The sequence below is a fragment of the Neophocaena asiaeorientalis genome, unplaced genomic scaffold (assembly GCF_003031525.2).
Source record: "Neophocaena asiaeorientalis asiaeorientalis breed wild unplaced genomic scaffold, Neophocaena_asiaeorientalis_V1.1 scaffold476, whole genome shotgun sequence".
NCBI classification, from domain to species: Eukaryota; Metazoa; Chordata; class Mammalia; order Artiodactyla; family Phocoenidae; genus Neophocaena; species Neophocaena asiaeorientalis.
In genome coordinates this window covers 1,699,835-1,812,595 of record NW_020172178.1, presented here as the reverse complement: position 1 = coordinate 1,812,595, position 112,761 = coordinate 1,699,835, and the positions used below count along the sequence as shown (strand labels likewise).

Here is a 112,761-nt window from a genome sequence, read left to right as displayed (position 1 = left end):
CTGATTGGCCAAGATCACACAGCCAACCAGGAATGGAGGCCACCTGATGCCCCATCCAGAGCTGTCCCCTCTTTTAGGGAAATTCCACTGGGCCCATGAATGTCCTGAAAAAAAAAATAATAAAATGAATAGATAAGAATGTCCTCATTTAAACAAAACCAAAATTTTTAGGTCAACCACGCACCTTTGTTTTTTCTCGTGTTCTTCCCATGAGGAAGTTTTGTTCGCTTTCAGGCTCATTGCCTGTTCCTTCTAGAATGCCCTCGACAGCTCTAACAGCTTGTCAGCTGACACACCAGCTTTGCTGTTACTCCAGGAATCACGCTTCTCTCGCAGCAAGGCAGGGATTTGCTTACTTCAAGCAGGGGGTCTCAAGTTTACAGAATTCCAGCATGGCCAAAAGAATTGACGTAGCGCATTTGAGTCGATGACAGCCAAAGCCTGGCCTCTAACCCACTCTGGCTATAAGCTGCTTTCTCTCCACGAACGAATCTAAGCCTTCCCAGCTGAAAGCTGTTGGGAGTTTGGAGCAATTCCATCTCGAAGGCCTAGTGTCCCATGGAAGATGAGCTAATTAGCGAGCTCCCTGGCATCACTGCAAGCTGAAAGGTACAGATAATAAAGATTATGTGTGCGATACTTTATAACCCTGGACACCAGACAGCCCTCACCTAAATTAGATGCTTGAAAAGCCAGGGAAGAGCTGACCGGAACGTTAATCATTTCACTTTACGGGTCTAGACCTTGTTCAGAGAAGTCTCTGCGGGTTTCTCCTCTCACCCATTACAAAGTGTGCTGTTGTTTAAAACCATCTACTGGCAAGATGCCTGAAAGTCATTTGGTTCAGGGTGGCAGCAAACTGATTTAAAAAAAAAAAAAATCTCACTTGATTACAGGCGTGTGTGAAAGAAGTCAGATATAGGAGGTGGGTGAGAAGCCTGAAGGACAAACCACTCCATGGCTTCCATTTAAGAATTTTTAATTCTTATCCAAGTAATACACGTTCATAGTTTAAAAAGAAACGAATACCGTAAGACTTAATGAAAACTAGCAACCCCTGTGGGTTGCTCTCTAGAAGTAACACTTTCACCTCTTTTAGCTGCTGCTTCTAATGTTTACCTTTGCATTTCTACATAACATGCTTATACGTCTTTTACTTTTAAAATTAATCTAGAAACATCTACTGGCTTGCTACCGTGGTAGAGAAGGATCTTGCTCTTACCCATACCGTGCTTTGTTTTTCCAGTATAGTTATAGTCATTGTGGGCATATGAGGACTGTTTACCTGTGAGCCAAGTAGTGTACTATAGCTACACGTCCTTTCTCGTCAGATTTCTTTTCCCTCCTTGATGATGATTTTGGTGTGGCGCATTCCTTAGTAACTTTCTTAGAAAAGAACATGGGAAGTAAATATTATTGTAAATATTTTGAGATTTTGCATAACTTAAAATATCCTTGTTCTGCCCTTACCCAGGTGTAGCTGGATATAGAATTGTGGGTGGGAAATAATACCACCCATCGTGGTTGTTGAGATTCCTGATGCCATTCTGATTCCCAGGCCTTTAGCTGCGACTTGGGTTTCTCCACCCTCCCAGGAAACATTTAAGATCCCGTCATTCTTAGTGTTCTGAACTGTCCTGATGGTGTTGTGCCCTTGATGGTGGCCTTTCTTGTAATCGTTCACTTTCTTTCTTTCTGTACCACCTGTTGTTCCAATGTTGGACCTCCCAGGCTAGACCTCTAATGTTTTTTTGTCTTTTCTATTTCTCGTCTCTTAATTTATTTATTTTTGATCTGCTTTCAAAGGTAGTTGTTTAGCTTTATCTTCTCAATATACCTGATGAATGTTTTATTAATTTTTAATTTCCAGAACGTTTTATAGTGTCCTGTTCTTGTTTCATGGGTGCAGAACTTATTTCTCTGTGGATGTTCATGATAATGGGGTTTGGGGGAAGTTCTTTTCTGCTCTCTGTTTTGCCTTTATTTCCTCTAAGTTCCCTTTCTCTTAGTCGCACTCTCTGTCTTTCACATTACAAGTTTTCTTCGGATATCTAGTGATCCTGTGGATCGGTTCGTGTGTAAGAATGATACATCACAAAATGGATAGGAAGTTCTGTGTGTCAACTGGTGGATTTTTCTGTAGGGTCACCAGGTGGGCACCTGGACTCTTCATGGGAGGACCACACATATCAATATTTGCAGGTCTTTTCTCACTGTGTTTCTTTAGAGATATTTCCACTTCTCTCCTGCCTGAGATAAAGGGACATAGGCAGAGCTGCTACTAGCCTATGCAGGGCCCTCATGCAGTTTCAAAAACGGCATTCCCTCTGAGTGGATGGATGACTTAGATATAGGTGCTTCTCTGAGCAGAAGCCACCCGTGGGCACTTGGCCACACTGGCAGAAGCCATCTTTGCCTCTTTCTCCAGGGAAAAGCCTGAGGAGCAGAGTAAGGGCTAGATTTTAACTCGCAATTGCCCCTTAGCCAGGCACCTTTGTGCCGTGCACGGACTGGAGGGCCGTACCCAGAGATGCCGGCACACACCTGAGCGCCCGCATCCTGCCTCCGAGTAGGCATCTCATCACAGTCAGTGTGTACACTCACTGAATCGCTCCCGCCTCGCTGTGCCTGGTGTCCCTGGGTTAGAGCCCCTCCGCTTCCCCCCCGAGGAGTAGGCTGCTGGCGCTGCTGGGTGCTGGTGCCTCCCCTCTGCACAGGCAGTGCGTGGTGCTGGGATTCCTCGGCCCTGCTCCCGTCTCCCTCAGTTCTGCCCCTGCCATACGTGGGTCGGCATCTCGCGCCTGCTGTCATCTCCGCTTCATCCCTTTGTCTTTATGATTCCATCCCTTCCATTCCTTGGTTCTTATTTCCCTGGGGTTTCACCAGGGAAGACACCCTCTTGAATCGCAGGTCCCACGTTTGCTCTCTCCCTGCTTGTTAGGTGGCTCGCTGCTCTGTGGGCGCGCTTGTGAACGTGCCCTGAGTCCTGCTGAGGCATGGTCTGTGAGTGCCTTCATATAACTGGGCCAAGTGAGGAGAGGCGAGAGGGCACCTGGAGCTCCCCTGGATGCCCCGGTACAGATAGGACTCTCCTTCCTTCCCTCCTTTCCACCTCCTACCCCGACGAAACTATCTTAGAGTTCCGTTCCCCACCAGACTCCCGCTTCTTGGAGTCACGCACTTTCTAGGTTTTCTTTGCCACCGTCCCTTCACTGGGAAACAGGTAGTCCGCACTGGTGTCGGCCAGCAAGCAAACTGGCTGCTCCCTCTGTCGGATGGCTGTTTGGAACTTTGTGAGCAATTCCTCCCGGTCAAGCCCGGCCTCTGTAGGGAGTGGGGCTGCCACCAGGACTGGGAACCAGGGAGCACCCCACTCCGTGCCCCCTAGAAGCCACCCTGGGCACAGGCTGCTTCTCCCTTTCTGGGGTTCAGCTCTCTCTTCCCGTCCCCACGCAGTGCGAGCCTGCTCTTTGTGAGGGTTGAACTCGTAGAAGGCGGAAGATTTGGAGCTTGCCTGCCTGTGTAGTCGATCTTCATAAATTATAGGTCATTTCATAGCCTTAGGGATCACATAAGGGTCTAGTGCCTCATTTAAGAAATGAGAAAACTGACGATCAGGAAGGAGAGATGACTAGTCACACTGCTGGTTAGTGCCCTCGGGAGGGACGTCCGGATGCCAAGTTCTCTACAGAACTCCAGCCTCCAGCCGCTGCAACTCAAATGCACCTCCCTCGTCACCAAGGACTCAGGACATCACAGAGCTGATCTCTCAAACACAAGCCCGAGTAAACAGGGAAAGAAGGTATCTCTGAATCTCAGAATTCATGGTGGCTTCTTTGTTAAGATTTGTTCTCTTTCCGCGGTCGTGTCATTGGAGAGCACTCCTGTGACACACTCTTTCATGCAAGCTCGGATTTTCTTAACTCTCCAGTAGACCCACTGCTGTTTGGAGCCACGACCTCTCTTTCCTTTGGCTTGGAGACCTTCCCAGCCATTTCTGTTCACGTCCTCAAGTCCCCGAGGTGGTCTATGTGGGAGTTTCAGATCAACGTGGTTCCTCAAAACCTTCCCAGTGATATTCTGGCCAGGAAACAAGAGCCCACGAAACCCTCCGGGTCCGCATGTGTTATTTCTCTTGCCCTGACATTGCATCATCTCTGCTGAAACCGCCTTTGGGGAGAGACTGAACGTCTTGGGGCTGCAGCTGCTGGCTGGAGTCCCCACTGAGCGGCAGGCTCTTCCTCCAGCCCGTCCAGCTGCTCTCGGGATGAAGGCCTTGGCCTGGGCTGAGCAGCTGAAGCCTGAGAGCTGGCGTGAGTGATAACTCGCTTATTTGCTGGAAATAGCTGCGGAGTTTGCCTTAACGGTTAGCCAGTGTCAGGGAGCCAAGAAATGAGACGTGGGTTCTTTGCTGGACGTTGAGTCCCGTAGATCTTCTCGGCTCTGCCTCTTGTCAGGCACCTTGTTGAGGAGCAATAGTCACGCAGGGAAGTGAGCCCAATACCCGTGAAGCGTGGACCCTGCATGCATTGCGCCCAGAATCTTCCATTCCCATATCACGCAGACCCCGTGGCTTCAGGCTCCAGGTGAGCCCTGGCCCTCCTTGCTCTGACGTGTGACAGCACCACAGTGACCTGCAAGCCGTCAAAGTCCTCCACCCCCGTGGGCGCGACCAGCTTGGGAAGGGGCAAAGGCCTGGAGGCTCTGAGCCCCTACTTCCCTAGGGTCAGCAGAGGCCATCAGAGTTCCGGGGCCCCTCTGACCCTTCTGGAATTGCTGGACCCCTCAGAGGCGGGAAGACCGACTTAGGTGCTTATAATTCGTCTGAGAACCTTGATGAAAACCCAGCCCTGGGCTGTAGCACCAACAAGCCAGAAAAATGTCCTCGTTTATGGGAAGAAGACAGCCAGTATTTTACGCTGTTGGACCACGTGGTTTTAAATACACACACCACTCAATAATCTACCGCCCTGATCCCACTGCTAACTTCAAGATCCCTGACACTTAGATGTCAAGGCCAGCTTTCATCTAGCAGGAATCTCTTTAACTGAAACTCCCCCCCCTTTTCTTATCACTCCCTTCTCCCTTCTCCAGGAGGATTTATGGAATAGGGGAAGAGGGCAGGTTCAGGAATCAGCCAGATCTAGGTTCAAGTCCCCTCTGTGTCTCCAGATATCTGGATGACTGGGCAAATTACCTCTCTGAGCATCTTCTGTGCAGAATCGACACTCAGTACGTATTTGCTGAGTGAACAATAGCTCCCTTGTGAGCTTGTTACAGTGTCGTAAAACGCTCAGTACCTCCCTGTCTGCATGTCCCTCCTCGCCAAGCTTTGAGTAGACCTCCTTTCAGTTCGTTCAGTTTACCATGGCTTCTTCTAGCCTCTCTCCAATCCGCCTCCATCTTGCCAGCTGCTCTCTCAAACCTAGCTCATGCCTTTTACAAGAGGAAGCCGAAGCCAGCGTGTACCCACGGACTCACTGGACCCTTAACGACAATCACGGGAGGTGGTTCTTTCAGAGAGGAAGCTAAAACACAAGAAGGAAAGATGACAAGGTCATAGAGCTGGCAAGTGGCAGAACCATGATCATAGGACCCTTCCTTCCAGACGTTGATTTCCACCCTAGACTTTGCTGCTTAGAAAATAAGTCATGCCTTAATGTGATTCTCATTGTTGGTGAATTTGGCCTAGTTGGCAAGCGTGGGTGGAGATCTCAGAGTCGGGCGGGTTTAGCAGTTGCATTGCAACCCTCACCTGGCGTCCTTCCCCTTCCCAAGTTTCTGCATACTCTGACCCCCGCCCCATATCAACACTGCTTAAATATCTCCTTCATCCTCATTTGGTAAAAATGATTCATATTGTACATCAACTATACTTTAATTAAAAAATAAATTTAAAAATGTGTAAATGACTGAGGACACCCCAAGTTCAGGTTTTAACCTAAGGTTGCAAATTGACAACCAAAATGACTGCCTCTAAAGGCCCATTAGCTGCATAACCTCAGTGTCTTAACATCCAAGATTGAATGACTTTAATTAATGCCCCCAGGCATTAGTCACTTCACTTCTTCTCACACATGCTTTTCAGAGTAGAAGTGAGGCTTCCTCCTTCAGAAAGCAGATCTCACTGTGCTGGGCAGAGCACGAGTTAAATAGGGATGAGACCATGGATTACTTGGAGGAAGTTAGAACTGGTTGGCCTGTGAGATAGGAATCATTACTTTTCCTTTGTTTTGAATTGAAAAGTTGTGATTTTGGCATTGTTGCAGAAAGGAATAGAAAAATGTCTCCTAATAGGTCTCTTTTCCATTTGCAAAAGTTCAGACTTCGTTTAGACCCACCAGAAGTCAGTAATAGCCTCTTCTCTGTAAGACTTTCCTATGAGGACAGACACAACATGCCTGTATTCCTAAATGTCACGCAAGGATTGAGACACTTTTTAAAAGGAAACTCTGGGGACTTCCCTGACTGTCCAGTGGTTAAGACTCCCCCTTCCAATGCAGGTGGTGCGGGTTCGATCCCTGGTCGGGGATCTAAGATCCCACATGCTGCACAGTATGGCCCCCAATTTTTTTTTTAAAAAAAGAAACTGAAAGTGTCTAACCTAGAGAGTTGACATTATTCCAAAGTAGGATAGCACTGGCCTGGTCATCAGGACCCCAGGTCCTAGCTCCGGCCCACCTGCTGTGACACCTTGAATAATTCATTTACCTCTCTGGGTGGAAAGGTGGGAGACCTCTTTTTAAAAGTCTTTCCAAGGTTTAAGAATCCAAAGGTTAGGGCTTCCCTGGTGGCGCAGTGGTTGAGAGTCCACCTGCCGATGCAGGGGACACGGGTTCGTGCCCCTGTCCGGGAAGATCCCATATGCCGCGGAGCGGCTGGGCCCGTGAGCCATGGCCGCTGAGCCTGCGCATCCAGAGCCTGTGCTCCGCAACGGGAGGCCGCGTACCGCAAAACAAACAAACAAAAATCCAAAGGTTAGCAAATTAGGTTTGTTTTTATTTTAATCTCAGTAAGTGGCCTGTTTGCTTAGAATAAATGCACCTCTGCATTTGTAAGTGAATTCCAAAGCTTAGAGCATGGCTCCCGGCTTTAGTATCTGAGAAAGGTCCCTTTGGAAAGGGTTTGGTAAAATAAAAGGTAGTCTGTTGAAAGTGTGGGGTGAAAGTTTGGAGTAGAACGTGGGAGAGCTGCTTCCTAGGACTCCCAGAACCAAACTGATCTCCTTAAATTAAGTCGGCATCCGGGGCAATTTTCTTGGATACTTTGAAATTCACAAGTTCAGCTGCAGGCATATATAGATGTAAACGACTGGACCTTCCTATCCTTCCCATCTTTTTCCCCGTCCCCTGGTAGACTCGAAATAGATAGGCACAGAAATTCCACTCGAATCAGAGGCTGCTTGCATTCTAGCACTGGATCCCTGAAGCCAAAGACTGGTATGTTTGTACAGAATGTCCCTGGGGTGGGAGTGGGACTGGGGGAAGGGGTGCCATGAAGCAGAGACCCTGTCTCCTTGAAATTGCACCCTGAGTTAGCTACCTGCATCACTTGCGTTGGTGTTGGTAACATCAGCCAAAGACAAAGAGTAAAAGAGGAAAGATGGTTGTTCCCTACCGTACATGGTCAGGACCAATTATTAAACCTGGAAGCAGGAGTTTGTTCAAAGCGTACTGTATTGGATGATGGTAGGTATTTATTTTTTCAAGGTCTGTAATACGTTTAACAGATATAATGCTACAGTTTCTTGTAATGTCATGGCAGGACTTAATTGAGTCTGAATATTTTTACTGAGAGCTCTAAGAGAACTATTGAAAAAAAGCAAAATGTTATTTTGTAGTACAAGAATTATTTTGTCATTTAGCACATACATAGCTGTAGCTTTGTAAAAAAAGGTATCTTTGTAAAAAAAATTGTATGAACATGCACTCTTATTTATTGACTATTGTAAATGAAGATATAAATGACTATTTGCATAATTTATACCTGTGGGACATTAACTGGAGTATTTGTTATTTGACTGTTTTCTATTAAGGACGACTATTAGGCTTGGTGCTATGATGAATGGTCTTGTAAAATTACATGTAACCTTAAGAAAAATTTTGAGTATAAATTTCATGAATTGACCAGCTCATTGATAATTCTTATTTCCATGTATGTTCACGCCTTTGCCAACCAGAAATGACTCTATCTTTCCTTTGTCCCAACAAAGAGTACTATTGCCAGGTAAAAGTGACACCAATTGGCTGTAGAATTGTAGGGACTGTAGGGAATCTACCCTTTTTAACTATTAACTTGTTTTGAGCCTTTGCAGGTGAACCTCCAAGAAGGAACAATAATGGTAGTGATGGAGGCTCTATGGCTGTGGAGTTAACGCTGCCTGCTTGGGTTTGAATCCTGGGTCTGTCTCTTACCGACTGTGTGATTTGTAACAAGTTACTATAGTAGCCTGGGTCTTCCAGAAAACAGAGCCTGAGTCAAACCTTATGTGCTTATGCATCAGTGCCGGGGGGATGGGGGCGCGGGTACAATCCCAGGACAGCAAGAGTGAGGCAAAGAAGGAGGGAAAGCAAACCAGAAGTGGTGCAACAGGTATTTGTCGTGTACCTACGAGGCATCTGGCACTGTTCTGGTTGCTGAGAATAGAGTAATAAACGAAACCAAAGTCCTTGTACTCGGAGAGCTTACATTCTAGTGGCGGAGAGAGACGTAAACAAAATAGGTAACATACACAGTATGTCAGATACCTATCAATAAGTGCTGTAAGAATGATCAGGACAGGATCGCCAGTTTGGGGGTGGACGGGGAGGTGATATAGTGTTAATAATCAAGAGAGGCCTCTTTGAGAGGGAGACATTTGACTGAAGACTTGAAGGAGATGCCAGGACAAGTCACTCGAATAACTGGAGAAGAGCTGTCTAAGCAAAGGGAGGAGCAGGTGCAAAGGCACTGTGGTGGGATCATGGCGGTGTTTGTAGAGGACGCCAAAGAGCCTGGTGTGGCTAAAGAACAGTGAGTGAGAGGGGAGAGAAGTAGGTGAGTTTACTGGGGCAGGTCAGGTAGGGCTGTGTTGGATGTTATAAGGACTTTGGCCTTCACCCTGAGTGAGCTGGAGCCCCTGGCAGGTTTTGAGCACATGTTGACTTAACATTGTAGCAGGCTCACCCTGGCTGCCATGATGAGAATAGACTGGGGAACAAAGGCAGGGCATGGAGGCCAGCTAGGAGGCCATTGCAACAGTGCAGGGGAGAGGTGACGATGGTACAGACCAAGATCGGAACCGTGGTGGTGATGAGCAGTGATTAGATCTGGATATATTGATACTACGAGAGCAGACCCTCTGGATTTGCTAATGGATTGGGTGTGGGGTGTGACAGAAAGGGTCGAGAAAGGCTCCAAAGTTTGGCTTGAGCAGCAGGAAGGGTGGAGGTGCCCTGGGCTGAGACGGGGGAGACATGGGAGGAACAGGTTTCGAGTCTGAACTTGCCACGCTAAATTGAGATGACTGGTAGATGTCTCCTTTCCCAAGTGTACACGGTCCTACAGTGTGGGGAATGCCCCGGGGGTGACTGATCGCCTGCCAACCGCGGGATGGCCCAGCCCCGATGGCCCGTAGCTGCTCGGCTGCTGTGTCACATTTGAGGCTTGGGAATCCCTGATGGGTTTTGGAAGCCCAGGTCCCCGGTGTACCAGGAGGCCATTCCCGAGGAGCCCCCAGACTGGGTGCTCTCTCACTGCCCCCAGCTCTGCACCCCACCCCAAGGCGGGCCCTCCCTCCTCTCCCCCTGCTGTCTTTTAATCTCTCGAACACAGATGCCAGAAGGCCCGTCGTAAACCTCCCTTGACATGTGCAGAAGCTGGTCCGTGCTTGAATGGAGAAAGTGTAGGGTGAAAACACATCGAACTATCTGATCGTATTAAAAAGGGGGCGGGAGGGTAACATAGGAAGAGGGACCCCGCACTTGGGTCGCTGAAGCCTGTAACCAGCTGTGCATAGTCATGTTTGAACCTGGGGGATTGAGTCTTAATTTGGACAGGGTGGCGATAGTACAGAAAGCTCAAATGAAGATGGGGTGATGTTTTAATTTCCATTAATTGTCTTAACACATAGGATTAGTTTCAGCTGCCTCTGACAGAAAACCCACAAAAGCAGTGGCTTAAACCCAATGGAAGTTTTACTCTTGCCTCTCTGAGAGAGAGGCCATCGATCCAGGTTGGCTGGACAGCGTCTCGTCCTTCCCGCGGCCCCCAGTGTTCTAGCTGCATCCTCCCTAGACCACCACCTTTGTCCTCGTGGTCCAAGATGGCGTCTATCCATCCAGACCACACATCCGTGTCCTGTGCTGTGGAATGGAAGGAGAGGCAGAAGTGGGCCACCCCGCCTGTAAGACTTCCCAGAAGAACCACACATTGGCTTTCATCCCATTGCCTGAGCTGAGTTCCCGGTCACAGCTGCCAGAGAGGCAGGAAGTGGGTCCTTTGACCAAACACTCTGCTCAGTGAATTGCTAACAGGAAGAGGGCTGTAGGACAGCTAGCAGCTTTGGTGACACTGGGCTCAGTCCTGCCTGTCAGGTTGGGCCAGATGTGGGCAGTTCCTTCCTTACACAGTCTTGTACGGAAGGCCTTCTGGGTCCACGGGGCTAGGTGTCAGTGGTAAAGACAGGAATGAGGGCTTCCCCTGTGGCACAGTGGTTGAGAGTCCGCCTGCCAATGCAGGGGACGTGGGTTCGTGCCCCGGTCCGGGAGGATCCCTCGTGCCGCGGAGCGGCTGGGCCCGTGAGCCATGGCCGCTGAGCCTGCGTGTCCGGAGCCTGTGCTCCGCAACGGGAGAGGCCACAACAGTGAGAGTCCAAAAAAAAAAAAAAAAAAAAAGGAGAGGAATGAGATCAAGTCCATCCTTGGAAGGAGCTCTCTGTGGAGCCAGAGAGGAAAGTGATGCCTATGGAGGGCAGCTACCGTTGTCTTCCTTCCTTCCTTTTTTTTTTTTTTAAATAATCATGAACATTTAATTGCGTTGGAAAACATGGAGAAAACTCACACAACTGGATAGATGGTATCACTAAAAAATCATGATTAGCATTGCCAAATGGGCACTGCTACCATTTCTGGAGCGCTTTCCCAGATGCTGGACTAGAAATTCATTGCACGATCATAAATCTTTCAAAACATCCCGTGGGGTGGTGGCCACATCCTGCCCATGAGAAGGGGCAGGAAAAAAATGAAGGTGGGGGAAAAGGGGGGCAGGACAAATGAGGGTGGTAAAAATGATTTCATTCCCATGCTGCCCAGCTGAGTGAGAATAAGAACATGGGGCCACCAGACTTTCCCCGTCACGTCAGCCTGCCTTCTGTACCTCCCAAGAAATGGCCCCCGAGAGAACGTGAACTGAGGTACGGGGTCCACGGCTGCTCCACGATGGGGCTCACAGAGGCCCCGAGGGACAGAGCAGCTGCCACTTCCGGTCTGAGGCCCACATCCTGCCATGGGGCGGAAAACTGGACAGGGGAGCTTCCCTGGCCACCCTGTATCAGGGTCAGCTCTCCTAGGGACCCCAGGTAAGTCTCAGCGTTCCCAGGCCTCAGTTCCTTCAAATGTGAAATAGCAATAACAGCCCCAAGGCAAGGCCTGAAATGAGATACTGTCTGTGAAAGTACCCAAGAAATAACCCAAAGACAAATGTTCATGATATTAGAAGAGCATCCTTCTTTCTTTCTCCCTTAAGCAACAGAGTCCTAAAGTTCCAATTATTTTTGTCTTATAACTCAACCCCTTCCTACCCAATATTCATCATTGGCAGACTCTTTTGTGCCACTGCCATAACCCTCGAAATGTCCTGACAGCTTCAGTGTTCTAGCTAGACAGCAGCATTTCTACCCTACAGTTCTCTCTGGCCCTAGGCAGCGATGTCCCAGCTACTGAGATTTGGCATGAAGGGGCAGGATTAATTCACCTAGAGAGCTCCACCACTGCCGACAGTTTGAGAGTCCTTGTGTTAAGTCAGCCCTGCTGGGTTATATTGGCCGGTCTGTAGTGACCACAAAAGGAAACTAAAGGCTGAGTGTCATCTTTCATCTTGTAAGTTGATTGTCTGTTTGGGGGCGGGGGTGGGTACAGTTAGCTTTCAAATCACATAGGTGCCATTTTATGTGAAACTACTCGCTAAGAAATACCAACATTAGCTCAGTCCCTGGAGACCCTGGAGGGTCCCAGACGACACCCCTTGCAAGAATGTGTACCCAAAGATGGAGCCTGGTGAGCACCGTGGACTGCCCTGCCCATCTGAGCACAGAGTTCCCTAAAATCAAAATCTAGGCCTTCCCAAGCTATGTGGTAAAGGACATTTTTAAAATGTATTTATTTCCAGTCTATCATAGACCAACTTTTGTAAAATACAATACAAATTAAATACCCCAAAAATGATATTAAAAAATGACATAAAGAATACAAGGCCTAATTTTTTATTATTAAATTCAATAGACAAAAAATTATCCTGTTGCATCCCTGGAAGATGAATTTACCTTGTAGAGGCCCAGGTACCTGCAGGAAGTCAGAGACAATGCCCGTGAGTAGCACTGCCTGAAACCACCTGTACCTCCTATCTTCTAAAGGGAAATTATCATCTTTGTTTTTGTCTCAATGCAAGCACATAGTTTTTCATGAATAGTCACTACTTATCTAAACTTCTAGGTCACAGCTGACTGGTTTATTTTCTAATAATTTTCAGTTTGCTTGCAAAGAGTACAAGGCACTTGAAGACATGGGGTCTAATTTTGTTTTGATGGTATCCCCCTAAGTTTCATAAAGGCCTGTGGTATTTCTTATTTGACTGATGGTATAGCTGGACTGAGAAAGGTCATTTGATTTGATGAAGAAGAGGGACAAGGGGCAGCCCCACCGCAGCACCCACTTGAGGTAGCCGACACCACACAAGCCCATCCCATCAGGGCTGCCCAAGTGCCCTGGGAAGTGGCTGATGAAGGAGTCATAGGAGTTTTGTCCCAACCAGCCTGGACCGGTCCAGCCATGAGCCTCCCTCACTGAACACAGCTCTGGCAAGTAGGCCGGCCCGCCACTAGAAGAATTACATCCTGCCGGGGCAAGGCACTGTCTAGGGCCTGTGGCTACCAGAGATGTAGGAGATTTTGTCCAACTGTCACCCTGCAGACACAGGTGAATGCCTGGCTTCAGTAAGCCTGCATCCTCCAGGATCATCAAGGCACCAGACAGGACTGAACCAAACCAGACTTCTCCCCACCTTTTAAACACTCAGGGAGGCCTGGACACAAACTGGGGAGGGGGTCAAATCCTGAAATGTCCTCCTGTGTACATCATGTGAAATAGTAGCTGGTGTTGCACTCCAGGGACCAATGAGACCTGTAACCAGAGATGGACACCCCATTACATAGATGCTATGGGAAAATGTTTAGTTTTCCTAAATCTGTCAAAAAGTAGTAAGCTTTCACTTTTACCAACTGTGTGATAAGTGGGATAAAAGTCTAGGCTGCCCTCCCCTTCTCTAGCACATTCTATAACTCATGTTTCAAAGTCATTATTAAGAACTAATCCATGGACTTCCCTGGTGGCGCAGTGGTTGAGAATCCGCCTGCCAGTGCAGGGGACACGGGTTCCAGCCCTGGTCTGGGAAGATCCCACATGCCGCGGAGGAACTAAGCCCGTGCGCCTCAACTACTGAGCCTGTGCTCTAGAACCCGCGAGCCACAACTACTGAGCCCACGTGCCACAACTACTGAAGCCCGCGTGCCTAGAGCCCCTGCCCTGCAACAAGAGAAGCCACCGCAATGAGAAGCCCGCACACCACAACAAGGAGTAGCCCCCGCTCGCCGCAACTAGAGAAAGCCCGCGCACAGCAACGAAGACCCAATGCAGCCAAAAATAAATAAAGTAATTAATTAAAAGAAAAAAACCTAATTCATCCCTGGGTCTATGGTAGATGTGGTCTCCACATCATTTAGGGACTAAATTAAGCTGCATGTTAATGGAAATCTGGCTATGATGCTTTCACCACACAGGGTTAATTTCTCACACAGGACATTGAAGCAGTTGGTCCTGAGGTGCAGTGGCTCCATGACGTCATCAAGGGCTCAGGTTTCTTCCGTCTTCTATTCTGCCATCATAACATGTGGCTTCCCCGTCATGGTCTCTTCTGGTCACAAGATGGCCTCTGCAGCCCCAGCCTCACATCTCTGTGCCAAGAAAGTAAAAGGAAACTACAAGCAGAAAATAAAACAGACCCCACAGACTCTCATGTAAAACCCATTAGCCGACACTGTGAAATATGGCCAGCCCTGGGCTGCAAGGGAGGTTGGGAAATGTAGTTCTGTAGCTAGGACTTTTGCTGCCCGGTGAGAAAGAAAAATCTGTCAATAAAGAGAGGAAGAACAAATCCTGGGGAGGCAGCTGATCCTGTCTGCTCCAGCCTCCTCTTGTCCATCTTGGGAAATGGATTTAGCTCATTATTTTCCCAATGGAACAACTGATGATAATGACCACTAATTAAGTATCTATTATAATCCAGAAAGGTCGTCAGGCACTTCATGTTCATGTTCTCCTTCAACCTTCACAATAATAACCCTGAAGGTAGATTATTATCCTCCCCATTTTATAGATGAAGAAATAAATGGAGACTGAGAAATGTCAAGTGCCTCGTCCAAGGTGGCACACAGGCAATTGACAATATCTAAATTTTAACCCTGATGTCTCTGTCGCTAAAATCTAGCTTTCCACTGTAGCTGAACATACATCTTGATGATTGCCTCAGAGGACGGGCTGGGGCTGAGAGATTTTCACGCGGAAGATTATTCTTTGAAATTCAGCATCTTTTGTATCCTGGCTATGTTCCTTTGCTGCCTGTCTCATGGGTTAACTCACTGATATAAACAATCTGCTACGCAGTCTCAGATGGCCATCTGCTTTATTTTGGTTTCCACAGATATTTTTGTAGCAAAACTCCTGTAAACACAAGTGCTTGAAAGTTCACTCCTCTCTTGGAGTCCAGTGGAACCTGAGTCTTAAGGAAATTGATCAGTGAGAAGTCTTAGTTCCAAGCAAAAGAAATTTATTCTGGATGATTAAGCAGAAAGAAGTAAATTAAGATGATAGGGGTGGAGTAGGAATAATGCTGGGGAGGGGCTGGGAAGTGTGTTGTTTGTTTATTCCACTTATATAATTAGCCATAAATTCCTCCAAAATTAAGTAAATAAAAGGATATGGGCTTGTTCATAGAATTGTTGGGAGGGGTAGAGAACCAGGTTTGAGGCTAAAGCTTGGAGAACAATACCCAATTTGTTGAGAAAATCTCTGCAGGGGTCCTGCCCCACTGAGCCCTCAGGAAAGGCACCAGCCCCTACCCCCCGCTGCCCATTCAACATGAAGAGCTCAACCTTGCAGGCCCCCACCATGGTTGCCTCCCCCAAAGCCAGATGCCCCCATCACCACCACACCAGCAGCAATACAAGAGCCTGTTTTCTCACTTTGCCCACTTCCAAATCAGTTTTACATGGGTGTGTCCATGCCATACGCTAGCTTCGATTCTCCTAAGAGTTCTCGTTTGTATATTGGGAGCAGGACTCCATAGGCAGGAATTTCTCTAGGTGTGGAAAGACCATTCAAAAGATGGGGGACGGGTAACACGAGGGGTCCTTGCAGTGATGGAAATGTTCTGTATCTTGACTGTATCAATGTTAGTATCCTGGTCGTGATATTGTCCCATAGTTGTGCAAGATGTTACCACTGGGAAAAACTGAGTTGAGGGTAGAGAGGAGCTCTCTGTATTACATCTTACAACTCTGTGTGAACCTACAATTATCTGAAAATAAAAGTTTAACTGTAAATGGCATTAAGAGAATGAAAAGACAGGCCACAGACTAGAAGAAAATATTTGAAAAACATATCTGTTAAAGGACTTGTATTCAAAATATACAAAGAACTCTTAAAACTCAATAAGAAAACAACTCAATTGAAACTGAGAAAAAGATCTGAATAGGCACCCACCAGTGAAGATACACAGGTAGTAAATAAGCATATGAAAAGATGCTCAACATCATAGGTCATTAGGGAACTGCGAATTAAAACAACATGAGATACCACTACATACCTATTAGAATGGCTGAGATCCAGAACACTGACATCACCAAGTGCTGGCCAGGCTATGGAGCAACAGGAACTCTCATTTGTTGCTGGTGGGAATGCAAAATGGTACAGCCACTTTGGAAGACACAGTGGCAGTTTCTTACAAAATTAAACATAGTCTTACCATAAGATCCAAAAATCATGCTCCTTGGTACTTACCCAAGTGAGTTGAAAACTTATGTCCACAAAAAAAACCTGTACATGAATGTTTGTAGCAGCTTTATTCATAATTGCCAAAAGTTGGAAGCAACCAAGATATCCTTTAAGAGGTGAATGGATGAAGAAACTGTGGTACATCCAGACAATGAAATATTATTCAGCAATATAAAGAAATGAGCAGGAATTCCCTGGTGGTCCAGTGGTTAGGACTGCATGATTTCACTGCTGAGGGCCCGGGTTCAATCCCTGGTCGAGGAACTAAGATCCCACAAGCCATGGGGCACAACCAAAAAAAAAAAAAAATAAAAAAAAAAAAAAATAAAAAAAAAAAAAAATAAAAAAAAAAAAAAATAAAAAAAAAAAAAAATAAAAAAAAAAAAAAATAAAAAAAAAAAAAAATAAAAAAAAAAAAAAATAAAAAAAAAAAAAAATAAAAAAAAAAAAAAATAAAAAAAAAAAAAAATAAAAAAAAAAAAAAATAAAAAAAAAAAAAAATAAAAAAAAAAAAAAATAAAAAAAAAAAAAAATAAAAAAAAAAAAAAATAAAAAAAAAAAAAAATAAAAAAAAAAAAAAATAAAAAAAAAAAAAAATAAAAAAAAAAAAAAATAAAAAAAAAAAAAAATAAAAAAAAAAAAAAATAAAAAAAAAAAAAAATAAAAAAAAAAAAAAATAAAAAAAAAAAAAAATAAAAAAAAAAAAAAATAAAAAAAAAAAAAAATAAAAAAAAAAAAAAATAAAAAAAAAAAAAAATAAAAAAAAAAAAAAATAAAAAAAAAAAAAAATAAAAAAAAAAAAAAATAAAAAAAAAAAAAAAAAAGAGCTATGAAGAAATGAGCTACAAAGTCATGAAAATATAGGGAGGATTCTTAAATGCATATTGCAAAGTGAAAGAAGAAGCCAGAATGAAAAGGCTACATACTGTATGATTCCAACTACATGACATTCTGAAAAAGGCAAAACTATGGAGACGGTAAAAAGAACAGTAGTTGCCAAGGTTCACAGGGAAGGGTCGGAGGGGTGAATAGGGGAAACACAGGATTTTTAGGGCAGTGAAACTATTCTGTACAATACTCTAATGGTGAATATCTGACATTATACATTTGTCAAGACCCATTGAACTATACAACACAAAGAGTGAACCTAGTGTAAACTATGGTTCATCAATTGTAACAAATGGATGCAAGATGTCAATACTAGGGGAAACTGGAAGGGGGAGTAGAGTATATGGGAACCTCTGTACTTTCTCAACCTTTCCCTAACCCAAGAACTGCTCTACAAAATAAAGTTTACTAACTTTTAAAAAAATTTAATTAAAAAAAAAAAAGATGAGGAACAGCCATGATTATAACAGGGAGTTACTACAGAATTACCTAGAGGGGTTAGAGGGGTGCAGCATTTAGAGGATTAGAGGATCCGAACAATCAAGTCACATAAGAGAGAGCATGAATTGTAAATAAATGCACGGGTGGAAAGGGCAACCAAAGAAACGTAACAAGTGCTACTTTAAGCATGTTACATTTATAAAATGTAAACAAAGCTATTATTTTACACTTGCTAAATTAGCATACAATTTCAAAGGCTCCCTGGTGTTCACCAAGCTGTGAGGAATGTGACAGGTTAATAATACCTAACCAGTGGCAGTTAGGTAGGTACTGAAGAAACACTTCTGCTTGTAAGTGTCGTGAGCAACAGCCACACAGATGTTCACGCCCTTGGACCAGAAAATTCTAGAGGTTTATTCTAAAGAATGTTTCCTGAGGACCTAATTCAACAGAAGTTATCAGCTTATTGTGGGATATTATACTCAGGAAAAATGACCTTGTCTCTAATAAATTGATGACATTTTAAAAAGCAGGTGTTGGGGAGATGTTACAGCATAAAGGAGACTTGTAACAATAAAATGCAGTGTATGGACTTTGTCTGGACTGATTTGAATGAACAACTATAAAAAGCCTGGCGGGTTTTTTTGTTTGTTCATTTTGGGTATCTGGGGTAACTTTAATATGGACTGGAAATTAGATGATATTAACAAATTATTAACATTGTAATGTATAAAAATGGCAGATGATTACGTTTTGAAAAATCATTACCAGAGAGGCATTGTGAAGTATTTATGGGTAAGATGCCATGCTAAGGATAATCCAGCTTTTATGTACATACACAGTTGGCCTTCTGTATCTGCAGATTCAACCAGCTGCAGACTGAATTCCATCTGCGGTTGGTTGTATCCACAGATGCAGAATCCACGGATACAAAGGACCACTGAACTATGCTATTTTATACAAGGGACTTGAGCACCTGTGAAGTTTTGTATCCATGGGGATTCTGGAACCAATCCCCAGTAGATACCACGGGACTGTATTTTATCACAATTGTTTTTTAAATCCAGAAAAAAACCTGTAGGGGGTGGGGAAGTGAGCATGATAAAGCAAGGCTGGCTAACAGTTGAAGATTTATGATGGGTACCTTGAAATTCCTTATACATCTTTTTTTTTTTTTTTTTTTTTTTGCGGTATCTGGGCCTCTCGCTGTTGTGGCCCCTCCCGTTGCGGAGCACAGGCTCCGGACGCGCAGGCTCAGCGGCCATGGCTCACGGGCCCAGCCGCTCCGCGGCATGTGGGATCCTCCCGGACCGGGGCACGAACCCGCGTCCCCTGCATCGGCAGGCGGACTCTCAACCACTGCGCCACCAGGGAAGCCCCATTATACATCTTTTATATGCTTGAAAATTTCCATAATAAAAAGTTTTAAAACAACCTATTGTGGCATACTACTAGCCGTACCTTACTATCTGTTGTAGGTATTTAGCTCAGCACGTCGCCTTTTAGTAAAGACAATTTCCCAGCCTTCCTTGCAGCTACGTTCAGCCTTTCCTGTTATCAACATCCTACACCAGAGAGGTACATTTTGTTACAACTGATGACACATCATGATCACCCAAAGTCCATAGTTTACATTAGGGTTTATCTCTGGCTTTTAATAATGTCTATTACTTGTTCCAAATGCTTTTAATCAGAGTACAGTTTTTAGGGAACCTCTTCAATAACATTTTCTAACAATTTATAGCTAACAAGGATAAACAGGGTAAGTGAGTCCCATGGCTTTTAATTTATTTAAGCAAAAAGAACTGATTAGTAACTGCCGAAATGTTAATAATTTCACATGATATATGAAGTACAGAGTAGATCACAGTGGAAATATATAGCTCCCTCTACTGTAAATACTTTGAATTGGATATCTCTGGGTTTTGTACTTTAGGGATCTTAGTTTGCTTTCATGATGAATTTCATTTAGGAGTTTTGTAAGTGATTTCATGCTCTGAGCATTTTGCAAGGCTCTGAGAGATATACATGTAATTAACACGAGGATGCTGCCGTCAGGAGCTCTGAACAGTTGTACAGTTTTAAGGCAGCCTCTAGCCCAGGCTGACATTTGGTGATCTGCCGATCCTGTGTTGCCCAAGAAGGGCTGAGGTTTGAAGATATAAAAGGAATTACTTTGCTTTCCCTAAAGCCACAGTCATTGGGATGGGATGAAATTAAATGACCCTCGAGAGGGGAAAGGACTTTTGGAAAGTGTTGGAGAGGTGAGAGGGAAATGGAAATCTAGGGGTGAGGGGAAGGCGAGGCCATGGTGTTCTCAGTTACCCTCAGCTGACCAGCATTTCAGGGTAACAAAAGGACATGGTCAGAAGTGATGGTTCCACGCAGGGCCAGGTGACCATACCCTGTAATAAGTGCTAGAATAAAAGTATACGCGATGTGCCTTGAAAGGAGAGAGAAGGAAGACTTTGTTCTGCCGCAGGGAGTAGGGGCTGGAGCAGAGAGGCATCAGGTCTCAGAATGGGGTGACCTCAGGAGGCTTTGTAAGGGCACAGGAAGAGAGGAAGGGCATTTCAGGCAACAGGAACAGCATGAAGTACTGCACAGAGGTGTGAAATTTCATCATGCGTTTAAGAAACGGTAGGCTGCTTGGCTGAAGTTTAGTAGGATGGTGGGGCAAGAAGATACATAAGCAGGGACCAGCTTCTGCAGGACCTTGAACTCCAGGGTGCTAAGTTTGCAAACACTGGGAAGCACTGAGAACTTCGCAGCAGGGCAGAGACGAGAACAGTCATCTGGAAGCAAAGCGGAGGTAGATTGTAGCGGGTTAAGACTAGAGATCAGAGAGACTGGTTGGGAAGCTATTATAACGAGTTCAGAAGAGAAATAGAGGATCAGAACCAGGGCAGTGACAGTACAAAGAGGACAAAACAGAATCTCAGAAGGCGTTCAAATTCGCCTCTGCAATGGATGGCACTAGGCCACTAACTGGACTTGGGTGACATCTTAAACAGGACAGGATGTTCAGAGAAGGAGTGATCAGACATCTGATTATGATCCACCTGTTGGCACAGTAAATGGCACATAAAAAGTGTTCTATCCATGTAATCTACTATTATTACCGCTATTATTATTTTTCTTATCTCAAAAACTACGTCATCTTTTGTTGATTTTTTCAGATACTCATTTTCATAGATACTTTGTAGGAAAGTTATATAATTGGCTTTCTTTATATTAAGCAAAATACAATCACTAGAATCACAGAGATCTCTAGAAAACCTGTTTTATTGCATACAAGATCATTAAACCTTGAATCAGAGCCTTGGTAACTTAGTCTATTCAATGTTGCCCCATAAAGCAACTGCAAAGGATTAGGGTAATACTACACCTAGTTTACCTTCGTCTCCTGCCCTCACACTGGACCGAGAGCTTCCCAAAGTCAGACACTAGGATTTATTTGCCATTGTGTCCCCAGTGTTTAGGGGAATATTAGAATATGGCCAGCGCTCCAAAGACTTTTGTTGAAGAATGAATGAATAAATAAATGGATGGATGGATGGATGGATGGATGGGCGGGTAGTTGGATGGATGGACGGAACAATAAAAAAATTAAATCCTTGAAAAAAATCCCTTCTTTTGGATTAAATATAATGTGTGTCATACTTGAAATTGGTCAGATGATTCAGCCGAGGGATGAGTGGAATGAATCCTTGCCAGACACACTGGAACCCACAGTGAACAAGGGCCAGTCAGCTGCCCACCCAGGAGCAGCTGAAGTAAAGCCACCTACATCCCCCATCTCCAGAGCAGTTTTCTCAGCTAGCAAGATTCATCAAAGAGGGCAGGTTTTTGCCCAAATAATTTAGATTCAGTTTCTAATATTGTTCAGATTTTTCTGCAGACTTCACAGAATTTTTGTATTGGGTTATTGATACCTCTACCAGAATAAAACCCCAAATGCCAGTGATCAAAACAAGGTACAAGATTATGTTTATCACCGAAGTTCAGACTCAACGGTGGCTCCAAGATACTGGGATTACAAATTCTTTCCATCTTGAAGCTCTGTCATCTTCAACATGCAGCTTCTATCATCTTGTCTAAAACAACAGATCTGGTTCCCTACCACTGTATGCCCACCCTATTCTAGTCCCAAAAAAGGGAGAAGAGAGGAGGTCATACCTAAAGGTTTGACCCAGAAGTTGCACACATTATTTCTGTCCACATCTCGTTAACCAAAACTTGGTCACGTGGCCACAACTAGCTACCAGGGATGCTGGGAAATGAAGCATTTAGTTGGCTATCCATATGCCTCCCTAAAACTTCTATCATTCTAGAGCAGGGGTTGTTAGCCTTTCTTATGCCATGGACCCCTTTGTCAGTCTGATGAAACTGCTTCACAGAATTCTCAAACAAAATTTTTAATTAAAAAACATTTAAAATAGTTGCATTAAAAATAATGTGAAAATAGTTGCAACTGTGCTTCTTATTATTGCATTGATAACAAATATGGCAGCAGGTTTTTTTTTTTTTTGCGGTACGCGGGCCTCTCACTGCTGTGGCCTCTCCCATTGCGGAGCACAGGCTCCGGACGCGCAGGCTCAGCGGCCATGGCTCACGGGCCCAGCCGCTCCGCGGCATGTGGGATCTTCCCGGACCAGGGCACGAACCCGTGTCCCCTGCATCGGCAGGCGGACTCTCAACCACTGCGCCACCAGGGAAGCCCTAGCAGCAGGTTTAATCACTACTATAACTTCAAAGTCATGATGAGCATAAACAAAGCTTCAAGGTATCTGCAATCATAATGTGACATAAAAATATCTGTGATTCCTTCTGGTGACAAAGTCACAGGTGGTATTAATCCTACTGTGACCATCACCTACATTCATAACTGAAGGAAATGCTAAATTTCAGTTAAAGGGTAGTCAAAACAAAGATGTGATTTTTTTCTCAGCCTGGTACACGGACACCCTGAATTCTACTCAAAGTCTTTTTGGGGTCTGTGAACCTAGTTTAAGGACCCTCACTAATAGAATAAGAGAATGGAGACTGGGTGGCATTAACAGAGTGCTCCACAAGCCCCATTTCAGTACATGCCCGGGCTCTGTGATCAAACTCTCTGTATTAATGAGGGTTCAGTGAGGAGACAGAAACCACAGAGGAATTTGAAAGAGAAATTAAAAAAAAATTTTTTTTTTTTAGTTTTGTAAATTTATTTATCTGTTTATTTATTTTGGGCTGCGTTGGGTTTTCATTGCTGAGCACGGGCTTTCTCTAGCTGTGGCGAATGGGGGCTACTCTTCATTGTGGTGTGCTGCCTTCTCATTGCGGTGACTTCTCTTGTTGCAGAGCATGGACTCTAGGCGTGCAGACTTTAGTACTTGTGGCACGCGGGCTCTAGAGCACAGGCTCAGTAGTTGTGGCTTGCGGGCTCTAGAGCACGGGCTCAGTAGTTGTGGCGCACAGGTTCAGTTGCTCTACAACATGTGGGATCTTCCCGGACCAGGGATCGAACCTGTGTCCCCTGCATTGGCAGGTGGACCAGGGAAGTCCCTGAAAGGGAAATTTTAATATAAAGAATTATTAACTATAACAGGGATTGGTGTCACGAGGGATTGACTATTAAGAAGAGAACGCTAAAGGATTGAGGAATTGCAGGTATAAAAAGGGGTGAGAGCTGATACCTGGAAATTGTCAGAGGGCAGGCAGGCTTACTAGATGTCAGAGTAGCTGCTGTGGTGTCACACTGGCAGAACTTGCTGGAAATCCATCTTTTAGGTGCTTGGGAAAGCTGTTCTTGGAGAGGTGCCTCATGGAGGCACTATGAAACCACCAGTGGAAGGTGCTGGGTGCTAGGTGCTAGGTACTGCTGACCACTGTGTCCTGCATAAGCCACGCTCTGGGGAAGCTACTTACACTGTGAAGGAAACCAGAACGTGTCTCCCCAAAATATGCCACTTTGGCATATGGATTATTTTGAATTACAAGCATTCAAGAAACAGCAAGTATAAGGACACTCTGATCCTCCTTTTTTCTTCCTAAAAGCAGGAGATAAAACTCCTATGTGAGAGGTACCCTCCCTGGATGAGGAGGAAAGAAGACATTCTTATCAGTGCAGAGGTAGCACCAGAGGAATCTGCAAATGAATATCAGTCTATTCATTTCCTCCCGTGTATTTACCCTCCCACCTTCCAAGTTTGCCTTCCTTGGGAGCCTGAAACTGCTTTCCTTTGTCCTGTCATTTCTCTACAAATTTATTATTATTATTATTTTTTTTTTTTTTGCGGTACGCAGGCCTCTCGCTGCTGTGGCCTCTCCCGTTGCAGAGCACAGGCTCCGGACGTGCAGGCTCAGCGGCCATGGCTCACGGGCCCAGCCGCTCCGCTGCATGTGGGATCTTCCCGGACCGGGGCACGAACCCGTGTCCCCTGCATCGGCAGGCGGACTCTCAACCACTGTGCCACCAGGGAAGCCCAAATTTATTATTTTTTATTGAAGCTGCCATATCTTTGGAATTCTAAATCACCACTTTGAGTTACTTTTGGTTTAGGTTTCTCCCACGTGATGTGTGCTGCATGTTTTAACAAACTATTTGCTTTCTCTTGTTAATCTGCCTTTTAGTACAGGAGTCTCAGCCAAGAACTCAGAAGGTAGAAAGAAAATTATTTTTCCTCCCCTACAACTGCCAGCCTGGGCACTGGGAGAGCTGGGAGCTGGGGGGCCTGCCTGCTTTGCTGTAACTGGTAATGCTTTAAGCTGGATGGCTCGTCGATAGTCCTTGTTTGATCACCAATTTGAAAATTTGCTCCATATTCCAGCCTTGTTTGGCCCCAATCTATGGTTCTGGGCTTCTGCCCAAGTTCTTGGTTTGTCTCCTGGTTCTTTAAGCAAAGGTTCAAAAACAGCCCTGGGGGCTTTCCTGGTGGCGCAGTGGTTGAGAGTCCGCCTGCCGATGCAGGGGATGTGGGTTCGTGCCCCGGTCTGGGAAGATCCCACATGCCGCAGAGTGGCTGGGCCCGTGAGCCATGGCCGCTGAGCCTGTGCGTCCGGAGCCTGTGCTCCGCAACGCGAGAGGCCACAACAGTGAGAGGGGCCCGTGTACCGCAAAAAACAAACAAACAAACAAAAAACAGCCCTGGATCCTGCCAACTAGGCTAGAACTTGGATACTTTGCTCAGCCTTTTCTAACTCATTCCTTGGAGCCCCACACTATTATCCAAGTATCCTCACTTACCAGTTGGAATCTAATCACAAACTAGAAAATTATGTGAAGTCTTGATGCTGTCTGAGAATCTTATCTGCTACTGGGCCCCATGCAACAGATTTAAGTCCTCTTGGACCAAGCCCAGACCTGTCAACATCTTTTGCATCCTGGGAACCTCGCTGACTCTAGTTTACAGGTGCCCTACTCTCACAAACCCCGACCCCCATCCAGTTCCTACTCTGCCTTTTCTCGTTGGTCCACTGCTGAGACCCATGATGACTTGCCATTAAAGGCATCAGATAGCCAACAGCAAAGGTGGGAAGATCTAAGACTAAGACTAGCCTTAGGGAATGCAGAGGAGTTTCTACTGTTGTGGTTTTTTATGAGATGTATAGAAATACCTCCACCTAAAATATTCTTTCCTTCTGCTGTTCCCCTGTGTCATCATTCCTCCACCCCAAACACATACCTAGCCCACAGGCTCTCTCAATACCGGAAATACTATCATTTGTGATTTTCCCTTTTGGAGTGAAAATCATTGTGATTCCAGAAATCTCTTTCAGAATACTAATACATACCCCTGAGAGGGATAATAACCCATCGTTATCCCGTTAAAACTTTGCAGTGTCCTATTTCCTTCTTGCTTTCAATGAGCTGCCTGCAAATGGGGCCCTGAGGAGACAAATCACAGAACACACAAGTGTGTGTTAACTATGCACCCAGCTTGTATTGTCCTGATGTTATTTCTAATAGTGTCCTATTTCACTATTGCCCAGGTTTTGACAATAATTAAATAGTCACCTTAACGAAGTGGGATGAGTCAGGAGCATGTGTTTTATTTGGGGAAGGGAAATCTGGAGGAAGGATTGAATTTACCAAGGAGCAGCGTGGAGTATTGGGAAAAGTTTGCTGGAGAGGAAAAAATGCCATAAAGAGTGTTGAAGACAACTTTGTCCACTTCAGAATTGGTCCTTACAAATCTCCCAGTGTCTCCCATATGTCAATGAACCTGGAAACATTATGGATTGGCTTTGGGAGAGCATAGCCTAGGGATAAAAAGTCTAGTGACTCAGCCCTCGAAGTCAGTCTTGGGTTTAAATCCCAAGTCCACTACTACCTGGTGTCTGACTATGTCCTTAATTAACAAATCTTCTATTGATAATCTGTGTCCCTGTCTATGAGCCAATTTATTTGCAAAGTTGGGATAACAGTAACAGCCACTCTTAAAGCAGCAGTGAAAGTCAAATAAATGAATGCATGTAAGGTATTCAGCATAGTGCTTGGGGCATAGCCATCACTCGATTTCATCAGTTGATACCACAGGAGTGGGTATCTTTGGGATGGTTTGTCCACCTGTCATTCTCTGAAAACCTATCTCACTGTGGTAGACTGAATAATGACCTCCAAAGATGTTCAAGTCTGAATCCCTGGAACCTATGAATGTTACCTTAGGTGGCAAAAGGCACTTTGCCGATGAGTTTAAGTTAAGGATCCTGAGATGGAAAGATTATCCTGGATTATCTGGGTCAATGCTAAAGGTAATTATAAGTGTCCTTACAAGAGGGAGGCAGAAAGAGATTTGACTACAGAAGAGGAGAAGGCTATGTAATGTTGGGGGCAGAATGATGCACTTTGAAGATAAATGAAGGGGCCATGAACCAAAGAATGCAGGTGGCCACTAGAAGTGGAAAAAGGCAAGGAGATGGATTCTCCCCTCAGAGGTTCCAGAAGGAACCAGCCCTGCCAAGACATTGGCTTTAGTCCAATGAAATTGATTTCAGACTTCTGACCTCCAGACTTGTAAAAGAATACATTTCTGCTGTTTGAAGCCACTGAATTTGCAGTAACCTGTTACAGCAGCGATAGGAAACTAAGACACCCACCTATAGTGGGAGACTCAACAGCCTTGGTTCTTTCACTTGGTCTAAGAGTGGACACATGACTTACTTAAGCTGGGCCAATCAGATTCTTTCTCCCAGGTTTGTGGAATTTTGAGCTGGGACTTGTGGGCGTTAAGTCACACACATGGCAGAATGCCAGAGAGATGGTGTGCGAACTTCTGCGGCCAAGGTTCTCATACCTCTCCTGCTTCCTGCCCTCCCCCCAGATTATTCAGCAATCCTTCGGATACAACAGGGATATATTGTGGGATTTAACAGCATCCTTCCAACAAAATCCCTTTGTCAATTAAGGTAGCAAGTTTTGGTTTTTATTAGTTGCCACCTCCCCAAATTGATTGATACAGACAAGCTGTAATGGACAATCAACTAAGAAAACAGCGTGTCTGCAACAGATCACTGGCTGCAGCCTTTCTGGCAGCACCAGTTCAGGTTTCTGTGGCTTTAAAGCAGACAGCAATGGCTCCCGCCAGAAGACGCTCTGCAGCACATCTGAGCTGCAACGCCATTCCCAAAGCAAAACTCCTAGCTAGACTGCTGAGGAAATAGCTCGCCTTGGCCTGGCGCAGTCAAAGGGGGCGCAGCTCATTTTGGGGGGAGGCCTCAAGGAAATGTCAATTTGAGTCAAGATGCACATTCTTGAGACGCTACTGGATTTTTGCTGAGAGACCGTGGGTGGGAAATTGGAGAAACATTTCCACTGCCCAGTCGCCAAACCTCACAGGAAAGACAAGACGTGGATAGTTTCACCACCTTAAAAACTCATGGTTCCACAGAGCACGCCGTAGAGCTCTTCAAAGTGGGTCTACTTCAGGAAAGAAGCCTGCAGCTGAAACCTGGGGCTCCACGAGAGGCAGCCACAGATGAAGCCTGTGGAAATGCGTTTGTTTCTGCTTCCAGCCTAGTCTATATTCTTTGGTATCTGTTCAAAAGCCGGTTCAGTGACGGTCACTTCGAAAGGACAGATGCCTTTACCTTCAGGGTTCATTCGTTCAGCAGGATTTTACTGAGCTGTTGCTTTGTGCCTGGAATGATGCAACGTGCATGAGGTACAAAGAGGAATGTGGCACATTTCCTGCTCCCAAGGGGCTGCCAGCTCATGTGGGGAGACACAGCGCCAAGGGAGTGGTGAGTGCCACTCATGCAAAGACTTGAATTCTCTTCTCTCTCTCTCCCTCCCCGCTCCCCCACTCTCTTTCTTTCTTTTTACTTTTCCTGTGTGTGGACTTTGGAGATACAGGGATGAGTAAGACACAAGCACCACTATCTGTGTCCTTGAGGAGCTCGGCTTAGCGGGGAAGTGGGCTGGGGGACCAAGGAGGAAGCATGAACTCACTTTGGGGGAAAGGAGTCAGGGAAGTGACGTGATGAGGTCATAATCAAGCAAAGTTTTGAAGAACAAGGAGCTCTGCAGACAGAGACAAGGGGAGAAGGTTTTCCAGCAAGTACCTAGAGAATAACTCCGTTAATAAGCCAAAACACAGGGACCCAAACACCCTGCCTTTGGAAAGGAGAGTGTTTTCCCAGCAGCACGAAGAGGTCAGTGTTGCTGGAACCTAGGCAACAAGGAGACCAGGGAGCAGGATGGGAGGCCAGAAACCCAGATCGAAGCTGGGTCATAGGGGGCTTGAGTGCCATGCTCAAAAGTTTGGATGGGGTGCAATTGAAGAGTTTGAGCAGTGGGACGAGCTAATCAGATCTCTGTGCCAGAAAAAAACTGGCCTAGAAGCAATGTGGTATATGACATAGAGAGAGGTACCCCTAGATCTGAAAAGAAATGAGTTTTTAGGTGCTAGAGATTTCAGGGAATTCACACCTAATAGCCTCTCTTTCTCCTCTGAATTATTAAGTAAGAGAGAAGGTTATAATAGGACACCGAACAAGCAAAGGAGGTGGCTGCCACCAGTGTTCAGGTCGGGATGGCATTCCGGGGGTCAGTTATGTGCATCCTGAGACCTTATTGATGGCAGAAGCATTGTATAGTGTTATGGGCTGGACTGTGTCCCCACAGAATTCGTATGTTGAAGCCCTAACCCTCAGTACTTCAGAATGTGACTGTATTGAAGATAGGGCCTTTAAGGAGGCGACTAAGGTAAAATGGGTAAATAATGGTGGGCCCTAATTCAATGAGTGATGTCATCACAAGAAGAGGAAGTTAGACATACAAAAAGAGACACCAAGGGTGCGGTACACGGAGGAAAGACCATGTGAAGACAAAGGGAGAAGGTGACCACCTTCAAGCCAAGGAGAGAGGCCTCAGAAGAAACGAGACCTCCTAACATCTTGATCTTGGACTTCCAGCCTCCAAAACTTTGGGAAATAAGTTTCTGTTGTTTAAGCCTCCCAGTTTGTAGTATTTTGTTATGGCAGCCCTAGCAAGCTAATACAGTATGTCAAAATCCTCCCAGATACTGGATGTACATAGGAGAGTCTTAGTCTGTTTGGACTACTATAACAAAATACCACAGGCTCGTATGAATGACGAGAAATTTATTCCTCACAGTTCTGGAGGCTGGAAATCCAAAATCATGGTGTTAGCATGGCCAGGTTCTGGTGAAAGCCCTCTTCTAGGTTGTAGACTGCTGATTTCTTGCTGTGTCCTCACATGGTAGAAGGTGAAAGCAAGCTCTCTGTGGCTCCTTTTATAAGGACACTCATCTCATTCGTGAGGGCTCCACCCTCATGACCTAATTACCTGTATAGGCCCACCTCCTAAAACCCATCAACTTGGGATTTCAACATATACATTTTGGGGGACACAAACATTCAGATCACAGCAGGGAACTACCCTGGTAGTATTTTTATTCTGATTTGCTTGGCTCATGTCACACGGGGAAGATGTAAGAGAATTGCGTGGAAGAAGATCTGTGAGGGTGAGAACTAAGAGGAAAAACCATAATAAATTTAATTTGTCTAAGAAAATAGGTTGGTGAGGGGTAGTGAAGAGAGAAAGAATGAGAAAGTTATTTAAAATCAATTTTAAAGTCTGTAGTTTGGTTTAACCACATTAAAAAAAATCTGGGCAAACTTGATTTTGTAATTCTTAGCTCCTTTAGAAAATCATTTATCAGAAGTACTAACACCGCGTGAATCTTGTTTACTATGTAAAATGCAATATAAATTAAGATTACATGTTTTCCAAATGAAAAAGAGCTGATGCTAAGGTAGAGGAAAATTGTTTTATTCCAGTTGGTGGGAAAAGTCAATCAAATGCTGTGACACTGATGTGAGTACCACATGGCTGTAATTTTTCTGTTGTTTTATTTTCCCCTGTAGGAGTGAAAAGATACTGAAACTCTGTAGGAGAGCTATTCAAGGTACTGGGAAAAGCAGAAAGTAGTTTTAGATAACTTCCTGGTAAAAGATTGCATACTCTGGAGGTCAAGGTTCTTTAGTTCTAAATTAAACAAGCCTCAGGGATTCAGTACTGATGTGAAGGCAAAAGACATCATGGAAGTAAAAGTCAACTTGAAAAAGGAGATGCCAAGAAATACTGAGTTAATTTCACTTAAGTCTAAAGAGAGGCATGATATAATTATGACCTGGGGCAAGGAAAAAGACACTGAATGTGCCCCAACTGGTATATTTTTTTTCCCACATTTTATTCTAACTGAAGATGCTATTTGAGTAGATTAAGTTTCATGTTTAACTGTTTTAAGTATTTTGTTAAAAACAGAGCAAAATCACAACAAAATTTTAATCCTGTGACAAAGACTGCCAATCTTAATCACAGTTAGCAAGGCTTTTTGGTCAGGTGGAAAAGCTCTACTGCCTGGCAGCGTTCTAATTGCACCTTCAACTTTCTAGAAAATAGAGCCTTGGTGGCCTTGAAACCACAACTATAAAAAAGGAGAGTAAAACACTTTCATTTTTACCTCCCAAATATGTCTAATTCAGCTACATCTCTCTCCCATTAAGCCTAACCTCATCAAAGCCACCACATCTTTCACACTATTGCAAACAAACACTTCAGTTTTGCTCTTCTGCATTTTCTACACTGGCTGAATGAAGTTAACTTTTTCAAATGTACATCTGATCACATCACCTTTGGCTTAAGAACTTTTCTATGAAACAGTAAATCTTCAACATGATACACACGTCCCTTTGTGTTCTGGTGCCATTTTCCTATCTCTCATCTCTTGCTCTCTGTTTGGGTCAATACTGGACTTTTCAATTCCTTGAATGAGCCATAACTCCTTGTTTTGGGGGTTTGGGCATCCTGTTCCTTCTACCTGGACTGCTTCCTATCCTTTACCTGGCTACTAGTACTTCAGTTCCCTGGAGCCCTTTTGTAGTCAAACCTCTCCTTCTCACCTTTTGCCCCCAGCAACCACAGATGTGATTTCTTTCCCTATAGTTTTGCCTTTTTCAGAATGTCATATAAATGGAATTCTACAGGATGTAACCTTTTGTGTCTGGCTTCTTTCACTTGGCATAATACTTTTGTGATTCAAGTGTCATTGCCTATATCAATAGCTCGTCCCTTTTTTTACTGTTGTATAGTCTTTCATTCTCCGGCTGAACCACAATCTGTTTCTCTATTTGCCAACTGATAGACATTTGGGTTGTTGCCAGTTTTCAGCTACTGTGAATAAGGGTGCAATCACATTCACATACAGGTCTTTACGTGGACATTTGTTTTTATTTCTTTAAGGTAAACATCTAGGAGTGAGATTGCTAGGTTATATGGAAGGTATATATTTAAATTTATGAGAAATTGCCAAGCTGTCTTCCAAAGGGGTTATTTGCATTCGCATCAGCAACGTATGAGAGTTCTAATTGTTCTATATTCCAGTCAGTCCTTTTAGCCATAGGTTAGTTATTTTAGCCATTCTAGTAGGTACGCGATGTAATTTTTTTTTTTTTTTTTTTTTGGGTACGCGGGCCTCTCACTGCTGTGGCCTCTCCCGTTGCGGAGCACAGGCTCCGGACGCGCAGGCTCAGTGGCCATGGCTCACGGGCCCAGCCGCTCCGCGGCACGTGGGACCCTCCCGGACCGGGGCACGAACCCGTGTCCCCTGCATCGGCAGGCGGACTCTCAACCACTGCGCCGCCAGGGAAGCCCCGCGATGTAGTTTTAACTTACATTTTTCTAATGACTAATGATGTTGAGGAACTTTTTATGTTTTTGCTGTTTGTATATTTTCACAGATAATGCTTCTGTTCAAATAGTTTGCCCATTTATTTTAGTTGGGTTGTCTTTTTTATTATTGAGTTGTAAGAATTCTTTATATATTCTGTATACAAATAATTTATCAGGTACATACTTCAGAATTATCTTTCCCAGTCTGTGCTTGCCTTTCATTTCCTTAGCAGCATCTTCCAAAGAGCAGAAGTTTAAACTTTTGAGAAGTCGGATTTATCAATTGAAAAACTTTTCTGGTTTACAGTTTTTTCGTATCAAAGAAACCTTTGTCTAACCCAAGGTTACAAAGATTTTCTCCCATGGTTTGTTCTAGAAGTCTTACCCTTTTAGGTTTTACGTTTAAGCCAATGATCCATTTGAGTTCCTCCTCCTCCTCTTTACCCTCTCCAATCCCTCTACTCTTCCCTCTCCTTCTTCTTTGTCTTTAAATGTCTAATTGTCCCCGCACTATTTGTTGAAAGGACTATCCTTTCTCCATTGAGTTGCCTATCCATCTTTGGGAAAAATCAATTGACTATGGGTCTTTTGTGTGTGTGTGTGTGTGTGTGTGTGTGTGTGTGTGTGTGTGTGTGTGAGATGTTCTGTTATTTTCCATTGATAGTACCATACTATCTTGATTACCGCAGCTTCATAGTAAGTCTTGAAATCTGGTAGTTGCATCTTCCAACTTGTCTACTTGTAAACTTCTACCCGAAAAAAGCCTGATGGGATTTTGATTGGAATCTATAGATCAATTTGGGTAGAACTGACATTTTCATAATACTGAGTCCATGAACATGGTATCTCTAATTATTTAGGCCTTCATTATTTTCTCTCATCAATGTTTTGTATTTTTCAATGTAAAACTTGTGCATGTTTTGTTAGATTGATCCCCAAATACTTCATGTGTTTGATCACTGTGATATTTTAAAATTTCAATTTCCAATTCTTTACTGATGCTATATAGAAATACAAGTGATTTTTGCATATTAACCTTGTATCCAGTGATCTTGGTGAACTCATGTATTAGGTCTAGAAGGTCTTTTGCAAATTATTTAGAACTTTCTACAGTTTTCCTTGCTTTTAATTTTCACTTTTTATTTGAAAATAATTCCAAACATAAAAGATGCAAAAAATTTGTGATGTTTAATTTTATGTGTCAACTAGACTGGCCTAAGGGATGCCTGGAGAGCTGATAAAACAATGTTTCTGGGTGTGTCTGTGAGGGTGTTTCTGGAAGAGATTAGCACTTGATTCAGTAGACTGAGTAAAGAGACCCCTCACCCTTACCAATGTGCGTAGACATTATCCAATCTGTTGAGGGCCCGGAAGGAACAAAAAGGCAAAGGAAAGGCAAATTCCCTCTCTTTTCTTGAGCTGGGACGCCTACCTTCTCCTGCCCTAGACACTGGAGCTCCTAGTTCTTGGGCCTTTGGACTCTGGGACTTACAAAAACAGCCCCCTGGTTCTCAGGCCTTTGGACTCAGGTTGAATTATACCCCTAGCTTTGTTGATTCTCCAGCTTCAGACAGCAGATTGTGGGAGTTTTCCATCTCCATAACTGCATTATGGAGCCAGTTCCTACAATAAATCTCCTCTTATGTCTGTCTATCTGTCTGTCAATCGATCAATGGATCTATCCATCCATCCATCCATCTATTATCCTATATCCTATTGGTTCTGTTTCTCTGGGGAACCCTGACTAATACATAAGAACAAAGAACTCTCATATGCCCTTCACCAGAGACTCCATTCACCTTTCACCGGTGATGCCAATAATATCTTTTAGTGCAAAAAGTGCCAAACCAGGGTTACACTTTGTACTTGTCATGTATCTTCAGTTTCCTTCATTCTGAAACTGTTTTTAGTCCTTTTTTGACCTTCATAATCTAAAATTTTTGAAGATTATAGGCCAGTCATTTTGTAAACTCTCTCTCAATTTGGGTTTGATGTTTCCTATTAAGATTCAAGATATGCATTTTTGGCAGAAATACTGCAGAAGTGATGCTATAGCACCAGGTGTCGATTTGTCCCAACCCTTGTGACATTAATGCTCAGAGACAAATCTGCATGTCTCTGGAGACTCGTTTCCTTCCCTCTTTTCATAGCAGAGGTGAGAGCTGGCTGAGCTGCACTGAGCAGGGCTGTGGGGAGACAAGACATTGGGCTGGGTAGGCAAAGCTGTTCCTAGGACCCTCTGAGCAGACCTTTGCCCTTGGTATGCTTATTGCACTGGACACGGGGTTTCCCTTGATGTATTCCTTGCTAGAGAAACTAGGAATTCCCTAACCCCAGTTAGGCTAACATATAAATATTAATGCAGTGTGGGCGTGGGGCACGCTTTCTGTCTTGGGCTCTGGCTCTGTCTGTCCATCTGGCTGCTGGCTAAGGCAGGCCTCGTCCTGCTGGAACTGTGGCCTGGAAACTTGACCATGGTACACACACGACAGCTATGCCTGGACTATGCTGTGTCATAAGGAAAGTTCAGGGGATTGTGTGCATCCTGCCACTTGTCTGCATGTAAGTTTCCCTCAGTAAGCCCCCTGTTGTAGCTACACCACATGGCACTAGGGGTGTGTGTGTCTGAGACTCCTTGTATGTCAGTTAACTTTGAATACTTGAGTAAGGTGGTATCTGCTAGATTCTCTTTTGTAAAGTTCTCATTTTTTAAATAAGAATTTTATGGGGAGATGCTTTGAACCTATGTAAAGATCTCATTCTTTGTTCAACTTTTACCCACTAACTTTAGCAAACACCGATACTTCTTGTCTGATGATTGTCAAATGGTGATTTTCTAATTCCATTATTCCTGCTAAATTTATTAGTTGCGATCTACTTTAAGCAAGAGTTATCTTTTCCCCCTATTATATTATTCATTTAAAAAACATCAGTGTGGACTCACGGCTTCTATTTTACTCCATGGGATAGAATCTCTTACTATCATAATTAATTTTGATGCTAAAATTGTCCCATATTTGGCCATTGGGAGCCCCTTCAAGCTGACTGCTTTGTCCTTTTGAAATTCTCCATCATTCCTTGAGCATTTTCATACTTTCTAGCACAATAAGGTGTTCCAGGCTTATTTATATATGATGCTTTCACATGTATATTTATTTTTATATCTATATATATTGAAAACTTTGAATTCACATCAATACTTCCAATTCTGATCCAATCACTCAAGCCTTCTTGCTGTTCCCCTTTCTGCGTTTTAACCCCCTTCTTCAACAGTGAGAAATCTGGCTCGCCTTATTCTTTTTTGTTTTGTTTTGTTTTTGTTTTTTCAGTATGTGGGCCTCTCACTGTTGTGGCCTCTCCCGTTGCTCCGGACGCGCAGGCTCAGCGGCCATGGCTCACGGGCCCAGCCACTCCGCGGCATGTGGGACCTTCCCGGACCGGGGCGCGAACCCGTGTCCCCTGCATCGGCAGGCGGACTCTCAACCACTGCGCCACCAGGGAAGCCCTCGCCTTATTCTTAACGTAGTTTTTCTTTGTGAAGTCTCCCTGTACATGGTAAGTCACCTGACTTTGCTGGACCGACTCCCCCGCTTGTTTGGGCTCTGACGCCCACACTGAGCTGACTTCCTAGCTGAATATGGGGGTGCCTATATTCTCCTGTGTAGATAGAAGAGTAGAGAGAACCAGTCACTAGAGAGGGATGCACAGATGAGACAGGCACACAGAAAATAATCACAGAAGAAGGACACTGAGAGTACCTTCTGGGTTCCTGGAAGCTTTCCAACTCCTGGTTCTAGCCTTTTGCTAAGGTGCAGCTGTATGCCTGCTCGCAGCTTTTGTGAGAAGCTCCTACATCCTTATGATAAATTCTTCCCTTCTGGTTAAGCTACTTCAGGTTGGTTTCTGTTACATGCAAATAGAGTCTTAAACGAAGGTATATTTATATCCTGGCTTGTTCTACAAAAAATAAAACAAATTGTGGAAATAATCAGGGAAAAGGGAAAATAAAAAATTAGCCCACAGAAAACGCATACCACGTGGTACTGTACTGTTGCTTAACATGTGCTGAAATATTAGCTCTAAGATTTCTTGTGATCCAAACGAAGTGTGAAACACTATCCCTTACAAGGTTTTACGTCTACAGATTTAAACAAACCAGCAACTGGAGCATGAATAGATAGACCACTGGAAGAAAACACAGAATCTAGAAGTGAACTCTTCAACAAATGGCCAATGAATGGCAAACTATGTAGCCATCTGGAAAAAAAAAAACTGGATTCATACCTCACACCATATAGTGAATCAGGTCCAAGAGGATCAATGTTTAATTGCAAAAGACTGGAAGTCAAAACATCTTTCAGTAGAGAACTGGTTAAATAAACTATGGGCATATCCCTGCCATTAAATGTTATGGGGACTGAAAAAAGTAGCGAGGAGTTCTGTATAAATTGCTATAGACATATATTCTTGATATACAGTTAGAAAAAAAAGCAAGGTATAGTAAATGTGTATGGCACACTACCACTTTTGTAAATGAGGAATGTCTTGGCTTGTACTGCAAAAAAAAATTCTCTAGGAGAAGGAGCAAGAAACAGTGGTTACCTGTTTGGAGCATGGGGACAGGTGTGGGGAGAATTCTTTTTACTGTATACCTTTTTATGCTTTCTAATTAATGAACCATACATATGTACTTCTCTTTTTAAAAATTCAAAAAATGGTTGAAAATCAGACAAACCTGTTGATGGAGAAGCTCAGCTAGTCTTGACAGATTGAGACGACTGTAGGAGGGGATGGAAATTTTACCTGCCCACAAACTTCCACTGGAGTGAACCCCAGTGCCTATTCCCACCCTAAGAGGCCATCCTTCTCATAAAGGATTATCTCCAAAAAGGCTTTATTTATATTACTGGGGAGGTCTTCTGCCTACAGTGCAATATAAGTGCTGTATATACTTAAGAAAAGTTATTTTTATGGAGGTCCGCCAAGTACATTCTGACTACTTCCTAATTTTGCCCATGAACATTCTGTTTATGTGAAACGTCTTGCCAATTCACAGTAAATATATGAACAAAATGTGGGCGTTCTAGTGACTGAATATACCAGCCCTGAAGCCAGACCGCCTGGGTTCAAATTTCAGTTGTTCACTTATTAGCAGCTTACTTGCTGGAGGTTATGAATTGTCTTCATCTGTTAAAATGGGGGGCAATCACAGCATCTACTCACAGGGTCCACATATCAATCAAAGCTTAGAACAGCCTGTCCAGTAGCAATATATACGAGCCACAAAAGACATTAAAAACTTTCTAGTATTTACACTGAAAAAAAAAAAATGAAACCCATATGTAACCTAATATGTCAAAAATACTATCACTTCAAAACGTAATCAATATGATAAATATTAGTGAGATGGTTTACATTCTTTTGTGGTAAAGAACACATACATCTGATTTCCAGCTATCGTATCTCGACTAGGACTAGCCATATTTGAAGTGCTCAATAACCACACGGAACTGGTGGCTGCTGTATGAACCAGCGCCGCTCTAGACATGTCTAGCGCGTAGTATGTGCTAAGGGCTAACTCTTAGCAGAAGCATGGTTGCTGTTACCATACCTCACCTGGAGTAAAGCAATCTATCAGGTGAGTCATCCGAAGACAGGCCTACATTTGGGGATAAATTAATAGCATTTTCTTTTAGCCACTCACTTACTGGATCTCTATATTTTAATTCACAGCTGCAAGATAAAATACACTGTTCTGACCTATGCAAACGAACAATTTACATAAATGGGGCCGCTGCCCCCATCTCATTTTCTGGTTATCCCTGTTCCGGGGTGGGGCTGGGGGGGGTGGGATTAGTTGTCTCCCCACATGCGGAGGGCCCTGGACCACAAACGCAGGGGAAAAGCAGGCGAGGGGATCGGTCCTTTAAAAAAGGTGCGGGGGCGGCGAAAGGAAATCCGAGCCCTGCGCACAACAATTACGACCATGGGGAAGGGCCTCGTTTAGGGGGCCGTGGGTGCCAGAAGGGGCAACAATGCAGGCGGACGAATTCCGAGAGCCAGCAGATTCTGCCGACTCAAGCGAGCGTCCGCAACCCCGCAGCGGACCCCGCAGCGCGGGCCCGGGATGGTGGCGAAGGTGCCGAGCGGCCGGCAGTGGAACGTCCGGGTACCTTCCCGGCTCTGGGCCGCAAACACCGCCTGGGCCTCCGCCGCTCGCGTCCACTGTCTCCCGGCTCCTGAGTGGCTGGGGGGCCGGGATTAACCTTTCACCGCCGCACTCTGTCCAATCACAGGCTCGCTCTCATGCCGGCGCGGGGCGAGTGGAGCGTGGGGGCGCGGAGGGGGCGGTGCGGACGCCGGTCGGATTCTCCAAGCCGCTGTGCGCAGTTGCCGCAGGCCGTGCGCGGGCTGCGGGCGAGCAGGGCGCTGCGCAGTCTCCGCAAGCGCCGGCGGGAGGGGTCGCGGCGGAGGCGCGGCGCAGCGCGGCGCAGGCTGCTTCAGGCCCAGGTGAATGGAGTAACCTGACAGCGGGGACGAGGCGACGGCGAGCGGGAGGAAATGGCGGCGGCGGTGGCGGCGCCGGGCGGCACCGGGAGGCCTGGGCTGTGACGCGCGCGCCGGAGCGGGGTCCGATGGTTCTCGAAGGCCCGCGGCGCCCCGTGCTGCAGGTGAGGCGGGATCCCGCGGAGCCGCTTTGTGTCCGGGGCGGGGAGCGGCCCCGCCTGGCCCCGCGCCTGCCTGGGCTTCGAGGCCCGCGTGGGCGTCCGGCCCGGGGCCTATGGTGGCGAGACTCGCGCGGACAGATGGCGCGGCCTCGCCTGGTCCCGGGCGACGCGGCCTGTGGGCCGGACGTCCACGCCGCCGGGCTTTGCGCCTCCCCGACCCCAGCGCCCATCCTGATTCGGTGCTTCCCAGGGACTTTGTGCGATCGCCCTGGCACCGGACGGGGACGGGGACGCGGGCGCCTCCGCTCCCGGAGTGGAGCGGGTCCTCGCAGGTCGCTCCCGGCCCGCGGAGAGTGGGGGTTTGACAGGTCCGGTTACGCACACGACGGTGGTACGGAGTCAACCGCCGCGTCTCGGGAGCATCCTCGGGAGCCTGCTTGGTGGCGGTGGCCGCGTTGGGCCTCCTGGGTGGACACCTTCGAGGGGGCGGGAGGAAAGGAAGCCGGGCCGTCCGCGCTGGCAGGAAAGCGCGAGACTTTGAGGCGCGCCCGGCGAGGATTGTTCGTGTTTATTGGCAGGTGACCAGATCTGGGTCCCCAGGGACGGGTGGCCGAGGCCATCTTTAAGCCCCTCCTCTCCGGTGTTTTTGTGCCAGCACTCCTGGACTCTGCAAAGGAGGCTTTCTTGAGGGTTTTCAGTCTTTGGGGAAATCAGTGTATGTTTTAAGTTGGCACGGCAGATTTTTTGTAGATTTTCCAGAAAAGCTGAGCTGCCCCATAGCTTTGCCCGCAGTACAGAACTAACAGACCACTTAATGTATCTTTAATGGCCTGAAGATTTGCAAAGACAGAGATGAGTGGGGCTCCTTGCTGTAGAGTGTTTAGTCAGTGCTTTTGTGAAGAAAGTCATGCTTATGGGGACACGTTACTTAACCCAGATGATAAGTCTATTGTTTTGACTATCACGGTTTAAAAAATACTCATCTGATTAAAGAATATTACTTGGAAGTCTTTGCTTCTTGACGTGCTTTGGTCTTTAACTTTTCTGAATCTTCACAATTCTGATTTTCAGTTGTCTTCGTGTTGCTTCTTTTTCACATGCAGCACACTCAGTGAATGGAAAAGGGTACAAATTAGGAGTCACTCGGAAAATACTTTTAAAAAATGTGCTTCAATAAAAGGTTAACTCGATTGCAAACATTAAATTTTTGAAATAAAAATACCTATCTTAACCCAGAGCTCCAATAATTTATTAGAGGGTGGATGATGGTACAAGATGCTGAAGGAGGCTGCTAGTGAATAGTAATTTTAGTATTAATATCTTTGGGAACTAGGTTGCCATAATCAGTTTATTTTGCAAAGTGTTGTCTTTAAAGCTAGCTAGTAGCTATCTGTGGCATATGTATATTATATGTAATATATGCTGTATATACTTACATATATAATTATTTCAAAATTTTATTTTAGGACATAGTTTATAAAACTTTAAAGATTAGAAACACTACAAAGATTGCTTTTAATATGATCTTTATGAACATTTAAATGGCAGTGTTGGATAATGGACTTACTCAAGGCATCAAAATGCTGTTTTAAGAAGATGAGCACATTTAATTTGGGGAGAAAAGACCTTCTTTTCCTGTAGTTATTTCAGTAAGGGCTTGTTTTACTTTTTATGCTGTCATCTCATGATTAAAGGTTAAGTTCTGTCTACTGTATTATATCTGTGGCACTGTGTATGTGTTGTAAAGTGAGGTGGTTTTGCCATTGCTGAATTTTATTGTCTTGATTTAGAAGACATTTTATTTTGATGTGGCTCATGGTTCTTATTTGATAGTGATTTTGTGGTAGTATATAGTGGGTAGTACTTTCAGTGTAGTGCTGTCTTCAAAGGAGGATGACTTTTATGGCATTGAGAGATTTATTCTCTGTCACTGTCTGATGTGTGAGATGCTTGTTTCGTTTGAGAAAATAGGTATTTCATCAACATTCTCTCCCTTGTGACCCTAACATCCTGTGGTCATTACTTGTGGCAAAGGAGAGAAGGGAAAACATTTATTCTTAAGAAGTTCCTCCTTAACTGTGTGCCAAGATGTTTCAGGTGCTTTTATGTGTGTTCTTATTTAATCCTCACCGTGACCCTGAGACAGACTTGGTATTGTCTTATTTTACATGCAAGGAAGCTAAGACTCAGAGAGTTATGAATCTAGAAGTGGCAGAGCCAGGATTGAATCATGGTTTGATTTAAAAATCTTTGCATGTGGGCTGTCTTCCTTACGTTGCATTGCTGTTCCAAGTGGATTTTAGGGAAAAAACCTGTGTAACTTGCAGGTAAGTTTTTAGTTAATACTTGTTTAATGAATGGAACTCTGTCTTAAATGTTCAGGTGACCTTTGGTTATCTGAATAATTAAGATTTTTAACTTTTTTTGTGGTAAAATATAACAAAATGTACCACTTTAACCATTTTTAAGTGTACAGCTTTGTGGCATTAATTACGTTCACATTGTTTGCCTGCCATCACCACCATCCATCTCCAGAACTTTTTCATCTTTCTCAGCTGAAACTCTGTACCCATTAATCACTAACTCCCCATTCCACCCTCCTCCCAGGCCCAGGCAACCACCATTCTGTTTTCTGTCTCTATGAATCTGCTACTCTTGGAACCTAATTGAAGCAGAATCGTACAACATTTGTCCTTTTGTGACTGGCTTGTTTCACTTAGCGTAGCTTCTTCCAGATCCATTCATGTTGTAGCATGTGTCAGAATAGCCTTCCTTTTTAAGGCTGAATACTATTTCATTCTATATGTATGCACCACATTTTGCTATTCCATTAATCCCTTGATGGACACTTGGGTTGCTTGTACTTTTTTGGCCTTGTGAGTGATGTTATGAACACAGGTATACAAATACTTGCTTGAGCCCCAGCTTCTGCTTCTTTTGGGTATACCCGGAAGTGGTTGGATTGTTTCTAGATCATCAGAACACTAGACTCAGACTTATTGCAGTATGAGTTTTCTCAGGGTTTTTCCAGGTGGTTATACTTCCCTACAAATAGGAACTTTTTATTAATAGAAGACTTTAATCTTCTTGAGGCCCAGGATTTACTTGTTTTTATGATCTCAGTTCCCACCAGTGTTTGGCAAGTAACTGAATTCATTCAGTTGGTCCATCATGGAGTCATGTTCTGCTCTGTTGGATGTCAGAGGAAGGTACTGGTCAGGTCCCTGTTTAACTTGTGTAAATAGTTAAGTTGGAGCCAAGTGATTTATCCTTGTGCTCTGCATTTTGGACATTCAAGAGTTCAGCTCATTCTCAAAGCCCGATGGATGTATGCGTTTTATTATTTGTCTCCTTTGAGAAAGGATTTGAGATGGTCTTAAGATAGACGGATGTTGGAGAGGACAGTGAAGATAGTGGTGAAGGTCGAGGGGTAGAGTGTGGAGGGAATTAGATGAGAAGCTCAGCGCAAGGATAATTAGCGTCCGCATGTCAGTAAAGTTTTTTTTTTTTAATATTTTATCAGTCAAAGCAAAAGAGGATACAGGACTAATTATAGTTGGTATTGATTGGTGAAAGGAAGTATAGCAGTTAATCAGGAGAAGCAGACTTTTCTCTTGTATGATGAATAAGCCTTTGAATTCTCATGTAAAATGACATTAACAATATATGGAGAAAACGTTTTACATTTTATAAATGATGGAGAAATAGTTTTCACATGCCATTTTAGAGAAACTGGATAAAGGCCTCAGACATAATGGAAAAGCGTTAGTAATGTAGGTATACACGTTCTGGTGATTTGATTCATTAGTTTAGTTAATTTCTCTTTCAGACGATGTCCATCATATATCAGTTGTCTCATTCAGGCTTTTGACAGACGCTGAGTAATAATCCATTCACAACGTACTCTTTTCTGGATAGTATAGGCAGTCAGGATTTTCCAGATTCTCTCTGCCAGTCTTTAGGAATTGTGTGTTGGTCTAAAAAGTAGGATTGCTTGTATAGTGGTATAGCCTTATTTTTGAGGTCCAGCTGATGATATTGAAATTTTCAGTCATGTAAGAAGGCCTTTGTTAAAATAAATTTTGAGTACAAAATGGCTTTCCTATCTTCCTGGAATTGTCAGTAAATTGTTGGTTCTCCTTTAATATGCAAATTTGCTATACATTTTAAGTAGGTGGCTAAGAAGATGCCACAAGAAAACATTGTCTGAGGCTGTCAGTAAGACTTACTAGAAATAAGACACGAAAGACTTGAATTTTGGCCTTGCTGTTCTGATGTTCGAAGCTCATGGTGACACTAAAAGTGCTGTGTTAAGGTTTATGGAATGGTAAGGATAGTAAGGGTAGAATAGAGCAGTGCTGGCGTAAAGAGGGTGCTCATCTTTGTTGAGTGAATAAATTATTCTTACATTAGTTTTTAAAGGACTTAGAAGTTAACAGTTTTATGGCAAATAATATTGCTTGTATATTAAGGCTTTTAAAAAGATCATTACTATTCGGATTTTGGACAGATCACGCTGCCTCATTCTTCATTAGTGAGGACTTATTATGTACACAGAGACATTGTGGATAGAGAGAAGGATTTCATAGAAGCAAATTGCTGTGAAATTGGGAGTTTTCCTGGTATTGTAGGCTTTCTCATTGCCGATAACCCTGCTAGCTGCTGTGGTGGTTCTTTCTCAGGTGATGGCTCAATGTATGCAATAAAGTAAGAATTTAGAAAACACATTTGGAAATTCTTTCTTGATTAGACTACGTCAGCACGCCAGTTCAGAATTTTAAAAATAATGTGCTTAAAGAACTCAGATAATGAGAGAGGGATCTCAGTTTAAGAACTGATCTTTGACATGATGTAGAAAGGTTCTTTGATTAAGGAGTTAGATCAGTAACCCTGTTTGAAGGGAAGGAGAAAGGCAGTAGACTTTGAGATATTTTGAGATTTTTTTTTTGAGAGGGCGAATTTAACATGCGGAGCCCAGAGCTTCGCGTGGCCTCTCCTCTCGCCCATCCTGCTACACTGCCATCACTCATGGGTAGCTCTGATTAGTGGTGTTTTAAGCTTTTTCCATCGTGCAGAATTAAATACTAGTATTTTATCAAAGCATTATAAGGATGTTTAAGAGCAAGTCTTTGGTGTCAGAGAGACCAGGGTTCAAATTCTGATTCCTCCAGTTTATAGCTGAGGAGCACAGGGTGTCTGGCAGCCTTTCTGAGTCAGCTCCCTCATCCGAAATCCGCTCATAATAATAGTACCTACTTCTTGAGGTTGTGAGGAAAAAGTGAGTTTCTTAAACTCTTAACCCAGTTCTGTCACATAACCACCATTTCCTAAACTTTAGCTGATGTTATTTTGCTTCAGATACGTACATTAGAGGAAATTTTCCTCGAGTATCTTCTTAATGTGATTTGATGATATTGTGATTTCCCCCAGAATTATGAATATTGAGATGTTATGCTTAGCTTTATAATGGAAGAAGAAAAAGAAAAGAGGGCTTGAGTGCAGTATTTCACAGGCAGGTATTCTGTATGAGGATGGTCTGTATTGGGTCAAATGGTTCAGCTACCTTAGTTGGGTCTCTATAATAGTGACCAAGCATAATAGTGCCTTAAGTATGGCTAAATTTCCCTATGTAACTATCATTCTTCTATTATGTATGAATACACGCATCATCCTTGAATCTATATTTTGCAGCAGCATAAACTTTATATATGTATCATGTGTACTTGATACAGTCCAGTGATTCTTATCCTTTGGAGACTCCTGATTTGACAAAAGATACGAGTCTTATCCCCAGAAGAATGTGCATGTACCTACTGAGAATTTTAGATACAGTTATAGGAGGAGCAGGGACGCCTGCTGCACCCCATCCGTGCATGCTGATGTAGGCTATATGAACACAAATAAAGACCAGTAATAGGTTAACCAAGGATAAAAAAATTTCAGACAATTGAGGCAGACATGATTGGTGGAATGAATGAACAACGTAAAGTAACGAGTGGTTAGGAGACCTGTGTTCTAGTTTGGCTTTGCTTCTAAATAACTAGATATGTTAAGGGCAGGTCACCCTGGCCTTTCTAGACTTAGTTTTGGTTTTCTCACTTTTAAAATGAGAACGTTTGTAAGGCTCCAGGCTATCTTATAGTCGGTAATCTTTGAAGCATCTGTATAATTCAGGGACTTCTCCATTTCAAGCTGAATCTAAACTGCATGTGAGACTTGGAAAAGAGAGGCTGCATTTACTGAGCATTGAGGTTTAGTATGTAGTGACTATAAGAAAGTAGGTGATGGAATTGTGAGCTGTTCGGAGCAGGAAAGGTAAGGTGAAAACCATGGGAAGTAAGGCTTGGAAAGTAGGTCAAGTTGGATTGACGGCCAGATCTTTCAGAGACACTTGAGTCTTTTCATCTTTTATCTCTGCATCTAGTACAGCTTAGTGAATGATTGCGAATGAATGAGAGTCTGATAGGAACTGTTCAAGCTCTTGATCTGATCAATATGATGAAGAGCAAGTAACCCACTGAGAGGCCTCTGGTACTATTAAAGAGGAAGAAAGTGTTTGATAGGCACCTTCGTATTTTAATTTTAAAAGCTCATTATATTTTTGTACGCGCCTTCCCTGGGGTTTCAGTGGTTAGGATTATGCGTTCCAGTGCAGGGGGTGCGGGTTCCATCCCTGGTCGGGGAGCTAAGATCCCACATGCCTCGTGTCCAAAAGGCCAGAACATAAAACAGAAGCAATATTGTAACAAATTCAATAAAGACTTTAAAAGTGGTCCACATTAAAAAAAAAATCTTAAAAAAAATGCTTATTATATTTTGTATATAACACTACCGGGATTACCTACCTTTTCCAAGGGTCTTGTATATTGTACAGCTAAACATTAAAAAGAAAAAACCCCTAATTTAAAAATCTTTATATGTACCTGTTACATATAATAAACTCAAGTAATTTATTTATCTTAGACCAAACATAATTTTGGTGTTCAGAGGAAAAGGCATAATTTTGTTGATTAAAAACATACGAACAAATAATAGAACAACCTAAATTAGGCATTTAAATGTAGTGTGTAAATTCTACTGGAGTTAAGGCAAGCTGTAATTTCCAAATGCTGTTAGTGCTTAAAAAGAGTAATTCTTTATTGCTTACATAACACATGGACTTCAGTTTCCAACCCTTCTTCAATAAAATATGTGAAATGAAGCATTGTCAAAGGGTGCTTTCTTTTGGGGATAATTTGTAAAAAAAAGTTTTTGTTGACACGTGACAGAATTCTGAAGGAGAATATTTATTGTTATTATTTAAAATCAGTCTTTGTGCATCTCTAGCTTTTCTGTTGCTGAACGTTAGGAAAATTCAGGGAAGTTTTTTTTTTTTCTTAGATTTATTGATTTATTTTTGGCTGTGTTGGGTCTTTGTTTCTGCGCACAGGCTTTCTCTAGTTGTGGAGAGCAGAGGCTACTCTTCGTTGTGGTGCGCAGGCTTCTCATTGTGGTGGCTTCTCTTGTTGTGGAGCACGGGCTCTAGGCATGTGGGCTTCAGTAGTTGTGGCACATGGGCTCAGTAGTTGTGGCGCACGGGCTTAGTTGCTCTGCGGCATGTGGGATCTTCCTGGACCAGGGTTCGAACCCGTGTCCCCTGCATTGGCAGGCGGATTCTTAACCACTGTGCCACCAGGGAAGTCCCCGGGAAGTTTTTTTACATATGAATTGGGTCCATATTTTGGCCAGGAGTAGGGAAAAAAATAATTTTCCTAAGGCCTCTTTAGCATGCACACGCTTATACATGTGCACATGCACGCATGTACCCACACATGTACACATGCAAAACATACATTTATACCTACATATATACATGTATGAAATCTGTGTCTTGCCTCAGCAGCAAATGCTCTGGCAAAATGCTTACCTGTGTTGTCTATATTGAGTGAAGAAAAAGTTACATGGTACATTGTAGTTTCTATAATATTAATTAATCTAGTTTATTTCACTATGTCTGAACCCCCTTTATAATAATCTGTCTTAAGGTAGCACTTAATTCATTTCACTAGAGAAAGAAGTCATTATGTAGTTTCTGTGTCAAGCAGTAAATCACGTTTAGTCTTCAGCTAAATGTAATAAAGGTATTGAAAAAAATGGTGAGATATATAGTCTGTTACTGTGTATTTATTGAGCACCTAAACTAGAAAGGCCAAGAGAAATATCCATAGTCAGGGCTGATTTCAGTTGCTAAGGCTTTATAATTAAAGCAATATTTACTTATATGTGTTTATGCAGATTCAGTTAAAAGTAAAATATTCAGTGGGCATCTGTTAATCTTAAAATGGATACATTCTTTTTCAACCCCCTGAGGAGATCAAAAGGAACATATCCAGATACATATTTTGACCGGAAGATCACTGTAAAAATGGGCACTTCCTTTGAGACCATAGTGTTTTGTATATTGTGAAAATAAAAATAGGAATCAGACAAAATTTTAAGCAGAATTCTACTTCTCCCATTCATTAGCCACATGGCCTTGGGCAAGTTATTTCAAATCCCTTTAAAATGGAGATGATAACTTGTCTTAGTGTTGCTTTGTGGATTAAACCAGATAATAGAATATAAGTGCTCAATAAAGGTAAATTTTCTCCGAGAAACTTCCTTCTTTACTCTGGGAGCTTTTGATATTTCATACTTGCCATGGTATATGAAGAATTTTTACACATTGTATTAAGGATTGTTTACTTCTCTTTTATTTTAAATTTTATTTATTATTATTTTTTGCGGTACACGGGCCTCTCACCACTGTGGCCTCTCCCGTTGCGGAGCACAGGCTCCGGACGTGCAGGGTCAGCGGCCATGGCTCACGGGCGCAGCCGCTCCGCAACATGTGGGATCCTCCCGGACCGGGGCACGAACCCGTGTCCCCTCACATCGGCGGGCGGACCCTCAACCACTGCGCCACCAGGGAAGCCCTTGTTTACTTTTCTTTTAAAATAAACTTTAAGTGAAATCAGTTTCAGTTGATACACAGGAAAGTACATATATCGCAGGGGCACACATTGAACATACCGGTAACCAGTGCCCAGATCAAGGAACAGGTATGGCCTATGTTTTTTTTTTTTTTTGCTGTACGCGGGCCTCTCACTGTTGTGGCCTCTCCCGTTGCGGAGCACAGGCTCCAGACGCGCAGGCTCAGCGGCCATGGCTCACGGGCCCAGCCGCTCCGAGGTATGTGGGATCTTCCCGGACCGGGGCACGAACCCGTGTCCCCTGCATCAGCAGGCGGACTCTCAACCACTGCGCCACCAGGGAAGCCCGGCCTATGTTTTTTTTATAAGGTTTTCTCAATGCCCCCTCCCAGGCACTTCCCTCTCCCCCGTCCAGCCCCCACCAAAAAGAGTAAACACCATTCTGACTTAATTATTTTTCCTTATTTTTAATTTTATGTAGTGAAATTATATGGTAAGGTTTTGTGTGGTTTTTTTCACTTAATAAGTGTGTGAGATTCATTCTGTGTTGCATCATTGAGTTATAGCACTTAGTTATGTGATGTGTCAGCATTTACTTATGTTATATTGTTGATGGAGATTTGGCTTGTTTGCAGCTTTGGCTATTATGAATAGTGCAGTTCTGAACATTCTCGTGCATGTCTTTTGGAGAATATTTGTACATATTTCAGTTGGGCATACACTTAGGAATGGAGTTACTGGGGGGTACATGTATATTCAGCCATAGCAGATACTTCCAGTGTACAGGGTTGCCAGTAGTGTGTGAAAGTTCTCTAAGCTCCACGTTCTCCCCATCATTTAATGCTGTCTCTCTTCATTTTAGCTCTTCTGATGGGTGTGTGGTAGTAGCTCTTGGTGGTTTAATTTGTATTACTCTAATTGCTGATGAAGTTTATTGACCATTTTGGTATCCTGTGCTTTGAAGACCTTTGCCTGCTATTTGCTTGTCTGCCTTTTTCTTATTGCTTTGTAGCAGTTGATTATATATCTCCTGTTCTGGCTTGGCTTTTCACTCTCTTAATCAGTTCACTTTGTAAACGGAAGTTCTTAATTTTAATGTAGTCCAGCTTGTTAATTTCTTTCCGTATCATAAATTTTTGCTCACCCCAAGAACAGGAAAGTATTCTTCTATTTTTTTCTAATAACTTTATTGTTTTACTTTATACATTTAGATATCCAGCTGGCATTGATTTTGTGTATCATGTGAGGTGGGAGTCAAGATATACTTTTTCCACCTAGATACATAATTAGCCTAGCTTTTATTTGAAAAGATCATCTTTTTTCCCTACTGTGCTACAGTATTGTTTTTGCCATTAATTAAGTAACCTTATGGGTGTGGGTCTGTTTTTACATTCTGTTCTGTTGCATTGTCTGTTCTTGAGCCAGTACCTGCATGCTGTTTTAATAAACTGATTGATTTTTGAATATTAAAGCATCCTTGCATTCCTCTGATAAACTACGGCTGTTCACGATGCATTATCCTTTGTACATATTTATGAATTCAATTTGTTAATATTTTATTTAGTGTTTTTACATTTTTTGTTTGAGAGACAGGTCTATAATTTTACTTTCCTGTAATGTACTCAGGTTTTGGTGTCAAGTTCATGCTGGTCTCATGTAAAGAGTTGGGAAGTATTTCTTCTTATTTCTGACCTCCCGAAGAGTTTGTCTTTGAGATCGGGGTTACTCTTTAAATGTTTTGAAGAATTTACTAGTGAAGACATCTGGGCTTGGAGTATTTCATAATCAGTTTTTTTTTTTTTTTTGCGGTACGCGGGCCTCTCACTGCTGTGGCCTCTCCTGTTGCGGAGCACAGGCTCCAGACGCGCAGGCCCAGCGGCCATGGCTCACGGGCCCAGCCGCTCCGCGGCATGTGGGATCTTCCCGGACCGGGGCACGAACCCATGTCCCCTGCATCAGCAGACGGACTCTCAACCACTGCGCCACCAGGGAAGCCCCATAAGTAGTTTTTAATTAAATTTCTTTAAAAGCTATAGGCTTCTTTACATTTTCTCTTTCTTAGATGTTAATTTTGGTAAATTGTATTTTGCAAGAAATTTGTCCATATCATCCAAAGTGTTCTCCAGAGTAAGATGTAATTGATATTAAAACATAACCAGGGCTTCCCTGGTGGTGCAGTGGCTGAGAGTCCGCCTGCCGATGCAGGGGACACGGGTTCGTGCCCCGGTCCGGGAAGATCCCACATGCCGTGGAGCGGCTGGGCCCGTGAGCCATGGCCGCTGGGCCTGTGCGTCCGGAGCCTGTACCTCGCAATGGGAGAGGCCATAGCAGTGAGAGGCCCGCGTACCGCAAAAAAAACAAAAACAAAAAACAAAACATAACCAGATAAAACTTTGCTCTACGTGGAAAAAATTACTTTTTAAGAGAGTCATTTAATGATTTAATATAAAAAAATACTCTTTATTGTGGTGTATGGAAGAATAGAAGTGTTTAATGTCACTGAAATTAGGTTTTTTATGTCCTTAGAATTTAGGCACAAGTATGATTTATATGGACAAATTTAGTTCCCTGAAAACTAATAGAGTTAGTTTCATGAAAATGATATTCAAAAGCTGTCAGTATGTGACATCTTTAATTAGATTGGAAGCTAAATTTTTAATCTTTGGCCAAAGTTCACTCTGGATAAATTTGACTAATGAATTATAATTTAACATATTCTTTGTTGTTCTTGGAAGGATTGTTTCTGAGTGATAGTAAATAAAAATAAGTAGTTAAGGTATGAAACAGTAGTATTTTAAAAACCTTCCGGGAGGTGGGGGGCAGTCAATATTCAAATGGCCTCTACCTAAGAGTTGCCTGTTAGTGGTGAGAATTGTCAGCCTTTCTTCATGTATTCAGATAGATCCTGCTTGTGCCTGGTACTCGGATTGGTTCTGGACATATGGATTATATATATTAAATTACTGTCTTTTAACTGATATTGTTAACTTTGTGAAAATGTGACACTGGAGGTGAGACTTGAAGATTGAGGAGCAGATGGCCAGGGGATGGTGTGTGTAAAGGCTCTGAGGTAGGAAAGAGCTTGGTGGAGGGCCTAAGGCCCTGTGACTAGTGGGAGACGGGGGAGTTACCCAGCCCCAGTCAGGGAGAGGGAGAGGCAGGGTCACACATAGTAAGGATTTTAGATTTTATCCTAAGTGCAAAGGGAATTCATTGAAGGTTTTGAGCTGTCTTGCTGTCCTGGTTTGATTCATCACGTTTCTCGTACCCAGAGTCACCTGGAGCTTTACGCTCCATGAGTACTCTACTTTTTATTTTAATCCCTTTGTTTTTTTTCTGGGACTGATGCTTGTTGGTAGTCCTTGGCGAGAGGTTGAGTTTGGCAAATGACAGCTACTTCTTCTGCTCTTAGTGTTGGATACTGTGTCTCAGTCACATTGTCTATTTGCCATTCAGACAGTTTACTTACTGAGTAGGTCCCTTAGAGGTGCCAGACTTTATCTTTGCAATCATGTGTAAGCAGATACATATGGGGTATCCTCGTGGCTTTGCTCATGTTCAAACAATGTAGGATTAAAAGCACTAGGATACGGTATCCTTGCAGGATACGGTAGCCGCCAGTTTTGTCCTTTGGTCCAATGTGGGCGCTTGCCTGTTTTTTTAAAGAGGACTATAACAGTTCTGAAAGGTGGGACCAGTTATAGTTTTGGTTCTTGCTCTTCTTCCCATTCTCAGTGGTCCCCAGATTTGTGAACCATGTAGCATACTCTTAATTGACTCTCAAGGAGAGGCTCTGAGAGTCTTTTTGAGCATGGTTCCCGCAGTCTCTCACCTCTTCTCTCCAATGTGTGCAATTCCTTTTTCCACAGCAAACATCTTACCTATTTTTTTTTTAGTGATTTGCGTAGTTGACTTACGCTAGAGTTAAATGTGTGTGTTGTGGATTATGTAGGGAGAAGGAGGAGCCAAGGGGCTGCCATCTGTGTAGGTGCCATTGTAGAAATGAGGTCGTTTGCCCGCAGTCTTAGAGCTAACGGGCTCATTCACCACTCTGACTTTGGAGCCTACTCCCTTTCCTCTCTTACCTGGATTCTTTCTATACTGTATGTATATTGGGTTTAATTGTAACATAATTGAGTGAAATAAGAGTTGTTACCTTAGGAGACTGCATTTATTTTGATGCTGCTTTTCTTTCTTGAAGCAGCTCTGGAATTCCTGTAAGAATGGTTGTGTGAGGGGGTGTTTTTTTACTTGTACTTAGCAGTAGCAGATCTTCATCTTTCTTTTTAGATTAATTGAATTTTTGGAGAAGTTCCTTTGATCTCCAAGTGGAAATGTACCGTAGGCAGTCAGGGGTAGTGAATTGGAGCTAGAGGTGGGGTGACCAACCCTCTTGGTTCTTCCGTGGTTGGATGGGGTGGGTGGGTGGTTCCTGGGACAAGGGATTTCAGTGCACCAACAGGGACAGCTCCAGCCAAACCTGTATTCGCAGAGGCAATGATTGTAACCAGGAAAAGGAATGTCCCCTGTAAAGGAAAGAGTAAAGTTCAGGAGTCTCTTACTTTGTTGTATTCAGATGTTCTTGTATATGGGCCTTGATAGAGAGTCATTCTTAGGCTGAGATTAAGTAGGTGACAACCCTTGGTGTATGCTGAGACTAAAAAGGCCCACAGGACGAGATTCTAATCCCTTTAGAGCTGTGTATAAGGCCCTTTATGGTCTTGCCCCTGCTTATCTTACCACTTTCATGGTCTTGCTGTTCTCCTGTGGGACACGGCGCTGCAGCACACAGCTTGTAATTCCCTCAACTCGACTTGCCTGGTTTCTGTTTAAATGCTGCTTCACATGCTGTCTCCTCGTCCCCATGATGTCCTGTATTATCTTCTCCCTAACTAGTGCTATTACTACACATTCTTCAAAACTGAACTCAGGTTCTCACATTCTCCAGAATACAAGTTTGCATTAGGGATGTCTTGCTTAATAAATACGTGTTGAATGAATGAAAAAATAATTTGAGGGGCAGGAGGTGCAATGAGAGTTTTTTAAGTGGGGAAAACCACTTTAAATGTTACTTTTTGTACTGCTCATCTGTGGAGGCTGTGATACACTCGTCGTGGAGTTACAGGGAAAGCAGAGAGCATGAGTGGCTGCACGTGGCTGTGGTGTAGGCTCTGCCTCTCACCTGGAACTTTGATGTGTTTGCTTCCTGACTCAACATTGACTAAGCGTCCATCCATAATCATGTTTGTTAGGCTCATTTTGTCTCAGAACTGACCTCTCTTTAGTAGTGAAATGTTCACATTGTAGCATCTTAAAGCAGCTTGACATAGAGAGTTGAGTTGTGGACCCTTTTCCCTCATGGATGTTCTTATGTGTTGTAAAAGGTAGAATTGAGTAACATTCTAGCACTTGTTGAACAATGTTTTTGAGTAAAGTACAGAAACTTGGAATCAAACATTAACCTTAAAACTCACCTTGAAAGCTAGTGATGTATTAAATATTTACCTTTCTGAAAACAAAATTGCAAAGTAAGGTCATTATAGGTGACTTGAAGGGCAGGGGCGGGTATCTGTGCCATTTCGATGTGTTGGAAGGTGGTCTTTTGAAGAAGTATTCCAAGTAAGTGGGCCATTGGCTGGCAGCCTAGAGTTACTTTCTATATGGAGATTTTGGTGGATGGAATTTGTTAAAATGGTATTTGACCTGTATTCAACTTCAATTTTGGACAAATCCCATTTTAGGCATAATTACATGGAAATGTAAATATAATATGTTTATGCTACAGATTTTAGAGAAATGCAGAAATTTGTTTGGTTCATAGAGTAGTGCAGGAAAAGAAGGCTGGTGAATTTGTGGTTTAAGTTATAGAAACTGGGGTAAATTTTACCACATTCAGTGGCTTAAGAAGGGAGTTTTTTCCCCCAATACTTAAGACAGAGTCATATATCTTTATTGTCTTCATCCTCAGTTTAAGAGTGTGTTTAATTCTGAAAGTAATAAAGTGTTCAAATTGTAGGGGATTTTAAAATGCAGAAAAGTTTTAAGGAGAAAGAAATTACTTATGGTAGTAATCCCAGCCTCAATTTTGGGTGCAATTTTCTTTCCCTCCATTCCTCCCTTTCTTCTTTTCTTTAGTTTTTAACTTGAAGACACAATCAGATCTTCCTGTAAATAAAAGTTTTTTCATTGAATCCCATAACATAAGCATTTTTGTTTATTATAAACTGTCATCATTTTAATAGCTCAGTTGAACTGTAGTTCATATAAAGTGAGCCATCCATGGTTTACCAAACCATTCCCTCACTCATTGTTAGACATTTAGAGTTTTTGGGGGAGGTGGGAGGGACATTTTTTGCTATTATAAATGGTAATGCTGAAGGGTGCATATCTGAATGTGGTTTGTGTTAATGTTGTAAGCTAGATTTATATGCAAGGATTTCTAATTAATAATGACAGATATGACAAAAGTGAAAATGGAAATATTTCTCTTGTGCTGTGTATTTAACTACCTAAGACTAAAAATTCCAGTGTTTAAATTTTTGAAATTATTATCCCTTTTCTCTTTGGTCTGTCACTCTTTGGTTTGACCTTAGTCATTTCATAATCTATATTCACCAAATAATAGTTGATAAATCCTTGAAATATTTATTTTATGTACAATGTGTATTTTGGATGTTTCCTATCTTTTTGTTTTCTCTTTTCTTGCATTTTATATTTTCAAAACTTGTCTGATGGTGATGATGATGATGACGACGGTTACTTGCCCAGCTGTGTACCATTTCATTGCCTAAGAAACAGTTCAGTCATGTTTGCTGTGTTGTCTGGGGAGCCAAACAGAAGTAGCACGTAGTATTTTTTGGTTTTTGCTTTTAAAGAGGACTAGTGGACACAAAGGTTTTTAATTTTAGTTTACATTATATACCATGTTTTGTGATTTAAATTTGTTTGATTTTCATTGTACTGTAAACTCATAATGACTAGGTAGTTTGGAGTTTGTGGTTTTTCAGGTTCATCTGATTAAAAATACTGTACAAAATCTTGTATAGTACTTTAACTTTGTATGAGAATAATTTTTTTATATTGAATCTTAGGATTGATACAACATTTTAGGTTCTTTAAGGAGTTCCTTAAAGTCTTAAGAATTGTATGACAACAGTGGTTGTAGATAGAGATGGTCGTGTGGTTTCTTTAAAACTATCTGTTTTTGAACATTTTCTGTGCAAGGACTTTTGCTCTACCAAGGTTATTATGCGTTTAATTACTTAATCGTCATAATAGGTGCTCTATTTTATAGGCAAGGAAACAACCTTAGAGAGAGGTAGTAGAGTCTGATAAACCTTGGTCTTCCTGACACTGGACTCTGCTAGCATTCAGGTTATTTTAAATGAAAGATACTTAAAAAGAAAGAAAGAGAAAAGACTGCTTTCTACATCCCCAGTGGCCTTACCCAGTGTCCCTCCCACATCAGAGGGCCTCGCTGAGGAGGGAATGACTGTATTCCAAAATATTAAGAAGTGAGAGCATTGGCTTGACTTAGGAATTAACTTAAAACAGCCTCCTCTCTTTCTCCTCTAACTTTAATTTAGAAAAGGGAGGTTGTTTGGAGTTATTTGTAAATACCTTGGATCCTTCTTGTGTGCAGATTCCTTTTTAGGAACAAGAGGAGGTGTTTGCGCACTTAAGTTCTATTTTCATTTTTAAAACTGCTCTCTCTAGAGCAGTTGAGCAGTATATTTTAGGATTTTTCTACTGTTTTAAGTTTCAAGAAGTGGATTTTGTTATTTGGCGTGAATACTTTTTGAGAATTGGACTATTTTTTTTTTCTTTAAAGCTAATGTTGGGGAAATATAATTAAAAACAAAATCTCCTCCCAACCCAGAAAATCTCTCCAAAAATGTAGAAGGGAAGGAAGAATTTTTATTGATTAAGCATTAAACTAGAATGTGATGTGTATCTCAGGCTATCCACTAAAGAGATTGCAAAGACAGAAACCTTATTCTTTTGTATAGCTAAGTGGTTACAACACTTTACACCCATGTTTTCAAGATAAAATTGCTAATTTTCTCGTATCTTTATGACTGGTGGTAGGTTTTGCGATTTGGAGTCAGTTGCCAAATTAGGCCATCCTAGGAAACTGGGAGATTGGGCATTATCTTTCTTGGTGATGACATATCTTAAGGAAACATTCCTGAGAAGTGAGACTGGCTAGAGGCTTATTTGGCTTTTATAAAGATTCAAGTACAGCACAAAAGGACTGAAAAAGAAGGGGAAAGAGTCTCTTTCCTTTATTTTCAAGTGGGAGAATTGAACCACTTATTTTTAATTTGCCCTTACGTCAGCAACCTGTATTATAAACCTGTTATTTTATATCCATAGCCAAGGATGCTCTTAGCATTTAGGCTTTGGTTGGAGTTAAAATTAATGTCTTGGATCTCCATAGCATATTTGTTACTGTATTAGAGACTAAAAGCTCTTCAGATGTGTTTTAGTTTTATCTGTTAGCTTCCAGGAGTATTTTTGACAGTGTTTTAATGTCACAATATTGATGTTGTGTGGGTGTGTTCTTTTGTTCACTATGGAACTTCATGGTAGTTGCGCATTTTGGGCTTCATGAGAATAGGAATGAAATCTGGACAGTCATATTTGTAAAGTTAGTAGTATCAGAATCTGTGACACATAATAAAATGAATGAGTTGGAAGTTTTCTGTTACCAGTTTTGAAAATATGCACCAGGAAGCTCTAGATGCCTTTAGACTTCAAACTAGGAGGGTTAGCTGTCTGTTGTTACAAGCCTTTGTCTGAAAGAGTACAGCCATATATGGGATCTAGATGCTAATTAGGTTAAGTTTGTTGGTTTATACTAGAACTTGACTGAGCATCTGGTATGTGGCATGTCTTTTTCAGAGTTATCTTAAAGGGACCTATCAAACATGAGTCATGTATGTAATTTAAATCGTAGTCATCAATTAAAATTAGAAAACTTGACCTATTGGCTCCGTAGTATGAACATAAGTTGTCATTGTACTTGGCATGTTAACTTTCTAATTTATCTCTATACAGAATTGTCTAGGGAAGTAAGTTGGATAACTCAACAATAATTTTGTAATAGTGGAGTTGCATTAAGTTTTAAAGGACTATCAGCTTCTTATTTTGGCTACGGTGTTTCTAGAAAAGAGGTGAATATGAATTGGAAAGATGTCGAGTGTGACACATCAGGCCAAGTTGGTGTATTGCATTTACATCATACTAGGTGGCAGTACAGAACGGAATTAAAAGTCAAAGCATGAGGTAGTTTTTGAAAACACGAACTTACCCATTAGGAGAGTAAGGGGTTATAAGTTATGTAAAGCATGGTACTGACTTACTGTAGTCTTTTAGTATTTTTTTAGTTTATTTTTTTTGCAGTACGCGGGCCTCTCACTGTCGTGGCCTCTCCCGTTGCGGAGCGCAGGCTCCGGACGCTCAGGCTCCGGACGCTCAGGCTCAGCGGCCATGGCTCACGGCCCCAGCCGCTCCGCGGCATGTGGGATCTTTCCGGACCGGGGCACGAACCCATGTCCCCTGCATCGGCAAGCGGACTCTCAACCACTGCGCCACCAGGGAAGCCCTCTTTTAGTATTTTTAAAGCCAGATTTTACTGGGGGGGAGATGTAATTTACTTCCAGGAATTCTCCTTATATCTAATTGAATTGAACTAACAACTCTTAAAAATTCCCAATTGTAATAGAACATAATAAATACTAATTTCTAAAGGGCAGCCCTTTCATACATATAATGTTTTCTTGATTCCCAATAGATAAGTACAAAAATTGTTTTTATCAGAGATCTTATTCTGATAAGATAAATATCAGAAAAGTTTGTCAAGTAGGAAATTTCTTAAAGTTGTTTTTTAAAAATGAGTTGTATGTTCTAAAATATTCTCTCTGATTGCTTTTAGGTTACCTAGGGTATGAATTAATACAGACTTGGAAACTGAAAGAACTTAGAATCAGCATTTTGAGGTAAATATGTACATACTAAAGTAGTGTTAAGGTTTCCCCATTCTGCTTTGTTACCTTATTAGCGAAACCAATTTGTGTATGAAATGAGAAAGTTTAACCTCCACGCACGACCTATAGACTAGACTAGACTAGACACAAATAAGTGAAAAGAAACCACTGCCAATTTGTTTTTCCTGAGCTTGTGGTAGTAGAAGCATTGCAGTTAAGGAGCATAAATGAAATCCAGTATCAAATCTAAAAAAAGCAACATTTGTTGATTAAATCAAGCTTTTCACCTCAGTACTTTATGCTTCCTCATTTTTTTTTTTATTAATTAATTTATTTATTTTTGGCTGTGTTGGGTCTTCATTTCTGTGCGAGGGCTTTCTCTAGTTGTGGCAAGCGGGGGCCACTCTTCATCACGGTGCGCGGGCCTCTCACTGTCGCAGCCTCTCTTGTTGCGGAGCACAGGCTCCAGACGTGCAGGCTCAGTAGTTGTGGCTCACGGGCCTAGTTGCTCCGCGGCATGTGGGATCTTCCCAGGCCAGGGCTCGAACCCGTGTCCCCTGCATTAGCAGGCAGAGTCTCAACCACTGCGCCACCAGGGAAGCCCTACGATTCCTTATTTTTTGACTTATAATTTTGATTTTGATTTATAATCTCTTAGGATTATTTAGGACCACCCCTAAATTTAAATTTCTCCACAGTATTGACATTGTTGAACTGAGTTCTTAAATTTTTATTCATAAATGAATTTTATAAAAGAGTTTATCATTAGATTAAATTGTTCTTTGAGTTCGTATTTTTAATTTCCTTTGAGAAATTGAAATTGCTGATGGATTTCATACTTGTAGTGAAAACTTGCTACCGGGTGATTTGGATTACTCAGCCAAGTACTCTTCTGGTGATCTTCTTTACTTCTTTTGTATATATGAACTTAGGAAATGACACATCTCTGTCCTTTTATTTATTTATTTTTTCCATTTCCCTAATTACTGTCTTTAGAATTTATGTACTTTGTTTGATTTCCTTGCATTCATTTTTAAATCTTTCCTCTAACTTTTCTCAAGACAGCCCACGCCCCACCCCAGTCTCTGGGAATTAGGCATGCTATTGTTACAGCTCATTCTCTTGTTCTTTGTTTTAGAATAAGACTTAGTATCCTAAAATAACCCAGATGTCTTTTGTTTAAATTTTAATCCAAAGTAATGGCCTTTTATTCAGCTTTTCATATCCATAAGGCTTTCTTGTAGATGCGTTTATATTTAGTTTAAGTACAGGAGTCTTAAACTTGGCTATTTTTGCATTTATTTTTAGAGCAGAAGCTTGGGTATGCTGTGATTTTCCAATAAACTGCTATCACAATGTCAAAATGCAGTTCAGACAACAGCAACACAGAGATCTCAAACATTAAGACGGTAAATCTGGGCTTTGTCATATGTGGAAAGAGGAAGAGAGTTTTTATTCATGTGTTTTACTAAGTTATTTCTAAATGAACCATATAAAAGCTATGAAACAACCTCACAGCTTTCATGAGTGTTAATTGTTTGACCAGAAATTTGAAATCTATGATTGGAAAATAGTCATGTGGATTACTCTGTTGGCTCTGCTGAAGCAGTTAACCATAGTCAGTTAATCTGTGAAACTATGGAACTTTCACTTACCAGCAGGGATTCAGAGCTTTTCATTAAGACCAAGTTAAGAAAAAAAAATCTATTTAAACATGCCAAAGAAAGTAAAAATTGGCAAAATTATAGGTTTTTCAGTTTTCACATTATTGGATTACTTGTTGACTTTTTAAATGTTGGATTTGCTTTCTTCAAATAGATAGTGTATCGCTGGGGCCAGTCACTGTGTACTAAATGAATGAAAATTAATTTAAATATTGTGACCTTCTGGAAATGTAACGGGGAGGGTTCAATTGCCGTCCTCCATTTCCCTGCAAATTCTCTGTCTTGTATCCACCCTTCAGGGTGAGTAGGAGTGGTGCGGGCATGGATTTCCAAACCAAATACTGTAGAAATAACTTTTGAACTATGATTCTGTTCTGTATGGTATTGTGTGGACATTCATGAACCTCTGATTCAGTTCATCAGATATTTATCTAAATGTACATATGGTACATTATACCAGGTAGTAAGAGCTGTAAAGAATGAGACACACATCTAGTTCTCGTGGAGCATGTTTGCCAGTGTGCCAGTAAAAGAATAAGTCGTGTATGTATGTGTCTCTGTGAATATATGCAATGTGATGTAAGTTATAAAAGGCAAATAGAAACTGTTTGAAGGTTTTTATGTCACGCACATGGACAGTATTTGCATTTTACGAACCTGTATTTTTTGTTTGCCATGTCTGGGGTGTGATTTGGTTCGGTAGGTGGTAGGAATATGTGTGAGACATACAGCTCTTGTACTCAAGGAGATCCTAGTCTAATGGGTAATATTTATTTATTTACTTTTTAAAGCTCTTTATTTGGAAGTAATTTCAAACGGACAGAAAATAAGATTAGGACAAAGAATATGTGCTTTACCTATTTTGCCCCATTTGCTTTATCAGTTGCACCCATTCTCTCTCTGTATATCTACGTGTAGTTTCTTCTTCTGAACCATTTGAGAATAAGTTGCATATGACATGACCCTTTTACTCCTAAATATTTCACTATATATTTGTCAAGAATAAGGATGCTCCCCTACATAGTCATGGTGCGGTTATCAACTCAGTGAATGTAACACTGCTGTATCTACAGCCTTATCAGTGGACTCTGTAATGGTCTTTATGGCATTGCTCTCAGGAAAGGATCCAGTCTGAGGTCAGTTACTGCGTTTAGTTGTCATGTCTCTAGAGTCTTCTTTAATCGGGAACATTTTCATGCTTTTTCTTTGTACTGATACTGATAATTTTGAAGAATATAGCTCCCCCTTAAGGAAATGGAACAACAACAACAAAAGAGGAACCTTCTTCTATTTTTTAGACTATTCTAAAAGTAGACTTTATTTTTAAACTACTTTATATAGTCTATAATAAATTTTTAACTAAATATTTATACATAGACTGTTTTTAGACTCTTCTAAAAATAGAACATTCATTTGCTTTTTAGACTATTTTCTGGCACCGTCATCATTATTAATGTTGTCTACATGAAAAGGAATGATGACAGTGATCGGAAGGAGGGTTCCCGCTGTACATGGTTTCTGGAGGTGGAAGAAGTGTGTTTGGGGATTTACACTGCTGCCCTCTTTTCTCCTTTGAAAATTTCCATCCACCACCAGGATTTAGGCTTCTTTCCTGATCCCTTCCACCATGTCTTTGTTTGGTCTTGGATTAACGTTTGGGTTGGGTGAAAAGTGAGGTGTGAGGCTTAACAATGATAAATCGTCCTGCCAGTAAGCAGCCTGGAGTCATGAAGGACAAGTACAGTTGACCTTCAGTGCCCATGGGAATCGGTCCAGGTCCCCTGCAGATGCCAAAATCCATGGATGCTCACGTCCCTTGCATAGTACAGCTGGCCCTCCGTATCTTTGGATTCATCCGACCAAGGATAGATTCGACCTGCGGGTGTGGAACCCCTGGATAAGGAGGACCGTAGAGATATCCCAAGAATGGTAGGCAGGTGGGAAGTGCCTGCAAATCCCTTGGGCCTTCAGCGTAACCTGCTGGATCTTAGGAAGTTAGGTAAAATAGCCTTCCGCCTCAGGTTCTCTGCAGCGGTGTCAAGAAGCTTGAATGGTCAACCTGAGGGTGTTTATCCTGTGGGCCTGTAGAATTGGGAGAAGTGAATGCTGAGTGTAAAAGGGGTAAAAAGAAAGGCTGTTGGGACTTTGATTCAGTAGAGAGTGAGCACGTTATTTCTCATGAAAGACATAGTTCTGCTTGACCCAGGCAAAATAATGACTTGATAGTTTTTCATAATGTACTCTGGAATGCTGTGCTTGCCATCTTCCTCTGAGAGGGATAATGAGAATGGTTGTGCTGTCTGGTCCACGGACACGCCTGCCTTGCTGAGGTCCTTGGCCCTGCAGCCATTTGCCCCTTTACCATTTACTTGAGATCCTACTTGTATTAGCTGGATGTTGAATTCTTGTCAACTGAATTGAGCTCTGAAATCAGAATTCGGTATCATGCCTATGCATAAGAGAGACTCTACTCTGGAGACTTCTTGTTGGACTAGCTGCAACAATTTGAGTCACTGTGTTGTACAGTGGTTATAAATTTAACATGTCAAGAGATTCAGAGTTTTTGTTGTCAAGGAACAAAGAGTGGGGATTCTTTCTTTCCAGTGTCATAGAGTAATAACAATGAACACTGCAAAGCAGTACAAGGGAGAAAATTCCCTTCTACGAGGCAGGTGAATTTGCTGCTGATGGACTTTCACGTAGAGATTTGAAACCCTAACCCTCTATCTGCAGGTTAGGAATTTTAAAAAGACTGAATTATTATTTTCTCATTTTACATAATCATTTTTATCTTTGGGGAAGAATATATGCAATATAGAAGAGTGCTTAGATACCATGAAATAACTTTCATTTCACAGAATGGTGTTGCCTTGTTTTAATTTATCTAGGATATGAATAATTTTAAAGATACATATGTAAATAGTTGAGCAGCTGTGCAGTTGTGATAGGTTGTCAGTTGAGAAGAATGACCTTCTGTGTTTATGGTCCTTTGATAAAATGACCAAATGTTGGCAGGCATTTGAATGCTTCCCGTGTGCAGGCACAGTGCGCAGTGCCTTCCATACAGTTTTCTCATTATTTTATCAATAGCAGCATCATAGAATTTACAAAGAATGTTTGAAATGTATTTACGTATGTATTTGCACGTTTTGTATATATACACGTATTTTAAAGGGCATCGATACTGTACATATTTTCTCTTAAAGGTATATTATGGACACAGTTCTGTGTCAGTAAATACAGATCTGTCTTATCTTATGGATTTATAGTATTCTATTTTAAGACTAGACCATAATTTACTTAGCGAACTTTTGATTAATTCATTTTAAGGTTATTTCTTGTTCTTAAGTAATAATGCAGCAATAAATACTCATGGGTTTACCTCTTTGTGCAGCCACCTGATTCTTTTAGACAGGTTTCTAGGTGTAGAATTGCTGGGTTGGCGAGTACAGAATGCTTGACTTTTAAAACGATCCTCTTAGATCATGAAAAAGCTAAAACAATTATGAAGAGTTTGAAAAGGCCCATAGGAATGATATTCTGATGTTCCTCTTGTTTCCGTGCTTTCTTTTGTTTTTAACCCTGCATGGTTGTGTAATGGTATTCTTTTTCCCTTTTGTAGTAAGCTGTGCTAGAACAAAAATGCAATGAAAGAAACACTGGATGAATGAAAAGCCCTGCTTTGCAACCCCTCAGCATGGCAGGCCTGCAGCTCATGACCCCTGCTTCCTCACCAATGGGTCCTTTCTTTGGACTGCCATGGCAACAAGAAGCAATTCATGATAACATTTATACGCCAAGAAAATATCAGGTACTAATGAGAACACTAATACTGGAGCATTTTCACTAAAATGGAATAAATTAGCATACAGTTGACACAACTTATATAAAACTCCTTTACCTTTTCAAGCTTTCCTCTTCTGATTAATTTTCTCATTCCAGATACTTTTTTTCTTAATAGTCCTTTTCTAACATCTGCTGGGTAATTGATTTGATAGTTTTATTGGTGAAATTTCTTTTTCTTTTTTTTTTCCCCCTGTGAAAACTTCACTGTTCCTTAGTATCTATTTGGGTGTGTCTGTCCTCATGATCTGGGTAGGAATTGAGATTGGTTTGAGCAACCTTGGACTGGCAGAAGAACCATGGTTATAGTCATTTCAGTTCATATTATTCTAGAGAAGTTTTCTGTCCCTGTGAAGATAATTCTTAAAGAAATTGTAAATGCCATTTCAACACATTTACACAGCACAGCTATGTGTAACCGGTATTTTAATGTCTCTGATTATTATTCTTATATAAAGATGTAGAATGTATGCTTTTTGAAGGGGCAGATTTGTTGGAGGAAGATTTTAGAAAACAGTGAAATTTTCTGAATTAAAACAAATCCAATTTTCTAAATTCTGTACTTAGATAAGAAGTGTATAATCTTTTTTTCCCCCCACTGTATTTCTAGGTTGAACTGCTTGAAGCAGCTCTGGATCATAATACCATAGTCTGTTTAAACACTGGCTCAGGGAAGACGTTTATTGCAGTACTACTCACTAAAGAGCTGTCCTATCAGATCAGGGGAGACTTCAACAGAAATGGCAAAAGGACGGTGTTCTTGGTCAACTCTGGTAATAAAAAATTATTTTATCAAATTGTGTGGAGGAAAACTGGATGAGATTTTATGGTTAAGGAGATTTTTAATGTGGGTATTAAGTTAAACTCTTGAAAGTGTAGAGAGGTTGATGAATAATGTGTTTGTTGAAGCGGAAATATCATTCTGTCTTATTTCTTAACTTTATAGTATTTCTCTTAAATGTTAGTCATCTTACTTCATAGGTGTTAAACTTCAGCTTTTTTCCTAAAACGTAATTGCGTTTAATTCCAATTCTGCATTTTTTTTGAAGGATTACTTTCGGAATATAATCTGATCTAAGTAGTTATTTTTGTTGTTGATGTTTTAGCTTCACATAGTGTATCAAAAGGTGCTTGATTATGAAATAGGTAACTTTGATTTATGATCTTGCCATGCCAGTTGTAGAAAGAAAGTTAGATGCTTAACTTAAAAGTTAGATATTCAGTAAGAGTTTAAAGTACTGGTTTTTATGTGTTTGGGATTAGATATTAAACTAAAGAGTATAAAATGTGAACATAAACTGCTCGGGTACTAATATAACCATGTCACTCCTCTTCTTTTTTTTTTTTTTTTTAGATTGTCTCAGCATGTGATGTTCTCATGTGCTTTAAATACATATTAGTCTGTCTTATTTCTTGGTGATACAGTCTGATTTTATTGAAGAAAACAGGAAGGGTGGATCTGGAGTAGTTGCCATTCCAACCTAGAAATTATATTCTTAGATTGGGGAAAGTCACCTTTAAAGAAGGAAGGTGGTATAAGGCTCTCTGAAGTGAATGACAGAGGGTGGGGTGGTGAGTCTAATAAGTGTGTTTTGGAGATTACTGTGAAAATATGATTTTAAATTGGCTATCTAAATTGGTGGTTAGGTGTAATGTATAATAATAAGGATTTCCTGAACTGTTTAACTGTTAGTAGTCCAGAGAGCCGTTTAAGGAGGAGTTCTCATATTTACACGGCATATTATATTTGTAATCAGCAAACCAGGTTGCTCAACAAGTGTCAGCTGTCAGAACTCACTCAGATCTCAAGGTTGGGGAATACTCAGACCTGGAAGTAAGTGCGTCTTGGACAAAAGAGAAATGGAACCAAGAGTTTACTAAGCACCAGGTAAGACTTGTAGAGAATTTTCACTTAATAAATCTGTACAAGTCCTTGGTTTATGAGATGATCTGTAGCCTTGGTTGTCTGAATTAGGTTTGAAAACTCTACTTTTCTGTACTTTGTCAGCCTAGAAGCTAGCCCTCATGCGTTTTCTTACTATAATCTCATCCTAAAGCCAGGTAAATTACTGACATGTATTGCTCTTATGTGATAGAAAAGAAACAGCTTTTACAGTATGATTTACTTGCTTGAAAAACACAAATTCCTATGACCTATTTCCATCTTGTAGATAACTTGCTTTCACAAAGTTTATTCTTGAGTTAAATGTCTTGAAACTGGAGACATTTCTTGGTTGAGGTCTTAGCGTCTTTGATGGAAGACTTCCTCGTAGACGTTTCCATGTAGCCAGCTTGTGTTGAGGGCCTTTCGTGTGTTGGATCTGAAGTGGTTAAGGGATGCTTCCTAACTAAGCTGAGCAGTCCCCAGTTTGCTAGTATGTCTTACATATTGGGGTAAAGCCCTCACTAGTAAAGCACTTAAAATCCACAGAATGATAAGCCCCTGTCTGCTTCCAGAAAACCTTGTCAGTTTGATGGGGAAAAACTGTGATAAAACTGATAGGTCTTATCAGTCAAAATTATGGCTCTAGGAACCTAAAAACCTGAAGTAGATTTAGTAGATTTATCATAAAAACATGGTCTCCATTATCAAAATTTTCTTTCTTGTCTCTTTCCGCGTTTTCCTAATTTTACACCTTGGTTCTCAAGTACGAGCTTCCATACGTTGAGGATTTGGGTTTTAATTTTTACGGATGAGTGTCTTAATCTTCACCTAAAATACAGTGGTTCCATAATCTGATTTCATAGAAGTGTGTCCAGGCAGGTGAATGGCATGTGTTGTATACTGATAGCAGTTTTATTTTAGGTTCTCGTTATGACTTGCTATGTCGCCTTGAATGTTCTGAAAAATGGTTACTTATCACTATCAGACATTAACCTTTTGGTGTTCGATGAGTGTCATCTTGCAATCCTAGACCACCCCTACCGAGAAATTATGAAGGTAAGTTTTTAGATTTTATCAGTCTTAATAATGCAGGTCAAATTACTGAGTATAAGCAATGTTTTTATAGATCAAAAGCAGTATTAGTTACCAGTTTGGGGAACTTGGTTCCAGTGTAGGAATGAATGAATGAATATTAAATTAATGTTCATTTAAATCTATAACCTATAATATTAAACTGTAATGAATTTATAACAAGTTCTAAATCTATAATAAAAATTTAAACATAATATAAATCAATAAATTATATGATCTATCATAAGTGAATTCATAATCCATCATAGCGTATTTAAATGTTCCTTTTTGATAAACTGATCTTTTAAACAAGCTACAGTAATTCTATAAGTGATAATTTTAGTATTTGTTAGGTCTTCTTGACATGTTTTATTAGGATGCTGTCTCTTTGGTTAGGGCCTTGCAAAATGAATCCCTTACTGTCAGTATCTTTTGTTTTGTTAGCTCTGTGAAAATTGTCCATCATGTCCTCGTATTTTGGGACTAACTGCTTCCATTTTAAATGGGAAATGTGATCCAGAGGAATTGGAAGAAAAGATTCAGAAACTGGAGAAAATTCTTAAGAGTAATGCTGAAACTGCAACTGACTTGGTGGTCTTAGACAGGTATGCACTTCGTATTGACTTGGCTTTAATGAGACCTGCTATGACAGTTTTAGGCCTTCAGTCTCAGTGCCTTGCAGATAGTCTCTAAGGGAACAAATGGCTATTAGAAGGAAAGAGCAAGACTAAGAATTCCTTATCAGGACAGTCATCTTCGAATGCAAGAATCTGACGTTATTTCCACGGAGAGTAACGGAGGTGTTTCTGCCTTAAGAGGAAATGCTGCATAAGCGCGGGCCCATCCTATTTGCTGGTGTTGACGAGGACTGGGGAACTCTGGAAATCGGCGTCCTTTTCTGCAAGTGTGGACACTTTGTTGTTTTGACCCACGTGTCCCACATGATGCTTTGAAAGAGCATTTATTTATTTACAGGATTCAATATTTTACAGCGTGCTTTAAAATAATAGGAAACACCCTCTAGTTTTGAAAGTGGGTGTGAATTTCTGAGAAGATGTTTATGACTTTGAGGTTTATCTCTTCGAAGGGGTTGCTATTTCGAGTTTCATTAAAACGTGCAGACACAAACAGCCTTTTTGATCTAAGTTGGTGGAAGTGAGCCTATATAAATGAGGTTTTTAAATAAATGTAACTAATCCAATTCATATTAAAATACCCTTATTAGATATAGCCTTTAACAAGGTTAAAGGTTACCAAGCGGTGGTTCTTAGAACAGTTATAATAGAGATGACTTATTTCTCAGGTTATGAAGTTAAGTCACACATGGGTTTTGAGTACTGGCTCCACTAATTGTAAGCCATGTGACTTCGAGTGAGTCATTTATTGTTCCTGAGCCTGTAAAATGGCATTAGTGGTTTCAAGGGATTCTTTGATGACATGGAAAACACCTTGTGGTGTACCTGTCATTTAGTAGGATTTTGGAAAGAGTTCTCTTTGTGGAGTGAGGTGAAAAGGTAACTTGTAGATTCATAAAACTTACGAATCCAAATGTAAGGTGAAATACAAATCTCATGGCCTTAAGGACATGCTGTTTTCTGATTTTCCTGAGCTAAGACAGTCTGTGATGTAGAAGTGAAAGGCTGTACTTTTGCTTTTATCTGACCTGAGTTAGATTGGTAGGCCTGTGCTACTTGAAGTCTCTAGGAGAAGCAGTGGTGTTAGAGTGTTTGGGTAAAACTGGTGAGTACTCTCTTAAGTCTGGCATCACCTAATTCTCAAAATGTGACTCTTAAACATTCTCTCTGGGAATAATGAAAACTGTAGTATTTAAATATGTCTTTATTGTGTTTCTTTTCCTTAATTAATTATTATATGTGCTTTTAGGATTTTGCGTGTTGTTCTGGGTGTCGTATTATGAAAGTCATGAAAGATCCAATTACATGAATGATAATGTAATTGACTGAAATTTGGGGGCGGTTTCCTTATGAAGATATGTTAAAAACACATTAAAAATAAAATTGACGTTTGCAAATGCTAAACGTTTTCAAATAGTGTGGAAATGGATACATTTAATGGTAACACTTCCTCTCTATGATCTTCTCCCCTCCCCCTTCCCTGTTTCTGCTTCTGAGAAATCATCATTATTGAGTTTCTTGAGTATTTTGACTAACATTGTTTCTCATTCTGGATGATGCCTAAGGGGGCAAAAGATGAAAGGCTAAACCTAAAAAACCAAATGAAAAACCTGGGATAATAATGCCGTAACAAAATTCACATTGAGACCTAACAGGCAAACACAGTACGGATAGAAGGAGCACCACTTCAGGAATGCTTGCTGTGAGCCTGCTTGTTATTCCAAATGAAAATAGGAAGTTTCTGTTTTGGTTTAGATAGATAACGGATCGTAATGCTGTAGTGAATTTGTGTATTGTGTATTGACGACTTTTGTTTCTGATATTAAAGATATACTTCTCAGCCATGTGAGATTGTGGTAGACTGTGGACCATTTACTGACAGAAGTGGGCTTTATGAAAGACTGCTGATGGAATTAGAAGAAGCACTTAATTTTATCAATGACTGTAACATATCTGTACATTCAAAAGAAAGAGATTCTACTTTAATTTCTAAACAGGTAAGCATATACAAAGTAAGTATGGGGAGTATAATAAAAGGTTTCTATTTATTTTTAATGTTGAAATGAATATTCTTCTAATGAGGCTGTTTTATATACATTTTAGTTTAAGGCCTTACCTTCTTATCTCTGGACATTTTTCATTGAAAGTATTGCATTGGGTTGAGTTTACTATTACCGACAGACAGTTATATTATTAAATATAGACCTCCCTGGTTTAAGGAGATGTCATGGTTATTTAAGTATAAGAAGTGAGTCCAGTTTTTTTTTTTTTTTTTCTTGGTCAGATGAATTAGTTCCTGATCAAATCCCCGGGCTGAATGAATTCTTCGGCTCTTTCTTTGTATGTGACTGGATATGAGCTCGTCATCCCTGAACAGTGCAGCTTTGAGAAGCAATTCCTTAGGACAGTGGCCTTCAAAGTGTGGGCCCTAGATGAGCAGCTTCCCTCTGGAACTTTTTAGACATGCAGATGACAGGCCCCACCCTTGACCTGCTGAATTTGAAGCTCTGTGGGTGGGGTCCAGCAGTCAGAGATTTGACAGGCCCTTCGGTTATCCCCATGCCATTAAAACTTGAGAACCATTGTCCCAGGACTTTGCAGCCAGCTGTGAACGGTAGCACTGTACTGAACCTGAGTCTTAGTTCTCTCCTGCTGGGTTTCTTCCCGAGCGGCAGTGCCCAGGCTCTGCTCAACGCTTGTCTTCTCATTAAGTCCATGGTCAACCCCGTGTGTCTTTTACTTGCCTGCAGAACTGGCAGTCCCTCAGTTTTTAGCTTTAATATGGATTTACATTCTGCTCTGAGCTCGGCTTGTAAGATGTGGCACTCTGGGCAGGGATAAAGTTCAAGGAAAATTGTTTTGCTTTTCTTTGATACCTAAAATAAAATTACATACTCTGTTGCATTTGCATGTACATATATATGTACATTCTGCTACATAGTTCTTTGCATATTTACCTAGACGTAAATGACTCAGTTGTACTTCGAACTAATCACAGTTCTAAAATTGCTTTATTAACTGTATACAGTCGCATCTTTTAATTTCTCTTATTTGATTATTTTTGCTGGGGAAAACAAAAGGATGGTTCTGGGCGTATCTATGAAAAAGTAGAGCTTGAAAAGACCATTGGCCTTTCCCCCTAACCTTGGGGAATTAACCTCAGTGTTTATATTAGAGGGGTAAATTTATTTTGAAGGGGCAGACTAAAGACAACTTAAATCCCAGTTAAACTCCATGTGAAAATAACTACATGATTATTGTTTAGCATTTGGGCCTTTACATTGTTTTGTAGATACTCTCAGACTGTCGTGCGGTATTGGTAGTTCTGGGACCCTGGTGTGCAGATAAAGTAGCTGGAATGATGGTAAGAGAACTACAGAAATATATCAAACACGAACAAGAGGAGCTGCACAGGAAATTTCTATTGTTTACAGACACTTTCCTAAGGAAAATCCATGCACTATGTGAAGAGCACTTCTCACCTGCCTCACTTGACCTGAAATTTGTAACTCCGAAAGTAATAAAACTGCTTGAAATCTTACGCAAATATAAACCGTATGAGCGACAGCAGTTTGAAAGCGTTGAGTGGTATAATAATAGGAATCAGGATAATTACGTGTCTTGGAGTGATTCTGAGGATGATGAGGAGGATGAAGAAATTGAAGAAAAAGAAAAGCCAGAGACAAACTTTCCTTCTCCATTTACCAATATTTTGTGTGGAATTATTTTTGTGGAAAGAAGATATACAGCAGTTGTCTTAAACAGGTAAATCTCTAAGATCAACATTTTTTCCATAGTAGAACAGGCAGCTTTTTGTTTTGTGAAGTGATATGTTGTAATAGCTTTAAGAGCTACCAGAAGGCTTTTATGTAGTGTCCTGTACTTGGCACCATCCTCATAACTCATGTGTTACGCTATACTGGGATTGACAGGATGTTTATATATACAGTAGCTTTCCCCGAAGGCTAGATTTGATATGACTGAGGTTTTTTCCCCTAAAGGGTGCTAATCTTTTCTAATCCATTAAAATAGAGTGCAAGTGTAGAAAAATTGTTACATTACGGTAAAGCATTCCTTGTTTTATATTAATTGTTAGCTTCAGTTAGATATTTACTAACCTGTGACTATGATGTGTTGGGCATGTGTTGAGCATTTCACACCAAGCTTTCTCCTTCAGGTAAATGTTAAAGATAAATTTTATCAGGGTGTTACTGCGGCTAATGTTTCTGTTAGCTTTTCTCCTTTTACCAGATGTCGATTCAAGTTGGCACGTTTGCAGGGAAAAGTTTTCAACAACTGGATTTGAAATTTGGATTGGTTCATAGACTACATATTAAACTTTTCTGAATCAGAGGAAAATAAAAATGTTAGGGAGGAATTCAGAGGATATTGGCAAAGGTGACAGCGAATGCCAATTAGGTTGTGAATTCCCACCCTACCCCCTTCTTCAATAGAAGTGTATTTTTCCTGAATATAGACCCAGCTAGCTGAGGAGCTACACTTCAGATTTGTGTCAAATGGTCACTTACTGTATGGTTCTTTTGACTTGTGGATGGATGCTCTACTATTTACAAGGGCCAGAAAGGGTCCTTATTTTGCACTTCAATCTGCTTTTCTACAAGATCCATTAATTGGCCAAAGTTGATCCCTAAGAGCCTTTTCTGCAAGTATTGATCTCTGAGGAGAAATTAAGCTTTGTTTCCTGAGGTAATTTGGGATTTTTTTTTTTTTTTTCCAAACTGCTCTGACTGTTTGGGGGCCTCGAGAACTTACTTGAATAACGAGAAATTGGACTCTGGGGAAGTCATCTGGCGGTTTTCGGTCTGGTAATTTTCATAGTCATTGGGCCTGATCCTTGTGATGAATATGAGGTAAAGTAACTTCAGGTAGTGAATTACATTGGAATCAGAAGTCTAAGGTTGGAAAGGGACTTCACTGACTATCTAATCCAACCCACTTACTTTTATAAAAAAGAGAAGGGCCTCAGGAGGAAAAGTGATTCGCTCTGAGTTAAATCCAGTCAGTGGCAGAGACAACTCTAGAATCCTGATATCCTGCCTCCTAGTTTTCAGTTCTTTGTGTAACCGTAATGCCCTTGGGTATGACAGAACACTAAAAACCGGTGCTTTCCAGTGGGAAGGCTGCCAGGAGACAGTCCAGGGAGTGCGTGTCTGTTCGGGTTGTTTCTTAGAATGGGGGAAAGGCATTTTGGGGGTCAGAAAAGTTTAGCGTTGGCACGGTTGTAAGCCGAGTTATAGACGTACTCCCTGCCCCTATACAGGATGGTTTAAGAATTAAATACATTTTCTGGGGCTTGGAGAGAAGTCGGGGTTCATTTGCTTCCTTTCCCCGCTTTTCTGCATGCGTTTTTAAGTGTAGAGATGTACTCACTTTCACTGCAGGAATATTAGCCTGAAAAGGTCAATATTCAGTAGTCAATGTTACTTCCTGTTGACTTTGAGGATCAGATTAGTTGTGATCAACTTTCATAAAATGTGGCTGGAATTCAGTGTTGGATGATGAATCAGGAGCGGTTTGAGGCTTGGCTTTATGGGCAGCTAATTAAATATACAATAGAGGTCTTGTCCCGGTGAGCTTTTTAATAAGCTTAGAAAAACTTCCTGCAATCCAGATTCTTTCCTTCCATCAGTTTAATGGGAGGAAAAACCCTTCTTCAGTGAACAGTTTAATGGGAGTACAAGCTATTGTAATACACAGGCAGTTTTCTATTCTCCTAATTAAAAAAATAAATCACAGCTACTTCTATATATAATGTAGTATGTGTACAGTCTTCTGTTTATAGTTTTTCTTTTGCCTTTTGTGTTTAGGGCTTTATCATTTATTTATAATTTACCTTTATATATTTTTTAAAATTTCAGAACAGTCCATGAGGGAAGAAGGTAGATGTTTTTGCTATATCATAGATGAGGAAAATAACACTCAGTTTGTGACCTCCTGAAGTAATGCAAGTATCAAGTGGCAGAAAGTGGTTTCCACTCTCCAAGTCTAGAGCTCTTTTCAGTGCGTAATTTACTAGCATTGTGTGACTTTCACCAGTTTTTCCATTAATGTCCTCTTTTTAAAAAAAAAAAAAAAAAAATTTATTTATTTATTTATTTATTTTGGCTGCACTGGGTCTAGCTGCGGCACACGGGATCTTTGTTGCGGCATGCAGGATCTTTAGTTGCGGCACGCATGTGGGATCTAGTTCCCTGACCAGGGATTGATCCCAGGCCCCTGCATTGGGAGCGCAGAGTCTTACCCACTGGACCACCAGGGAAATCCCTATTAATGTCCTCTTTTTAATCCAAGGTGTACCAGAGTTCATTTAGTTGTTATATTTCCCTAATTTCCTTTGGTCTGTTACAGCGTCTTCTTTCCTTGTTTTTGATGACTTTGATACTCTTGAGGAGTACTGATCAGATAGTTTGTAGAAGGCCTCTCAGTTTGAATTTGTCTGATGTTTTTCTCAGGATTAGACTGGGTTTTAGGATTTGGAAGAATACTACAGACGTGAAGTGCCCTTCTGGTCACTTCGTCTCAGAGGGATTCATGGTATTAACACAGAGCATCACTGGTGATGTTAAACTTCATCATGTGATTATGATTGCGTTTGCCAGTTTTCTCCACTGTAAAGTCATTGTTTTTCTCTTTTCTTACTTAATTCTTTGGAAGCAAGTCACCAAATCTAGTTTATTCTGGGGAGGGAGGGATTCAGTTTCATTCCTGGAGAGGGGCTTATATATGTATGTTACAGAAATTCTTCTGTAAGGCAAGTGTGTCTCTTTTATCCTATTTATCTGTTTATATTTGTTGAATCATGTTCTTTTATCATTATGAACTCGTGTTTGTTTATTTTATACTTCGGTTATAATCTGATACTAGTTTTTTGTCTTGTTTTGTTTTGTTCTGTATAAGTTGTTCCACCCTGGGCAGTTGGGGGCTGTTTGAGGTTAGCTCCTGTGTCCCTTTGACATGCCCTCATCCTTTTGTTTTTTGAACGCTTCCTTACTTTCTGGCACTACAAGATGTTCCAGGCTCATCTTGTATTTTTCTTGCATAGGATCAGCCATCTCTCCAAGGAGCCCTGGCTCCTTTTATTTCTACTCACTTTATAGGTGTATGTTTTGTGCAAGTTATTTACCTTTTTAAAGTCTCAGCATCTTCATCTATAAAATAGTAATAATACCTCCCTCTCTTACTGGGTTGTTAATAAGAGACACTGGATATAAAAATGGCAGTCTTACCACCTGACATTGTACTTGGGGAGGCTGTATGCACACACACATGCACTGTGACCTGTGGGTCTGTGCCAGCTGCGTTGAGTGAGATACAGAGATGGAGGGTAAGCATAAACTCTTAGTTTTAAGAGTAAGTTTTGTCCTCTGAATGTCATACAGTTATATTCATAAACTCTTAGTTTTTTATGTCTGCTGAATGTTACACAATTGGCCGTTGAATTTTAATGCTTTTAAAGTTATATTTTCTTAGTAGTTAATTTTCGTGGAATTTTACAAAAATTTTGCTTTCGGGTGAGTTTGAAATTAGGAAAAAAATAACCAGTTCTTTGCTATAGATTGTTTGAGAAACTCTGTGCACTAGAGAACAGCATTCTTTATCAAACAGCTTGCTTGTGGAACAACTCACATAAACTCAGTATAAAATTAAAAGAAACAAATAAGACTCTGTCCCAGCAATTCTGTGGTACTGTGAAGTCTCTAGGCAGTGTGTGTTACTCAGTAACAAGCTCCCTGCCAACAGTAGACCTTGTTTTGTTTCTCTGGAAGCCCATAACTTTGCAGGGATTTCTTACATTTATCTGATCGAGAACTTTTTCTCTTTAAACGTTGTCAGCACAGGTATATAGAGTTCAGCCGTCGCTTATGAGAGACTTTTTTTTAAATTAACGTGCAGATTGTTTCTTCTCTTCCCGGCAGTCCTGGTGAGAGTCTGGTTAAGGAGAAATAAAGGTACTTGTAGTGCTTCTGTTTCCCAGCTAGTTGAAGTCTACCAGATTTATTTTTTTAGGCAAATTAAAATACATTGTATACCTAATTAGGAGTAACGTGAAATGCATTTTTTTAAACCTCTGTTATGTTCAAATTGATGCTAATTTACATAAACTAAAATTTGGAAGTATATATTATTTCTAAGATAATTAATTTCATATTTTAGATTTTGGGGCATGCTCTTTGCATGTAGCACTGTTTTCTGTTACTGACATCATAAGTTTATGATAACTAAACGAATCTTGGAACATATTAAAGAAGTTTCTGATTTTGAACTTTTTAAGTACTTGAACTATAGAGCAGACTCTCAAACTAACCTAGACACACAAGTGTTTTACTGATTTGGAGGCAGGAAGATATTCTAGATGGCCCTTCAAGGTTTCTTCCAGGGCTTTGATATTAGCCTGTTTCATGTACTTATTGGGGGAAAAAAAAAAAAAGAATGGTTTGACTTAAAAATGCAATTTTCTATTAGGAATTTATACTATGTTGTATGACTTCAGAAGAACCATATGGAATCGCTTAGGTCAGGTGTGGAACCATTTATCCTGTGTGCTGAGTTTTTGAATGTGGATATTTCCAAAATAGCTGTAATGGCAACACTAACTGTTAACCTTCTGCACCCATGTAATGTGAGCCCGTCCTGTAGCTCTTTTCCCGTTTCTTAGTGGAGGACCCGTCTGAGGGGACAAGCTTTCTGGGTTAATACAGAGGTGCAGGCAGAAAGGGAGATGAGCTCGGGAGTATGTGCTCTTTCCTGACAGGATGGGGTGCGAACTCTCTAGGCCTTGCAGTGCCGAAGCTCAGTGGCCTTTTATGCAGAACTGTGGTCAGCGGCCTGCCCAGGGACATGAGTGTTGGGAATGGAGATGCTTAGCAGTGGATGGAGGCATCGCTTTTTTTTTTTTTTCAATTTTAAAATTAATTTTTTAGATTTTAGAAAGTAGTTTAACCACCACTTTTCAAGTAGCTCAGTTTTTGAGACTGATGATGGCAAATTGCTTGGAGGGAAAGGTAGGAAGACAAGTTAATTTCTTTCTTATTTTAAATCTCAGAGTGAACAGCTATAAGATTGGATATGTTAACATCCCATGCAAGGTCTGAATGGTTCAATTAAAGGGGCAAGGCTATGTTCTTCATGGACTTTTATTCCTTTTTTGCTTTGTATTATTATTATTATTTTTTATTTTTATTTTTTTTAAAACATCTTTATTGGGGTATAATTGCTTTACAATGGTGTGTTAGTTTCTGCTTTATAACAAACTGAGTCAGCTATACATATACATATGTTCCCATATGTCTTCCCTCTTGCGTCTCCCTCCCTCCCACTCTCCCCATCCCACCCCTCCAGGCTGTCACAAAGCACCGAGCTAATATTCCTGTGCCTTGCGGCTGCTTCCCCCTAGCTATCTACCTTACTACGTTTGTTAGTGTGTATATGTCCATGACTCTCTCTCGCCCTGTCAGGAGGCATCGCTTTGCCTAGAGCCGTGCTTCCAGTGGTACAGAGTGCTGGGGTAAATCTAAAAGAAATAACGCACTTCCTTTCATGCACAGCTGGAACTCTCTTACTGTGTGCAGAGGAGAATGAAGTATTCCTTTGGGGTATTTGGTACTTTGCGTAAGTTTGGCCGTGGACACAAGGGCATGACCATCGCTGCAAGCTGTGTGTGTGCTTAGAGAAGTGCGCTGAGAAAGAGTGTGCGGTTTTTTCATTAAGACTTGGACTAAAGCCAAAATACATGCGGAATCCATGTTCCTCTTTGCCTAGCGCTGTCCCCTCCTGGGCCACATTTCTATGAAGGTCATCACTGCCAAATTAGAAAGTTTGAGGGACTGTGACCATTTCATTCATCAGTGTAAATCAGCCCTGTATTTGGTGTTATAAGTATTTGGTCCACAGATCGACTCAGAAGAGCGACAGTGATTTCTTTTTAAGCTAGTTGAAAAAAAAAATACCGACTATTTTGTTAGGTATGTTGGCAAAAGGATATGTATTTCCATTTTAAGGGAGACCTTAGAAACAGAAGTTTAAATTTTTTTCCCTCAGCAGTGCTTAACTTCCAAATGTGTATAATTTTCTTAGATTGATAAAGGAAGCTGGCAAACAAGATCCAGAGCTGGCTTACATCAGCAGCAATTTTATAACTGGACATGGCATTGGAAAGAATCAGCCTCGCAACAAACAGATGGAAGCGGAATTCAGAAAGCAGGAAGAGGTAACTAAGTTCAAATAATTGTACAATAACAATTTTCAGAACATACACAAACCTTGCCCGTAGGAACTTCCTTTCTTCATAGTTCCTCTGCATTTTTTGGGAATATAGAGTACTCGTTCATGCAGAAACTAGCCGTCTCCTTTGTGGTAGCTGTATAGTGATTCATACGTTGAGAATCTATCTGGAAAATCAGTTCTGTGGCTTAATTGCCATCACCCGTTTTGTTTTCCATTATTGGGCTGATGGCACACAACTGCATTTTATAGAAAAAGAAAGCTTGTGTAAACTTAACTCCTGTTGACTCCATACGACTCTGAAGCAACAAACTGAAATGTTTCCCTAGAAAGTGTTTTGTTTTCTACTTAAAGTCCTGCCTTGGTTGAATCCTTTAAAAATAACAATACATTTTAAAGATTTTGGCCTAATTTTTTTCATGCTTTTTAAGATTTTGATATAGGAAATAGCATTGTAAAGATGCTAAAACTTAATATAGTGTTCCAGCTTGCAAGTAAAATCTTTTTATTTAAAATTTGTTATTTAACTTAAAAGTAGCAGAATAATTCACGTTGAAGTCATTTCTCTGTGATAGCTCTTTGGTAATATTCCAGGTTTGGGGAGTCTAACAGCCAGAGTCTGACAGATCAGTCTAAAACCCAACTTACTTTCGTATTTAACTTATTCTGGATTGGGAAATGATGTTACCTTAAATCTAGTATGAAAAAATTTTTCACTTTAAAAAAAAATCATTTCTGATCCCTTAAATGTGTCCCAAGATGCCAGAAAATAAGTAATGCTTTGCTTGTAATTTTTAATTCCAAGTGATTTAGGGATTTTAGTGAAAGAGTTTTGACATCTTTGGAGGGATGTTGGCACAAACTCACAGCCGTAAGATCCCATTACGGAGGCTCAGAATGGCAACAGGACTCCAGAAGGGGATTCGTTTGGTCACTTTGGTTATTAAAGAAGCCAGCGCCTTCATCTTGAAGGCTGTGATTTGTCCGTGGGTGCTTCTGTAAAATAGAAAGGCACTTGGATTTTTCAAGTCATATTCAGTTGAAAACGTCATGTGTTCATGCGTCTCGAGTTTTGTGAGGTGTTATCGTCATCTTCAGCCTGGCCTGGATTAAGCGTGCTCAGAGTATTGTCAGAAATGACAGTTGTCCCTTAATTTTACTACATTGTTTTCTTTGGAAGATTTCTTAGAATTGCTATCCTTGGTGGATTTTTTTTCAGGTACTTAGGAAATTTCGAGCACATGAAACCAACCTGCTTATTGCAACAAGTATTGTGGAGGAGGGTGTTGACATACCGAAATGCAACTTGGTGGTTCGTTTTGATCTGCCCACAGAGTATCGATCCTATGTTCAATCTAAGGGAAGAGCGAGGGCACCGATCTCTAATTATGTAATGTTAGCAGATACAGACAAAATAAAAAGTTTTGAAGAGGACCTTAAAACATACAAAGCTATTGAAAAGGTAAGATTCATGTGTTATCTTTCAGTTGTTTTTATGTGTTTAGAAATAGTTTTATCTTCAGAGAATAGTCTCAACAGAGCTGTGCAGTGTGTATACTATTAGAAAGTTGAGAGTAATTACACAGAGCCAGCAGTATTTTACAGGAAGATAGCAGTGAAAATGGTCATATGGATCATTGGGGAAGAAGACCTGGGAAGTGTACTGTTTATGTGGACAGTGTAGTAACAGTTGATTGCTTGAGATGCAGTGATGTGAGAGTGATGACATAGCCCCTATACTCATGAAAGACTGGTGATCACGTGTGTGTGTGTGTGTGTGTGTGTGTGTAGGTAGGTAGGTACAGTACCTTTTAAGCCTTGTTACCTGTATGGGGAACTTCTCCACATGACTGGAGCTGGAAAGGATTAATTAGGAGAAATTTTCAGCAGCAGGCACCTGTGGAGTATTGCAGTGTATTTAGGAGAGGTGTTTCATGTCAAGAGAGCTTTTTCTGTAGGTACAGAAGCAGACAACTGATGGCAGAAAAAGCGTTTGTTCTCATAAGTTCTGTTTTTAAAATGTTCAGATCTTGAGAAACAAATGTTCCAAGTCAGTTGATACCGGTGAGACTGACATTGAGCCTGTTGTGGATGATGATGATGTGTTCCCACCATATGTGTTGAGGCCCGATGATGGTGGTCCACGAGTCACAATCAACACGGCCATCGGACACATCAATAGGTATGGCATCAAATCATTTGCACGGAAAGCCTGTGAGAATTGCGAGATTTAAGTCTAAACCTATAAGTATTGTGTTGTTTACCTTTTGCAAACAATCACCAATCTTTCTGCTTATGGCCTGTGATACTTTGATGAGAGAAGGAAAAGAAGTTGCCTTTTTTGGTTCATTGTTCTTTTTCGTCAGAAGGCAAAACCAGTGTTGCATAGTAATAAATGTTTAGTTCTCATTGACAAGGCTGACATAATGAAGGCATGCGTATTTTAATTAGATTGAAATTAATTTTGCAACACTCACTCTTCTTTTATAAATCTTGAAACTTGTTTTGTGTCATGAATGTTGGTGGATGTTGAATTTTCCATTAGCAGTAATGGAAGATTATGATAAATTAACCTTTTTTTTTTTGGAGTATGTTCTGTTTTACTTTGTCCTGAGTTGGTGATAACATTTCTAAGAACTAAGAAAAGCAGATACATAGCTAGATTATGTATCAGGATAAATTTTGTGCAGAGGCAAAATAAAGGAGCAGAAAACATAAGATTTTCTTTTTAACTTTTTATTTTGAAACAATTTTAGACTTTAAAATATTGCAAGAGTACTACAGAGAACTCACATATACCCTTCACCCAGAGAGACCCGTTCAAGTTTCACGAGAATGTTCTTGGAGTGAAAGGGTCCAGTCCAGGATCGTGGGTTGTACCCATTTTCCTCATCTCTCTGGTCTCCTTCAACCTGGAACCATTCTTCAGTCTTTCCTTGACTTTAATGACCTTGAAACTTTGGAAGATGACAGGCCAGTCATTTCTCAATTTGGGTTTATTTGATATTTTCTCCTGATTAGACCCAGGTTATGTGTTTTCGGCCAGCGTATCATGGAAGTGATGCTGCGTTCCTTTCATTCTCTCTAACGGGGTCCCTCAGTGTTTATTTGTCCTCTTATTATGGTGGTGACTTTGATCACTTACGTAAGGTCTGCCAGCTTTCTCTACTGTAAAGTTGCCTTTTCCCCCTTTATAATTAGTGACTGTTTCATGGGGAGATATTTTGAGATGATATGAAATTTATTCCTCTTCCCAGTTTCACCCATCAGTGTCAGTACTCCATTGATATTTCTTGCCTGAATTGATTATTTCTGTGATGTCTGCAAAATGGTGATTTTCCGATTGCACTATTCTTTCTGGTATTTGTTGTCGTTTTACTGTGAGGAAGAGCTTTCTCTTCTCTCTGTTTATTTGTTCCTTTTATTTTTTTATCCAGTGTGAACTAATGGGCTTCTGTTTTATTCAGTCATTTATAGTCTTTTGCTGTCATTTATTTTGTTGTTAAAATTGTGTAAAATTTGGCTGGTGGGGGCCCCTTCGTTCTAGCTTCTATGTCTTTTTAACATGTCACCATTATTCTTTGAACATTTCTGTATTTTATGGCACACTAAGATGTTCTAGACTCATAATTTCCCTGCCCCAGCCTAGATATTGGCTATTTCTCCAAAAGGTCCTGGTTCCTTTTAGTGGAGAATGAGTTGTGTTTAGAAACCAAGATCTGTGCACTAGGTGTGTTCATTGCCTCTGGAGTATTACTGCTACCAGGCTGTTTAGTAGATGGAGCTAGAAAATGTTTATACCTATTCACGTACACGTGTATATAAACATTTATATACATACACGTTTGTAATTATTTCTGTACCTGACTACCTGTCTGTTGTTAACTCCATTTTTTAGCGTGACACCAGAGGGTTATTCTAGCTTTCCTTTTTTCCATCTTTGTTCCTGGCTTTTTTAATAGTGAGGAATCTGATTCCCATTGTCCTCAAAGTAATTACTTGACTGTTCAGTCTCCCTATATGTAGCAGTCTGCAGGGCTGCCACTACGTTTAGGTGCCCTTATTGCACAGGTCCTGACCTTGCAGGGTTGCTGCCCATTCCGCTGCCCTCCTTGCATGTGTCCTGGCCCCCACTGGGTTGGCTTCCTGTCCCAGCACCCTCCTGACTTGGGCCCCAGCTCCCTCGAGGCTGGCTTCTTGCCCCGCTTGCAGTGCTCTCCTTGTGCTGCTGCTGGGTGGCCGTCTTGTTCTGCTGCCCTCCTTTGTGTGAACACTGGGCCCGCTTCTGATGCCGTCCTTGCATAGACCCCAGCGGTTGTGGGCAAATGTAAGGTCATTAAGGACCAAACACTGCCAGTCATTCCCTTAACGGGCTCTGAGCAGTACTTTCTGCACAGTCCAGTCGTAGCACTAGACGAGTATGGCTATTTATATTCAAATTTCAATTTAGTTCCTTCGCTGCCCTTGCCACATTGCACGTGTTCAGTGGCCTCCCTGTCAGACAGCACAGATACAGAAAGAACATCATTGCAGAATGTTCCATTATGGATATAAATGTACTGTTCCATCTTATTGAAAGTTTGAAGCAGTGAAGCTCAGGCTCCACATACAAACACCAATCCAGTAGAGGGCAAGAGGGGCATAAAAAAAATCAAACTTTAGAATGTGAATATCAGTAAAAAATTCTTCCTCTGTTTCTCAGTTGTAGACTCAGCATCCGAATTTCTTTTTCTTCACAGATACTGTGCTAGATTACCAAGTGATCCGTTTACTCACCTGGCTCCTAAATGTAGAACCCGAGAGTTGCCTGATGGTACATTTTATTCAACTCTTTACCTGCCGATTAACTCACCTCTTCGAGCCTCCATTGTTGTAAGTTTACAAAAAGAAATGATTGTGCCTTAAAATGTGTCATTAATAGATTTGTTTTCAGCTTCTCTAAGGCTATGCAAGTTACAGGTAAATTTGGCTTTAAATCTACTTTAAAAAGTAAATTTGTAAATCTCTTTTGTAGTCAACTGTATGTTCCAATCTTCAATAGACTGTATAATTCGTAGACTCCCAGAATTAGATTAGATGACCCCTGAAGTTTCCTTTAAGATCTTACTACTGTAAACATTTCTGGCAGAATCATTGATCTGTGGCTTAGATACCTACAGTGACACAGAATCCATTAAATGCATCTGGGTTGTCGTTGACTTGAAAATCAGCCTTTGTGTAACTGCTGTCCTTAGTCTCAATACTGATATATTAAATTCTTACTAAAATTTAAATTCATCAAAATTGTAAAATCTTAGTTATAACTATGTAGGTTTTACTGAGCAGGCTTTTTTTTAAAAAAATTAATTAATTAATTAATTTTTGGCTGTGTTGGGTCTTCGTTGCTGTGCACGGGCTTTCTCTAGTTGCCGCGAGTGGGGGCTTCTCTTGTTGCAGAGCACGGGCTCTAGGCGCATGGGCTTCAGTAGTTGTGGCACGCGGGCTTGGAAGTTGTGGCTCGCAGGCTGTAGAGCACAGGCTCAGTAGTTGTGGTGCATGGGCTTAGTTGCTCCGCAGCATGTGGGATCTTCCCGGCCCAGGGCTCGAACCTGTGTCCCCTGCCTTGGCAGGTGGATTCTTAACCACTGTGCCACCTGGGAAGCCCTGAGCAGGATTTTTAAAGATGGCTCTTCAAATTATGGAGATTAGGATTTTTTTAAACTTGCTGACGTTTTTCGAAACGAAACTTTGTTCTGGTAAATTTCAACTTTAAAGATTTCGGGGTAGAGGTTTAATATATGTTTTACGCACTAATGATAATACAGCTTCTTGCATATATAATGGGCACATTTTTTGTTACTTTCAGGGTCCCCCAATGAGCTGTATACGATTGGCTGAAAGAGTCGTAGCTCTCATTTGCTGTGAAAAACTGCACAAAATTGGTAAGAGTGTTTGAAAGGCACGTGTAAATAAAAATAAAGTTAAAAACACTGTAGAACAAAAGCACATCAAGGGCTTCATAGGTGCCTAAGGATTATGCGGGCTGTGAGCCTGTTGCTCTTGGTGTGCTTCGGTGAAGACAGGTGTAAGTATGGTGTAACTGAAGATCCCGTGTAAGGTGGAGGAGCTCTGTTTTCCACAGCTTAACAGCTACAATTTATTTGCTCCCGTTTCCTGACCTCTTTTCAGTATATAAATACCTAAAGGTCTTCTAGTAACTGTTGAATCATGAACATTTGTGTTTTAATGTATCGGTCTCAAATTAGTCTATGTTAGTGTACAAATTAAAACTTTTTTATTTTAATGGGAAGACTCGTTTTCCAGTGGCATTTGTAAACGGATGACGTGCTATTTTTCTGTTCATGTTTTTATTTTTTAATCTTAGAACAGAATTTATAATCCTGATCATATTGAATATACAAATGTCAAAATAGACTTTGCTTTAAGTATCACATCTGATAACTTGCGTATTATTAAAAGCACAGATGCTTTAGTTTTCATGACTTTTCCAGTTGCTTCCTAACATAGTGCTGTTCTGGATTATTCACTGATGAGTCAGAGAGGCAAAATCAGGATTGTTTGTTAATTCTCTTTACATTTCTTAGGCGAACTGGATGACCATTTGATGCCAGTTGGGAAAGAGACTGTTAAATACGAAGAAGAGCTTGATTTACATGACGAAGAAGAGACCAGTGTTCCAGGAAGACCAGGCTCCACAAAACGAAGACAGTGCTACCCAAAAGCGGTTAGTATTGGTTAGAACCGAGTAAAAATCTAGCCTTTCTGACTTTATTTCTTGCTATATCAAGTCTAGGTTCCTTTGCTTGGCTTCCAAAACCCTTGTAATTTAGCCCACTCTGGATCTCAGCTCGTTTCCCTCCCTCGTTCACAGCTTCTCTCAGATCAGCCCCTTCGCTGTCATGTGGACACTGTGTACTCTTTCTCATTTCAGACATTGCTTTTGTTTTTCTTCTCAAAAGGATTCCTGGACTCATCTACCAGATTCTTTTTTCTTTTTTCTTACTGGCTTTTTATTTTTTATTTATTTTTTTAACATCTTTATTGGGGTATAATTGCTTTACAATGGTGTGTTAGTTTCTGCTTTATAACAGAGTGAATCAGTTATACATATACATATGTTCCCATATCTCCTCCCTCTTGCATCTTCCTCCCTCCCACCCTCCCCATCCCACCCCTCCAGGCGGTCACAAAGCACTGAGCTGATCTCCCTGTGCTATGCGGCTGCTTCCCACTAGCTATCTACCTTACGTTTGGTAGTGTATATATGTCCATGCCTCTCTCGCGCGTTGTCACAGCTCACCCTTCCCCCTCCCCGTATCCTCAAGTCCGTTCTCCAGTAGGTCTGTGTCTTTATTCCTTTCTTACCCCTAGGTTCTTCATGACACTTTTTTTTTCCTTAAATTCCATATATATGTGTTAGCATACGGTATTTGTCTTTCTCTTTCTGACTTACTTCACTCTGTATGACAGACTCTGGGTCTATCCACCTCATTACAAATAGCTCAATTTCATCTATCAGATTCTATCCAGAGTGTGTTAATTTCATTTAAAGGGACTTTCTTTGTTTCATTCACTTTTGTGTCAAGGTTCTTGCTTTACCTTATGTTCGGAGCTAAAACATAGAGGGTGTGTATGATAAAACAGGCAAGTGCCCATCCAGATGAGGGGCACACCAGCAGGTGCAAGCACAGTTACTTGTCGGGAGTTAGGATGTGGCTAGACTGGAGTTAAAATTAGTTTTTCCAATGTATTGTGTCTAGCTGGATCTGTGGCATAGTTCTAGCTGTAACCATACTGGGCTGAAACACTTATTTAAAAAATATTTGTCAATATTTTTACCTTATAAAAACCCCAAACAGAAGCAAAAATTTGCTGTGTACTTTGATCTTGGCCTAAACGTATGATTTTTTTGTTTTATTTTTGCAGTTTTATTGAGTTTTTACTTTTTTAAAAAGTTTGCACCCAGCTAAGCATTTTCAAGATTCAAAATCCTGTCAGTTTTTCAAAAATCATGAATTAAGTTATCCGATTTTCTGAAATGCTTATTTCCTCATAACCAGTTTTCCTGCTCTAACATTTATCCTAGTGATTACTGGACTGGTTTCATATGACATCATATGTTATCACCAATAAGTGTTTTGAGAAGCATAATACTGCTTTGCATCCTGTTTAATTAATAGGTGCATTCTGTATTATCTGATATTCTATTAACTATAACTATCCCATAGCCAGCATTTCTGTACCTTTTAACTGTGGGCATAATTACTTATATGTTATTGAGCCTCAGAAACTGCAAGACTATTGGGTGAGGTTGTATGATTATTGAAAGTTCAGAAGCAATCTTAGTTTAAGTCATGGTTTACTCCTTCAATGAGATGGCCATTAAAAATGATACTGATTTGTATTGACCCTGAAAGATGTTCTCACTGTAGTAACTGGAGATAAAAATCAGGTTATGATACAGTCTTTTTTTTGTGATTCCATTTGTAGTGAAAAATATGTATGTGTGTATGTTTATATACATTTATTCTGGAATGTATACATTTATTCCAGAAAAAGTCTGGAAGATGATACAGTATATCACAGTGTTAATAAAGGTCATCTTTGAGTTTCAGGATTACATGGGATTTAAACAATTTGGCTACCTTGATTTTCTGCTAGTCTACAAGTGAGTAAAGACTAAGAAACCCAAGAAAGAAAAGAGTTTGTTCTCTAGTCAAAAGGAATAGATCAAATGCACAGTATTGTGTTGAAAGACCCTGCAGTGTTTGACGGTTTTATATACTTTTGCAGACCCAGAAGTGCCGACTCTCCAGTGAGGTTAAGAAATTGGGAGGTCTCCTGCCTTGGATATTTTCTCAGTTTTCTCTCATCAGCTTTTAGTAAAGCCAGGAATAAGTTTGTTATCTTGCCAACATCTGGAAAAGAGGTTAATATACTTGAACTTGATGCTTAATTTTTCTTCCCAATCCCAGATTCCAGAATGTTTGAGGGATAGCTACCCCAAGCCCGATCAACCTTGTTACCTGTATGTGATAGGAATGGTTCTAACGACACCTTTACCTGATGAACTCAACTTTAGAAGGCGGAAGCTTTATCCCCCTGAGGATACCACGAGATGCTTTGGAATACTGACAGCCAAACCCATACCTCAGGTAGACATTTCATAATAACTGTTTATGTTGAACTGTCTTGTTCTTTTTTAAAAAAAGGAAAAGCTACTTTAACTATCTTTTGTTACCTCAGAATGTTTAATATTTTAAAATTAAGGTATCTCTTCTGTTCCCCTGATACAAAGCACCATTCCTTTTCTGAAGTTAAATGTTTGTAATGGACTGAAACATCTGCTAACCTTGGGGGTGCATTATTTTTCTTTTTGTTAAGATTCCGCACTTTCCTGTGTACACACGCTCTGGAGAGGTTACCATATCTATTGAGTTGAAGAAGTCTGGTTTCACGTTATCTCTACAAATGCTTGAGTTGATTACAAGACTTCACCAGTATATATTCTCACATATTCTTCGGCTTGAAAAACCTGCACTAGAATTTAAACCCACAGACGCTGACTCAGCATACTGTGTTCTACCTCTTAATGTTGGTAAGAAGGACCCAGACTCTAAAGTGTTTCTGTATACTAGCTTAAAAATGAAACTGTTGCTTAACAATGAGCTTATTGTATAAACTACAGGAATATCTTTGATAACTCTGAATTAGACACATGTAATGAATATATAGCTTGAGTAAGGATCTTACCTGTATTATTGTATTTTAACAAGCTAAAGGGTCTTTTTCTTCCCTAAGTTAATGACTCCAGCACTTTGGACATTGACTTTAAATTCATGGAAGATATCGAGAAATCCGAAGCTCGCATAGGCATTCCCAGTACAAAGTATTCGAAAGAAACTCCCTTTGTTTTTAAATTAGAAGATTACCAAGATGCAGTTATCATTCCAAGGTAAGACTTTAAGAGGAAGGCTAAGTGGTGGTGATACTTCGTTTCAGAAGATTCCCTTGTTCATATGGGGAATGTAAGTGACCTGTGACTTTGGCATTGATGTTACTAGTAGAAAATATAGGTGTCTCTCCATGGTGGACCTGTTCTCTTCAGTTTACTTACTTAGAAAACAAAAACAAAACCCAAAACACTGTTGATGAAGGGCTTTGACTTTGTGAAGGTCAGATCTTCTGAATGATGTTGGTAGTCTTTCTTCTTAGAAGCTCTATCCTTTTAATCCCCAAAGTCTTAAAGAATTTGGGTGTAAATAATGGTTTATTAGAATTGTTAAAATGCATAGTGTTATTAAGTGCAGTGAAAACAGTAAATTACTATGCTTTGTTTCTTATTTTGTAAAAATTTAGGGGATGGAGTTTTTGATCAATAAAGTTAAACATTGCACTTTTTAAAGAATTAAAGTACTGGCTGCAGTTCAGTCTTTGGCTTTTGTTTTTGTTTTCTTTTTTCTTTGTGTACTTCAAAGCCATATTTTAAATGTTAGCTAACACCAACCTATCAATATCGTAAATGCCGCAGTAATACATTTTACGTGGCGAGTGTCTTTCATGTTTAGCGTTAGGAATATACGCAGTATTTACTTGCTTGTTGAGATATTGAAAGTTTTCTATACTATTTATACTGATGAAATTAAGAGATACTTAAAGGTGCCATTTAGCTTTCATGTGTTATCAAAGTATAGATATTTAGAACAAGGACAGTAGTAAAATAGGGGAAGGGGGAGAGTCAGTTTTTACTTGATATAAATGTAGTTCTTCTCGTCTTAAATTCACTTGAAATGTATTATTTTGAATTGAAGTTTCTTTAGTGTTACTTATTTTTAACCTTTTCGAGCTCTTTAAAATCAAATAATTTGCATTAACTGCATATTAAAAGCAGTTGTGTCTTGAGAATACTTGATTTAAACCAGAAAGTCACTGATTGTTTTTCCTTTTTAGATACCGCAATTTTGATCAGCCTCATCGATTTTATGTAGCTGATGTGTACACTGATCTTACCCCCCTGAGTAAATTTCCTTCCCCCGAATATGAAACTTTTGCAGAATATTATAAAACAAAGTATAACCTTGACCTGACCAATCTCAACCAGCCGCTGCTGGATGTGGACCACACATCTTCAAGGTAAAGGAGCTCTAGAAATGACGTTTTGATTTTACTTGTGGCATTATTTCCAGAGGTCAGTAGGCAGATGTGGAGGTTCACAGTCCACACAGCCCACCTGTATGTGGGCTCTGAACTTAGGAGGTCCTTTGCACACAGAGTTGCCCAGAGTGTGGCCCAGCGGTCTGCAGTTTAAATGAGCTCTTCAGGTGACTTGTAGACACACTGAAGTTTTAGAACCACTGTGAGAGTGTACTTGTTTTTGTCTGTTTGATCAAATTATTTTGAAATTTCTATAGACTGAATCTTCTGACACCTCGCCATTTGAATCAGAAGGGGAAAGCTCTTCCTCTAAGCAGTGCTGAAAAGAGGAAAGCCAAATGGGAAAGTCTGCAGAATAAACAGGTAGTGAGTTAATTGTGACTAGCATAACTTAATGTTTTGAAAGATAAGTTTGAATTTTATTTTATCAAGTGAATTGAGTGATTCGTGAGGTTTCTGGAAGTTGCCCAACCCTTAGGTTTTGTTTGGCTTTAATTAATATGATGTATTGACTTCCATTTGAATGTCTTTTTGGTAAGTGTGAGAGGTTTGGCTTTTATACTTGATCCACTGATAGCAATTACATCATGAAATCATCCATGTAAATCCTAGGATAAATCCCATTTTCCTTAAAGGGTTATTTTAAAGAATATTTTTAAGATTTTTTGCTAGTGTTTATGATTTTTGTCTTTCTTCATTAGTGAAATTGGCCTTAAGTTTTATTTTTTCTTCTCTTGTGTGTTTGCTCTCTATTTGTCTATCCACAATTTATATTTATCCACATTTTTGCTTACTCAAAGATACTGGTTCCAGAACTCTGTGCTATACATCCAATTCCAGCATCACTGTGGAGAAAAGCGGTTTGTCTCCCCAGCATACTTTATCGCCTTCACTGCCTTTTGACCGCAGAGGAGCTAAGAGCGCAGACAGCCGGCGACGCTGGTGTGGGAGTGAGGTCACTGCCCGCGGATTTTAGGTACGCCTGTGCTGTGGGCCAGGAAGAGCTCGGCTCGTGAGGTCCTGCTGGCAGAGGAGCGGAATTAAGTTCACATTTTAATTGTATGTAGAATAATTTTTAAAAGATTAGAAAGAAAACGTGGATGCCTATCTAATACGTGAAATAAATGCATCGCTTGACTCATGAGTGAAAATCTATACGTTGGGTCAATGAGTCTAACATTCTTGGGAAGTTACGGCTGGAGAGGAGAGCCTGAGGTCAAAAACAGTCATTCCCCCTTCAGAGATGGCAGTTAAAGTGAAAATGAAAACAGTTGTTTGCCACTGCTGACATTTTAAGACGCTTCCTTTTTTTATAAAATCAAATGTACATGAAAGAGCAGCTGCCTCTGTGTGGTCTTTGTCTTCATTATTTTCTTCTCATCTGTCAGGACTCTGCATTCTAAAGAAATCAGCCAGTTGGCAAGACCAAGTTGGTTCAGGAAATGAGGAACTTTATAATAGCAGTGATCACGCCTGCATTTATTGAGTACTTACTACAGCGTCAGACACTGGCTTAAATGCTGTAGCTCATGTCAGGTGGTTTCATTGTTAGGATCCTGTGGTGTAAGAGGTGTTAGTTCCTCTTCCAGGTGTGGAAGCTGAGGTACGGAGACACGAAGTAAGTTGTCCCAGGTTACCCAGCTAGTTACCTGGCTGGCCTCGGGTCCCAGCCCTCGCAGTCGGTGGCTCTAGGTCCCGTAGGCTGGCCCCAGGCTTCACGAGCTAAGCCCTACAGCGTGCAGAGACCCATGTCCCACTTGATGGTTTACACTGTGCAGAGTTCCAGGTGTGTTGATTTCTGCCTTGGAGACTTACTTATCTTCTAAGGTAGGAGTATATTTATAGGGATCTTCATTTATGTAATTTTTACTCAAATTGCTCTTGCTCTAAGCCTAGCCTTTTTGAAGGATCTGATGAAAAGCTATAAAAATGTCTTTGCAGATACCCCAACTTAGACTTCGGGTGGAAAAAATCTATTGACAGCAAGTCTTTCATCTCAGTCGCTAACTCCTCTTCAGCTGAAAATGAGAATCCCTGTAAGCTCAGCACAGTCGTCGTCCTTGAAAACGCTGCGCGCCAAGGTGCTAACAGAACCTCCTGTCTAGAAAGTCACGACCACGTGCCTGTGAACTGCAGAACGCTGTTCGAGTCACCTGGTAAGCTCCAAATCGAAGTTTCAACAGATCTGACAGCAATTAATGGTCTTTCTTACAATAAAAATCTCGCCAATGGCAGTTACGATTTAGCTAACAGAGACTTTTGCCAAGGAAACCATCTGAATTACTACAAGCAGGAAATACCTGTACAACCAACTACCTCATATCCCGTTCAGAATTTATACAATTATGAGAACCAGCCCAAGCCCAGCGATGAATGTACTCTACTGAGTAATAAATACCTTGATGGAAATGCTAACAAATCTACCTCAGATGGAAGTCCCACGATGGCCGCCGTGCCTGGTACTACAGAGACTGGTAAGGCGCTCACGGACAGGACGGCTTCTGAGCAGAGCCCTTCTCCCGGGTACTCCTCGAGAACGCTTGGCCCAAACCCTGGACTTATTCTTCAGGCTTTGACCCTTTCAAATGCTAGTGATGGATTTAACCTGGAGCGGCTCGAAATGCTTGGCGACTCCTTTCTAAAGCATGCCATCACCACGTATCTCTTTTGCACTTATCCCGATGCTCACGAGGGCCGCCTTTCCTATATGAGAAGCAAAAAGGTAAGAAAGCGTCCTTTGATTTTGAGCAGTTATATTACTCAGCGTGCATAGAAGTGGTCTCAAGCATCGGATAAATTTCAGAGGATGAGGAAAGTGTTACCGCAGGGATTGCCACACCCGACAGGGCAGCTGGAGCCTCCTCTGTACCCCCGTGGGAGTGACACTAAATTTAGCATGGAATTAAGATTGAGGGAAGAAAAGTAACGAAGATAAATATTTAAATGATGATAAAAGAGATGTCACAAGGCGCCATGCACCTGCTTGACAAGTAACACACAAAACTGCTGAGCGCTCAGAAGGAAGGAATATCACTTGTGATCAGGGGAGGCGTTAACAGAAGAGGTGCGTTTGTAGTGTGTAAACAGGGAACATATGGCAGAGCGTGTCAGGACTCGGTGAATAAACTGTGGGAAAAGTGTGGAAAGATCCGAGAAAAGACTTAAAAAGGCGGGTGGGCTGAAGCTGTACTATGGAGGATCTTCAGTGCCAGGCCAAAGAGTCAGCACTGTTTTGAATGAGGTGCATGTTGAGGGTACTTCTTGTGTAAGGGACTATTAATATTAATAAAGCGGTAGTTTTAAATGGTCAGGCTGGAAGCAGAATGCGGCATGAGTTGAAAAGCAAAACCTAACCAAGCTGAGTGATCATTTGGGCCTTTGAAGAAGTCTAAGCTTAAGTGGAAAATGAGACAGATGTAGAGTCTGGCAGCAAGGAAAGCACTGAGGGGAGTGAGATTTCAGAGGCGATGAGGTTCTTAGCCCACACCTACGAGTACTAACTCTAGCCAGACACTACCCTCGTCACCTTACATATATTAATTACCTGATTTAATTCTGTATACTTCTATTTATTTTATTTTTTTTGTGATTGTGTGTACTTCAGTCGTCCCCATTTTATAGCTGAGGATACTGAGGCAGGAGAGATTACCTTGTTCAAGGTAACATGGCAAGTACGTGGCACGGCCTAGACAGTCTGGCTTTAGAGACCTTGCTCTTGACCACTACGCTGACCTCCCTCTGAAGTTGTCTGTAACACTAGGCACTGCACTGAGTGTTCTACACACCTGCTCTTTCCAGTCTTCTCAGCGTGCCCCTCAGCGGTAGATGACATGTCCCCATTTTGCAGTTGAGAAAACTCTTGCCTAGGGAGTTTCATTGGCTCGTGCAGGTCATCCAGCTAGTCTGGGATGGTCGGGAGCGTGACCGAGGCCAGAGCCCATAGCCTCACCCACTCTTCTCTGCTGCCTCCCGGTAGAGAGGGTGACGCAGAACTAACGGCCATAGCGGCTGGGGCTGCTGACGGGGCTGGTGCTGAGGAAGACAGAAGTATAGGAGTAAGAGTTGGGGCTAGAGTTTTTAGACCTCATGGCCTAGGAAGTGGAATGTTCAGGTAATTAAGAATTTAGGACTTAGGTGCAGTCTGGGGAAACAGTCTTCATGAGAGTGATAATTGAGGACAAATGAGATTTCCCAGGGGTGGCTGCAGGAAGAAAGTATCAGAGGCTGAGAATGAGCACAAAGCAACAGCACACTCCTAGGTAAGAAGGGAATTCTTTTCCTTTTTGAAAGTTCATCCATCGTCTTCTCAGAAAGCTCTGACTCCTTACATGCTGCAGAAATCCCTGTCGCTCCCGCAGCACGGTGGTGAAGGCCCTTTCAGGGTGCCCCCCGCCCCCAAGGGTCCTGGCCGGGCTGCCGCCCCTGGCTGTCCTTCGCGGGACCTGCGCACACACCTGCTGTCGTTCCTTCCCCGCTGCTCGCCCCGTTTCTGCGGGCTGAGCTCTGCCTGCCCCACCTTGTGCCTCACGTGGGCCCTTACTGAGCTCTTCTTCCTTTTCCACCCGGCGGACCATTTCTGCTGACTTTGAATGTGATTTCTGTCCCTTTCACGCCCCTGTCGTATTTTACCCTCTTGTTGGCATCTGTGATGCTGTGTTCCCATGGTGTGGAAAGGGAAGCCAGCGTGTACTTAAGCCGTGCAGGCGGCGTGGGAAAGGGCTTCGGCCCAGAGTGAGCGTCATGGGGGGCTCCCGGCCCAGCCTGCGGGCTCCAGGGACCGCTCCTCTGCCTCGCTGCCCGCCAGCGCCTCTCCGACGTGGGTGCTTGTTCAGGGGTATTGAGTTACGTGGAAAAAGGGCTCATGAAGTACTTAAAAAGGAACCCAGTTTTTAGAAAATGAAAATGAGATTGACCGTTCTAGACCTTGGTTTCCAAGTAAAAATGAGATGGAAACATGGATTTGAGTAAATTAAGGAGGAGATGGAGGCCTTAGGAGAAACAGACTAGAGGGTAGACAGTAAAGCTGTTTTATTGATGACAGTAAACATGGAGCTTTTCTTTATTGCCTTTTGCTCTATTTTAAAATGGTTGAACAAAATATCTTGAAATGCCATCCAAAACTAAGGAATAATATTTGAGAAAGCATTGCAGTCGAAATCATATTCATAGCTTAGGTTCTAGGAACATAAAATTATTTTAGCTCAGTTCAGTGCCAGTTTTCACTTTATAGCTAGAGTTTATGGTATTTCCTCCTTTTATTTCATTGAGAATATTGTGACATCTTGGACTTATGTGGAATTGCACTCTTTTCTATTTTGATAGTCCCAATTAACAGTTTGAATTTTATATCATCAGATTACATGAGAATTTAATATTTCCTATCATGAAGAGGTAGAGAAACTATACAGTCTGAATAATTGATGACCAGTTATGGAATATGAAGAATATTTAGCTAAAAAATTATGTTAATGCCTTATGTGAATTTCAGCAGTGACTGTTCACGGATAAGTATCTTATAAATTTTTTCTGCTAAAGGTCAGCAACTGTAATCTGTATCGGCTTGGAAAAAAGAAGGGGCTGCCCAGCCGCATGGTGGTGTCAATATTTGATCCCCCTGTGAATTGGCTTCCTCCTGGTTATGTAGTAAATCAAGACAAAAGTAACACAGAGAAATGGGAAAAAGATGAAATAGTAAGTTTTTGGTAACTGGATGGATTTATTTTCTGGTGAGGGGCAGAGTCTTGTTCTATTAATTTTTTGTTTCTTTTCCCTGGTGTGTTTATAGTAGAGTAGAAATTCAATATATTGAATGAATTCCTTTAAACAGATGTCTTTTCATGAATTTAGAAGTGTTGTAATTTTGACGGAGAACAATTTCTGTGATCTTCCTTTTCCAAAGGCAAAAGAGTATCTGATGCTGTGACTCCAAAAAAAAAAAGCAAAGCTCTGTAACGTTTCACTTTAATATTACATATTACGATTTATTGTAGATCCTTAGCTCCGTTCAGTGAAATGACTTTTCAGTGACCTATGATCTCCGATCTGTATGTGCAGTAATTTCAGTAAAATCTTGCTTTTGCAGCTCAGGGCTTTTTCAGGACTATTTCTCCTCTTGTGACCTTAAAAAAAAATACATAAAGGTAGTTTTCTGGAAATAGTTTAAGATCTTGCCAATGACTTTAAGTCTCCAAACGTTAGCTGCAGCTGCTTCATTTTGTCCTGTCTCGAAGGCCACCAGAGGGCACCTCGGAGGGCCTTGCGAGCCGGAGAGCTGTGGAAGCAGCCTGTCCAGTGTGGTTGGCTGGGAGGCCATCTCGCGGGCAGTTTCATTTTTCAGGCATTTATTTTGCACTAATGATAAACTGGCTCGTTGTTACTTCATTTCCAGGTAGCATGCTCTGTGACTCTGTTTTGATTTTTACTTACTCATTGAGTATATTTTTAACTCGTGCAGTATTCGCCTTACTACAGAAATTGAACTTATCTGGAAAAGCATTAAGAGAATATTTTAATGCAAGTTGGGTTAGAAAAATTATATATGTTATTAATTTAGAAATAGAACCTTAGAGGAAGATGTGTAAGATTTTGAGAACTTTAGAGGAAATATTGCATTTCTTTGCAAAACATTCCAGTAACACATATCCTGCCTTATAAATCCTGTTTCATAGTATCATTGGTTCTTTAAATAAAAAAAAAAAATTAGCATAGAGGTGATGTTAGCGTGTCCTTTTAATTTAAAAAAATTTTTTTATTTTAAGATACAACATAAAATTATTTTCCTTAACATTTCAAATGACCTGGCACTTTGGTTCTTAGAATACATTAAATACTGTTTATATTTTCATTTACTAATTTCTACTTCTTGAAATGGACCATTATATGATATTGGAAAGCATATGCTGGATCCATTCCTGTTCTACCTGCCTCGCTCCTCAGCAGATAGGTTTAAGTGAAAGCTTTGCACACAGACGCCGAAGGTGGGAATAACGCAGGTGGAAAGTGAACTTGAACTGTAAAAGGAGTTTCGTGCTGGTGGTTTTGCTTTTTTTTGTTTGTTTGTGTTTGTTTTTTTTGGGGGTATTTTTTTCGTTTTTTTTTTTTTTGAGAGCTTGAAATGCTCTTGGAAACCATTTAGTGAGGTAGACTCCCACTATTTTGCAGATTAAAAAAACCCAAAACCCAAAGGCACTAATGAACTTTGCCCAAGATCACACAGCTTGTTTGTTGATAAAACCCAGCCTTTGTTGTGAGTTTTGCCAGTGTCTGGTTATGATAGCATCTTACTAAAGATACATAAGGATTTTTTAAAATTACAAATATTATTTAGTCTTTATTTTTTTTTTTTTAGTTGCAATTTGGCCTTTTTTTCCTAAGGACCAGCTAGTCAAAAACATCTCACGTTACCTTGGGAAAGTGTAATTTTTATTAGGTAATAGTCCCTAGAGGTGTCCACCGTTTTAGGTTTTTTCTTTTTTTGGTTTTCCTCCTTATTCTTGAAAAAAATTTGTAAACTTTTTAATTAAAATAGACAGATAGTGGTAGGTATATGGATGGCTTGGCTCATTGCACTTATTTCTTTTCAAACAAATGCACTGTTTGCATCTCTTTTGAGTCTGGCTTAAAATGAGAATATTTGCAGCATTTAAAAAAATGGTTGACAAAGTTTGAAAACCTTTTTATCAGAATACTCTGCAAAGTTGTCACTATTGAAATTGAAGCACACCCTCCTTGAAGCACTCCCTCCCGCCTTTCCCCCCCAAGTAAAGTCTTGTTTATTTATTTATTTTTTTTATTGAACAACAGAAATTTGGTATCTTTCTAGCATTGCAAAAAAGTTACATCATTACTGAATCCTGGCCCATTATTAAGGTTGTCATTCACAAATAAGCTTTTGCCAAAGAAATTGGAATTAGCAAAGATCTTCTGACAGAAATTGGATTGTTGTGTTTCCTGTTAGTCTAAATTGTCTTCTATTTTTGTCAGTTATGCTATAATCTGTTGCCCTGATTCCTCTAGCTCACCGAAAGGGAAAAGCATAATTCCTCAAATTCACAGCTTAGCTCACAGTGATCACTTTTAGTTTCCAAGCAAAGTAGTTTAGTTTTACATTGTAGCGAATGAGCTTTGAAGTGGAAATAGGGACCAAAACTTATTATTATGAAACCCCACTGTACATTTTTAATGTTATAAAGAAAATAATTCGATCTGTTTACATATTATTCTCTTATTTAATTGCAAAGATAACGCTTTTTCTACATCTGGAATTTAATTTTATTAATTTGAAAATCTTTTAAAAAACATTTTAAAACTTTGTCAGCCAACTTGAAGCTCTCTGTGATCAGCATATGAGAGCTTTCCTTGTGTCTCCTGCTACAGTCAGAATTCTTAGCTGAAGTTTTGCCTTGTGGAGCTTAATTTTAAACTTTATATCCATGTATAAAATCCTTGACTTAAAGCTTCATACTGGATAAAGGTCATTTTATAACTCAGAAAATGAACATTCAAAGAACGTGTTTTACTTTGTTTATATGATTAAATAACTTATTTTATGTTAATTGAAAACAAATGGCCATGATTTGAAAGTTGCCTTTTAGTATTTGTGGTTGTCATTTGAAATTATCCATAACCCTTGCTTTTATTGAGTCTCAGGCCCTTTTAAAAACAGCAGCTATGTCTCCCCTCCTTCCCCATTCTCCCTCTTGCAGACAAAAGACTGCATGTTGGCTAATGGCAAGCTGGACGATGACTTCGAAGAGGAGGAGGAGGGGGGGGGCCTGACGTGGGGGGCTCCGAAGGAGGACGCCGACGACGAGGAGGACTTCCTGGAGTACGACCAGGAGCACATCAAGTTCATAGATAGCATGCTGATGGGATCCGGAGCTTTTGTCAAGAAAATCTCGCTTTCTGCTTTTTCAGCCACTGATTCCGCCTATGAATGGAAAATGCCCAAAAAGTCCTCCTTAGGTAGTATACCATTTTCATCAGATTTTGAGGATTTTGACTATAGCTCTTGGGATGCAATGTGCTATCTGGATCCTAGCAAAGCTGTTGAAGAGGATGACTTTGTGGTGGGGTTCTGGAATCCATCAGAAGAAAACTGTGGTGTTGACACAGGGAAACAGTCCATTTCTTACGACCTGCACACCGAGCAGTGCATTGCTGACAAAAGCATAGCCGACTGTGTGGAAGCCCTGCTGGGCTGCTATTTAACCAGCTGTGGTGAGAGGGCTGCTCAGCTTTTCCTCTGTTCGCTGGGGCTGAAGGTGCTCCCGGTAATTAAGAGGACTGATCGGGAAAAGGCCATGTGCCCGACCAGGGAGAATTTCACCAGCCAACAAAAGAACCTTTCAGGGAGCCGCGCTGCCGCCTCTGGAGCTGGCCCCCGCTCCTCTGTGTTGAAAGACGTGGAGTATGGGTGTTTGGAGATCCCACCGAGGTGCATGTTTGATCACCCAGATGCAGATAGGACACTGAGTCACCTTATCTCGGGGTTTGAAAATTTCGAAAAGAAAATCAACTACAGATTCAAGAATAAGGCTTACCTACTACAGGCTTTTACACACGCCTCCTACCACTACAACACTATCACTGGTAAGGAGCCCCAGACCAGAGCTCACTGCTCTGGAAATGAGACCTTGTGTTCATGGAGTTGTTCTGTAGAATAATGTAAAAAGAATAATCTATGCATGTACGTTAGAGTTCAGTGTGCACGGTGCGGGGAGGAAGCACAAGAAAGTGAAAGAAGCCTTTCTTTTTGGGAGCATGGACTGTTCCTTACCTTTGACAGCTGGGAGCAGAGCTATCTTAGCTCCTCGTGTCTCTGTCATTTGATATGCGGCATAATTAGACAGGTTCGGGCCTTAGTATTTCGGTGTGTTTTTGCCATTTTATGCTCCCCCGCCCATGTCCTTCTGATGCCCGGTCACTGCTGCTTTTGGTTCTTGAATAATTTATTCGTGTATTCTGGATGTCTTTCCACATCTTTTTATTGTTCTTCCTGAACAAAAAGCCCCCTCCCTTTAAGGTCTTTTAAAATCTAAAGATGAGCCGATTAAAAGAAACTCTTTCACAGGAAGGTTTCATTGCTCTGACTCTGCTGTCACCTTCTGCTCTGCGCTGTGCTCCGTGTTTTTTTTCCTCCTTTATTTAATAGGCTCCCGATCCATTTGATTAGAAGGGAGAATAGGCGCCTAAAACCAAAATCGGCTTCAGTTTTCGAAACAGCTAAAGTCTGTATTTTTTTTCTGTGTCAGAGTAATAAGCGCTTGAATTCAGAAAACCAAAGCCGAGTGTAAAGTTTGTGTGAGAAAAACAGGGTAGGCCAAGGTGATCAGAAAAACGGAAAGCCAAGAGCGAAAAATTAGCTGACTCTGGACCAGAAAGGCTGGTGGAACTAAAACCTGTTTTTCTTTGTGGAGAAGAAACGAGGCCTCCTTTTCTACCACGCTGTACTGGCAGGAGCCCTGGGTTCTAGTCTGCCTCGGGCCCTGCTTCTGAGCTCATCGGCTGTGCGGGGGCAGCTCACTATCTCTGTTCCCGCCTCAGTTTCCACAGTTGAACGACTTCTTTTTTTTTTTAATTTTTATTGCTTTACGATGCTGTATTACTTTCTACTGTACAGCAAAATGAATCAGCTATACACACACACACACACACACACACACACACACACAAAATGTGTGTATCTCCCCTCTCTTTTGGACTTCCTTCCCGTTTAGGTCACCACAGTGCATTAAGTAGAGTTCCCTGTGCTATGCAGTGTGTTCTCACTAGTTATCTATATTTATAGCAGTATCAATAGTGTATATGTGTCAGTCCCAATCTCCCAGTTCATCTCACCTGAACAGCTTCTTTTTAATCACTGTGAGATGATAGAGGTGTTGATCAGTGTCGATAACTTCTCACATTTTGACATCGATCATTTTTGCTTAAGGTCTTTGCTCGCCTCCACGACTCTCCTTTCTCAGCCTCTTGGTTTGTGTCTAATTCAACATTTTTCATTCAAGTTGAGAAGAAAACTGTCTTGTACTAACTGTCATCTTGTGTAGCAAATGTAACCCAGGAGTGGCGAGGCATGGTATCACTCCCGCACTTTCCAGAGTGTGAGTGGACAGTGTGCAGGGCTGACAGCAGAGTGTGGGGCAGGACTATGTGCAGGGTCTGGCGTTCGTTGCTAGGTGACGATGTGTGATGGAGCCTTTAGAATGGTGCCCCAGCACCTGCCTGGCCAGCACAGTGCCGGAGGAAAAGGGTTGAGTGATGATGATGGCACTTGGGAAATGCTTTTTCCTTAACGAGCATTAGTCTTTTGGCCACTTAAAAATTTTATGACCCCAATTTCTATGTAAGAAATATGCTTAATTTGTCATTAGAATTTAATTTCCAGAGGCTTCCGTATGATGTCAAATAATTTTGTCACTGAAGAATATATATGAAAATGAATCCCAATAAAAAGTCTTTTCAGTGTGTCTGGGGGATCGGTTCTTTATCTGAGTTATTATTTGAAAATTGTGTAAACGTTTTTGCCGGAGCTCAGGGCTTCACTTTGGATCTTCCCTCAGATTGTTACCAGCGCTTAGAATTCCTGGGAGATGCAATTTTGGACTACCTCATAACCAAGCACCTTTATGAAGACCCACGGCAGCACTCCCCAGGGGTCCTGACTGACCTGCGCTCGGCTCTGGTCAACAACACCATCTTTGCGTCATTGGCTGTGAAGTATGACTACCACAAGTACTTTAAAGCAGTTTCTCCTGAGCTCTTCCACGTCATCGATGATTTTGTGCAGTTTCAGCTCGAGAAGAATGAAATGCAAGGGATGGATTCTGAGGTTAGTGCCATTTTAAGATATGTTGAAGTCAGTGTTTAAAATAAGCCTTCTGACTAGGGTTCTCGACAGAGCTGTCTAGAGAGCCAGCCGAAGGCCGGGGTTGTGGTCCCCAGCACGCTCTGCGTTTTCCAGGGAGAAGTGAATGGGTCTCAGTCTTCAGAGAGGCCTTTTCAACTTGACCACTCATACTGTGGTCGTTCTGGCGAGGAGAGGGAGCCAGGGGGCTTTCAGCTGCTTCACCACCCCCAGTCCTTGATTCGGGCTCCAGGCGTTTAGGCACGCCAGAGAGGTGCAGCCCTCCCCCTGCCCCCAGAGGAGCTTTAACCTCAGTGAGAGCTCGGCGTGGTTGGTTCTGTCTTTCTTTGTGTTTAAAATAGGTCGGGAGTATTTGCTAATATCTCAGGTAAGCATCACAAATGTATATTCTGCTTCTACTGGAAATGGGAAAATCTCATTTAAAAACCAAACTTATAAATTTTTAGGGACTGGAATTTGAGAGGTTTCTACTGTAAGTTGAGCCAAAGGTTCTTTGGTTGATAGAGCTAATTCTAATGTGTTTGTGAACTATTTTGAAATTTTGTAGGAAAGGATTTTGCTGAGATCTTTCCAGTCTCCTCTAATCCTTCACTAACATCCATCCACATACCTGGGTACCCAGGAGAGCACTTGCATTTCTTCTTCTGCTCATTCTGATTCCTTTGTTCTTCTTTCTGTAGATTTCTTGTAAGTCATGGAATTCATTCATAACTCTGGTAGCCATTTTAATTACTCTTTCTTTAATTTGTACCTTCCTGTTTTTTAATCGCACAAACCGTCGTTAGGGAGTAGTGCATTTCCTTGGCCTCCTGTGAGAGAAATGAAGAGCCTGGGTTTTGAGGTGTAGCCACGGGGCAGAAGGGTCAAGCATGTTGAACGGGATGGAGGATGTGCTGAAGGGGAATCAGTAGGCAGTGCCCTTCCTCTCCCCTTTCACCCTTGCACACGCTTCCAAGATTAATGGTCTGAGTTGGAGCACAGCTAGCGGTGAGACCAGGAATTAGAACCATCTCAGATATATTCAATATTATTTCTAGTCTCATTCTGTAGAAATATTTAAGCTTAGAAGTTGAGGAATTAGCTAAACCCAAAGTTCTCTTTTGATGACAGTTGGACATACTGGCTTTGTTAGTTTTTGTTCATTCTTTTCCTTCCCTTCATTTATATAAACATATGTATAGAAGTTACAAAAACTGATTGGGAATGTCATGGTCTGGCTTCTCTGACTTACTGTTTGATCTTAAGAAAGTCTCTCCACCTCTCTGGGCCCCAATTTCCTCATTTGTAAAAGGAGAGACTTAAACTTGATAAGTTTAAAAATTCCCATCTACAACAGTAAGTATCTTATTTTTTTCCGGTAGTCAGCATCTACTATATAGAACTTTGTGTGGCTAAACCATCCATTTAGAAATTACTATCCCCTCTTCTTTTTATTTCTCTTTCACAAGTAATGTGTGTGTATTTTAGAAAATACAAATAACCGAAATTAACATTTTGTGATGTTTTATTGCTAATGTACATAGACATAAAGTTATGTACGATATAAAATGAAATTATAGCACGCACAGTGTACCATACCCTATTCTTTTCACTTAATATATTGTGGATGACTTTCCCCGATCGTTAATAATTGGGATTACAACTTTCAGTAGCTGCACGCTAGTGAGTATATGGCTATAATGTAATGCGTTTAAACAATCCTTTGCGACTGGGTGGTTAAGGTATTTTTTGTTAGGGTTTGTAATAAACGTGGATGTGGTAAATATACTTAAATATCCAGTTACCTCCTTAAGATGAATTCCTAGAGACGGAATTGCCACATCAAAGAATTATGAACTTTTAAAAGGCGTTTGATACATACGTGAGTTTTTATTCTATTAATCTGAGTACCTACTGTGTGTCAGGTTCTCTGTCATAGTGAACATTTATTAAGTGGTTTCATAAAAGGGGAGCTTGGAGGAAAATATCTTCCAAATAGAATTTCCCTGTCGAAAAAGCGGCAGTTTACACTCCCCAGGGCTGTGCGCACCCTTGCTCGCGCTGCACCGACGAGTGTTCTGCCTGCTCCTTGCCAAGCCGCCAGGGGCTAGCCCTGTTTCAGTGTGCAGTTCTGTGATTATGAGTGAAATATGAAACTTTTTTCCATCAATTTATTGCCTGTCTCCAGTTCGTGTTAGGGTTGTTTTTGTTTTTATTTGGAAGTAATCTTTTTTCCTTTGTTGACTATAGAATACTAAATAGGGAAGGGCTTTTTTTCTTTTTCTTTTTTTTTTTTTAAGGTAAGGTAACGTTTGTGAAGAACCTATTAACGGTGTGATTGGCATGTCATAAATGTTTGATGTTGTTACCCTTGTTAAAGATATAGTAAGAGTCATATCCAAGAAAAGAAACACATCTCTGTAGACTGCCTTTCAAAGCGGCCTTTTTGCTTACGAGTCACTTTTCTCCCTATAACAGCTTAGGAGATCTGAGGAGGATGAAGAGAAGGAAGAGGATATTGAAGTTCCAAAGGCCATGGGGGATATTTTCGAGTCGCTTGCTGGTGCCATTTACATGGATAGCGGGATGTCGCTGGAGACGGTTTGGCAGGTGTACTACCCTATGATGCGGCCGCTGATAGGTACAGTTGCTCCCCTTCGAGAGAGGCAGAGTCACGGTTAAAAACAACTTCAGGGGTACTGATCACATTATTCTTTCATTTTGATTACAGAAAAATTTTCTGCAAATGTGCCCCGTTCCCCTGTGCGAGAACTGCTTGAAATGGAACCAGAAACCGCCAAATTTAGGTAAGCAAAAATAGGCGTGGAAAACAGTTAACTTACTGAAAAACAAGGGGGAAGAGTTCTCGAAGATGCCATACACGAATGATTTTGAAAAATGCTTACCCTGGGACACGCTCTTATGCAGTTGCTGTTTGTAGCCCAATTGACTTCTTTTTGTTTTGTAAAGTAACGCTGAGTGAGAGAAAGAGCTGCAGCCCTGTCTGTTGGCAGTATGCAGCAGTCATAACGCATGTTTCCTTCGTGTGGTGTCAGCTTGTGTCGGGGGCTCTCAGCCTGAGAGTACATACTTGGTGCTGACTGACTATAATTATAAATACTTCTGACTTCTAATTCAAGCTGTTTGGCTTTGTTACAGCCCGGCTGAGAGAACTTACGATGGCAAGGTCAGAGTCACCGTGGAAGTAGTAGGAAAGGGGAAATTCAAAGGTGTTGGCCGAAGTTACAGGATTGCCAAATCTGCAGCGGCAAGAAGAGCCCTACGAAGCCTCAAAGCTAATCAACCTCAGGTTCCCAACAGCTGAAACCCCTTTTTAAAATTAAAAAAAAAAAAAAAAAGCAAAAAAAAGCAGAATTAAGGTGGAAAATATTTAAGTTGAAAAGGATGATTTAAAACTGATAGTGGAACGAATTGAAGGCAGAATTTAAAGTTTGTTTGATAACAAGATAGGTTACAGAATAAAACATTTAACACATGTATAAAAATTTTGGAACTAACTGTAGTTTTAGTTTTTTGCGCAAACACAATCTTGTCTTCTTTCCTCACTTCTGCTTTGTTTAAATCACAAGAGTGCTTTACTGATGACATTTAGCAAGTGTTCAAAGAAATTATTGAGAGTTTTTGTTTTGTTTTGTTTCGTTTTAGTTTAATTCTGTCAGCTTTGCTTAGAGTTCGGAGGCCAAGGAGCTTAAACCTGGAATAGCCCCCAGGGTTCTGTTGAGAGCTCTTGACACCCGACGGTGTGTGTGGCAGTGCCAGTCCTGCATAGTTGATAAGCTGAGTAGAGCGATGCAGCTTGCGAGAGAAGTGTGCCAGTGTTGTCTTTCCTTTCCACATTATAGCGTGTAAGATGATGTTTCCTGGTCGCTGTTGCACTTGATAGTAAGGGACAGATTTTTAATTAGCATTGGCTGGCATGTTGGCAAATCACATTTTAGTTTTCTCATGCCATGTTGTCTTGCATCAAAGAGGTTCTTGCCTTAAGAGTAAAACCCTCATGGATATTCTTTCATTTCTGATCTTTTTGGAACAAACCGTTTTACATTCCCTTCGTTGTGTTATTATGCATTAGACCTTGAGACAGCGTGATACTTACAACTCACTAGTATAGTTGTAACCTAACTTATGACGGGATTATATGAGAATTTCTGTCATATGTGTACTGAAGACATTTTCAAAACCAGAATAGGTAGTCTATGGAGTTTTTAAAATACCATCATAAAAATAATCGTTGGCTAAATACCCAGTTTTACTGAAAACCTCCTGCTAGGTAGTTCCGCTGATGGAAATTGTTTGTGGCAAATAATTTTGCCCTGTAGGCTGTTGCTCTAACAAAATAAACTTTAGACATATCACACCTAAAATATGCTGCAGATTTTATAATGGATTGGTTACTTATTTAAAGAAGCAAAACAGAGCACCTTACCCTTAGTCTTCTCACATACATTTCTTACTGTACTTTTCAGAGTGTTGCATGCGTATTTCACCTACCAAAGCTGTGCTGTCAATGCCACGAAAGTTTAACGTTTGCGATAAACTGCCGTAATTTTGATACATCTGTGATTTAGGCCATTAATTTAGATAAACTAGCTCATTGTTTCCATCTTTGGAAAAGGAAGAAAAAAAGGCATTTTTAGGCATTTGCCTAAGTTTCTTTAATTAGACTTGTAGGCACTCTTCATTTAAATACCTCAGTTCTTTTGCATGCATTTTTCCCCCTGTTTGGTGCTATGTTTATGTATTATGCTTGAAATTTTAATTTTTTTTTTTTTGCACTGTAACTGTAATACCTCTTAATTTACCTTTTTAAAAGCTGTGGGTCAGTCTCGCACTCCCACCAACATACCAGTAGAGTTTTGCTGCAATTTGCCCCATTAATTATGCTTGAAATTCAAGAAGCTGAGCAGAGGTGTCTAAATAATTTCCAGCACATCATTGTGAACGTGATGCCTCATGCAATGCTGCATTTATGTTTTAAATTGCAGTTGAATACTGTACTTCTTGCTTTATCTGCACCACCTACCCCCAGAGAAACACCTCTGTGCGTGTGCACACAGAAAACTGTCAGCTCTGCTTTCTAAGGAGACCTGAGTGAAGGGGACGTTAAGCTTCTCCAGTGTGATTTGTTGTCTCCAATCTTAAACTTCAGTTGAGATCTAAATTATTAAATGAGCTTGAGAGCAAATCAGTTTGGGTGGACACGTGTTTAAAATATTTAATTCTGGTTTGGAACCTTAGACTTCTATTTGTTTTTTTTTTTAAGAAACCTCCATGTAAGATCTCCTGGCAATTTAAAACCAAGCAATTGTTGGATTATGTAACTGTAAATGTATACAATTAACAAGTAAGGCTGGATGTGAATTTCACTTTTGAGGGTGATTCGTGAGAAAGTTGTATCACAAATCTCTTGATAATTTATAAACTACCTGATGCCAGGAGCTTAGGGCCTTGCGTTGTGTCTAATGCACTAATCCCCAGTGTTAGGGGATTCACTGGCCTCCTGGCACCCAAATCAGATTGTTTCACAGTTACAATTCCCGTGGGGAGAAAAATGCCTCAATATATTTTGTAACCTTAAAACGAGTATTTTTTGTTAATACTAAAAAGTTCAGACTTGGATGAGATTAGGTCACACAGTCTCAGGGGTTCAAATTTCCTGCTACCATTCAAAATGTTTTTATCAACAGCAAACTTCAGCTATTGCTTTTTTTATTTTTTTGGTTGGAGGACAATAGCTGGTTTTAATTGTGACTCACGCTTTGAAGCAATCTGTGATCCCCTGGTTACTAAGTTAAAAAATAAAAACTATGAGTTAGACGTATGAAATGGTTATGAACGCTTTTGTGCTGCTGATTTTTAATGCTGTAAACTTTCCCCTAGTTTCGTTTATTGAAATGTTTCCCATCCATTAATTAAGGGAAAAAAAATCACTCTTGTTGCTCCACTTTACCACCTTGTCTGTCATCCTTTTGTTCCTGTGATTGCCACGTGAGACCGAGTGTGATTTGGAAACCCCCCTGGTGTGGCTGTGCGGCCAGCACGTGCGGGAAGGACTGGGCAGGTGCGTTTTGAAAAGCAACTGCAGAAATTCCTTACGGTGATTGTGTGGAGGTTAGTTGGCATGAACCTTCATTGTAAGTGTTTTTTGATTTTTTTTTTTTTTTTATAATACACTTTCAGCAGTCCTGACTATGCTGCGTTTTGTAATAGCTTTTTTCCCCTCTGTTCTGTTCATGTAGCACAGATAAGCATTGCACTTGGTACCATGCTTTACCTCATTTCAAGGAAAATATGCTTAACTGAGAGGAAAAAATGTGGTTTGGCCTCGCTGCTGTTCTGATTTACCGAATTTGAAAAAGATAATTACAATGCCTGCAATGTGTCATATACTTGCACAACTTAAATAGGTCATTTTTGTCTGTGGCATTTTTACTGTTTGTGAAAGTATGACGAAGATTTGTTAACTGAACTCTTAATTATGTTTTAAAGATGTTTGTTACTTTTTTTTCTTTTCTCTTTTACATTATGTGAAGTGATTAAATTTAGAATGACCTCTAACACTCCTGTAATTATCTTCTGAAATACTAATATTTTTCCTCTCTTAATAATAGCTTGCCCTCAGAAAGATTCAAGTTGCCCTGCCCGAATAGTAAGAGACTGGAGGCTACTTTGGTTCTGTTGGTTCAGTTCATAAATACAATTATTCACCCAGCAGTCGGCTCTTTTAGTCGTTACCTGACATCAGCCTGTGTAACTGCAGAGTGCAGAGACTAATCGAGACCCAGACCTACCGCAGTTCAGTCTTAAGGCCCAGTTGATTTAAAACTTTCTGTCTTCCTCTGTTAGGGTGTCTAATCCTTTTACACAAAATTTAAGCCACCAAACGGAGACCTTGATGTCTTCATTTCAACCGCATCTGAAGTTCTTTTAGTGCCCCGAACCAGTTTGTGTTAGCTGCGGAATTGAAACTCGTGTCTTGTTTATTACCTATATGGTTATTTTAATTACATTTAAATAGGTATATTTTTTCAACCACTGATTACTTTTCAGGAACTTAATTATTTCCAAATAAATTTCTTTATTTTATATTGTACATGAGAAGTTTTTAAGATATGTTTAAGACCAAGAATATTGAAATGATTTTAAAAGTTGTTGGATTCACCAGTAGCAATATCTAGGGAATTTGCATTGAGACTATTGTATTTTCCACTAGCAGTGAAAATGATCTTTTGAAGCTAACGTGTAAATATATTTTAATCGTTAATTGTTTTTTTTCTCTAGTCCATTTTTATTTGGACGTCACCCACAATTTAAATTTTATAGATGCACTCAGAATTCACTGGTTACATAGCAAAAACGCAAAGGTGAACAGGAAGTGAAATTTCTGGCTTTTCTGCTGTAAATAGAGTGAAGGAAAATGACTAAAATCAAGTAAAACTAACACATACATAATTTGATTGACAAAAAAATATTTACCATCACACGCTGCAGCTGTTTCTAAGGAACACGACGTGATTCATTCATACGGCAATCATGCTGCAGAAATCCGCGTCTGCACCTTATGGGTCACAATTACCTTTAGTCGTTTTTTTTTTTTTTTTTTTTGTAATAATTGTAGCCAAGTAAATCTCCAATAAAGTTATGGTCGGTTCACTTTGTGTCCTTTTGTCTTTTTCTTTTCTTGTTCTGATTCAGGTCAAGTTTAAATAGTTGTAGCAGAAATGCCTTTAAAGTGTTTTAATTCCATGGTCATCTGAAAACGCATACTTTAATATGATAAAACGTTGTTTACCAAGTTATGCTTCCCGTCTACTGGTGGAGTTATCTACTAACAACTGCCTTGTTCTTTTTCTGATTTAAATAACACCAGTGTGTTTGCCTGAAATTCTGCCACGTTGACTGATGTTTTCCAGGTCCTGGATTATCTGTGACACATTTGACACATTCCTTAAGGGAATTTGGTTATTCTGAAGTCAAGTGGACAGAATGTTCGGCTTCCAGGTTTTTAGGACCCACTTCCAATGTAGTATTGGTTAAGAAAGAATTCCGTTATTTCAAGCTTTGACCTAACCTTTCTGTAACTCAGTAAACCAAGCACTAAAAGGAATGCCTTTGCCGTAGGAACAAGAGGGTAAGTATAAGTTTCTTAGAATGAGAAAAAAAATTCAGTTTTCCTTTATAAGAGTTTAAATTAATCTCTTCCTTTCCCCTCACTCTGACTTCTCGAAACCGAAGGAGAAAAAAGTATACGTATTTTAATCCTGAGGAATTTGGTTGAGTTCTACGTACTTGCGTTCGTTGGTGTTGCTGCCCAGAATTCACTGCATGGTTCAGGCCAAGCCTGAGAGCCACAGCCCTTTCCCGCCGCCTCGCCCTCCCTTCCTGTGGCTGGAACAGGGAACACAGCCAGGCCAGGCCAGGCACATCAGCTTGCAGGTTGTGATGTGCATGAAAAGAATCCAGATGGAAGTGAGCTCTTTTCTTTTTGTGGATCCGTAAGTGTATAATGTAGGTATTGGATGGAATGGTGGGTGCTGGGTGCAGCCCGCTTAGGCGTGGACTGAGTTGTGATCCCCGCAGAGACACCAGGGGCCAGGGAGTGCCCTCACGGTAGACGCGCGGCCAGGAGCGTTCCCGACCTGTGTGCAAGGCAGTGTGGGAACAACTCGTAGATCTTCTTTATTTCTCTTTTTTCTTTTTGTGGTGAATTATACGTAAAACTCACCACAGAGCCATTTTTAATTGTAGAGTTTAATGACATTAAGTACATTCACGTTGTTCTGCAACCATCACCACCATCTCGTTCCAGAACTTTTCTGCATCCCAAACTGGAACCCTGTCCCCGTTAAACACTAACTCCCATCTGCTCCATCCCCGAGTCCTGGTATCCACCATTCTGCTTTCTATCTCTGAATTTGACTACTTTAGCTACTTACAGATGAGTGGAATCAGACAGTATTTGTCCCTTGGCGTCTGGCTTGTTTGTTAGGGTCCAGCCGTGTTGTAGCAGGCGTCAGAATTTCCTTCCTCTCTAGGGCCGAGTAACATTCCGTTGTATATATAATATATAGACCACATCTTGTTTATCCGTTCACTTGCCGACGGGCGTTGGGTTGCTTTCACGCTTCCACTTTTTGGCTGTTGTGAATAGTGCTGCCGTGAACGTTGGTGTACATTTACCTGTTTGAATCCCTGCTTTCATTTCTTTAGCGTATGTATCCAGGAATGGAATTGCTAGATCACACGGTAAATTCTCTGTTTGATTTTTTTGAGAAGCTTCCGTACTGTTTTCACAGCATTGCACCATTTTACATTCTCGCCACACCAGTGCACAAGGATCCCAGTTTCTCTTCACATCCTCACCAGCTCTTTATTTTTATTTTTGATAATAGCTCTCCCAGTGGGTGTGAGCTGGTATCTTATTGTCGTTTTGTGCTCCTTGGCCATGTGTACGTCTTTGTAGAAATAACTCTTCAAGTCCTTCGCCCATTTTTGAATTGGGTTGTTTTTTGTTGTTGAGTTTTAAAGAGTTCTTTATATATTTTGGATATTAAACCTTTATCAAGTTTGTGATTTACAAATACATTTTTCCATTCTGTGGGTTGCCTTTTTACTCCCTTGAAAATTCTGTCTTGAAGAATTCTGAATTGCAAGACACGTCGGCCTCAAGGATTTCAAATGAGGGCTCTCGGACCTATAATAACTAAGATTTATTGAACGGGTACGAGGTGCCTGATCTGTCCTCAGTGTTTTACGCATTTTATGCCGTTCCCTCCTCACCACGATTACAGAAATGGTAGCCTCTGGGGGGAAGTAGAGCATAGTGTGCCACATTGAGAACTGGGGTCACAGTGTCTGGCTTCCGGCACTGTGCAACTTCAGGCACGTCGTTAAGCCACCCTTAGCCCCACGTCCTTGCCTTTACAATGAGCGAGAGTCATTTGGCTTCAGTGAGGGTTCGTGTAAAACGCTGGGCTCAGGGCCCCACACATCCTCAGCCCATAACGAACGCTCATTGTTACTATAACCCCCATTTTACAGATGGGAAAAATGCATAGAGAAGGGAAGTAACTTGCCTGAGGTCACAGCAAGTCAGGGCTGGCCCTTGAACACCCATCTGCCTGAATCAAAAGGAGTGTTTAACCGTCATTCAACAATTCCCTAATTTATGGGGCTCCTTTAAGATAAAGGTGAAATTAAAACGTGAACGTATGTGTGTGTGTGTCATAGATTTTTCACGTTGAGAAGAAAACCAGATGGTGACTCATAACGAACATGGGCGGCAATTGTGGGATTTGTTTCTTTGTTTTGTATGTAACCCTAGTAGCTCCTGAGGAGAAGATTCATGGTCTTTGTTAGAGAGCCCGCGTTAAAACCTACCATTACTGTTACCCAACTCACATTAGTCTGAAAATCTAGGGATGTGCCCAGCGGCTGTTTAAGGGCTGTGCATGAGGCCAGTAGTCTTGGTAGGAGAAGCCATTGGTTCCCCGTTTTAAATAACACTCTTCCTGGTCCAACAAGAAATAAGCGTTTATTTTTAACCTCTCTGCTTTTTTCCCCTCCTGCTTTTGCATTCACTGTATTTTGAAAAGAAAGGAAAGCCCTTTTACCTCAGTAAAGCCACTCCCGTTATGCTGTAAGGTGCCATTATAACAGGACCAAAATGAGTGAGTGAAGTTGGGCTGCAGTCCGAAGTGTGTGTTCTTTGCGTACACACACAGCCTTGCAGCAGAAGTGTGGCCCGTGACGGCGCTTATGCCGTGCAAAGCGAAGGGGATGTTCCCTGATCTTGGTGACCTCCTCCCAGTTTTCTGTGGTTGTGGGACCGGGTGTGGTGGCTGGTGAGTGCGCAACCTCGCATCTGTACCTAGGGAGTTACCAGGTGATGAAGCAGCGCCCGAGTGCTATTGGTGTCTTGAAATGTTTTTCTAACATTTTTAGGGAATAATTTTTGACGCGCCTCTTACTAGTGCTGAATGTTGCCTGGGTTTTTTGTTCTGAACATTGCCTCTCATTCGTAACACTCCCTACCCACCCCCGCTTTCCTGTCAGTGCCTGAATCTGCCTTTGAGATGGAGACTTGGGTAGATTCCAGGGATGTTCATAGATGTGACATGGCAAAAAAAAAAAGGTTCCGTGGTTCGCTAAGTTTGGGCATTTATGGGTTAAACATAGCTGAACAGGATTCTTTGCGGGGCTTCCCAGGTCCTTTATTATGCTGAAGTGCCTTGGGCCTGAGAGAGGGCTGCATTTCCCAAACTTACTAGACCACAGACCCCTTCACAGTCGATCTTAGGTACCAGCGTCCCGAGCAGCACACTTGGAGACGTGCCCTGCCAAGCATGCGGGCGTTTGGGGAACCATGTCTCTGCCAGTGCCCAGGAACCCAGCAGCCCGTGGTCGGTCAGCCAGTGGGCCCAAGGCCGCACATGAAGGTGACAAGCGGCCCTCGCGGCTGATGAACTGGAAGGGGCCCTAAGGGGTTATTCACTGTGTCACTTTGGCTCCCCAGGCATAGGTGAGTCCAAGCCCTGTTGTCCTGGCTGGCTACATGTGACTTGCAATTGGCAGTCACGAAGTCATGCTCCTGTTGGGTGTGTTTTCTGTTAAAGCGAGATTTGCTTGTGCAGGGGTTGGTCCCTGACAGTCCTAGAGCAGGACACACTTCAGGACATTTGCCTCCTGCTGAGGGCTGCACCTTCGTCGTCTCAGGATGATGGATGTTGTCTTCCGTATCATCCCAAGTCTGCAGCTTTCAGGGAGGCCTTTCTATGTGCTGCTGACTCTGCCTAAAGCTCTCCTGGCCCTCTCCCCACCTTTTTATTCATCCAGTGCGACCCTTCCCTGCAGACAGAGCTGGGCCCCTGGCCCCCTGGGACATCTTCCCGTACCCAGCCCATACCCTTCTCATAGTACATCTCACACCACTGCCCCACCTCTCCACACGTCTGCGAGCCTCCAGAATGAAAGGACCGTGTCCTAACCACCACCGTGTGTTCTGGGTCCCAGGTGCCACTGGACCACAGGAGAACCTCGGTATGTGCTGATCTCAGCCCAGTGCCGTGTGCCCTCTGTCTGCAGGTACTAATAATGATCCTTCAAGAGACAAGGGCAGGGTCAAGAGAGGGTTGAGGGTGGAGGCAGCAGAGAAGAGAGTGGGGAGAATCCCTGCTTTGCACAATGTCTTCACCGAGGGGAGTGGGACCCGGGTCCTCCTGACTATTGTGTCATAGTCTGGGGTGAAGAGTGGGTCTTCTGGTCCATCGGACACAGTTGGTTCATGCAGAGCTGAAAACCCAGTCGAGAAATGTCTGGAAGAGCCTGTGCTTTTCCTGAAGATCTGGTTGGAATGGACACTGATCTTGTAACTGATCTTTTTTCCCCTTTTTGCTTTGACTACTCGGCAGCTCAGAGCCAGATTTGCAGCAGGCCTACGGGTCACCTGTTCACTGAAACATTTGTGGGCACCGTCTGTGTGCGGCACTCTTCCAGGTACTGAGGACAGAGCTGTGAGGGGCACGAAGACCTCGTCCTCATCACAGGCTGTCACATCCCACGGCCAAACCAACGGGTGGTTGCTTTCTGGGAATAAAACCCTGTGTTTGTATTAGTTTCTCATTTCCCTTTGCCCTCATCCCCCTAAGTCTCCATCCTGTCCTGTTATAGCATCTCTGCTGTCGTTGCCACAGATCTTGGGAATAAGGTGGGCTGTAACAAGCATATCGATATGTCTTGGTCCAGGATATGCATTAAGCAGCTATTAAGTGTTCGGTCGGAAGCTGACCTAAATGAGTTAAGGTAGTTCTTGAGAAGGCCGGTAGCCCAGTAGAGTCACAGCTTTGAACTTTGTTCTGGTTTTGCTGTGACGTCCCAGTGGGCCGGCCTGTTAAATGGGTACGGCCGCAGCCCACGCGCTGTTATGTGAAGACAAGCAAGGCGACGGCCAGCCGTGCTCTCCCACGACAGGGGGCGTCA

At 41.4% G+C, this 112,761-nt stretch overlaps 1 protein-coding gene across 7 annotated transcripts; it reads left to right on the top strand.

The window, feature by feature from the left end:
- Positions 1-37,556: 37,556 nt before the first annotated feature.
- DICER1 (dicer 1, ribonuclease III) lies at positions 37,557-107,436 on the top strand. Of its 7 annotated transcripts, XM_024758375.1 has the most exons (29): positions 37,557-38,486; positions 57,372-57,435; positions 58,732-58,832; positions 62,710-62,898; positions 63,541-63,703; positions 64,688-64,818; positions 65,737-65,871; positions 66,331-66,491; positions 68,350-68,518; positions 69,814-70,286; positions 76,617-76,749; positions 77,983-78,225; positions 78,791-78,945; positions 81,503-81,635; positions 82,609-82,684; positions 83,348-83,487; positions 85,739-85,918; positions 86,148-86,361; positions 86,565-86,718; positions 87,714-87,896; positions 88,175-88,280; positions 88,718-88,893; positions 89,859-90,639; positions 93,453-93,608; positions 96,623-97,508; positions 99,479-99,747; positions 102,241-102,403; positions 102,494-102,569; positions 102,922-107,436. In XM_024758375.1, exons 4-29 carry the CDS (start codon positions 62,755-62,757, stop codon positions 103,085-103,087), a joined length of 5,766 nt encoding a protein of 1,921 aa, XP_024614143.1. In that variant the 5' UTR covers positions 37,557-38,486; positions 57,372-57,435; positions 58,732-58,832; positions 62,710-62,754; the 3' UTR covers positions 103,088-107,436. The 7 variants fall into 7 exon arrangements, with proteins under 7 accessions (XP_024614143.1, XP_024614150.1, XP_024614169.1 ...); XM_024758382.1 differs by lacking the exon at positions 57,372-57,435; XM_024758401.1 differs by lacking the exon at positions 58,732-58,832.
- Positions 107,437-112,761: the final 5,325 nt, after the last annotated feature.

Excerpts from the sequence above, each read along its gene's own strand:
- DICER1 (XM_024758392.1), top strand. The coding sequence starts at position 62,755 with ATGAAAAGCCCTGCTTTGCAACCCCTCAGCATGGCAGGCCTGCAGCTC. Across the intron at positions 83,488-85,738 it reads GACAGTGCTACCCAAAAGCG|ATTCCAGAATGTTTGAGGGA; the intron begins GTTAGTATTGGT and ends TCCCAATCCCAG. Across the intron at positions 97,509-99,478 it reads CCACTACAACACTATCACTG|ATTGTTACCAGCGCTTAGAA; the intron begins GTAAGGAGCCCC and ends ATCTTCCCTCAG.